At 45.5% G+C, this 142,781-nt stretch overlaps 2 protein-coding genes and 1 long non-coding RNA gene across 10 annotated transcripts in view; 1 reads left to right on the plus strand and 2 right to left on the minus strand.

Moving 5' to 3' along the window:
• The first annotated feature begins 1,217 nt into the window (after positions 1–1,217).
• Tsc22d1 (TSC22 domain family member 1) lies at positions 1,218–97,317 on the plus strand. Of its 6 annotated transcripts, XM_021635054.2 has the most exons (4): positions 1,278–1,418; positions 1,620–4,688; positions 94,797–94,845; positions 95,996–97,317. In XM_021635054.2, exons 2-4 carry the CDS (start codon positions 1,798–1,800, stop codon positions 96,251–96,253), a joined length of 3,198 nt encoding a protein of 1,065 aa, XP_021490729.1. In that variant the 5' UTR covers positions 1,278–1,418; positions 1,620–1,797; the 3' UTR covers positions 96,254–97,317. The 6 variants fall into 6 exon arrangements, 4 of the variants coding, with proteins under 4 accessions (XP_060247446.1, XP_021490729.1, XP_060247447.1 ...); XR_009594270.1 differs by lacking the exons at positions 94,797–94,845; positions 95,996–97,317 and adding exons at positions 25,059–25,226; positions 26,049–27,690 and having other exon boundaries at positions 1,218–4,688; XR_009594271.1 differs by lacking the exons at positions 94,797–94,845; positions 95,996–97,317 and adding exons at positions 25,059–25,226; positions 26,096–27,690 and having other exon boundaries at positions 1,218–4,688.
• Positions 97,318–113,386: 16,069 nt separating this feature from the next.
• On the minus strand, positions 113,387–118,257 carry LOC132656637 (uncharacterized). 2 transcript variants are annotated; one of them, XR_009594355.1, is made up of 3 exons: positions 118,171–118,257; positions 116,889–116,999; positions 113,387–114,183 (listed from the first exon to the last, which is right to left on the minus strand). It is a non-coding gene; the product is annotated as an uncharacterized LOC132656637 (long non-coding RNA). The 2 variants fall into 2 exon arrangements; XR_009594354.1 differs by having other exon boundaries at positions 116,885–116,999.
• A 6,111-nt stretch (positions 118,258–124,368) lies between these two features.
• Positions 124,369–142,781, minus strand: part of Serp2 (stress associated endoplasmic reticulum protein family member 2) — a 21,920-nt gene continuing 3,507 nt past the window's right edge. Inside the window, exons 3-5 of one of the 2 annotated variants that reach the window (XM_021635058.2) lie at positions 140,290–140,362; positions 131,336–131,549; positions 124,369–124,803 (exon numbers count right to left, since the gene is read on the minus strand). In XM_021635058.2, coding sequence (XP_021490733.1) covers positions 124,665–124,803; positions 131,336–131,549; positions 140,290–140,362 — 426 coding nt within the window. In that variant the 3' untranslated portion in view covers positions 124,369–124,664. The remainder of the gene's footprint in view (positions 124,804–131,335; positions 131,550–140,289; positions 140,363–142,781) is intronic. The other variant, XM_021635059.1, reaches the window with a different exon arrangement.

Here is a 142,781-nt window from a genome sequence, read left to right on the forward strand (position 1 = left end):
TGGGAACTGCAACTCGTGATGCTGTAGCCGAGGAGAAAAGCCTCATTAGCTATTCCGCAGAACCGGGGGACACCGCCCCGGGGGCGCGCACGCCCGAGCCCGAGCGCTCCCCACCGGCCTCGCCGGGGGTCCGCGTGGGAGAAGCAGCGGACACGCCTAAGCCGCGCGCGCCCGCGTGGCACCACGCCCCACCCCAGCCTCTCCACGCGACCCGGATTCGCTCGCCCGCCCGAGTGCCCCACCCCCACCGCCCTCGGGCGTCGGCGGCTCCGCCGGCCTTCGGCAATTTCCGTGGAGACGGAGCCGAGAGCTCGGCGGAGACCGAAGACGGGCCGCCTCCCCGAGTCAGACCCGGCTTTATGTCTGCGGCGCCGGCGCGCACGCGCAGACGCCATCTTCCCTCCTCTCCTCCGCGACCCCTCCCCCCGCCTCCTCCTCCTCCTCCTCCTCCTCCTCCTCGGTCGGCGCTCGACCCTCCTCCTCTCGCGCTGGGGCGCTGGTCCCTCCTCTCTCGATGCCGCGAGAGACCAGGGGCTCCGGAGCTGCCCGAGAAGAGCGCTAGTAACAACCACCACGGCCCCCTCCTCGCCCGACGCCCTCCCACTCCCCCGCCCCGCGCCGCCACCGACCAACCCCACCTCTCATTTCTTTGAACGGCGTCGGCTGCGCTCGCCGCACCAGCCCCGTCTGGCCGCCGCCGCCGCCGCGAGAGGAGTCGCCGCCGCCCGCGGGCCCCCTCCCTCTCCCTCCGGGTCGCGGGAGCAGCGCGGGTGCCGAGCCAGCCGGCGGGGCTGAGGAGAGGACGCGAGCTCGCCGCTCCGCTCCCGCGCACGCCCCGCCGTCCGCCGGAGCAGCCCGGGCGCCGGCGCCCTTCCTCCCCCGAGGACGTGTGCCGAGCCGGGCGCCTGCCCCGAGGGAGGAAAATGCTCGGGCTCCATGGCTGCCAGTGATGGAGCGGTCCCTGGGCTCCCGCTGCCGCCGCCGCCACCGCGCCCCGGCCGCGCTCCGCGAGGACCCGGCGTCTCTGCGCGCCCGCCCGCGCCTCGTTGCTGGGCTCACCGTACCGGGCGCCCCGCCGCCGCCGCCGCCGCCGCCCCGCTCGCCGCCGCGCCGCCCGGGCCCCAGCCGCGGCCAGCCTTTTCTCCCGGAGCAGCCGTCGCGAGCCCAGGGGGTTTGAGAGGGGCCGCGGGCCGCGGGCGGGAGGCCCGAGCGGGGCCGGCCGCGTCGGCGGGGGAGGTTGGAGCGACGCTGAGCTTGGGGCTCGCCGGCGGCCGCGGCGCCGGGGGGTGGTGAGGGCCGGGCGACCGCTCGCTCCGCGCTGCCTCGGTGCAGGGCGAGCGGCGGGCCTTTGCAGCGGCCACCGCCGCCGCCGCCGCGGGAGGAGGGGGCTGAGCTGGCTCCGGAGTTGGCCAAAGAAGGTGGGCATTTCTCGCTTCTCCTCGCCTCCCCCGCCCCCTCCCGGGCTCCCCTCCCTCCTGCCCCGCACCCCACGTGAAGCCGAATATAAAGGGGGGTGTGTGACTGGAGGGGAAAAGTGAATGGCGAAGGACTGAAGGGGTCCCCCCTCCGGTTCCTCAGCCACCTGGTTCACCCGCTTCATCCTCCCTTCCCGAAGCTAGCCCTCGAAGGAAGGAGCAGCCGGCGCCTTCGGCATAGGAGGAGGAGGAGGAGGAGGAGGCATCGGAATCGCGTCGGGCGGAGCTTCAGGTCCCGTTCGCCTCTCCGGCTTCTCCATACAAAGATTACGGTGCAGAAGGAAATTGCACTCGCCTCCTCCGCCCCCCGGTACCCATCACAATGCACCAGCCGCCGGAGTCCGCCGCCGCGGCGGCCGCTGCTGCAGACATTAGTGCTAGGAAGATGGCGCACCCAGCAATGTTCCCTCGAAGGGGCAGCGGTGGTGGCAGCGCCTCTCCACTCAATGCAGCAGGTACCGGGGTCAGTGGTGCTGCCCCATCTTCTGAGGATTTTCCTCCTCCTTCGCTGCTCCAGCCGCCGCCTCCTGCTGCATCTTCCACGCAGGGACCACAGCCTCCGCCTCCACAAAGCCTGAACCTCCTCACGCAGGCTCAGCTGCAGGCACAGCCTCTTGCGCCGGGCGGAACTCAGATGAAAAAGAAAAGTGGCTTTCAGATAACTAGCGTTACTCCGGCTCAGATCTCTGCCAGCATCAGCTCTAACAACAGCATAGCAGAGGATACCGAGAGCTATGACGATCTGGATGAGTCGCACACGGAAGATCTCTCTTCTTCTGAGATCCTCGACGTCTCCCTCTCCAGGGCCACTGACTTAGGTGAGCCGGAACGCAGCTCCTCAGAAGAGACTCTGAATAACTTCCAGGAAGCTGAGACGCCTGGGGCTGTCTCTCCCAACCAGCCCCACCTTCCTCAGCCTCATTTGCCTCACCTTCCACCACAGAATGTTGTGATCAATGGGAATGCTCATCCACACCACCTCCATCACCACCATCACATCCATCATGGCCACCACCTTCACCATGGACACCACCATTCATCCCATGCTGTCGTGGCCGGCGCCCCCATTCCTGGAGGGACACCCCCGAGCCCACTGTCCAGAAAACTCTCCACTGCTGGAAGCGCTGATGGTGGCGTGCCAGCCGCACCGACTTCTGCCGTATCATCCAGCGGCTTACCCGCATCACCTATGACTAACATCCGCGCCCCAACCACCACGGGCAGCATAGGTATAAGTCCCGTTGGCGGCGCGAGTGCAACGAGTAACGTTAACATTGCTACCGTGGGTAGTTTCAGCCCCAGCGTGACGAGCAGCGTGCACGGTAATGCTAATATAAGTACCAGCAACCCTCCTAATGCTGCTGGCGTAAGTGTTGGGCCTGGAGTTACCAGCGGTGGCACCGTGAATGTCATGAGTGGCATGGGCAATGGTACTGTCTCTTCCTCTCCTGTTGCTAACAGTGTCCTTAACGCAGCCGCAGGTATCGCTGTGGGAGCGGTTTCAAGTCAGCCACCGCCGCCGCAGCCGCCAGCAGTTAACACGTCCCGGTTCAGAGTCGTGAAGTTAGACTCTACTTCCGAACCCTTTAAAAAAGGTAGATGGACTTGCACCGAGTTCTATGAGAAAGACAACGCCTTGCCGGCTTCGGAAGGCGTGGCAGTCAGTAAAGCGGTGGAGGCCGTGAAACAGCCCCCCACGGAAGTGTCTTCGGAGAGGGAGAGCACCAGCGGGAGCTCCGTGAGCAGTAGCATCAGCACCCTGAGTCACTACACGGAGAGTGTGGGCAGCGGAGAGATGGGGGTCCCCGCCGCGGTGGCGCAGCAGCAGCCGCCACCGGCGCCGCCAGGCCTTCAAGCCGTGGCCCTCCAACAGATCGACTTCAGTAGCCCCGGGCCTCAGAGTATGGCAGCAGTTGGCGTGCCACAGAGTGCTTCTCAGTCCCAGATGTCACAAGTACAGGAATCGAGCTTCCAGCAGAGGCAAGGTCTTCAGCCTGTGCCTCTGCAAGCCGCCATGAGTGCAGCAACGGGACTCCAGCCGTCACCTGTGAACGTGGTTGGTGTGACGTCAGCGGTTGGTCAACAGCCTTCCATTTCCAGTTTGGCTCAGGCCCAACTGCCGTATCCTCAGACAGCCCCTCCAGTGCAAACTCCTCTTCCAGGGGCACCACCCCAGCAGTTACCATATGGGCAACAGCAGCCAATGGTTTCTACGCAGATAGCCCCGGGCCACGGCCAGCCCGTGACTCCCAATCCTACTTCCGAGTACATACAGCAGCAGCCAGTCCTTCAAGCAGCCGCGATGTCCTCCGGACAGTCCAGTTCTGCAGGCACGGGAGCAGGAACATCGGTGATTCCCGTGGCCCAGCCACAGGGGATCCAGCTGCCAGTGCAGCCCACGGCAGTGCAAACCCAACCCGCAGGGGCCTCTGGGCAGCCCATTGGCCAGGCTCAAGCAGCAGTGCCTGCTGTCCCGACTGGCGGTCAAATTGCAACCATGGGTCAACAGGCAAACATGCCCACTGCAGTACAGCAGCCCTCCACCCAGGTCACACCTTCAGTTATTCAGCAAGGTGCTCCTCCATCTTCACAAATAGTTCCACCTGCTCCAGCTGGGATTATTCATCAGGGAGTTCAAACTAGTGCTTCGAGCCTTCCTCAGCAATTGGTTATTGCACCCCAGAGTACCTTGTTAACTGTGCCTCCCCCGCCACAGGGAGTAGAAACGGTGGCCCAAGGAGTTGTTGCCCAGCAGTTGCCCGCGGGTAGTCCGTTGCCCTCTGCTAGTAGTATTTCTGTTACCAGTCAGGTTAGTTCAGCTGCTCCCCCTGGAATGCCTTCCGCCCCAACAAACTTAGTTCCACCACAGAATATAGCACAACCCCCAGCCACCCAAAATGGCAATTTGGTTCAAAGTGTTAGCCAATCTCCCTTGATAGCCACTAACATAAATCTGCCTTTGGCACAACAGATACCGCTAAGTTCTACTCAGTTCTCTACACAATCATTAGCTCAGGCCATTGGAAGCCAAATCGAAGATGCCAGGCGCCCAGCGGAGCCCTCCTTAGTCGGCTTACCTCAGACTACCAGTGGTGACGGTGGGGGAATGTCAGCAGTTTCAGATGGGAGCAGCAGCCTAGCAGCCTCTGCTTCTCTCTTCCCGTTGAAGGTGCTACCGCTGACAACACCCCTGGTGGATGGCGAGGAGGAGAGGTAAGACCGAGTGCTCCTGCAGACACAGCAGTTCAGGTTAATCTCTTAGCAGCAGTACGCGTGGGGACGGCTAGTCTAAAGCCTTCCGCCCTTGCGCATGCATGTGAAAGGTGCATATTCCTGGTAAGTTTTCCAGAGTAAGAGCGTTTGAGAGCGGGTGGGAGGCAGTCTAGGCTATGAAAGTAATGTTCACGGTGGTTATCAAAGTGTAAGTGTGCATCACAGTGGGGGCCACCAGCCAGATTTTATTATTTACAGAGTGCTTTCGAGAAGATTATTTATGAAAAGCAGCTTACATTTTGTTACCCCACAAAATAGTTAAGCTATTCTTCCGAGCTACTAAATTCTATCATTTCTTTCCGGGGTTGCAGTTCCCATGTTTGTTCTAGCCATACAGCCCTTTCTGTCCTAATGTGTGTCAGCCCAGGCTGTGAAAGATACTGTTACCTGCTTGTCCTCCTGAGGCACTGTGGGAAAGATGACCTAATCTGGGTCATATAGGTTGCCCTCCTGTTAGCAACCAGCTTTTGTAAACTCTACTTAATGGTCACTTTATCCAAACAGAGGAGGAATATGAGTCTTGAAGTGTATTCTTCAAGGGGAAAAATACCCAGATTTATGCTTGGTATTAAGTAATGCTGGAAATTTTTTTTCTTTTGATAGTAGGTAAAAGTGGTAGCCATTTTAAAGAGTGAAGTCAGTCTGAAAGGGCTGATTTTGTACAGGCTAATCTATCCCACCTGTTTCTTCCCGAACCAGAAAACAGAAGGTCTAAGAGTCAGTGTTAAGCCAGCATTTTTTTTCAATTATATTAGAAATAATATGTTAATCACACTTAACAGACTGCTAGAAAAACCTTTGAATTATATTTGTACATTGCTTTAAGATTAGTTTTTTTTTAAAGGAATTTTTTTTACAAGTTTGCCAGTGTTCACAAACAGTGATCAGAAGTACAGTAGTTGTGAAAAGACTTCTTTTTCACTGTGAAGTTTTGAAAAAACATTTACTATAGTTACTGATTTTAGTATCTCTTGGAGATTTTTGACAATGAACTTTCGCCATTCCAAGTGAAGCCTTTATATTCTATATGTATCTGTGGGTTTACTTTGGAAAAATTGAGAATGTTGCAAAAAAAAAATTGTATAAAAAGAACAAGGCCAAATGTTTCAGTGATTTTTTTTTTCTAAGTCATTTAAAAGATATAGAGATTATGGTAATTGAAACAGGTGAAAATACTTTTTTTTAATAGTTATATGAGTAAATTTTGTTACTAACTAAATTTAGTCCTTATCCTTGTACAAAACTACTTCACAAGTTAGACTTTGAAGAGGTAGTTTCTGTAGTAGTCCAATTATAATTTTTGTTCAACCTTTAATTTCACCTTTATCATTCTGTCCTCACCTGTAATTTTAATTAAGGAATGATTTACTCTAATTTTTGTTTGTTTGTTTGTTTCCTAAATTAAAAGGGTGTGAACTGAGTGATTTTCCTGTTAAAATAAGTATATAATACAGACGCTCACTGAAGAAAAGTGAGAGGCAGGTGACAACGGAGAAATGAAAACCACACACTGGTCACACACCTGCGACGTTTTCTCTTAATTACTGGGTGTGGGCTCCTGGGGTGGGGGAGGGGGGCTTGCTTTGTTTTCCTCCTGTTGGCAGGGATGATGGCAGGCTTTCCAAAGTCGCGCTGTCCACAGTCAAGTCAGGAGTGCTGCACGCTAGTCTTTATCTGTGGAGTGAGTCCCAGTTTGAGATGTTGCAGAGCCATTTTCCCTATGGATAGATAGCAGCTGAGATGCGGGTAGGCCAGGAGGCGGTGAAGTAGGCTTACGTTCTCAGAAAGCACAAGAAGTAGGAAGCATTCGTCTGCAGTGGCTGACATAAGTTGTCCTCACACTGTGTTTGAACTAAAGTTTATCACAAATGTGTTAGTCGGCATCACAGTTGAGTCGTCAGGACTGGACTCCCTGTTTGCAGGCCTCCTTCGAGTTCACTGAGCGCTTAGTCTCCCAGTGAAGGCACATGCAGGACCAACCAGGGAGGTCCATTTTAATCGTGTTTCACTGTAGATTGTTTTTATCTCACTGTATTTTTTTTTTTAATCATTTAAATTTGCCCTTGAAAACAATCGGGAAATAATTATGAGAGAAAAATGAAGCTGCCTTAAGAGCCACCTTTTTTTTCATGCCAGCCTATATCACTTGCATCTTCCAGGCTTTGTGTCACCATTGATGTCCTTTGGAAGAAACGGCTGTACCCTCATTTCATTTTATGACCTAGGAAGTATGTTAGCATAAAAATGCTGGTGGCAGAAGAGGGAGATTATCCTTGAGTATATATTGCAATAATAGATTTAAATGCTGAGACAAATGCCTTCAGTTGCCCACTATCAACTGTAAAACTTTGGAGACTATAAACATTACAAATACAGATTGAGGTATTAAGATCTGTGACTTATTTTTTCTAACGATCATTTTAATATAAAGATCTTGGTATCTTAGCCTTTAATGTGAACTAACTTTTATGGGAACGGGAAGACACAGTTGTTTTACTATAATGTCCTGTGCTTATTATTAGCACAGGATCATGTGAAATTCTATTCTCTTGTTTCTAGGCAAAGCTCAGATGTTCTCTGTGAAAGATTGTTCTTCCCCAGGGGCTGTTTCCTTAGCACATTTTTCTGTCTCTATATAAGTACTGTGTATTTGGTGATAATTATGTTTACCAGTTTTTCCCACAAGGGCAGAAACAATTTTTTTTTTTTTAACAAAGTGAGCAGATCTTTTTCGGTTTTGCCTACCAAGACACAGTTTTTCTGCTGTCTGCCATCTCAACCACACCGTTAGAAAAGCAGGTGCTATGATTTATGTAATGAAGGGAGCCATATGACTTTGCCAGCTCCCTGCTCCTTGAGGTGACATGGTGTGAGCCTTCAAATCATGCCTTCTTTTGTAGTAAGTCCTCAAGTATTATACAGGAACAAGTGGTTTCTTTTCCATGTTTATTTCTGTGTTGCATGTGTGCATGTGATTGAACATGGACATCAGAGTTAACTTCAAATGTCTTCCTCAGTGTGTCCTCCTTATTTTTTGAGGTGGGAGTCTCATTGAATTGGAACTCATTGTGCTGGCTGGGCTGGCTCACCGCCGAGCTGCCTCCACCGCTGCAGCTCTGCCTCCACCGCTGCAGCTCTGCCTCCACCGCTGCAGCTCTGACTCCACTTCAGGCTCACATGTGGGTTCAGGGGTTCAAACTCAGGCTCACATGCTGTGTAGCAAGCACTTGCCATCTGTAAGGCGGGAGAGCGAGCTGTGTGTGTCCCCAGCCTGGAAATCAGTGTTTTCTTATAAAAAAGCGAACAGTACTTGTTTTACTTACCTGCTGAGAATGGTAGGCTGTGTCAGTTAAAATAATGTAAAATACTAAATACCTTTTAAAGGTTTTTGTTTGACCCTGTAGCCCTGGCTGGCCAGGAACTCAGAGATGAGCCTGCTTCTGCCTCCCGAGTTTTGTGGTCTGAGACTGTGTTCCTTCACACAGGCCTAAGTGTTTATTTTTTATATGCACAATTGAAAGAATCAAACTCTCTACTTTCTGACCCCCCCTTCCTCCCAGGTCTCCTTTCCAGAATCCCTTTAATTTCCCATAGATGATTGCTGTTGATAAGCCTGACTTGCTACTGGACAGGCGGCAGTGTGTGGCTCAGAAGGCAGACTGCCCACCATTGTCTTTTCTCTGTCCTCTGCTCCTTTCTTGTGATTTCAGGCTGTTTAATTTGCTTATGCCTCAGTTTCCTCACTTGGAAACAATGAAGGCAAATAGCATTCCTCACAGAATTGGTATGTAAATTAAATGAATCCAGAAGACTCTTCAGAGCTTAACTCATTGTGTTCCTATGAGTCTATTAAATAAAACAGTGGTTTGTGTTTCTAAAGGTCTTGGATAAAATGGACCTGCTTGCTTGCTGCCCTCCTTCCAGTAGTCCTTTCTCCCAGTAGTTCTGTCACTCTTGAATATTCATAAGCCTTGTAAAAGATGATTTCTTTTTCTGTCCACAGCCTCGCTCCTCTCCTCGTCCCCAGCTATTTGGTGTATGGAAGGGGTGTCCCCCCCCCTTTGGAATCCCTTTATCCTCAGTCTGTTTTCTCCAGGTTACCTCTTTGGTCTCCACCTCCAGAGAGTCCTTCCTCTGCTCACTGGTGATTGCTTGCTTGGGTGCTTTCACTTCAGTGAAAGAGGACTAGCGAGCTACTTAGAACATTTCACTGGGGTTCCTCTTAGTGTGGAACTTTGCTTGGGGGTCATATGGCTGGAGCTATAGTCCCTGCCACACCCTACATTTAGTCTCCTCTCCGTTTATCATTAATTCTCAGTCTTGCTGCCGCTCACCATCAACCTCAGATGCCCTTTCTCTGGGAAGTCTGGTATCCCTCTGGTCTCTGTTCTGGACTGTTGCCTAGGTTTGCTACTCATCTCTTGCCTTTGGATTCCCCTTTACATTTTCTCCAGTGGTACATCTTTATTTTCCACAGCCAGTGTTCACTTCATTCTTGATTTACCAGCTATTTTTAAATGGTGTCAGCTAACTTTTACAGTCAGCTGATTCTTTGATTAAGTAAAGGATGCCAGGTTGTAAAAATTGTGTTCTCTTAAACTTTTTGATATCACTTTAGAGCTTCCATGTTGCTTTTGAAAAATTTGTAGCCATTTCGGTTTCTTACTCCATATGTGACCTGTCTGTTTTTCTTCTCTTTCATACTCTCGCTCTTAATTTTTAAAGTCAATGAAAGCTTTTAAAGTTTGCTTCCAGTGTTTTTAAATTTTACGTTGACCGCATTTGAGTCTGGTGGGGAAGGTGGATTCTGCTTTTATTCATGAGATTTTGGTGTGTGGTATTTCAGTTTGGGAAGCTGAATTTGAACCCAGGCCTTGCATAGGCTTGTCAGAGACTGCCAGTGAGCTACATCATAAACATTGTCTGCTTCTCAAACTTATTTGCATAATGGGCCTCCTTGACTGGTCTTCTAATTTCTTTGGTTTCTATTTCTCTGTGCTCTATTTCTGTTGAATATTTCTTACATTTAATTCCAAGAGCTTTTTGGTCGATCTTTGTTTCTCTTTAGCTGTGTATTGCTCCAGTTTAATAAAAAAGTACTTTCTCTTAGCTTTGTGAACACTGATTTGTTTTATGAGACAGGTTTCTCTGTATAGTCCAGGCTGGCCTTGAACTTGCTATTCTCCAGCCCCGCCTCTCTAGTGTTGAGATTGTAGTTGTGTTAGCATGCTTAGCTCTTTAAGTTTTCTTTCTGTGTAATCTGTTTCCTCTGGGTTTTGTTTTCTTTCTTGCCTTTATTATTTACTGTTATGTTCCCTTCTTTTAAATAGCTGGCAGTTGTTACGGATTCTCGACTAAGCTTGTCAGCCATTGGCCTCATTGGATGGTAGAATGACTGGGCTGTCTTAACCGGGGGTCTTGATGTCTTTGTTCCTCCCTTTGGTTGATAAGCTCCTTATAAGAAGGCTCTTCTCATTTGTGCCTCGACATAAAAGCTTGTCCACAAGGGCTCCAGGGAGGGGAGAGGGAGGTTAGGAATGAAAAGTCTTGGGAGTCTTGGATCCCAGAACATGGATTCCTTCAGCCATGTTCCTCTCTTCCCTCTTTCCTTCTGCTGTGCTTCATTCCCTATTTCTTGTGCTTTTCAAGCCTCCTGTCATGCCACAGTCATGGCCTTTTGGTCAGCTTTGGGGAAGGAGCAGGACTAAGAGCTGATAAACCTGCCTTCTGCAGAGGGTTGGTCCCTCTGTGGCTGTGACACTGCCAGTTTCTGGGCCTTTGTGAACTTTAAGTTGGGTTTGTTCTTTGTGGTCTCTTCTGATTGCCGAATCTGATTGTTCTTCCTGTTTGCTAAGTCATTTGTCACTCAACCATCTGCTTTCTAGCTTCCAGATTTGAGTTACTATTGTCTTTTACTATTGTCTGCTTTTTATAGGCTTACACCTTTATACCTTTCCTTTTATTTCCTTAATGAAGATGGGGCCTCAAAAATTCACTTTAATACCAAAAAAAAAAAAAAAAGCAGATGTGAGTTCTTTAGAAATTTAAATTTAAAACATAGATGGAGCAGCCTTCCTTGTCCTTGGCTTTGATTGTCACTCAGGGGCTAAATAGCAGAATATGTGCTTGGATTCTGTTTTGTTCCTGCTTTTTGAAGTGTGTTCTCTTTACGTAGCAGAGATTAGCCTCTTAAGTTGTGGCAGTTCTCCTGCCTCAGCCTTCCAAATGCTGGGATTTCTGGTAAGGCCTATCACACGTGGCTTCAAAATATCTTTGCCTTTTAATGACTGATTAAAAGGAAGGTACAGGAGAAGAGGAAGAAAAAGGAGCATCTTTTTGACCCATATTGTAAAAAATGGCTATGACCTCCCCATACAGAACTTCCTTTTCTTGCCATCATTTCTCCTTTCCCAGCCAGCCTGACCAGAAAGTCATCTTTGACATCTTCTGCTGGCTGACTTAACTCCCTTCTGCAGCACTCTGGCTACCTCTGACACCCTTCTTCATTTTTTGTCCTTCTGTCTTGTTTTATTTTCCAGTTTTCTTACCATTTTGTGTTGGGCTCTTAGAGATTATTCTCTGCCAGACTATCACTGTCAGCGTTTCTAGCCTTTCTGATTCTCACAGGCTCCTCAGTCTTATTTCTTGGCATGTCGTACTCGCTGGCCTCAAACTTGAGGTGAGGCAGTCATCCCGCCTCAGCCTCCCAGGTGCTGGGATCACAGGCGTGAGCGGCTGTGCCTGCTGAGCCTACTGACACCTCATGTTCAGGCCCCTCAGATCGTCCTCTGGTTGTCTTCATTTTGATGACTCACTTCTTCACGTTAGACACCAAGAGTCACATTCTTCATATGCCTTTTTCCCCACTAGTTCCATTCTAAATGTAAAATCCATCTTTATCTCCCATCCCTTCTCTGCTGCCACCTTCCAGTCCACGATAAAACAGCCCACACTTAAAATGTTGCGTGTGTAGCGTCTCTCTCACTGAGCCTTCTGCACACATCCCGCCTTCCTGTGGTCCTGTGTTGCAGTCGGACTGATAGTCTTTAGTGTAACTCGCTTGCCTAGCTCCCCTTAGAGCTTTACATTTGGTGTAAGCTAATTTCTTTGTCTTGCTTACTCCGGGCCTTCTGGCAGGCTCCCATTACTCCCAGGAAAGGTGTATTTAGGAGTTCTGTCCTTGGTTGCTTATCCCCACGAGGTTGGTGGTGGGAGCATGAGGCAAGGGCTGGCTGTTCTTGGCAGCCAAGAAGCAGATAAAAGGGAAAAGTAAACTTTGTGTTTTCTTGGTGCTGGGCCTAGGGCCTGACGCTTGCCAGGCAGACGCTCTGCCCCTGAGCTATAACAGCCCCAGGCTTCCACCCCCCTGCTTCCTTAGAGTCCTAATATACTTGATGGCCTTGCAGAACCTTTCTCACCTGTCATCCGTTCTTCTTTCTCTGGGCGTTTGCACACGCTGTTCTTGAACATATGCATGCCCAAGGTCACCTCCCCAACTCCTCCTGAAAGTTTAATTGTCACTTTCTCTTTTCTTGTTTTGGGACAAGATCTTGCTATGTAGCCTAGGCCAGCGTTGAACTAGCTACGCATCCCAAGCTGGCCTTGCATTTGTGGTCCTCCCCTCTTCAGCTCCAGAGTCCTGGAATTACAGGTATGTACTGTTACACCTGGCTAAACTGTTGACTTCTTGGGAGGCCTTTGGCATACCTGCCTAATTAAAGGCACCTTGTTTTTACAATTCTTGTTACAGTTTATTACTTTTGTGATTATCTGATAAAATTTTAACCTTTGTGAACAGGGATATTTGGGATCTACTAGTATCCAAAACTTATTTCAGTGTTTACAGAGGTGGTAAGAGTCTGTTTAATGAAGAAAATCTGTTCCTAATCGTGCTTTAAGAAAAGGCAAGTCAAATGTATCTTTTTAGAGAGTAGAATATAGAATATATTTTTTTAAACATTTATTTATTATTTATACAGTGTTCTGCCTGCATGTACACCTGCAGGCCAGAAGAGGGCACCAGATCTCATTATAGATGGTCGTGAGCCGCCATGTGGTTGCTGGGAATTGAACTCAGGACCTTTGGAAGAGCAGTCTGTGCTCTTTAACCTCTGACATCTCTCCAGCCCTAGAATTAAATTCTTTATGGGTTATCATGTGACATCAGTTTTTTTCCTTGATCGATATGGTTGAGATTTGGTTTACTTTTTGCTGCTTGTGAGTTGGCTGACTTTTTATTTATTTTTTTCCCCCGAAACAAGCATTGTGTTTTGCTTATTTTGTATTCACTTAAGCTTATGCCATTACAAATTTTCTAACATGAATGAGACAACAACAAAAAGGACCCTGTGTTTATTTCCTGTTTGGAATGATCAGTTTTCCCCTGCTTTTGATTGGCATCACTATTTCCCATTAAATGGTTCTAAATTCTCCAAGTTTTACCTTGGAAATCCTTTATAGTCTCAGTTGTTTAAAGCAGGCTTTGAACTTGTAGACTGCCACTTTGCTTCTGTTGAGTTTTTTTTTTTTTTTTCCCTCTTAGCCAGTTTAGTAAACATTTGTTTACAGTTTCTGTGATCTGTTTTACTTTGGGTCATTATCAGTGGCCTGTTATTCAGAATAGGAAAGTAGGGGTTTTTCAGAGGAAAAGGAACCATGGAAAGGACTGGCAGTGTTCAGAATTAACAATAAGCTTTAATGACCATGTGTGCTGTCTAGGAGTCGGGAAGCAGTAAGAGATGAGGACTTCATTTTTAAGGGAATAACAACAGCAGCAGGAGTAGGAGTATTACCACCATCACCAGAAGGGAAAACAATGTAAGGTAGTGATCACCAGAGGCTGCTTTAAAGTCTAGCTAAAGAATTTCCCTTCGTCTCTGTGAACCTATCGGTGTAAAACTTGGATACTTGCCATATTGTGTTGTGACCACAATTGTGACCATTTTGTGTTGATTGGGGAGACTTACCGTGACTTGGTTTCACAGAGGATCCACGTTTGGTCATGGTCCGTGGTGTGCCTTTGCTCATCCATGGAGCCCCAGAGCAGAGAAACTCAGAATTTTATGTGGTTAAGACAGATGAAATAATGGCTTACTTTTCCAGGGCTCTCACGTTCTTTCTGAGTATGACTGCTCAAGTTAGGGGGGTTTGATATCCCGTGCACATGCCTGAGGTGTTCTTTGATGAGTGACTTACAAATTCAGAATTGTTTATTGTTGTTGATAAGACTTAGTTCTCATAGCTCATCCGCTTAGTTATTACCTATTTCTTTGTTGTTACGCTTTCTTAGTGTGTATGTGCATACTAACAAATAGTGTATTGGCTAGTTAGGAGTGCTTTGAAAGTATACAGGTGTAGTTGAAATGATAGTTAACATTAAAATCACCATGAGGTTACAGTGTATCTCAGTACTGATAGTAATAAGATTACTTCCGTATGAGTTGTAATTTGTTTTTAACTAAGCACTTTGAATTAGATTATGCTCTCTTGAGGCTCTGTCCTGTCTTGTAGGTGATAGTTTCTGTCGCCGTTTTGTGTACTGTTCAGACTCAGTGACAGCAGTGGTGGCATTGAGCAGAGTAATTGAGGATCAGCATTGCCATTCCAAATTCTTCTGAGCACAGAAGTATTAATTTAGTTCTCAGGACATCTTTTTGGCCTAAGTTCCATTATTTCTCTCATTTTGCAAATGAGGAAATTTGGGATAGAGAGCTTTAGCCTTTTATTTAAGGTCACCTACCTGTAAACTGGGATTTGGGATTTAAATGTTTAAATTTGAATATTTAAATTTAAATATTGACATATTTAAATTCTGCTTTCAGAGCTTGCATGCAGACTTCCCTTTCTCGTGGCTGTAACAAAGTAACTGACACACAGTGGGGCTGGGGTATGGATGCTGCTACTCAACTCACTTTCCCATTTCCAGTCACCAGGACCCCAGCCTACGGGGTGGTGCCCCTCACGTTTAGAGTGGGCCACAGTCCACTCCAGAAACCCCGTCATGCCTAAAGATGTCATTTCATGCTCCTTCTAAATCTCAAGTTGAACCGTTGCACTTGGGCAGCATGTGATGAGAGCTAGAACGTTCTGCTTCCTCAAGTTAGTTTAAGTGTGTTGGGACGCAGTTGGGCCCAAGTCTGTTTTCTGTTACCACAGTAGCATTACTGACTGAGAAAGATATTTTGATATGATAGAAGACCCCTTAGTTTTTCTTTTTTTCCCCTGTGATTTGCTGTTGAAAATGATGACTAGTGAAAGTATTTAGGTATTGTCTCTCGCTTTTCTCTTTTAAAGAAATGAAGACACCAGTTAACTTTGCTTTCTAAGGAAGTTTTATGTTTGACATGAGTTTCATTTTCTTGGTTGTTCTCTCTAGATAATTTTGTTGTATTTTTGACAGTTATCCATAGTATCTTTTTAAGAGTATAGTCATATTTTAAAAATTACTTTAAAAAGATGATATTTGATGAATCTTGCCTAGTAAATACAGCTTAAAAAATATGCTGCTAAGTGAACATTGGGCCATGAACGTTTATGTTGCTGGGTATTTCTGAAGTATACTCCTTTGGGCACAGAGATAATGAACTATGTGAGCTGGCACATTCGTGGTTTTGAGGTATGCTGAGCCATTAGTTAGTTACCTGCAGCTTTCCTCTAAACTTTTAATAGCTGCTCCCGTCACGTTCCACCCACATTCCCTTTAGAATCCAGCATGGGCCGTGTCTTCCCAATAGTTAGTGTTCTGGTTAACTTGTATAATCTTGTCTTGGTGGTCCAGCAGCTTTTCTGTCAGATCCACCTCTCTCTCACCCTTCCTCCTGCACACACCTAAGCTGCTCTCTTTACTGTTTTCTTCCTTTGTGGAGGCGCACCGCATCCTCGTCAGTTGCTCTCTGAGGCGGGGTGTGCATATCTGTACGACTGGTGATGTCAGCGACACTTTGTTCCTAGCACTTCTCTCAGTTGTGAAGTTCAGGCAAGAAGGGTGCATCGAGAGCCAGGACTTTAACATTTTTGCTTCCATGCTTATGTCCTGTTGTTATAAATAACACTATCCCACACTCCAGAACCTTAGCTTCTTGTCCTGGCAGATTTATGCATTGATCGTGGATACATGAGGGGAAGGCAGTGATAACATCCTTTTTGCTGTGGTTAACATCTCCAAGCTTATTGTCTATTACCACACTGTGAAGTTGGGATTGTGTGTGTGTAATCACAATTCAGAAGAATAACTGGAGGCTCCCCTTAAAAAAAAAAGTCATACTATTTAACCCTGATTGTCTTGGAACTCACTATGTAGACCAGAATGGCCTTAAATTCACAGAGATCCATCTGCCTCTGCCTCTCTAGTGCTGGGATTAAAGGCAGGTGCCACCATGCGCAGTGAGATACTCAGTGTTATACCCTGAATGGCCAGGAAATGAGATCGGTAGTTACCTCTTGTTCTCAGTGAGAAGCCTACTTACGGTATTTTCTTTATGCCCAGTGAAACTTACCTTAAAATATTTTAAAAGCAGAAACCTCGTTTTAATTAATTAATTGAATCATAATAGAATATTTATGACTCAGGTCTTTAAATTTGAGTTAATTTTGAGTTGTTGCAGCTTATATTCGTATCACACGTTTGTTACTAGACTACAGAAGCACGAATTTATATGAGTGATTAATACGCAGTTGAAAATAGAATTTATCATTTTGTTCCTGTAAATTGGAAGGTAAATTTTATTTTGTGTCAGAGAAGTTGCATTAGGCATCTGTTCCTTAAGAGTTGTACAGGTAACTTTTTGTTCATTTTATGACTGAACGTTGGAGCAGTTGGAAGTGACAGCTGGAGTTGTGGGATGTGACGGGGAAGCTCTGGTGTGGAGTGGTGGCTTATGTCACCCTTGGGTAGTGATTGTGCTTTATCCGTGTCCCCAGTCCCCATTGTCGATACTGGGAAGCAGCAGCTGCTGTTGAAAGCTCCTTAGTTCACATCCCTAAGTGGACTGCTTCTAGGCTTGCTGCCTCCCCCAGGCTGGGCCAGCAGTTGCAGAAGGAGAATGATTTAACGAGTTAATTTTGTCAAGGCCCATTTTGGAATTTTTCTTAGCGTTTCGATTATTTTTCTAGTTGTACTCAGAGTCTAAGCCCTTGAGGGTTTACAATGGCTTATTATAAATAGATCCAATATGTAAAATCAAAAGCATTTAAGACTAGAGTCTGGTGTAACAGCCAAGTTGTGCTATATTTGAGCGTTTGACTGAGGAACTTAAATACCATTAGTCCTGAGTCTAAATACCATGAGTACTGAGGTCTGAGTTAGAGGTTCAGCGTGCGACTAGCGGATGAACAACCAAAACCAGGAAGGTGCTAAACCGTTATGTAGAGGGTGGGAAGGAAGGAAGCAAATGCGATAGTTTCTGGGAAGAACTCATTAACTGCCCCTCACTGCCTCCGTTTAGACGTCGACCTCTGGGAAGTGAAGATGGTACCAGCTAGTTTAGACAGTTGTCTCTGTCTAGAAAGCGCTTTACAGTACTCTCCATAGAAATAGATTTGCCCCAGAAATACCGAGTGCTTTGTCCATACCTACTGTTCAGTAGAAGTGCTGAGGGATACGAAGGGGAAAAAGTGATCTTCATGTGCTTTGAGCATCGTGGACCTTGATGTTTCCAGATCAACTGTGTGCGTAGTTGTTGTTCCGTATATAGTACGCACGGCAGCTTTTGCATTCAGATTAATTGATTGAACAGAGCTATTAGTGCTTTCAGCATATAACGAGGTATATTTTATTGAATATCAATCTGGTCTCCAACCTTGTTTCATCTACCTCTTAATCACGTGACTTTTGTGTGTTGAGCTTTCGAAGTCCAGCTTTCTTGCCAGTTCTGTGGGGACCAGAATGTACCCTGGTACTGTTTGGGAAGATTAAAGAAGACAGATGTGTGATTCACCCAGCTCAAGTCCTTGTAGCTTTTGTGCATGGTGGGTGATGATATTGTGCCAAGTAAGAAGGTTCTTTTGTAGCACTGTAAATTAAAGAAGAAAGCTTGCCCACCAGGCTAAGATTTCTACATGCCACAGTCTCCTAAAACAAGTGGTTCTGGGTCTTTTTGTCATTTGGTGTAGTCTGGATCACCAAGGGTTATATGAAAGAACTTACCTTCAGAATGGCTTCTTTCTCATTTCTACTAGAATGGTATATATTGAGTGCCTTCGTTCCATTCAGTGGAGAAATCCAGGGGTTGATTTTTTTTTTTTTTTCTGAAATCCATTCTCTGAGGACTGTCCTATATCTGAGTATTTGATAAGTACTTGGGAAAAGTTAACAAATGCCCTTAGAAAACATGTTATCCACATTTTTTCTAATGGGAGTGAAGAAGACTTAGGGAAGCACAGTGTCATGTGACAGTTTAATACTCCGGAGTAGAATCATTTTCCTAATGAAGCCATCTGAAACTTTGTAAGGATTGTTTTAGGTGGGCACAGTGCCCTGAAGACCATCTGTTCCATTCTCAGTCCCGTATGGGATGGCGAACCATCACACAGAATGAATGAGACTAATCAATTTGCTTTAATAAGATAATGAGTCAGTATCAGAATTTTTAAGTCTCACAGATTCATTGAACTGGATTTTGAAGTTCTCTGTAAACTTCAAAATGAGTGGGTTTTTTTGTAATATTAGTTTGTCACGTGGGAAAAGGAAAAGTCCAGGGGTTTTGCTGAGTGGTTTTTCTGTCTCCATGAGCCTCTTCTGTCTACATTTATTGCCCGAGCATAATAGATAGAAAGTGCTATCTTGCTTTTTTGTAAGTATATATATGCTCATGTTAGAAATAAAAGTGATTGTTGCCGTATAAGGGTGCACCAGAGAGACGTCTGCCAGATGGTCTGGAGCACGCTTTGGAATAATGCTGCGTGGACATGCCTGCTGCTCATTTACCTGTCCCTACGTGTGTAAACAGTTTGCAGTTATGAGGGATGCAATCTGTATGTGGTAGTGTATTCTAGAGGAAAATCCAAATTAGGTTACAAGGAGCCACCTAATAGAAACATTTCAGTTTCCACAGAGACACGAGGCGACTCATCAACCTTATACTGTAGGGTTAAATCCTGGTATTAACCAAGCAAAGGGAAGTGGACCTTACATGGCTTTCTTACATGTTTGTTTGAGAAGTGTAGGAGAGGTATAAGACAGGGTGTCAGGGTCTTCCTTTAACTGTTTTTGTTTTGAGACAGGTTCTTGCTCTGTAACCTGGCCATAGTTCTTGTTTATATGGCTCAGGAGTTCTGTAGCCAGGCTGTCCTGTGATATCAGCCTCTTGCTGACCCCTCCTGATGCAGCCTTCTAAGTGGGAGGATTATAGATTGATCCATCATGCATGGTTTAAAAATCTCAAAATTTGAAGTCCTTTGTAGCCCGAGAGACTTTCTTAAAAGGTGAAAAATTTATCATTGAAGATGTGTGTAAAGACAGTGCTACATAGGGAAAGAACTTTTGACTCCTGCACTGCCAAAAAACTGTGAAGTGAACTCAGGCTGTATTTAAAGTATTAGCTGAACTCAAAATTTGAGGACAGAATGAATTTCTTTCTTTCTTTCTTTTTTTTTTTCTTTTTAGAAATACCACAATCTGGTATTACTTCTGAATAATATGCAGTCAGTAACTTCCCAAATATATGAAGGTTACTAGATTAGTTTCATTTAACAAACACTTATTATTGTTAAATTATGTGTATGATGTGCATTTGAGTGCAAGTACCTGAGGAGGCCAGAAGAGACTTGAATTTCCTGGATCTGGAATTACAAGGGATTGTAAACCTCCTGATGTCTATAAAGACCAGCTGGGAGCTGATCTTCTGCAAGAAAATGGTGAGCTCTTAACCACAGAGCCATTGCTCCTCTGTCATGCTTCATTTCTTTGTTTGTTTCTTTCAGATTTTATGTTTATGGTTGTTTTACCCGCACGTATGACTGCACAGTGTTGGTGCCTAGTGCTAGGGGATGCTAGAAGACGGTATTGGCTCCTTTGGAACTGGAGGTATAGTTGTGAGCCGCCATGTGACGCAGGGCACTGGACCCTGGTCCTCTGAAAGAGCATGTAGTGTTCCTAACTGCTGAGCCATCTCCCTGGCACCACACTCTATATAGTGGAGGTTTAGATCTCTGGCTTGATAAATCTAAAGAAAATGGTTTCTTGTAGCATTGGTACCTTCAAGGATTGAAACCAAATGCAGTGTGAGCTCAAGTTTGTCTTCTTTGTTATTGGTTTGTTTTTTCAGACAGGGTCTCATCTAGCCAGAGCTGGTCTTGAATACCTAATTTTCCTGTCTCCAACCTCTCAGTGTTAAGATAAATTAAAGAAACCTCCCGTCCTCTCTCTTCCTCTCCCTTCCCCTCTTCTCCCTTCCCCTCCATTCTCTTGTCTTCTCTTTTCTTTGATACAGCATTTCATTATGTGGCCCTCCGTGGCTGGCCTTGAGCTCACAGAGGTTAGCTTTCTTAATGCTTCCTGAGTGCTGGTATTAAGACATGGTCTAACATATTTGACCTACATCATATTTCTTGAGTTGTCAGTTTGATGATGATAATATTCTTTTCACCATATTCTCTTTGGCAATATTTTCCTTTTTAGACATTAGTGAAATTAATGAAAATTTTGTTCTCAAAATGTTTGAAAAGTTGTAACAACTATGAAGGCTTTGAATAATTAGCAAGCCATTGGGATTTTAAATCAGGTTGGACGGTTTTAGTTTTGGGGGCGTTGCAGTCTGAGTGTTGTGTAGGAATCTGTTTTGGTGAGCAGTAGACAAACACAAGTTGCCTCAGTGTCCTTTTGTTTAATAGAGTAGACTTTTAGGGTCCACAATGACATATTTTTCAGAAACTACCATCCAGCTTTCCTTGGTATTTCTCTTACAAACCTAGAAATGACGAAATCAGTACCATTCAGTCAGCTGATTTTGAACTTTGACATAATGTTTACTCTGACTGTTTTAGGCTCCAGTCTAGGTTCTCATGTTGTACTTTGTAATTCCGTGTTGGGTCTTGCTGACCTTGGCGTTCACCAGCTAAACCGATGGGCTTTTGCTTTCTGTTCACCTGCTGTCTTCTGATCAGATGGGGATAGGAGCTGCGGTAGTAGCACAGGAGTGCTGGTGTGTGTATCATGCCTAGTGCCTAGATCGGGAGGGCCATGCTCCCCATTTGCTCCTTTGCTGGACTTGCCTCCATCCCTGACCAAGTGGGTGGACAGCATTTAATTATTTTGCTTCTTGTCCTTATGTGTCTTGATTTTGGTGTCATTGACATCCTTGCTGCCTCAGGTCTTTCTCAGTTTTATTCCTTAGATTTTGTTGTTGTTGTTGTTGACTGGTGGCAGTCTTTACCATAAGTGGGTAAAAATACTAAAGGGATTGATGTAATTAATGAAACATGAATATTACCTATGTCTTTTTCATTTTTCTTAATGTATTAATATAATGTACAACTCAGGATCCTATGATAAAAATCCAGTAGAAAGGTACTTTATCTGAAAGTAACATATTTTAGAGTCTCCTGACTATTCTAAGAACAAATTATATACTCAGAAGACAAGCAGGCATAGGGGTATTAGAGGGAGAAAAGGTAGGATAATTATAAAAATCACAGTTGAATAACTTGAGTCTTAAAATTACTTTCAGCAATGTGGTCAGGTCAAATAGACAATTCTTTGCATTTGGAAGAGTCATTTAGCCAGGTGCCAAGCCTGAAATCCCAACACTCGGGGGCAGGCTTGGCACTTAGTAGGTAGTCTGGTCTGGCCTTGCCTCCTGTCTAATTCTGATACCTTGGATAAAGTTGTTGCCTTAAGAATTAAAATTCATTTGTGTACAGTGTACCTGTATGTTAGCTGGGAGACACAGTTCTCACTTTGTTACTATATCTTGACCAGTGTGCTTCACTTGGAAAACGTTGGCTGAATTACCTATTTACACAAAGATTCTTCTTTTGTTTTAAATATTTATTTTTTTTCGAAGTTCGTTTTTTAAAAATAGAAATTCTTTTGAAACAGTAAGAATCAGTGATATAAGGTAGGTAAGGAAAAGATGCTAAGGCAGGTTACCAAGTAATTTATAATGTTTTAACTTTGTAATTCTGCACACTTGTAAGCAGCAGGTTTAACTAGGTCAGTGAAGGCACAAGTCTCTTAAGTCAGGGAGAATCACATCCCTGGACTGGTGTGAATTGTGTATGGTCCTAGCTAGGGAGGCAGAAGAGGAAGATCAAGGCTATCCTGGGCTACGTGAAGCCCTGCAAAATAAAACAAATGTACCGTATAAAATAATTAGGTATAGCCTTCTCCTTTTCTTTGGTGATAGTCTTATCTAATAAGCTAATAAGTCATATATCCCAGTTTAATAATATAGTACCGATGGCAAATTTTACAAGTAGCCTCATTTGATAGACATAGATATTTCAAAGGAACTTCTTCCTCAGTGGTATGTGTAAATGCCTATAATACAAATTATATAGGCAGTGACAGAGAATGTTGATGATTTTACTAACACGTGGTAGGCACAGAGGCCACTCACATCCTTGCTGTGACATCACAGCATTGCAGATTTTATTACTTTTGGTTTGAAATGTATTCTCAGATAATGATTACATTTTAGTCTTACAGAATACTTAGTTTTTCCCCTTTAAAACATCACATAGAGGGATGCTTTTGGGGAAAATAGAGTGAGGTGGTCTTCTGTGTTCCGATGAGCTGTGTCATTTATGCTCTTTACTTATGACCTCATTTTGAAATTGTACATTTTTTTTCTGTATAAAATTAACAAATTCAACCAAAAATTTATCTCACAATAAAAAGAATACCAGTTCTCTTGAATGATTTCAAAGTAATTTTTATTTGGCAAAAATCTGTGTGTGTTCATTGCTGAGTAAGAGCTGAAGTTCTGACTCTAAAGGCAAGAATTAAGTATTCTGAAAGAAATGTGACTTCTGGAAGTTCAAAGATTTCCTGAGCCAAGTGACATGAAGTTGCTTTTTAGCCTAAGTAAAGACTTGAGAGTTTTCCTTTTCTGGTTTTCCAGCTAAGATGGCTGTGCTTTTAACATGAATTTTGGAAAGTACAGAAAATGAAGGTTTGGATGGAAGTGGTTGACTTAGAGCTTCTGCTGGTGGTGTAAACTTAACCTAGTGTTTGGCTGAGCCAAATTGATAACACTTAAAACGATGTCATGTGCCTTTGTTCAAAATGGTCCTTCACCTTCTTTCCAGTTTTCACCCAGCTCTGAGTTAGGATTTGTTATTATTTGATAATTGGGAGAAACTGGGAAATTTGGGAAAATCTCAACCTTTAGTACCTTGATTATTACATTTTGCTTAGATTTCATTAACACAGAATTCTGAAATAATCTTCAGTGGTTTTTGAAGTATTATCACAAAAGGAAGGGTTTGCCAACAAAATTAATTAGAAAAAATGAGAGGGTTATTGTTGGTTTGCCCGTGCAGCGTCTCTGTAGCACGTGCAGAAGTAGAAGGAGGTATGAGGCAGCTTCTGTGCTGTACTTATGCTGCCCTCATGTAGAGTGACAAGTAAGAAGTCCAGCTGTGAGAAACTGTACATTATCCGTAGTTCTAAGGACTAGAATGCGTTTCTTGAGATATTCTGTATTCAGGTCTTGGTTCTAATTTGTGCTTCTTTCCTCATTCCTGGTCCACCTCCCCACTGTAATAACACTGGACAGCACACTGAGCTACAACAGTCTATAGGGAAATTTAAGTGAGGACCAGGTGCTGCCATTTTGGCTCATGAAGTACTCTGTGGATGTTTATTCCATATGTCTTTACTAGGTGGCAATTCTACCTCCTCTATTACTTTTAAGTTTTGGAAATTATAGGTTGGATGGTTAAATTCCTCACAGGTTTCCTTTCCTTAGGCCAAATTGTTTTTATTTCTCATTTGTGTGGAGTTGGCTATGTTCCTCCGTAGAAGGGTTCAGCTTTCTCTTCATCTTCAGGCTTTTCAAAAGTCCAGTCTAAATGTCGTTAGATAATGGAGTAACCATTCCTTTTCAGCTTTGGTATGTTTCCAAACTGGCTGCCAGAGCCAGGAGGAAGCGAAGGCAGTAGACACTAACTGTGGTTGGTTACTACCTCCTTAACGCTGAGACTGTGACCTTTGTTGGTTGTTTGGTAGAGAACAGGAGAGCACAACCCTCGTTCCACTAACAGGTAAGGAAACCTTGTGATAACTAGTTGGTGTGAGAGGAAAATAACTTGTTAGCATTTGGCCCTTCATCTACCCAAAATATAACATGTCCCAGAAATAGGACAACATGGCTGATTGATCACAGAACAGGGACAGCGCCTGAGGAAGACCTTCATATTTAACAGGAGTGTATCACTGTGTACCGCAAAGATAATTGATCATTTCCCTCGAGGCAGTGCTGTTAATCCCTGTAACTTTAAATACATACCTGCCTCTCTGGTTCTCCTTTTCAGCTTCCCCTTGATCAGATGCTGTGTGCTTTTGAACATCTGTCCTGTAGTAAAAGTACTTTCCAGCATCTTTAGCATCATCTATTGTTTGGCATATTTGATGTTTCAATTTCTACATTGTGGCTACTAATGATTATTCCTGGCCTCTCTTGACTCCAAACAAAAGCATCATGCATTTCAAAAATTGAAGTATCTATTATCTATGAATATTATCCTGCCCTCCAGTTTCAAGGAGGAATGCTTGAAGAAACCTTTTTCATTGACAGTAGTCAGAGCTTCGGTAAAACTCAAGTTTAACCTTTTTTTTTGGTCATAATATTGGCCTATAGTGTGGATCAGTTCTCTCTAAATCACTGGAATTTAAACCAGTAAATTGAACTCTGGACATTCCTGAAGTGTAGTATTCTATTATTATGATTATTCTGTTTCTGCTTTCCAGTCCATCTTCTTCTCTTTGATAGAAGAATTAATTGGGTCTTTTGATATATCCGAAGTTGAATGCCTTCTCCCTGTCCCTTTAAGAAAATGATAATCTCGTTTCCCATTATAATTTATGATTATTTATTTATTTATTTATTTATTTGCTTCGATCTTCTATTTGAAGTTGAGAGGTTTGTCACAGAGTATGTTATGGCTTAGACCAGTACAGGCCCCTTCTCAAGTAGCTACCGAGGAACCAATCACTGTGGTAACAGATTTCTAAAATTCAAATTAAGATGGCACTTTAGAAAGCTTGTCCCAAGCTCGAGCCTTTTTGTCCTGAGGATAAGCCATTACAAACTCAAATGACCAGAGTATGTAATTCTCTTAATAAGAATTTTTTCTTAAATCTATATTCAGCTCTATTTCAGTGCTTCTCTCCTCCCAGAGGTGCAAGGAGTGATCCTAGAGCCACAGATACAGCCAAGACCACGGAGAGCTTTTGACGGCAGGGCTCCACTTTCTCCACTGAACCCTTGGAGACAGAATGTCCAGCTTCTGGAGAGAGTGGGAAAGGATAATAAACAAGTGGGTGCTTTCCATTATTTACTTGGGTTTATCTATAGAGTGGAGTGTCCTTCCGTTTTCACCCATTTTAATTCTGTTGGTAGCCCCTGTGGCTTCTTACAAGAGCCAGGCGGGACTGTAGTCTGTGTCTTTCCTGAGAGTACAATCTGGTGCCCATTCAAAAAACAAACCTAAGATTTGTTTAATATTCTCTCCATATAGTCAGTGCAGTGGCTAATCTGGGGCACACACACAATTTGGTCCATGCCTGTGTAGTTCCATGAAGAAAGGCAGTCATTTCCTGATTTGGCCTTTATTGTAGCAGTGGACTTGACAGAGTTCTTTTAGAGTCCAGAAATTGAAGTTTCTCTGCTTCATCTTTGGGTGAGTGGACACCTGAAGTCTCTAAATGTATACAGTTTGAATGTCCAGGTGTCCCCGTGCCCTGTTAGTGAGGACTTTCTGGTTTTTTCCTACCTTAAATGTTAGGCCTTCGTGTTCAGCCTCTTAAGAGATGGAAAGATAGTACCGTGTGGCTTTACTGTAAATGTAGGCTTTATTCCTTAGTAAAATAAATATCAATGAGTATAAGTTTCAGGATCTAATGTCCCTGAAAACTATATTTAATATACTCAAAAGTAGTGTTCTGGTCCCTAGGGATATAATTTATGGCAAAAGAGCCTTTCAGTAGATTTTCCCTAGGGCATTAAGATGGTTCTTTCTTAGTTTCTTTGATGCCAAGGGTAGGGTGTAAGTTCTCACCGTCTGCAGTGGGTAGGATGTGAAGTTGGTGCTTTGGCAAGTTTTCATTGTTTCCTTGGTGGCTTCCTCCCGTGACTCCAGGTGTCTTGATAATTGGAGACCGGTTTACTTGTTGTCTAATTGCCCAGATTTCTTTCAACTGGTCAAACATCATACCTCTTCAGCAAAAGGAGTTCTTCTAGCAGAGCCCTCCTCCCTCACGGATGACACCTGTCACTCATGGCAGCACCTGCAGAGTGGAAGGCAGTGGTGAATGGATCCATGCCCTCTGTCTAGAAGACACAAGGATGAGCCAACCACCTGAGCTTGTTTCTCACAAACTTTTAACGTTTACTCTGGTTTACCTTTGGTCTGAAATGGAAAGGCTCAAATAATGAAGTAATCTTTTCATTGGAGTTTTACATGGCCATGAAAATACTTCTTATCCTGAAGACTGAAATAGAGGAAGCTTGAGAGTCTTCTTTCAAAGCAGCTCTCTGTATATGTTTTACTTAAAAGATTTGTGGGACTGACAGTCACTTTAATCAAACAGGCAACCCCCACTTTAAAAAGTAGCATAAGAAAAAATCACATAAAGCTGAATGAGCCCCCAACCACTTCTCCTTTTGTTACCAATGCTTAAGGGGACTAGCAAGTAAAGGGTGAACCCAACTCTTCACGAGTTCGTTAGTGTTAGGATGTACTCTTGGCTCATCTCTGTCAGTCCTAAGTTGTATTCTTACTGTAGTTTATCAAGTCAAGAAAGTCAGAGACCTAGGAGTTCGGTCTGTGTTGCTAAGAAGTAAATGCCTTGTTGGGTTTATTCTGCACTAAATGCATTTTGACACTTGTATGGTACAGAGCAGTTCAGAACAGAGGTAATGAAGAGTCAGATGAGCCTATAGGTGTGAATAGGCTTAAAGTAATTATCCAAATTACCAATTGGCAGTAGCTGCCTGTTTCTTCTTTTAGTTATCTAGTAACTGGCGAGTCCAAGCTATTAAGGAAAACCAACATTCACTTGATGCTGCCAGTGCTTTTTAATTTGGAATAACCTAAGAAAAGGAATTATAGATTTTTATAATAATAGAAGAACAACTGAAATGTTAGGCTCTCAAAGTGTAAAGCTCAATCTGCTAAGACAGAACCTACTTTTAGTCTTGGCTCTAAGAAATATTTCTTAATTATAAATCAGTTTTGAAAAGTATAGTGCTTAAAAGTAAAATGTTAAAGATAATTTTCGACTGAAAATTTCCCCCATATAATCCTGAATTCCCATAGAATGATTACAGCTTTGTGTTCCTGGCTTAATAAGATAGTTCATAAATGCATATAAACAAACAAACAAGCAACCCAAATTACCCAATATTTTAGGAAACTCAGAACTGAAATTGAGATTTGCCTAGATACTCAGTTGCATTTTTTAAACCTTGGTGCAAACCATTTTATGGCCTGAGTTTACTAGCCTTTTATGTTAGCACTGAAGCTGGAAAGCAATTTAACCTTGGAATCTCAAGCTTTAATTAATTTCAGCTCTGTTCCTTAAAGTATGCAAAAGAAATGTAAGTGCATTTCCATCACCACATGCACGGTGGCAAGCTATTGCAAAGTGAAACTCTTTGTGTATTACTGTGAACTAATTTGTTTACATTTTAATTCTGATGCATTTTCTTTCAGATTTTTAAAGAATAATTTCGTGTCATACTATGCAATCCTATATCTCTTCCATGTTTACTTTATGAATATTAATATAAGTGATTTTTTTCTAGAATGATTGTGTAATATTTGTATTATGTGATCATTTGAAAACTAATAAATATTTTCTCCATGGAAAAATGCACTTACTGATAAATGGCTTATTTTTGTTTCAGGAGTAGAAAGTGAAAATTGCAACTGTATTTTAAAGTCTATTTTAATGTGTCTTTTGATAAGTGTTTCTGAGTATATTGTTTTCTAATTTTTTTTTTTAGAAAAATTCCTCTAATTGTTAAAATTCTAGTGTAAGTGTAGTAAAATAATTTGTAGGAATAATAAAGTGTAGGAATAATTTGGTCAAATTTTTGAGATTAGCTTGATCAAAATATAACCCCTTACAAAACAGCATACATAGTGTCTCTGCTCAAAACAGAAACCATTGAAAATAATGGCTGATTGGAGAACTACCAATATTGTTACCAAGAAAAGTGTTTTCTGTTTAGTGTTCAGATTGGACAAATAACAGACTTCAGAGTCTGTTGCTTTTCAGACCTAATCCAGACATGCGGATCATTCTTGTCACTGGACATTTACATCCCTGCAGCAGCCGCTAGAGCACTTTGAAGTTCAGAAAGTGGACTCAGCATTTAAAATCATTAAGATGGAGTCCCATACAAGAAATAAAGCATGAGGCTTGACAGCATGGGGATTTGGCTTCCCAAGGAAATGCACTCTGAGCAAAATGAGCATTATAAATGGAAATTTTAATTTGAAATGGCTGGGACAAAGGAAATAAAGGAAATGGAGCCAAGGCTTTTTGGTTTTGTTCATCGGGTAAGTTAGGAAAAGATGAGTTAAAGGCCAAGTTCCTAACATTGAAAAATTCTAAGTTGAAGGGATCACAGCCCCTTTTCAGCAGAAGGCTGTGTTCTCTACATAAGCTTTTCTATGTGCACTGAAAATTTCAAAATTACTGCAAAGGTAATGATGAAATGATTCCTGCTGCTTTTGCATGAGTTTTTCCTGCACTATCACTAGCCTTCAAATAAAACATTGCAAAGTGGAAATGTGGTTGTTTACCGTCATCTTCAGGGGCCAGGCATGAGCTCTGCCTTCACCACCACTGAGTGGCTGAGCTGTATAGTATGAACATGTTTTGAATTTTTGTGAGTGTGTGATAAAATAAAGGTTGGATTTTTTTTTTTTTCCTCTGAGGGCCACAGATCTTTGGATAGCTTTCTACAAAAAGTCACAAGCCAGTGACTATGAAATCCTAACCTTTAAACTTACTATGAATGTTGCACACACTTTATTTTCCTCTGCTCTGTTGAGCAGAATATCCATGCTCAGATGTTCTAAGAAAAGTCTTTTTTCCCCCAATTCAGTTATTTTTGTTACCTGTAAAAAAGGATTTCATATTAATTGGGTTTTAAATGTGAAAAATTCAGGTTTCAAAGTAATCACACAGGTGTCCTGGAGTTTTCCCACTAGTGTATACATCTAAGGTAAATTAGATTATTATAGTAAAAATCCTGCAGAACTTTGAAGTGTGCATCGGAGTTTTCAGAAATGTGATCAGAGGGATTCTCTGCACAAGAGGTAAGGCGTGGTGCAGATAGAGGATTGTTCAGAATGCGGGCAGTAAACCACCAGGTTGACTGACCTCTGCAGAGAGGCAAAGAAGTCCGAGAGGGATCTTCCCCCGAAACTCTTCCAGACAAGCCATGGATTTGTTCGTACAGGTTTAGGGTTTCTCTAGAACATACCCAGTCGTCGTTTTGTCCTTTTTTAATGTACACGTAACCTGATACTGCAAGGTGCCAAGGCCATTCCTCTCTGAGTGTTTACGATCCGCATTTAGTTTAGTGGGTTTTACTTGAGACAGTCTTCCTGTGCAGCACAGGCAGTCCTCCTGTGGGCTCCTCCTGCCTCAGGCCCCCAAGTACATTTCAGGTGTGTATCGCTGTCCCTGGCCGCCACAGCGGAAGTCCTGGGCCTGGCGTGGAAATGTGGGTGCTCCTCACCGCCTGGCTTCACTTTGCCTTCGTCTTCCTGTTTCCATTTCTTTACACTTAGGGTTTAGAAAATAGGCAATCTTTATTTTGTTTTGATAAATTAAGATTTATAACAAGTTACTTAGTGGGAATCCTGTATTTCCAAGGTTGAGAAATATTATCTAGTATGTCAAAGTAATTGAAAGGTGAAAGTTAAACTGTTGTGTTCCTGAGGGACAGTTAAGTAGGTTCAAAAGTTTGAATGTTAGTATAATACTTAACTTTCTGAGAGAAATTCAGTCTGGACTATGGGTGGGATAGAACCCAGGTTAACATTTTTCTTAAGGTCACCAGTGTGTTTGATTCATGAGAAGTCCTGTAGAAAACAACATGAACTTACTTCACGTTGAGTTGTTTTCATAACTCCAGCGTGTCAACATTTTGCTTCTACCTAGAAGGATTTTTAAAATTTGTTGTACGCTTAGTGTAAAACAGTAATAATTGCTGGTATAAATGGTCATTAGCTCAGCATTTCATGAGCTAGCTGGTTCCAAGTTTGGTATAGTTCTGGGAGGAGCTTGACCCAGAGTTTGTGCCTGTGTGCTTTTTAAACTGACCTTCAGGTTAGCCAGTTTATCACCCCTATACATCTTGATTGATACACAGAAACAGTGTAGTATTTTTAATTCCACACCGTCATAAATAATAAATGTGTGGAAGGCTCAGCCGTAGCTTAGACAGAGGTATCCTATTGCCGGGTCACATTGGCCCTACTTCCGAGTGACAAAATAGGTTTGATCCTTTTCATTATGACAATCCTCAGGATGTCAAGTCCTTGTTCCCCTGTTGGTTCTGATCCCCCTTTCTACTCGATCAAGCATGCCAGTACCTTGTTCATAAAGCCTGTCTTTGAGAGTCTTAAAGATTGTGTAGGTCTCCTCAGGTTTTCATTGTTTCTTAGTGTGTCACATTGACCCAGCACAGTACAGCTGTGTGTAGCCATTGAAACCCGACCTTGCTTGTCCATAGGAGTCTAGATCACTTACATATATATTAGGCACTTAATTTTACTATGCTGACATTGTCTTAAGCAGATAACTTATGTAGTGATGCACGAAGAAATTCTTTTCTTCGTAAGAAGCAGGTCAGTAGTCAGAGACTGTGTAAGGTGCATAATTTAGTAAAAGAATAAAGTCAGGGTAACAGCTAAGACCTTGGAAAATCAGGTATGAAAGTGTAATCTCCACTTCAGGCAGTTTGGGTTTGCTTGCTTATTTCTGACACAAAGTAACTGAATTGTATGTTCAATGACCTGTGTAATATTTTATAAAATGTTACTTTTCCAGGGTATCCTTGCAGATTGAAGGGTAATCCGGCCTTTTGGGGCCAAACTATTGTTACATGACTGGCATTGAGAAGATGAACTTCTTCCTCTTTAGTAACAGATTTAGAAATGAGAAGCAATGCTTCATTGGAACAGTTTGGGAAATACCCTAAACCACTGAAGACGGTGAAGAAGTAGATACGGAAGCCTGAGCTCTAATGCAAATACAGCACCGTGCTGCATATTGAAGTAGAGCGCAGATAGTCTACAAAGCCTAACAGTATTTTTAGTTGCCACTTAGAATATTTATTTTTTCACCAGAATACAAAAATGACCTCCAGGAAGACATGAGGAGTTTCCTGGTCTCTGGAGTGTGAGTGGATGCCCAAATCCACAGATACTTGAGTGTGTTTTATAAAGTGACACAGTGTGTGTATTTCCATTCACATCTTCCCATGTGTCAGAGATCGTCTGTAGATCAGCCGATACAGCAGTTCTTAGGAGCAACAAAAATACATGTCCACATAATCTGTAGTAAGACAGTTTTTACTCTGTAGTTTTCAGTCTGAAGCATTGGGTCCATGGTTATGGAGGAGGGCTGACCATCCTACTTTAGCAGAATTAGCATTTCGGAGAAAACAAGACTGCTGTTTACATAGCTACAATGGCCACCTCTCTTGGGTGCTTCACCTATGCTATCCAGTAGTTCAGCTAATCTGTGAGAAAGTTGGGCATGTTTCCATTTTATATGCCAAGCAGCTCAGAGCCTACAAAACCTGCCCTAAAGCATTACTGTCCATGGGCAAGGGAGATGCAGTTAAAAACAGTCTGTTAATCTAAAGAATTCTGTCTTTGCCAAAAGAGGGCAGGTTATTTTCACCTAGAACTGCAGTCTCAGGTCCACAGACAGGTTGATTGACTTAGTGTGCACTTAGAGGCTTTGAAGAGCAGCTTTGGGATTAGAGAAAAAATGCACCAGACAGTGAAGGGGCCATCTCCTTTCCTGTAGCTCTCTTCCCACAAAATGTAGCCTTGTTCACAGGCTACGTTACTGTTCAGATTACTGTGACAGATTACACAGTGTCACAGACTCACGGCAGAGGAGCTTCACTGCCCCAGCCGTCTCCTGGGCTCCCCTGTACCTGGCGAGGCTGGGTCCTGCGTAGCCTGTGCTCAGGCTCCGTCACACGTGAAACCGCCAAACTGTTCTGAAGGCTGCTGCGTTAGTGACCAAGCTATCCGCCCACCGCAGAATGGATTTTATTTGCATGTGTGCTGATAATTTTCCAACTGTGGCTTGGGACCAACTGTCCCCGGAGGCATCTTAGAAATTTAGATTCCTTGCCTGTCCTGTTCTGCATCCCCACCAGCAGTGGCTGAATCGTGCAGCCCCAAATTCTCACCCAGCATTAGGTGGTGTCCCGTTCTCCCTGTTCTGATAGGGGCGTGGCGGTATCTCATTGTTAGAATCCACAGTTCCCTAGCTATCTCTGCTGAAAGGTTCTTTTCATATGGTGGGTTTCATCTCTTTTAGGTTCTTTAGGTATCCTAAGGGTTTCTGCCTGCTTGAAAAGTCAGGTAATTTATTTTTGACAAATTCATGGTGTGTTTTGGGTACCAGTCCTTTATCAGATGTGTGTTTGGCAAAAGTTATTCCCCGTTCTGTGGCATGTCTTCAATTTCTGACTTTTTTTTCCCCTTTCACTTATTTTAAGCATCTTGATTTCCTTGTGAGTCACTATTTGGTAGTGTTTGTAAAGGTTTATTCCAAACCTGTCCACATAGGTTTTCTCCCCCTTTGTTGTCTAGTCCCGTCCTTTGATTTGCTTTGAATTAAGTTTCTGTGGAAGGTGTAGGCTGTATGCTTATCTTCTTTTGAGAAATGGGGCAAACGTGACGTCTTTCTCCCCTGAGTTAGCCTTGTTGCTTTTCCAGAGATAAAACGTTACTCCGCTCTTGGTTTCTACCTCTTGGCATGATGTTCTATCCTGATGCTGTGTTGCTCCCATCTTCCTCTCAGTTCTGGAGCTTTGGGGAAGACTTGAAGGCATGGTAGTACTAGGCTTCACTTGGGTGCAGTGTCATGCTCCTCTCCATCTTTGGCTTTTCCGTTCGTCTTAATCTTTCAGACCTCTTTGTCTCCATCCACATAACCTGCTGAGAATTTGATTGGCTGTATTGAATCTTAATGTCAATTTGGGATGAGCCCACATCCTAAAAAGTTCCAGTCTCCACATCCGTGAGGATGGGACCTGGCTCCATTTTCAGTTTTCATCAGCACTTTAGTCTTTTGCCTAAGTAGCTTTTATATGGGATAATACTATATAAGATTTAATCCCCATTTTAAAAATGAGGCAGGGTTTTATTATGTAGCCGAGTCCAGCCTCAAACTCAGGCTTCTGCCTTAGCCTCTCGAGTGTCTTAATAGTTGTGTACCATCCATTTTTATTTTGTCTTACTGTGAAGAGAATCACTTTTTTTTTTCTATTTCCAGTGATTCATTGCTTGAAGCAGCTGTATATATTGTGCTGTATTAACCTCATGTCCTGCAGCCTCGCAGTGGTGACTTACAGAGTTGAAACCTCCCTAACCCCTGCCCCCGTTGCTCCCAGAGGTTTCCAACATGTGGAGTGGTATGTGGGGACAAAGATAATTGTGATTTATTCCTCCGTTCGTTTCCTTGACTCGTTGCACTAGCTAGAACGTACCCATCTGATCCTCGGTAAGTGAGAGAGGACCTGTTCTTGTCTTACCAGTATTTGTCAGAGGAAGGCATTGTGAGGTTAGCGGCCGAGGTTTGTAGGCACTCTTCATGAGGTTGAAGCCTTCCCCATTCCAGTTTCAGTGCTTTTAATCGTGAATTGATGTCGAATCTGACAAGTGCATAAGAAGCATTTATTGAAGGGGATGGGAGCGCTGGCTACCGTCCCAGAGGACCCAAGTTTGATCCAAGCACCCATGTTGGGTGGTTTAGCGCTGCCTCTTAACTCCAGCTCTAGGGTACCAGATACCCTCTCCTCACACACACACACCCTTACAAACCGAATTTTTAAAAGAGCACTTGTTACTCTGACTTACGCTTTCTCTGATTTTTTCCATTAGTTTTATTAATTGGTTTCTGAGTTCCAGCCTTGCATACATCATTTGTCATGAATTATAGTCACATTTATGTGTGATTGGATTTCATTTGTCAAGGATTGTTTCGTCCTTGTTGATGAGAGAGAGAAGTGGACCTATAGATCTCCTTTCTTGTGTTATCATTATTATAGATATTATTATAATGCTTGGCAGGTTTCACCTTTTTGAAGTGACCTGCGTGTTTGCATGCAGGCACACTACTTACGTACATGAGCCAAACCCAGGGTTGGTAGAGAATATTGTTCGTTGATGTGTGGTTGAGTTCAGAAGTACAGGCATCAGTATCAAGCGCTTCTGCTTAAGTTTACGAATTGTCTTTGTTTCTTCGGTAAGTACAGGTCTGCATTTAAAAACATCTTCCCCTGGGTTTCAGTAGATTGTGTCATTTAAGGAGCTGATGCAGTTATGTAAGTTTCCAGGTTTGGGGACAGCTCTCGATGCTTTTCCTTTTAGTGTTTGTAGGATCTTAGGGTCTCTCTCTCTCAAATGTGTTATTAATCATGCTTTTGTCATCTTTCCCTTTATTAGATAGATACTGGGCAGTAGCCAGTGCATTGACCAAAGGATTAGAGCTTGGTGTTGATTTTCCTGGTTTTGGCTTGTTGGATTTCTGATCAAACAAATTTACCTGCTTTTTGCCTTAGGTTTCCATTGCTTTTCTGTACCTAGTTTTCCTAAGATGGACGTTGAGATGATTGAGTCTTTTCATATTTGCGTTGAGCGCTGTAATTTCCCGCCAGGCTTTGTTTTTGCTGCACTGATCCCTGGATCTTGATGAATTACGTTTTCATTTTCCTTTACTTGAAAATATTTTTGAAAATTTCTGTTGATTTTGGTTCGTCTAAGGAGAATTACTGTGCAGAGTGGATTTTTCTCTGCCCACCTTTGTGTGAGTCCTGGGGATCACACTTAGATCTTGAGGGAGGTCAGGTGGGAGTCATCCTGCCAGCTCCTACTTTGAAATACCGTGTCTCTCTTGAGACTGCTTTGACCTATGTGAATGTATGGTGTGTTGAGTTGCCAAGGGCTTGCAGGGCTTCAGCTGACTGGATGTGAGCAGTAAGTGCTACTGAATTTCAGTTTAATTTCGTTGTTGTCTGTGACATCGCTTCTGAGTGGCTTTGCATTTGTTGTTGGGTTTTTTTGTTTTGCTTATCGCTCAGAACGTGGGTGAATGCCATGTGAGTGTCAGAAGAAGATGAGTTCTTACTCTGTTGGACGTAGTAACCTGTGGTAGCCGCCATCTAGGTCCTGCTGATTGATGGTTCTGTTTGGTTGTGCCCTTCTGCCCTGATGGATCTGACAGGTACTCAGACAAGTCTTTCACTGTGATAGCAGGTTTTGTAATATTTCTTCTGTCAGTTTTTGCCTCGTAGTCTCATGTTTTGGTCAGGCACATAAATACGATGCATGTTTATTTTTACATCTTAAGAGTGTTGACCTTTTAAATCATTAATACTGAGGTATATCTTGGCTTTTTCCTTTCCTCAAACCTCCTTCGTCTGAAATGAGTAAACTGCTTACATGTTTTTAGAGTTTTCTCTTTCATAAAAGATTTCTTTTTGATTTCTGTATATGAGAGAGTCTGTGTGGGGGTTTGTACGTGAGAATGCCGGGTGTTGGAGCTGGACTAAGAGGCAGTTGTGAGCCACCTGACCTGGGTGCCAGGAACCAAGGAAGGGTCTTCTGGAAGAGCAGTGGGTTCTTAACGCTGGAGCAATTCCCTAGCCCCTAAAATTTCTTTTGTATTAAGATGGCTGCCCTTAAACCGAGAACGTAACCATGCATAGCCTTGAACTTGGGATTTTTCGGCCTCTTCCAAGTTCTGGGACGATAAGCATGTGTCATCATGCTTTGATATATGGTATCAGTCCTTAAATTCAGAGCTTCATGTATGATCAGCAAGTGCTCTACCGGCATCCCCAGCCTTCCAAGGCTTTTTTTTTTTTTTTTTTTTTTTTGTGCAAGCATGCTATATATTACCTTTTCTGTACTTTAAAGTGAAAATTACAGCTGTGCATGTGATGCGTGTTCATGGCTGTGGGTACATGCCATGGCTGTGTTTGGAAGTTATAGGATCATACTAGCCATCTGCTTTCTTCTTCTATATTGTTGAGGTGGTCCTGTTATTTCTGCCGAGCTTCATGTTTCTTCCGGCCAGGTACCTGGCCCTTGATGTCCTGGACAATTCTGTTTTCCCCCACTGCCTCATGGTGGGACCACCAGACCTACAGATGCAGAACACCACATCCAGCTAGCTCAGTGAAGGCCCTTACCCTCTGAGTTAGCCTGCCAGCTCCACCACCCCGCCTCCTTACGGTATAGCGTCTCAGTCTGTAGTCCCAGGCTAGCCTTGAACTCCAGATGCCCCTGCCTCTGCCTCAGTGCTGACACTGCAAGTATGAGCCACCATGTCTCTCTCCTACCACCCTAGTCCTAATCCGTATGTGCTTTTGAGTTTGAACAGAATTTCTCATAGGCAACACATACTTGGATCCTCATAGTTGTTTTCTTGATGGCATTTGTCCTTTTAGGGTTTTACTCACACTGTTTGCACCTGAAATGGTGGCTGAAATAGTTGGCTTATTAGCTACCTTGTATGTAATTTTTCATTTCTTTTATGGACCTTCAGCATTACTCTGCCACCCCTCCCCACTTGCTACTAATTAAGCATTTTTTGAAATTCCATGTTTGTTTGTTTGTTTGTTTTCTCCTAGTCTAAGACTCAGGTTTATTTTCATCTTGGAGTTTACAGTATCTGTTTATGGCTAATCACCTTCAGGTAACTGTTTGCTTCATGAGCCCTGCAGATGCCTTATCTTAGTCTCCTGCCATCCTTTGCTCACTTTTCCATATTGGTGCTATCACCACTTTGAAAAGACTTAGATCAATTGAGAATTGTAAAAATAGCTTTTATGTTTTCCTTCTATTTTAAGCTCTTTCTTTGTGTAGGTCTGTATCATTTTCCTTTTACAGGAACTTTTTACATTCCCAGGCACATCTCTGACCATTTGTCTTGTTTCATGTTTCAAGGGTAGTTTTGCTAGACACAGGATTGGTTCTTACTTACTTTCAACCTCTTAAAACCATTTCACAGCCATCACTGCTCACGTGGCTTCTGGAGAAATAACAGTCAGTCCCAGCGATTCTAGTTTAATGTCTTCTGTTTTGGACAAAAGTCTTGTAAGCATGTTTCAGAGACTTTCTGTTAGAAGTGAGCTATAGTGTATAGGTTGAGCTCATGCTGGTTGGCCTGTGGGAAGCCCTCCGCACCCCCATCTTCTCTGAGTGGAGAAACTACCTGGGAATTTTGCTGTGGGGGTTCTCCCTTCTTCAGAAGCCCAGTATTTTTGTGTGTTCTTTACCACAAGAACCTGGAGGCGTTTCTGCCCCAGAGTGTGTCACCAGGACTTTTCTCTCTTAGTCCCCAGCTCCTCATTCATTCCCCAGCTCAGCACCGGCTGTCAAGTTAGGCAGCACTTGCTGTTTCTGCATTTGCCTGTTTCCCTTTGTTGAGCTAAAACTGGGAGTCAGAATGCTGCTTGCACTTGCCTTGGCTATATTTGAGGTTCACATAGGAGGGAGATTTGTTCCCCAGGAGCTTTGCAAGCTGTCACTTGGATTTCTTTAGTCTTTCTTGACTCTTGAATCTTGTTAATGGATTTTGTGCCTTGATGTTTTTTTCCTTTCCTTTATTATCAGATTGTACTCCATAATCTTGATCACTGCTGTGAGTATCTTCTAAGTTTTTATTTTCATTCCTAACTGTGTGTGTTTATTTATATGGGGGTCTGTGTACAACAGTGGAGGGCCCCACAGAAGAGGGCCTGGAGCTGGAGTTACAGGCAGTTATCAGCCGCCCACTGTGGGTGCTGAGTACTAAACTTGGGTCCTCTGTGAGAGCAGTATGCACATCTCATCCCTGAGCCAGCTCTCCAGCCCCACCGTGAGTATCAGTTCTGCCTTCACACACCAGCTTTTAATAAGGAAGGCTTCTGCAGCTTAACAGATTTAGAATAGAAAACAACTGAGAACCACAAGGCCCCAGCTCTAACAGGTACCCCTTGGAGAAAAGCAGCTTCTCATAGAAAGGATTCTTGTGCATTGCTGAGTCTGTGGTTGGCTAGCTCCATCATGATTGGGACAGAATGATGGTACAAGCAGCAGAACTTGGAGCGGAAAGCCATACGTCATTTTAAGGAAACGGATGTGACCTTTCCCTACACATCAGTGTCTCCAGCCCCTGCCCTTGGGATACTCAGAATTCTCTGTTTGTGCTGTCTCAGTTCTTCAGATTTTGTTTCCTCTTCAGTCCGGCCGTCGCCTCCTGCACCACTGCGATGACTGTAGTCCAGGTCATCAGGGTCCCCTCTGTTGCCAAACACCCTGTTGCTCTCTGTTTGGCCTTGCACCAGCACAGCCTCGTGTCGGACGCTTGTACTTTCTGAAACACGTTCTCTGGGCTTCTGCAACTTCGTTTTCTCTCTCTCGCCTTCCTGCTTGTCGCTGTTACCCACCCGGTCGCGAGTGTACCTAGAGCCCACCCTGTGATTTTCTTTGTTCTCCCTGCGCTTAAATGACCCTACCCAAACCAGTGGCTTTCTTTTGCTGAGCCACCCACGTCTCAGACCCTTCACCCGGGAAAAGATAACGTCTAGACGAAGGGAGAAGGAAAGAAAACATACAGCCCTTTGCTCTCTTGCTGGTAGCCCGCCTCATCTCTGCAGTTACTAAGCCCTCCTCGGAAGTTGCTCCGTCACTGTCTTGAACGGGCTGGCACACTCACTACAGTTAGAGAAGTAAAGCCCTTTCGTATACCAGCTATGTGATGCATGAATTAGTTTTGTGGCAGAACTGGAAAATGCTTGGTCTTCCCATAGTCGTCCTTCTCACCGTGACATTGGTGCCCACCGATTGCCTTTCCACCTAGCCCTGCCTCGTCTTGAGTGCCACAGAGGGGCAGACCGGTCTTTTTCTTTCTTTCCTTCTTTCTTGTGTGTGTGTGAGAGAGAGAGAGAGATAAGTTCCTTTCAGTCACACATATTTGCTATAGCTTGCTTATGTATCGAATGGCATCCTACTTGCACCCAGTTTGGGGATAGGAGTAAAACCACCATGAGTAACTCTACACTGCTTGCTTTCCGTGGACCCAAGCTTCCATTCGTGTGGGGGAGTAGCCTCGTCAGCCTCACTCTGTAACACAGGCCGTCAACTGTCTTGTAAAGTGGCCGCTTCGTTTTGCACTCTGGCCAGCTGTGGCCCCCAGTTCTGTCGCTTGACCTCACCACCAGCATCTGGCAGTGCCCGTGTCTGATGCTGTCTGCTCTGATGCTGTTGCCAGAGTGGCTTTTCATTGTTTCAGTCTGTACTCCCCTAGTCCGTGTTGGACCCTTTGTCATAGACTTCGGTATGATATCTATCACCATTTAAAGGTCGTTAGAAGAGTCACAGTCCAGCGCTGGCTCTTTACCAGATGGCCGATATTTCTTCCCATTCTGTGGCTTGTCCTTTCATTCATCCAACAGTGCCTGGGAGAAGAAAAATGTTTAATTTTAATGAGCTGTGTCTCCTCAACCTTTTTTTTTTTTTTTTTAATGTACCATGAGTTTGGTTGTTTTATTAAAAAATTTTTTTTTTTTCAAATTCACAGCTCCCTGCATCATTGTGTTCAGTAAAGTGAAATCATTTTATTTTGCATTGCGGTCTGTGGTCTGTTTTGACCTGGCTTTTGAAAAGCAAGGTCTGTGGCTGGGTTCTTTTCTCGCGTTCCTTATTTTTCTGCCGTATTCCATTCGGTTGTCCCAGCACTAGTTGTTGGGACTCTTGTTTTCTCCTCCAGTGACTCGTTTTTGCTGCTCTGTCTGAGACCTCTGCGCTTTAGCGGTCTATTTCAGCGGCTTCTCCTGTCAGCCCCTTCCCCTAATGCGTATGCTCCTGCCTCAGCTGCTGCTGTAGCCTTTCGTCTTCATGTCTGCTTCCTGCTTAAACCCATTTTTAAAAAACTAAGTATGTATGTATGTATATATGTATGTGTTTATTTTTTGTGCAGACAATAACAAGCCACATGATTTGTCTTCCCAGCCTTCTTAGGCTTGCTTACTTCCTTCAGTCCGAATGTCTTGCTCCCTCGTGTCTAAGGGGTTTCTCTTGACTGGAACGTCCTTGTTTCCCCTTTTAGAAATCAGTTGAATTTCTTCACTTCAGGAGAACCTTCCTTTAGTTTATCAGAGTATGTAAGTGTCCAAGTCTCCTCTTTAACCCCCATTCTCTGGACTGACCCCTTCTCAGGGATTTTTCCCAACTTAAAAGTATATATAGTTTCTTGTATCAGCTGAGTTCCTGAGGCCCAGGATATTGTCTGTCTTGCCACTCATTTTGTCTCTCATTTCTGTCTCATATGCTTAGCTTGAGGATAGTATCTTTGTATGTTCTGCTCATCTAGGTGTGCACCATGTACATGTAGTTACCTGTGGAGTCCAGAAGAGGTCGCCAGATCCCCTAGACCTGGAGTGACCGGTGGTTGTGAGCTGCCACATGTGGGTGCTGGAAGCTGAACTTGGCTTCTCTGCAAGAGGAGCTAGTGCTCTTAACCATTGGGCCATCTCTCCAGCCTGAAAGAGTTTTCTTTAAGAATGGAATTAATTAGAACTGTGACTCCCCTAAGCCCCTTCTTTTTTCTAGTTAGTGGTAAAAGAAGTTTTTGCTTGTTTGTTTGTTTCTTGTGTGGGTTGATTGTACCCTTAGAACATTCTTGACTTAAAGGCCTTGTACATTTAGGGTAATCTGGGTATTTTCTCTTTCAAGATTTGTGGCACCCTAGAAAGGCGATTGGCATGTTTTTCATTTTGCCATTTTCCATGTTTCCTAAAACTAAGAAAGTAGACTTGTTCTAACAGAAAGTAAAGTGTCTGAGCTAGGGTTGGTGGGTTTGGCTGTAGTGTGTGAACTCTAAGCTGGGATGATTGTACCCATAGAACATTCTTGACTTAAAGGCCTTGTACATTTAGGGTGAGCCCATGAATCCCACATACTTGCCTAGATTCCTTCCTTGACTTCCTCCCCCTTACTTCCCCACCAGGAGTTTTGATTTAGAAATGTGATCACTGTTGCATTTCCGCTTACACTGCGCTGCTCCAGCCATGGGTGTGAGAGGCCTTGAGATTGTTCCTGCTCTTATAGTTGTAGCATTCTCTAAAAAATCCTTTGGGTCCTGTAGGAGGACGACCTCTTTGCTAGGCAAAGAGGTAGGCTCACATTTCATCTCTGGACCAAGTGTCCTTCTAGCCCTTTGCCATCACTTAAAATACTCATTAGGTGTGAGTCATGGTTTTGAAATCATCTACATTGTAGCTGCTTTTTCATTCTTGCTTGAACCGTCCTACTGAGCAGGGCAGTTTTGTGACAATTATGAGTAACCCCCCACCCCCTGCAATGAATAATGCCAAAATCTATTTCCAGAGCACACGCTATTCTAAGTAATGGCAGTGTCTGCGAGGCGCCCCTTGCGGAGCACAGCGTGGGCTGGAGTCTAGTACTTCCCCAGGCTCAAGCACTGGCAAATTTATTTTGGGAAAAGACAATCTGTAAAATTGGTTAATAGGACCCTGATCTTCTCCAGCTTGTTTGACAACTTTTTAATGTTTTTTTTCTTGCTAAAGTTAGAGACACGTTTATTTTTACACCGAGGAAAATTTCTGTGCGAAATAGCTTATTACATGTTTTCAGAATTGTTAAATCATAAAGCAGTAACTTTTTCCTAAGTACTTGTTGTGGAAACACCTTAAGTGGCTATACTTTGCCAAATTTGAAGTTTGCCAACTCAAAATTCATTAGTGTTTACCTGTTGATTGGAAACACCCACCCCCAAGGAAACTGTAACTAAAATAATAGTGGACTTGTTTCTATCAGTGTTTTCAATGATGTTAATAACAGTCGTGTTGTCAATTGAGTTTTTAAACACTGTGCGGGTCCCATTTCTCCTGTGAACTAAAAACAAACTGGCGATACCTGAACGTATCCAGCAGGACCCAGTTTATTCTTGTTTAGGACTCGAGAGTTCGGCTTATTCTTTGATGCTCTCCACTCACCGTGTGTGCTGATGCGTGGGTCACTCTCACAACACTGCCACATTAGTACAGAACGCAGAATGATGGGAGATTTTCTAAACACGCATCTGTATACATTTGATTAGAAGTTTTATGAGTAAGTCCAGGGTGGGTTTGGTTTAGCACTTCTCATGGCGTTGCCAACTGTCAGTTCGCAAATGACCAGCCTGAGGAGGTGGTACATTGCCTCGAGGCCTCTGAGTTCACCTGGCTGTGCCTCAGCTCTCCAGGGTTCAAGCTGAGCAGATTTCTCTGTTCCGACTTCCCTTGTAAGTTTCCATCGCTTTAGGAAATAAGAGTCTAGCCTGGTGAGATTCTAGCACAGCGGGCAAAGGCGCCTGCCGCCAAGCCGGGTGACCTGAGTTCTCATCCCTAGAACACAACTCATAGTGGAAGGAGAACCAGTTCCTGGAAGTTGCCCTCTGACCCTCACATGCAGACACACATAAAGGTCACACATTTTTTTCCCTACAGAAATAAAAGGCTAATACGAGTTTATGAAAAGATTAGAACATTTAATTTCAACTAATTCAGTATGCAAATGAGTTTTAAAAATTACTCTGCATGTTTAATGCAAATTACTAATCCATACGGATGTTTTGAAGCATCTCTCTTTTAATTATTTATTCATGTACTTCACATCCTGGTCACAGCTTCCCTTTCCTCCTCTTCTCCAGGTTCCTCTCTCCCTCTCCCTTCTCCTCCCCACCATTCCCCACTTCCTTTCTCCTCAGAAGAGGGGAGGCCTTCCGTGGATATTAACGCACTTGGCGTATCAAGTTGCAGTAGGCCTAGGCACATCTTCTGTTGAGGTTAGACGAGGCAGCCCAGCTGGGGGAGAGGGATCCAAAGGCAGGCAGTGTAGTCAGAGACAGCCCCTGTTCCTGCTGTTAGGGAGCCCACATGAAAAGCAAGCTACACATCTGTTATGTGTCGGGGGCCCTAAGTCTGTCCCATGAATGATCTTTGGTTGGTGGTTCAGCCTCTGAGCCCCTATGGGTCCAGGTTAGTTGATTCTGTAAGTTTTATTGTGGTGTCCTTGACCTCTCTGACTCCTTCAATCTTTCCTCCTCTTCCATAGGACTCCCCAAGCTCTGCCTAATGTTTGTCGGTAGAACTCCTAAAGCCTCTGTCTTTAAAGCTCCTTTTTAATGAGATGTTAGAGGAGCAGTTTCCCTCATGAGCTGTGGAAACATTTTGCTACAGAGAGGGTAGATTCAGCATGCCGTTAGACTTATGCTGTGTGAGAGAAAAACCCAAAGCCTGTCTTTAATTTATTTTTATTTTATATGCATTTGTGTTTTGCCTTCATATATGTTTGGGTGTGTTGGGTTCCCCTAGAACTGGAGTTATAGGAAGGAATGAACTGCCATGTAGATGCTGGGAATTAAACCCAGATCCTCTGGGAAAGCAGCCAGTGCTTTAAACTGCTGAGCCATCTCTTCAGCCCCTAGCCTGTCCTTTAAGTCACACAATCTTTCCGTGCTATTTACACTAAGTGACTGGTGAGCCTTAGGGGAGAGAGAAGAAATTTCAGCTCCACCCTCTCACTTAAAATGTCCCAAGGATTCCTCTGTTTAAAGGTCTTTAATATGGATGCGCACAGATATGTGTGTATACACTTTGTTTTTTGTTTTGTTTTTGTTTTTGAGACAGGATTTCTCTGTGGAACTTTGGCTGCCCTGGACTCACTTTGTATCCCAGGCTGGCCTCAAACTCACAGGTATCAGCCTGCCTCTGCTTCCCCGAGTGCTGGCATTACAGCCGTGTGCTACCGCACCCACTTAGATCTGCGTGTATTAGCCTTACTGAGGGCATCCTTGAAGGTGGCACAGGTCTAACTTCAGCTTCTCTGCACAGTAACTAGTTTGTGGCTCGCTAACTTTCAATGGCTACTCTCTGAGGTTATCAGAGAATTGCTTTTTTTGTTGAAGTAGAAGTCATACATTCACAATGTAGATAGAAAAGAAGGAATTTGTTACTGAGTTTATGGCTTCAGTAAAACTTGCCTTTTCTCTATCTCTTACATATATAGGTTGGAAACAATGTAGCAAAGGCCAGAGGCCGAGCTATGCAAGAAGAAGGTCTTAATTTTCCTCTCGTCCCATTCCATACAGGCAGTGCGAGCCCAGCCTGTGTTAGCTCCCTGAGTGTGGTAATTACAGGCCGCCCGGACACTTCCAGATCTTTATATCTTATTTATATCCCATCTTCTTCTGTGTCTCACAGTGGCCAGGACTTCTTGGACTGATAAGCGATTGCATTTTAGTTTCAATGGGATGTTTTATAATTTAAACAGCAAGTCTTTCCTCGTTGTTAGTGATGTTTAGCAAGCATTTGGAAATGTTAAATAAACTGCATCCAGTTTTGTGTGGCTTTAAACAAGTTTGACTGTATCTCGGATATTTTAAGTTTTAGGTCTCCTTGATAGCTGTGCTCTTAGTGTCTCAAGAACAGGCTTAGGACAGAGTATCATTTCATGAGCAGGCAGATGTGTGTTTTGTATAGAATTCTTGTTGGTTTGGCCTACTTGTTTCTCTCATGAGCTGACGGGGTTAGCACAGAGCTCGGGGCTGATGTGTTCCTTTTCCATTGTTGGCCCTGCATTAGTGAGCCCGACCCCGTGTTCCTTGCAGGAGTGTTGGGAAGCTGCTTCTTCATCAACAGTCTAACAACTCAGGTGCCACCAGCTGCGGGACATGAAAATTTTATATTTATGTATCACAGGTTACCAGATAATGGTGGCTAGACATTCTGCACCCTGGTCAGGCCACCGGGGAAACAGCTTGGTCATGACTTGTGCAGTATGGGTGTTAGGGGACCTGACCAAGGATGGCCAGTGCGCAGTGCCAGTTTGCGTATTAATAGCACCGCGTTATTTTACTCCTTTTTAAAATCACCCCCCCTTGGAAAAAATAAAGCTTAGCAAATAGAAACACTGCCACCATGAGCTTGCTAGTGTCTCTGTCTCTAACCTAATTGGCCTAAACATAGGCGAACGTAGTTTACACGTTAATTCCAGAGGTTTATTGCCAACTATCTTTGAACATCCCTGTGAGGTTAACTGAACTTTAACCATTGAACAAAAATGATTTGGTAAATTTAAAAAGATGTCCATATTCCTGTTTTAAGAACAGGAAGTTGGGTCATTTTCAGTGCTGATATGAGAAAGTATTTGTCAGTTTCTCCCAACTTCACCAAATTCTAGGATTTTCTTACTGCACCAAGTATTTCACTCTATTGTAGATAAGTGGGTAAGAGAATAATTAAAAATTTGAGGTTTTTCTCTCATACAGTCCTTTGAAATAAAAATGATTTGCATATTAAAAAAAATTCCAGCCCTATAAGTCTGTAATTTTTACTGTCATCTTAATGCTATGAATTTTAAAAAAAGTCAGGGTTAGATAGCTTCTTCTGAATTATACAACATTAGGTAACTATTAAAGCAAGCCCGTATCTATCCTTTGCTAGGGTCTGTAGTTAAGCTTCTAAATAAAAATGAAAATAAGTCAACCTGTTTTTAACTTGGTCCTTTCGGGGAGCACCTGGAATCTAATAAGAAGAACGGTTTGTGAATTATGCGAAAACCCAGTCACCTCCATTCGATAGAGCCGATTATTTTGTACAGGCAAATCTGTCGTTTTGTCTTGTAAGACATGGCCTCACTTCATGGCCCAGGCTGCCCTCAGACCTAAGAGCCCCCTGCCTCAACCTTTTCTTGTGCTGTGATGACGGGTGTGTGCTGTCACATTTGGACTTTTTCTCTCTCTCTAAACACACACATCATCAATACACGCTTCATTCGTGGCATTAGGCTGGAAGGAAGGTGCTTGGGTTTCATAGATCAAGGGTGGTGCCTCTAACTTTTCCAGTTTGGTTTTGTTCTGTTTTTTAAATGCTTTCTGATGTTGCTTCTTGGGACCTTTCTAGCTTTGTCTTCTGACTGTTTTCTCTGCTTTTAGTAATAATTTAATGAGAAGTTGTTTATTTTGTTTTTGTTTTTTTCCCCTTTGTTTGGTAACAGTGGTTGTCGTTTTCCTGCACTTTCGGTTTATGGAGCACAGGTAAATAGTGAAAACAGGCCGAGTATGTACACACACGGGCAATCTATCAAATGCTTGTGGATGCACACATGTGGACATGCATGTTCACTTGATCTTAGGTCAGAAAGCGTGTGCTGGACCTGACGGCTGCCATCGCCAGTTGCTTTTTACAGCATGATAGGCGGGGCAGAGCGACGTGATCAGGAGGTGTCCGGGAGAAGAGGGGCATGGCAGGCCACAGCGCAGACCCGCGGAGAGGTCACCATCCTGTCCCTTCTCCATCCATCAGGGATCAGCACGAGCTGTAGTGTTTTATGTTCTGCTTTGAGACACTCCTGTTGATAGTAGTGTTGCTGTGTTTAAGGCATAAAAGGAGATGAGGAGAATGGTGGTGGGGAGGCCTGACTTCCTATGAGCCTGACCTGGAGGGAGAAAGCTGTCTGTGCCTTGGCCAGCTCTTTCCTTAGTGGATTTTTGATGGGGCCTTTCCTAAGGTGGCTTTGCATTACTGAGCTCTGAGGCAAATAGAGATCAAGTAGTGACATTTGCTTTTCGAGACAAGGGAGAATGTCTCTATTGGTGCAATGTAGCCACTGAGTGTACCTTGAAAGCTGCCTGGCTGTGTTTGCGATGGGATGGCCTGGCGTGGAGTCATCCGGCCTCCGTGTAAGCACCTGCCACTCTCCAGTTGCACGCCTGTGAGAACCTGAATTCAAGTCCTCTGGAACGTTTACTTGGGATGTTGAGACCTTTTAAAGTTAGACAGCCGGAATGAAGAAGGGTTGTGTGGAGGAGCTGGGAGTGGGTGTGGGCCTATCCTAGTGCCCACCAAGACTCTCAGGCACACTAACGATGTTCAGCATGACACAGATTTTGTTTTTAAGGTTTGTTGTTGTATTTGGCAGTATAAAACGTCAAGATTTTGCAGACCAAGCAACATACATACATACACCACTTTAGGGACGTCGTTTCTAGCTGAAGTTTAGAAGCTGCTTTTAGGAAATGGGGCTTCTCCCCTCCACTGTTAGACTCAGCCTCAATTTTTGTTACAGCCATTCATTTAAAAAACCGTTTGCCTGCTGTTCTTGTGCGTGTTTTCTGTACGTATTTAGGTTTTCACTTAACGAATTTCCACAAATGGCAGCCGCACCGTACTACACGCCAATTTGCCCCCTTCCTGTCCTTCGCTTAACGTCCCTTGGCTGCCTTTACGGTTCTCTGTGTATTGGTGTCATGCGGTGACTAAAGACGCATGTAGGTGATAGACACAAAACCGTGTGTACACATTTGACAACCTAGATGAGCCCGCGGTTGATGCTTACAGAGGGAGGCCTCCTGTCCATTGAGCCGGCCTAGGGGGAAACGGGTTTCGCGCTGCACAGGGCAGAAGACATCACTGTAAGGACGGGGGAGGAACAGGAAGACTGCGTGATCCTTCACAGTTAGACCTACCCAGGCTGGTCTGGAGAATGGGAAGAGCTTTGCTTTCTGAGAAAGCAGTTGCTGTGGAAGGTCATTCCTGAGGAGGGCTGATGAGGGTTAGGGCCTGAGTGAACTAGGGCAGGGTTTAAGGAGAGAAGTGACGAGGCTAATTACTGTGGATTCCTAAGACTTATCGATGGATGTAGATGAAGTAAGTGGGATTAAGTTTAAAAAAAAAATGACCAGGTTTTCTAACGTGGGAAGTTGTTCCGTTTCATAAACACTGGAAACACAGGAAGAGCAAGTTTCTAGAGGGAACACCAAATCTGCTTTGAGTGCTTTGGATTTGAAACATCCAAATAGAGAAGGTTGGTGGGCATTCAGATCTGAGCCCCAAGTTTGAGGTGAGAACCTAAAATGAAGGTGTTGGTTTGGGCGCCGTCATCTTAATGGTGATAGTTAATGCAGTGCGAAGAAATGTGATTGTCCAGTGAGCAGGTCGAGAAGGCTGTGGGGTGGAACTCCAGGCCGAGGGATGGAGGACGGCTGCGGAGAGCGTCGGCCTGGATGGTTTCTCTTCATCCGTAGTGTTTCCTTCCCGGCTCTTCACCCGGTCCCATTTGACCTGTCCTCAGAGTTTAAATTAGAACGTGTGTCAGCTGTGGAGCAATGCTTACCTTTTCAAAGGCTTTTTAAAAAGCACGCACAGGAGTCTGCGCTTTCTTACAGTAACAATCAACTATACTTCACACAAAAGATTGTTGGCTTGGCAGGCTGTTTTTTTGACTATTTAAAAAAAGCATCTGTGTGTATCTTTGCTTAGAAATCTGGCTCTGTGGGTGGGTAAGTGTTTGCAGACAGTCGCATAGGACAGCTACTATGTTGGCTCTGTGTTAGAAGTTAGAAATCAGATTTAACTCCAACCTCAGTGTACCAACAACTGAGTGATAAACATAAAGGGCCGGTGGGTATTTTAGGAAGTTCAGAGCTACCCTTTCTCTTCCCAAATAGGAGTTGAATGCTGTTGTTAAATCCACTGAACCCCACCTTCACGACGGTGGCACGAGCTCAGCTGCAGACAGGGAGAACACCAGGCAGAGAGTTTTGTTCCTGTTGTTTGAAGACATTTGGAAGTACACTTGGCACGTACAGCTTTGCAGGATTTTTTTTTTTTTTTTTTTTTTTTTTTGAGCCTTAGGAAATGTCTCGGAGTTAGCACCAGTTCTCCGGAAACATTTCCACTTGCTGTATAAAAACATATGGGCGCTCCAGAGTTGCCTTCTCTATTGCCAAGTGTGGGTTCCGTTTTCCGCCCCTTCCCTGTGCCTTGTGCTGTGATGAGCGCTCAAGCCCGTGCCCTCGGGCTTGCTTCCTTAGGTGAATTGACAGAAGCAGATCTGCTGGGCAGAAGTATACGCACGTACCTTAGGGGCATGGTCGTCTTCTGAAGACTGTTAACATATCCAACAGGTTCAGGTTTTTCGAGCATCTCCTGCCCTGGGTGTTGGTTTCGGTGGACCATCTGAAAACAGTGCTGGCTGATGGCGAGGCGGAAGTACCATTGCCCTAGTTTGCATTGGGTCAGGAGTTGCCGCAACAGTTTGGAGACCCTTGTTCAGCGGACAGGACTTACTGATTTATTTTTCCTGCATTCTTTAGCTCGTCTTGCCAAGACTGTGCATTCGTCACCTCATGCTTTAGGACATGAGGTTTTATGTGGTCTCTTGTTGGTTTTGAGGAGATGCTTCATTCCCCAGAGAGCCCAAGAGAGACAAAGACTTTGCAGTAGGAAGGAAGTGGACTCGCTCGGGGCTCAGAAGGGAAGCCTGGGTGGCTGGAGCCAAGGGCTAGTGGATGAGCCAGCATTGCAGAGGCCAGAGGCTGGCGGGCCAGTCACAGAGTAAGGGTCCTCCCAGTGCCGTGCTATAACCACGCAGGGGACTTTGAGTAGAGCTAGGAGTGGCCGCAAGGGCCTGTCATCTATCTTCTGTTTGTTTGTTTTGTTTCTTAAGATCCTTCTGGCTGCAGGGTTGGAGATTATAGACAAGTAATCCTAGAAGCCGGGACATGCGTTGGAAAGTGACTTCTGTTGTCCTGGTGACAAGGTTATATGGATTGACTCACCTCTCCCCCGCTTTCAGCTAAACTCACCTTGTGACCGCGCACGGCATAATTGAAGATAGCTCCATGGAAAAACAAAGCTTACTAAATAGAAACACTGCAACCGTGAGCTCGCCTTGGCTCTCTCTAACCTAACTGGCTAACCTCAGGCAAACAGTTTACATGTTAATCTCAGAGGCTTACTGTGAAACATCTTTGAACATCCCTGTGGAAGTTAAACCGATCTGGAACTATAAATGAATTTAGAAAGATGCCCATAGTCTTGTCTTCTATCCAAAAGGCGGGAATTTGGGTAGTTTGCAATACTGAAATAGAAAGGAAAGTATTTGTCAGCTTCTCCCAACCTCAGGCACCACTTTCTAAGCGTCACGCCACATCTTTCCGGGCCCTGTTGTAACTTCCCTGTGTACGTGAGCTCGAAGTGTTTGATGTGCGTTTGGCTCTGTGTTGCTGTGACAACTCCATGCGTATACCTCACTCCGTGAGCCCAGGGAAGGGCCCTGCTCTCTGTGCCGTCACAGGACCCGTGCGGTCCCTGTGCTAAGGAAGCGTCCCTTATGCTGTGTTACGTGGTGCTCTGAGGACAGAGACAAAGTTCGGGAGACCACCGCGTGCACGAGGGGAGACGGGGGAGGCACACGGGTCAACTCGAGCAAGATGTCTTGTCACTGACTTCGTCGATGTCTTGTGACTGATGTATTTCACTCGGTGCTGCTGTTTTGGTATGATAGGAAGCCCTTAACCTAATGTTAAATGAAACTGACATTACAGGGCACTGTGTTTTTTGTTTACATCATGGGTGCAGCTCTTGGGGGAACACAGGGTCCCCAGAATGAAGAGGTGTAGAGTTCTGTAGCCTTTGGACACTTTAAATCTGACAAAAATGACTTCCTGTAAGGCATTTAAATTCAGTTTAAAAAGAACTCAGTTCTTGGTTTGTTCATTCTAACATTTCTTCGATGGGGGCCCGTTCTCTCTGAGCTTGGCCTTTACTCCCTCATCTGGGCAGGGCACCGCCGTCGTTTTCTTCTTGGCTATTTACCTGTCCCTGCACACTCTTGTGTAGGGTGTAAGGTCATTCCCTCAGCTCTTCGTTGCCATCATGCCCAGGAGCTCACTGTCTGCCTCCTGGTGCACTGAGCTCCCATTCTTGTCTTCTGTGTGTGACTGCCTGGGCTTTGGAGTCACCCATGCTCAGTGGCCTGGATACCTCTGACTCTTCTTGCCCCTGCTTGCTCCAGCATGCTGGTTCCTGAAACAGCACCGGGACATGGTGCACAGTTTCCCAGTTGCCTGTCTATCTTGATGGTTTTGCCTTGGTGTTCTCAGCTCCCTCCTCGTTGTTCCCCGCATAGTGCAGATGGTCGGGACACTTGATTATGAGAGAAGCTTCCGGGGAGCCAGGCCCCAAGCCCGCTTTCCTCCTGCTCAGCCATGACATTGTTCTTAGGAAAACACTCTCCCAGGCCCCGGCTTACATGGTGGCTGCGGTTCCTTGTGTCTCCTCTTGCTCCATGTGTAATATACCACCTCGGCCCAGCTCCTTCTCCTGTTCATCCCCTTTGCCCAGAATTCCTGCTTCCTCTTCCCCTGACACTTGCCTTTCATCTAGGGACCATCTTGCGGGTTCTGCCCAATGAAATGTCATGTCTTTTTGAAAACGTGGCATGTATTTTTGTTGCACCTTTAACAAGTTTCCCACCTACTGTCACTTCATACCACTCTCTCTGCATTTCCCGAACCAGTCCCACCTCTTACCAGCACCAGTCCCTCAGCTGCCTGTCGGATCTCTCCGGGCCTTGATTTTCTCATCCTGAATTGGGAACAGTGAGGATGCTCATCGCTGGGCCATTGTGAGAGCTAAATACGTTATTACACACTTAAAGGACTTAAGACTGTAGGGAAATGTTTGCTACCGTGGGTGTGCATACGTGTGTATGTACCTGCACCCGTGCACATGCTTGTAGAGGCAGAGGACAACCGTATATGTCATTTTTTTAGTAGCCCAGTTAGTGATTTTAGATGGCCTCTCACTGGACGTGGGGGCTGGCATCGGCCTCTGCTTTCCCATCCCGGGGATCACAGATGCCACCACCACACCCAGACTTTTCGCTGGTCCCTGTGCCGAGTTTCTAGATCTGAACTCAGGTCTTTCTCCCCTGAAACAACTTCCTGCTTCCATGGTTACGTGTTAATAAGAGGTCTGTGCCCTTAGCGCCGCCTCCAGGACAGGGCGTGTTCTGCTGTTTCGTGTATAGCCCCACAGGGCCTAGCGTGGCGCCTTATAAGCAGTTGGCACTCCCTGACGTGCCTTTTGAGTCAAGCTGGAGTTTATCAAAAAGCCTGGTTATCCAATAACAGCTACGAAGGGCGTTTTTTGAAATACAGTTATTTAAGCCAGTAACACGATGGTTTCACCAGTCAAAGTGAGGTCACTGAAGTTTCCTGGGATAATTTAACAAAGAGCATATGATTTCGTTGTTTAATGATACGGTTTGGACACAACAAAGCTAATGTCCTTAAGAGAAATACACATTTTAACCGAAACCATCCAGAGATGATGAATGGCGAGCCCCTGGATGCCGAGACAACGCGGTTTTAGTCTTTGGGAAATGTAATGTCAACAGTTGGGCTGTTTCTGTGTTGTCCTGGGCTCGTACGCAGAGCTCAGCTGCCCGGTAGTAGCGTTCACTGTTTCTAAGTACACTGGTCTACAGGTCTCGCCTGTATGCACGCATTCGGCTGCTCTAGCAGATTCAGCTAGAGTGTTTAAGAAGGGGTAGCCAGGATTAAGGTTTGCTGCTGGCCTTGATGTTCGATTTATGACGCTTTAGATTTCAACCTGGGGCGTCAGTTTTATTTTATGTGATTTTGAAGAAATGATAGACGTTATCATTGGGGTAGATGTTTCATTTTAGATTATTTCCTACTGGTTCACTGAAGACCGTCAGTAGGGACTTCTGGAAACTTTTAAACTAGCTGACAGGTGAAAAATAATGTTAGCTTCCCCTGGAGAAGAATTTTCACCAGTCAGCAAAAGTCTGATCAAATGCCCTAAGCAGGTTTTATTCTGTTAGACAATATCAGCTTGCAAGGCACACCCTCTCCCAGCCCAGAGGTTTTCCACGTTTGTGGAAGCTCTTGCCGGAAGCACCGGCAGGGGCTCTGTTTTACCCTCGCCGGGCCTCCTACATGAGGTCCGGTTGGGTTAGCCGGTATGCTGTTGACGCGATTGACTCAACGCGCTTTTCATACTAATGCAAGCTCCGCGAGAACCTACTTGACGTTTCCAATTTCGTCAGTAGAGTATTGGAGTGTTTTTAAATGGTGAAGTAACTCAAGTGTTTCTCACTGAACTAAAAAGCAGACGCGCCCAGGAGTCCGGAGTTGGATTTGAGTAGAGCAGTGTTGAGTCAGAGAGAGAGGATCAAGTGACGGTGATGGGATAGCCAGCAACCCACTTTGTCAGCCGCCAACTCTGTCTCTGTTTCATCCGTCTGTGCCACCTTTGTTGCGGAGTTACGATACCTCTACGGCAAACGCCCGTGTCTTCCCTGCGTTAGAGGGGGAAATCCTGAGAGATTTTTGTAGTGTAGATTATATCTTCACCCCTTCATTTCTCAAACTGACGAAATCTTGGGCATCGGGATAATTTACAAACCTATTAGCAAGGACAGCTGTGTGAAAATTCCAAGGTATTTACATATGGCTTCCTGTAGTCTGGGTAGAGACCACTTATCTTCCTCTCTCTGTACCAAGTTAGCTAGGTTGATAGATTCCAAACTGGAGCCCCAGCGGGTTTCTAGGGCCTCCGTCCTTATCTCCTCTGCTTTAATTTGTATCTTGGGATTATCTAAGTAAAGCATTAGAGCCAGCAAGCTTTATACTATGGTTCTATAATTTTTAGAAAGTATTGATTATGGATATTTGCATTTAAAGGCTTGTCCAGATCTCTGCCTTCACGTACCAGGGTCCTGTGGCTGACGTCAGCCAAGGCATGCTTACTCATGTAAGCCGAGCCTGCCTGTCTGGCCTCAGATCCTTGTTTCTCACTTTAATTTATTAATTTTTTTGTTTTTGTTTTTGTTTTTTGAGGCAGGGTTTCTCTGTGTAGCCTTGGCCGTCCTGGACTCACTTTGTAGACCAGGCTGCCCTTGAATTCACAGAGATCCGCCTGCCTCTGTTCCCTAGAGTAGTGGGATTAAAGGCGTGCACCACCATTGCCAGTAATCCTGACTACTCTCTGTAAGTAAGCCCAGCGCTGCGTTGCAGGAGTCCAGGGGAACTTTGTGTGTGTGTGTGTGTGTGTGTGTGTGTGTGTGTGTGTGTGGTCTTTATTTTATATGTCTGGTGTTTTGCTCTGAACACAAGTTTACAGAAGTTAATTTATAGAGATTTGGAAAGAGCAGATTTTTAAAATGTAGGCCAGAGAACCCCTGCCTGGAAAAAGGACTGATAGGTTCACAGTAGCAGAGCAGCCTGACCACAGTAGCACGGGCTCCAGAGCCCAGCTAAATTTACATAGTGGTTCCATGAGGTGCCGACAGTGTGCGTTTGATCAGTAACTCAACTGTCTCTGTTTTCTTGGCTGTCAGATGCAATCTACTTGCTGGGCTATGACTTGTCATTTCTGTATTGTGGTTTCTTGAGAGAAATTTGGTGGGATCTATATGAATGGATCTACCTTTGTCCCATGGTCCTGGAATGGCACAATTATTAAGGACCATCCTTGGGAGGCGAGAAGACAGCCAGCCACTCAGTCTTCTGTATATAGCAGTTTGGCATGGAGCCTTAGTTAAGAATTAAATAACATAAACTCTGTAGGCACAGGGCTGATCATTTTAACTCTTACTGGACTTGGAAAAAAGAGAAGTTAATTAGAAAAAGGTGTTTTCAGGTAAGAGAAGGAGAATGAAGGTTGTGTGAAAGTATTTCCCATCTTTAGTGTCTGCTGAGGATACATCTCTGGGGTTAAATGGGGCTCAGAGAACCAGCAGCTCCCGTCATCAGTCAGAAAGGCACTGGACAGACCACACATGGAGAAAGCTCGCTCAGCAGTGAGCACACGGCCTTGTGTCCGAGTCGTCCCAATCATGGGTTGCTTCATTGAAGATGGGGGGGGGAGTCAGAAATTTCTTCTGAATATGACATGTCAACTAGAAATTCAACATGACACAAGGTGTCTAGGCCCATAGATCTCATGCTCCCTGTAAAGGCAGCTTGAGGGGAGATGCACCGTTCTGTAGTGCTTTGGGAAAGAGCATTTCCATAGAGTATCGTCCACACCACACACAGGACCGAGGGAGGAACATATGCCAACCTATGGGCATGTGCCATCCACGGCCATGGCATGGTAGTCATGGCTTCTGTTTTCCCAGTTTGCTTGAGACGGTATTCACGGTATTCTGAAAAGCACTGTGAGGAACGCTGACTATGCTGTGAAAGGAAAGAGTTGGGTGTTAGGGGCGCTGAGACTGTAGCTTAGCACAGTGCATGAAGTTCTAGGTTTGATTGCCAGCATCCCATATGCCAAGCATGGTGATGCCCACCTGTAACGCTAGCACTTGGGAGGTAAAGGTAAGAGGATCAGAGGTCATCCTCAGTTGGAAAAAGAGTTCAAGGCCAGCCCGGGCTGGAAGATCCCATCTCAGGCAAAACAGATGAATTGAGAGTGTGAAAGATGAGGTATTTAGATGAATATTTAGGAAGTGTAACTGGAGAAGGCTCTTTCAGGAAGAGGTAGTACAAGAACCTTAGCGTAGGTCTTTTGAACTAGGATAAGGTCATCCTGTATATTATGAAGGGGAGGGGAAGGAAGAAAGGAGATGAGGTCAGAGGAGTGAGGATTGGCTGGAATAGAGAAAAACCTTTTTGTGCCAGTATAAAGGGTTTCCCTTAATCTTGTGGCCACTGGGAACATGAAGGTTTTGAATTGAACACTTACATACTTACACTTAGGGCTTTAGAAGTGTGATTGTGCCAGCAACCTGGAAAAGGGATTAAATGTGGGCCACAATACCCTTGTAACTAGATTACCTGGGAAATTTAGAATGATCAGGTTAGAGGTTGTGGCCCACTAAGGACTGATGGAGGCAGGGAAGCCACAGGGAAAACAAGGGTGGATCTCATTCTACAGTAGCGATAGAATCAACCTTGGCTTGCCATTTGGGATATGAGGGGTGATGGAATGTAGGGGGGGAAAAACAACAAAAACAAAACAAGAAACACTGAAGGTAATTTGTTTTTGTGTTCTTTTTTTTTTTTAGACTGAAGTAAAATTCAGCTTAAACAACTTTAAAACAACCATTTTAAACTGTACAAATTAATGTCACTTAGCTATATTACAGTACTATAACTACCCCTTTTGTCACGTTTAAATGCTTTCACCGTGTCAGAAGAAAGTCCCATGGCTATGCAGCCTCTGTTCACCTGTCTTCAGTTTTCGCCTCTATGACAATGTCTCATTCTCTTTCCTTTTGGAAGGATAGTTATGGCAATGATGGAGTTGTTTAAGGGGTATTTTCCTTCTTCTCCGTGTGTGTGTGTGTGTGTGTGTGTGTGTGTGTGTGTGTGTACATGCTAAATATTTTTCTCTTTAAAAATTTCTTTGGTAGGAAGCTCACTTGGCACTTTCTTCTTTGCTGTTTTTCCTAATGTCACTCCCTCAAAGGACCTTATGTTTTATCTTTTAGAAATAATATTATTTCTAAAAGTGGAATGGGTGGCCGAGTTACTCAGATTTGACTACCAGGGCAGCGTTCTTCTTAAGCAGTTTTCAGGAAGAAATATGAGTGCCTTTCTCTATAGCTGTAAGGCGTTGGTTAAATTGTGGTGAATGAATAACAGCAGTCACTTGAGATGCAAAGAAAAGCTGCCGAGGATCTGCTACCTGGCATAACAGCGCTGAAACATGATGGTGTCTTTACGAGTCTGTTGCATCCCCGTAGCACAGCCTCTGCTTCCTCTGGAGGTAACCGCTGAGTGTTTATTTGTGGGGGTGGGGAGAGCTCTGCTTCATCACAGAGGAGACCCCAGAGCAGCTTAACCCGGGCTGCACCTGTCCCCGGATTTTGCACCTCTTCTGCTGGCTTGTGTTTGAGCTCACAGGAGCAGGATCGCGTCCAGCATCTGGTGGAGTCTCATCCACGTCCATTTTTCTCTGGTTGGCCTCTTGGAGGGACTTGTTTCCAGGCCTTTTCTCTCCTAGCTGTACAGTGCCTTTTTATAACACAAGACTGTGCCGTATTTACAGCAGAGCAGCATAGCGGACGGTGGACACGGATTGCCATAGGTTGTCCCGATTGGCCACTCACCAGTAACACGCTAAACAAACCCCGCGGGCTGCTGCTTTTGCCAGCGTTTGCCATCTCCCAACTACTTCAATTTTGTCATGTAAAGATTAGATGTTTGGGGGCTGGAGAAATGACTCAGCAGTTGAGAGCACCGTCTGCTATTGGAGAGGTTCTGAGTTCAATTCCCAGCAACCACATGGTGGCTCACAACCATCTATACTGGGATCTGATGCCCCTCTTCTGGCATGCAGGTGTACATGCAGATAAAGCACTCATACAGGAAATAAATAAATCTTTTTAATTAAAAAAAATAGATATTTGTGGTTTTGTGGTTAAGTGCGTTCTTATGGATGTATTTCTTCTATGAAATCCCTTTTCTCTCTTTCTTTCTTTCTTTCTTTTCTTTCTTTCTTTCTTTCTTTCTTTCTTTCTTTCTTTCTTTCTTTCTCTCTCTCTCTCTTTTCTTTCTTTCTCTATTTCTCTTTCTTTTTTTTCTTTCTCTCTCTCTCTCTCTCTCTCTTTTCTTTTCTATTTTTTCTAAGACAGAGTTTCTCTCTGTAGCCTTGGCTGTCCTGGACTTACTTTGTAGACCAGCCTGGCCTCAACTTCACAGAGCCTGCCTCAGTCCCCACCCCTCTTAAGTGCTGGGATTAAAGCTGTGCACCACCGTGCCCAGCTTTGAATTCCCTTTTTTACGATTGTCTGCTTTGACCTGTACATGAAATTACCTACCATGTAGGGCATTCTTCCCTCTCTTCCTTTTCTTGCAGAATAATGTGTTTGTGAGATTCATTTCTTTTTTACTGAGATTAGTAGAAGTTTGCTCATTTTCACAACTATATGCTACATTGTATCACCGTAGGAGTTTATTATTTACGGTTGTTTTTGTTTTGTTTTCTCAGTAGATACTTAGGTTGGAGTGTGTGATGTTGCCAGGTTTTAAAGTCGTTATGCCTGTTTTCATAAAGTAGGTGCACGTAGGTGTTTGGCTCTGTATTCCATTTGTCATTAAAGTTTAAACCGTCTTGATAGTATTTCTGTTTTTAGCTATGCTGGTGGGTGACTGAGTGGTACTTGCCTTGGTTTTAAGTTGGATTCTTGGCCACCAGTAAGATAAAGCACAGATAGACAAATAGGTGAGGCAGGTGCCTTATTTACAGATATTATTTTGTAGAATGCCTGTTTACTATTGGGTCATTTTTTTTCTCTTCCTTTCTTACTGGTTTTAGGGGTTTGGTATGCCTGAAATGAGCTGTGGGATGTACGACAGAGCTCCATACAGTGTCACCCTGTCATTAGTGGGAGGTTGGTGCATTCTTCTCTTTGTATGGCTGCCTTTATCACAAATTCATCTATATGTAGATGGTTCTTCATTCTGGTCTTTTAGTATATTACTGCTTGTGAAAATTTTCTGCATCTGGGGGATTGAGCCCACCTTTCTCCTTGATACCTTGGCCAACGTGATCTTCGTATATTGGGGAGGGGGCATGTGTACTCAGGTGTGTGTGCTTATGCTACAGTGTGTCTGTGAAGCTCGGAGAGCAATTTTCAGGAGTCAGTTCTCTCTACTATGTTAGTCTCTGGTTCGAACTCAGCTCTTGGAGTTTTGTGGCAAGCACCTTTACCCAATGAGCCATCTCAATCGCCCTCCCCGTAAAGTTTGTGGTGTGCCTTAAAATCATCTTGAAACTTTGGAAAACTGCTGAACTCCCAGATGAATTTTGGGATTAATGAGTTTGTCTGGCTCTTTTTAACATAGGTTAGTAAAGTTGTGGCTGTCTCTCTGTCATGGGTCAGCACATTCTGGCTCCTGTGGTAAACTGGCTCCCTCTGAAGCTCACCTTTACCAGGTGTTGCTGTTTAGAGAGCCCAGCCGTCCCCTTGTTATGCCTTTTTATTGATGATAATAAATATTTGCGTATCATTTTGTTCTTAGTTGTGGGCGGCAGAGGATCTGGGAGGGAGCGTTGTTTTCCATCCAGCATCTGTTCCTTTGGTTCTTTTTGTTCTCTGAGCCTGACTTGCCTAGCACTCAATAAAAAGACGCATGCCATATCAAAAATGAAAGGGACAACGATAGCGGGTGTATTGTTATTAATTTTGAAACAAATACTTTTGATATTTGATCTTTATGAAAAATATATTCTGGGTTTTGGTAATGACCATCTGTGTGCTTACTCTCCATCCACCCTGTCCCTTAACACTTATTCTTTATAAGGTTATATTGAATTTTATTATTATTAATTATTAGTTACTGCTGTTTTTAATTTTAGAACGATTATTATTATCTCCATCGTCATTATTAGCATTGTTTTTGTGTGGGGCACACATGCGCCATGGGGCACATGTGGAGGCCGGACACCAATTGGTTTCCCTAAATTGGGTCCCTAAAATCAAACCCAGGTCATCAGGCTCCGCGGGAAGTGCCTCTGGCCAGCCAGCCACCTCACCAGCCCGGTTTTGGTTTCCTGAGAAGGTTTCTCCCTAGGTGGTCCTGACTCACAGCCATCCTTCAGCCTCCTGAGTGCTGGGATTACAGGCCTGCATCGCCATACTCCGCCTTAAGTTTTTATTCCCTGAGGTGTTGTATTCTCTTTGTTACCTGTGTCTTTTGCTGATCCGATAGAATGTATGGAGTTTATAATGGAGAGCCGCCGCCCTGGTAATGCTGCTATAACTACGGCCCAGTCGTGGCATTTTATTCACGACAAGTTTTACTGTTTTTTTTTTTTTTCCACTCTTATGTGGGAGGGTTGGGGATGCCTTGGTTGCACATGTGGAGTTGAGAGCAGCACTCAGGACTCAGTTCCCCCTTTCACCTCTCTGTGGGCTCTGGGGATCAAACGCTGGTCATGAGGCTTGCGTGGCAAGTGTGTTTACCCACTAAGCCATCCTGGCCCCCGGTTGTTTCATTTTTGTTTTGTTTTTTAAGGGATTTTTGACACTGTTCATAAGAGGGAACCAGCTTATGGTTTTCTTAAACTGTGCTTCTTTTGATTATTTTTTTTCAAGGTTTTACTAGCTTCTTAAAATAAGTTTTAGGTTAAAACAAGTTTTTATATGGGTGTAAAATCTCTGGTAGGTTTTTATAACAGTGTCATTTTTCTTTGGCAGTTTAATGGGGCTGGGCTCCTGACTGAGGGGTCCTGTGTGTTCTAGGGTTTATCATCATCATCTACATTTTGCTTTCCATAGAAACATTCCCCTGATATTTATTTGATTCAGGAAAGTCGCCTTTTCTTCATTACTAGTCCCTAAATTTTAAGTTGCCACATAGAATTGTATATGTGTGTATGGTTCCAGATAATGTTTCAATACAGGTAGTTCAAATCAGGTTGAGCAAACCTCTCTCCGCAAACATTTATTGGTCCCTTTTGGTACAGATACTCTAAGCCCCTCCTTTCAGGTTTCTGGACATAACATAGTATATTGTGGTTACATGTCCTTTTCTGCCAGCCTCTGCTAACTGCTGTTTTGTATTAGCGTTTTCAAGAAGCCAAATTTGACTTGAAAAAGTTGTATCCTGTTTTTAAAAATCTAATTGTTAAAATACTTCCCATCTCCTTCACTCTGTGTTTTGTTCTCCTTCCTTTTCTAGTGGATTAAATCCACTAGGCTTTAAGTTTTTTGTTTTTTGTTTTTTTTTAATTTTCTCCCCTTAGGATGTGTTTAAGGGCTATAGAGTTTCTTTTCAGTAATTATATAATATATAAGCCTGAACATTTAATTTTAAATGTTTTAAGTTTCCATGTTTTAGTTTGGTTTTACCCACAATTATTTAGAAATATACAGTTTTTCAATGTTTATCATTTTGTTAACAAATTAAACATTAATTGTATGTTGGTCCGTAACCTTTTTTTTGAGACTTGGTCTCTCTCTACAGCTCTGGCTGGTTTGGAACTTACTGTGAAGATCAGACTGACCTTGAACTCATACTGCCTGCTTCTGCCTCCCTAAAGCTGTGATTAAAGTCATGTACCACCACTCCAGGCTGCAAACTTGAGTTTTTAAATAGTTCTCTTATTTTTTAAAGATTTTTTTTTTTAAATATCTGTACACGTTTTACCTATAAAAAGTGTGTGTGCTGGGTGCCCGGTGAGGCTAGGCTCCTCCCCAGAACGAGAGTTCTCTGGGTGCCAGGAATTGAACCCAGGTCCTCTGCAAGAGCAGCGAATGCTTTGAACTGCCGAGACATCTCTCCAGCCCTCAAACTTATTTTTTGAACTCATTCTTTGAAGTTCATTCATTTAGCTTTATTACTTAGCTCAGATGTTTGCCAGGTGCCTGCAAAGGGTGTGTGTTCTTTAATTTGAGGTTGATGTTTCTTTGTGTGCATTAATTCAAGCTTTAAGTGACTTTGTTAAACCTTTAATATTACAATTAATATGGTCCAAGTGACTTCACCATAATAATGGAAACAATTGAACTCATTCCTCCTTTGCTTTCCAGTTGTACAGACCCAGTTAAGGGTCCTCGTGGTACGTTGAACCTGTTGGGTCACATGTCTTTTTCTCTAGGGATGCCCCTCTCCCTGGTCTGTTTTGTCTCTACAAGGCACATAGCCTTTCCCCACTGCCCACGCTTGGCGGTGCCGTGCCCTTGGTGTTTGGTTTGTCTTGTGGACGGGCTGTGCAGTGGAGTTTGTGTGGAGTGGCAGTCTGAGTCCCCTCCCTGGAGAGTTCGGTCCACTGTGTGGTTATTTGTCTGTATGTGCGCCAACTTGCTCTCCATTTGCCCTGCTCTCCTATGTCGCCCCCTTCCAAATTCTTGCTTCATTGCTGTAGATTCAGGATTTTGTTGTTTTGCTTTTTGCTTTTTTACCTCTTCTACTTAGCCACCTTTTCTAGTTTGGGTGTTCTGTGTTATATTGATATTCTTCTAATTCATACCATTTGTGTTATCAATTTTAAAAATCTGAAATTATCCTTAAATCAACTTTAAAAGAAAAACCCAAACCAGACCTCTTGCATTTTAATGCTAGTCACTCACAGTTTATACAAACTGTTGTCCTGTAATTTTAAATTTGTTTTCAATAATTTTACAAATCTGACATCACCTATGCAACATTGAGATTTTTATTTATATCAATCATTTGTCTACGGTCCCTTCTAATTCATACCTTCCTTGTTAGGAAAAGGAATGAGAAATCTAACACTGACTACATATGGCTTAGAGGTTTTGTTTGTTTTTAGCTAAGAAGACCGCTTGGGAGTCTCTGAAACATTTGTAGGTCACTGGCAGAATTGCTGCTCTTCCTTGAAAGACTCAAGGAAGTCTGCGTGCTGGTGGCTGTCCTGTCAGGACAGAGTGGCCGTAAATCTAAGGACGGCCACCTCTGCCGCACATGAAAACTTGTTTGAAGCTTTCTTACACATTTATGTCGGTCAGGAGAGCAGTGGATTGCCTCCTTACACAGCCTTGCCACGATTCCACTGGATACCTCTTCCCCGACAGGTCAGGTCACTGCTGTAGCCTGAGGCCCAGCCTGGAGTGAAGGGTACTGACGTCCTTTCTCCCCCTGCAGCCTGCCTAGCACCTCCCAGCCCTGTGAAACCGGAGAAGCAGGGACTTCTCGTAGGCGCCTTTGCACCGGCCGTGGTGGGAAGCCAAGAGCCCTGTAAATAGCCTGTGTTGTTCTGGGACCTGACTGACCAGTGACTGTTGGGGAGTAATACCTGCCTGGGCCCCGAGACTTTCGTTTAGTAACTCAGGTCCTTCTGGGAGCAGCATTTCCTAATCCAGGGTACTTCCGTCCAGACGTCCCTTTTTTAAAAAGAGACATTTTAAGTCAGGTTACCAGCTAGTGGGGTTTGAGATGGCTTCTGTGAAAGGGAAAGACTGTTGAGAGCTGCAGGCCTAAGCAGGAGTGGAGACGGGCGAGGAGAGATGGGGATGTTAGCTCTTGGTTAGCATTTTGCTTATGTTATCGCACTTTTTTTTTTTTTTGACCTTCAGAAAACATGTACTTTTTTTTTTTTTTCTTGATGACAGGCGGTCTGTTCCCATTCTTTTAAAATCTTCCTTTCTGTCTGTCATCTTGTGATGTCCGTACAGGTGGAGCTCCGCTGTTTCTGTCCGCTCCTCATCTCCTCCGCTGTGGGGTGGGAGCAGAAAGGGGCTCGGCCACACAGCACCCACCTTTTCCCACTCCCCCCTATGCAGTCTCCTTCCTTCCCCTGGGTGGAATTTCACTCTGTTGTCCTAGCGTGCAACTGTGGAAATACAAGCTGTCTGCGTTTCCTGTGACTTCACGTCGGATACCCCGAGGCAAGCGGACCTGTTGACTCGGTGTTCCCTGCGAGGGAGACCCTCGCCAGAGACCGTCAGCGTGCTCTGATCCTGTGCTGCAGCAGCACTCTACCGTTGGATTAGCTTCCAGAATCGTGTGTCGTTACCTTGCACTCTAAATCTTTCCTTCTGCTCACTGTGATTGCTGGTGACAGATTCAGCCTTTTTCTCTTACTAGCTAGCTGCCTTCCCCAAACCCCGTTTCCACCCCAGACCAACATAGCAAGGAATTAACGCGTAGGTATGGCTCCTGGCACAGACCAGCTAACGTACTGCGTACCTCGGCCTCCCGAGACATCATCGGTGTCCGAGTTGGAAGCCCGCAGACGGGTTGGTCCGGGAAAGAGACAAAGGACTGTGTTGTCTAGCCTGTGGCTTGCAATTTATCATACCCTTCAGAGTCTCAAAGAGAAATGAAACCCTTACTGAGGCACTCGAATTCAAAAGAAGGTTTTAATGTTTTATAATGACTATGGAAATATTTCCAGACTTTGAGGCTAAGCAAACTTCAGTGCATTCACATATTACTGGCTTTTATTTTCTTTAATCCTGTTCATAGTCTCTTTGTTTTGCATTTTATTCTATTTTATGTGTTTTATTCCATTTTAAAATTAAATTTTAGGTTAACAAAGTATCATCTCATTATGGCCTTTTCATACATAGGTGTCATTCTACTCTAGTATTTTTTTTTTAACTTCAAGCTTGCGGCAACATATTTGTTAACATTTCATAATTTTATCTTGTATTAAAGAAATGCATTTTTTTTTAAGTAGCTGAGATGGTCATATGAAATTCCTGTGTGTTCAGAGTAACTAAAGTGATTTCATAAAAACTATGAACTGTTACATAAGTAAAATAATTCGGTAGCCAGGGTTGTACATTTAAAATTTTGTTGTGGGATCGTTGAGCCATTCTAACAGGACACGGTGTGTTGGCGCCACCTACTGTACTGTAGGAATAATTACTTTTTGGTGTACATCGGCTTTTTTTTTTTTTTCTGAAAGGCTTAATCGAAAGCTGGCATACAGCTGTGGGGCTTTTCATTTAGTCACTGCTCTCTGGAATCTGGGTGTTTGGCTGCTCCAGTGACAGTGCCTGTTAAAGCTTGGCCTGCGTTTGGAGCTCTGGCTTCATAGAACTTTCTTGATAGCTTTGTAACTAACTGATCACGCTGATTTTCTACACAGCATTCTTGTTTTCAAATACGCCAGATAATCATTACGACAAAGACTACTGGGTTAAAACTGGGGTTGAGCAGGCTCTTCCGAGTTTCCTGGGTTAATTCGCCAATGCTGGGAGCCTTCCCTACTCCCCATACTAAGCATTTCCGGGTCCTTCCACATATTTTGGTTTATAGAGGTAATCTCAAATTCTCTGGCTAACTAAACTATAGTACATTAATGTGGGGTTTATGTAAAATTTTGTTAGCTTGTTTTAACTTCAGGCTTTGCTGCGTTTTGTTTCTTGTTCTATTTCCTGGCACATTTTATAATTTTATTCTGTATGAAGACGTTATGAGAGTTTTGGCGTGCTGCTTGTTATAAAGTGGGTGTCCAGATCTGCGCAGTATTGAGTACATAGGAGTAATGGGGAAAAGCTGTGTCTAAAGCTAGCCTTGGTTTTTTATTGTTTTGGAGTGTAATTTCCTTTAAAGACCATGGGACTACAGTTATGGATGGTGTGAGCCACTCTGGGTGTTGGGAGTTAAATTCAGGCACTCTTAACCACCGCCCTTTTGGAGTGGAATGTCTTAGTAGAAAGGAAATATACAAATGTTTCTATACAGACACACTCTGGGTATCCTGGGTTCGGAGCTGGCAGTGTCCATCATCCTGGCCAGTATTTAATAAAGCTTGCTTCAAATTTGCCTCAAAAAAAAAAAAATGCTCTCCTACATTTATACTAAGTAAGAACCTATGTTTTAACGGCAGGCCCCTGAGTTTCTTGATCTTCTTTGTCCTTCAGGTGTGTGGAGTGTTAGGACATGGCAGTTGGTTCTCTCTCCCTATATCATGGCCTCCAGGCATCAGTTGATCTCATCAGGCGTGTATGGCATGTGCTTTTACCACTGAGCCAAATCCCCCTCCTAAGCTGGGACAGCAGCTTTTCCAGTTGTCCCATTTGTGGCCTTGAGACCTCGAGCCTTAACTTCTCTGGTTTTCTCACCTGTAAATGAAAATGAGAATAGCAATAATAGTTGCTATAATTTACTGCATTGTTAATATTTGTATCTATTCTCACATTGTCTACTTCTTGGGATTATTACAGAGTATAAATAAAATCCATGTAAAAAACTTAGCCGAGGTTCTGACACTTTAGATTTGTGTGTTTTTAGATAGGGTCTCAGAGTTGGCTAGAAACGTGCTGCGTAGTAGAGGGAGGCCTTGAACTGATCCTCCTCCCTCCACCTCCCAAGTCCTCGGGGTTATAGGCTTGTGCCTCCATGCACAGTGGTACTTCAATACACACTCAGTAAATGTTAGCAGCTATAACCTACCATCATTATTTATATTTGTATTCTGCCATATCAAAATGAATTCAGTAAGTATATCATTTCAGTAAGTATATCTTAATTGCAGTGACTAATCCCTCTCTCACAGCGAGACCTAGAGTGCATGTCCTAAAGCACGTCTTTTGAGGTTACATATGTGTGGAATGTTGGCTGTCGGTTTCTGCGGGTCTTTAGGGGGTGCTTTGGCGGAGTGGAGAAACCAGGTTACTCCCCGCCATTAGCACACTTTCGTAGTGTGCTCTGTTGGGCTTTCTAAAAGGATATAAGTAATATAAACCTACTCGTGGCTTATTAGACACATTCATTGATTTCATATTATCTACAGGCCTTACAGAGCAAGCCGAGGGCCCTGGGGGTGTGAGGGTGGAAGATGGGTACCCAGCGTGGTTCCTGAGGAGAGCAGGTGTGTACGACTGTGTAGATGAATGGGCAAATGAACGAATGAAAACATATCATAGATGTACTGAAGAACTAACTTGTACATGGAATTATGTGTAGGAATTAATTCCTTCTTTTGGGCTTTACTTTCTAAGAACGCATCACCTCTTTCCTTCATCTTTTGTGTTGTGTCTTTGAGTCATTTATGTTCCTGTAAGTAACCCCTCCCCCATATTCCTTTAAGTGACCCCATTAAAGCTCATTGGTTCACCAACTTTGCTTTTGGTGGTAGCCATGCTTTGGCCTGTCATGGGTTCCCTATCAGGGGTGAGTAGAAGTATGTGTGTGTGTTCTATTGCTTCCCCAGTCATCTATCCTCATCAACCATTCATTCATATTCCTTTCGTGTCCTTAGCTTGGCATCATTGACTCTTACTTCCTGCCAGGCTCCTCCCTTGACGTCCGTACTTTTCCCTGCTTCTCCTGTCCCTGGCCCTCTCCCAGGCTTGTGCATTGTTGTTTTCTTTCTTCCTCCTCAGTCTTGTTAGCAGCTGGGGACTTCTTGGATCCTGCCATTTGCTTTCATTTCTTTTTCTGTTTTAGGGGTGGGGTAGGGTGGGGCAAAGTCTCACTATGTGGCCTTGGCTAACCTCAAACTCGGTGTCTTCCAGCTTTAGCCGTCAGGGTGCTGAGAGTGTGGGTGAGTGCCAGCAATCCTGCCATCAACCTGCTTTCTTTCTGCATTGGTTTCTTAATATTCCAACAGCTCTACCTATATACTGCCATTGATTTGATGCCTCTATTTGAGAGGCTTATTTATGGTTGTGTAACAAAAATCATTCCTTTGTCCCTTAGAATTTTACCACATTAGTCTTCCTGTGCCTTGTTTTTTCTGCCTACAAAATACAAAATAAACCACCATATGCATTAAGTACCTTGATAATATTTGAAACAAGTTCAGTAGTGTTAATGTGTTACGTGTCTATTTTTTCTATAGAAAACATTTGAAATGGAAGTAAAACTTCCTGCCGTCTGCAAGAGTGCTGTGCTTTTCACTATTCAATCAATGTAGAAGCAGTTCGTGTTTTAAGTTCTGTCCTAGCCTTTTCAACGTCTGGGAGGTTATTTTACGTTTTACATAATCACTTTTAAAAAAAGGATCAATATCATGTTCTGTACTCTCCTCTTTCTCTTCTTCAAAACATCTGACTCCAGTTACCGTGTGAGGCACGGGATGCTCGGAGAAAACAGAATCCCACTCTCGGTCCCTGTGGAGTATTCATACAATATTAGGGTGTGTTGGGATAAAAATGTAATCTGCAGGATGATGGAGAAGGATGATGGAGAGTCAGTTCTACTGGCAGTGGGGTTTGGAATGACAGGGAGACCCTGCTGGCCTCAGTTCCTGAAGGGCTCCTTCCCTGCAGCAACTGTCTTCAGCTGTGATCCCGGGATGACCTGAATTGCCGACTAGGAAAACAGCATGGCAGGCGATGGCTTGCAGGCACAGTATTTCAAGAATAAAACAGTGGATTCTTAATATTTTGCAACCAGGTTGTTTTAACGATCCGTCTAAGAAAATACATAGAATGATCTTAACTTTTTTACATTGATCAGTTAATGAGGATTGATATTTTTAGTGAGATGGGTTTAGGAAAATATAAAAATGTTGATTTTTATGCTAACTATCTAATTACTGTTATTACATTTTCTATTGGCTGTGTTTTTAAAATTAAAGAATATCTCTCCATATAAGACATCTATTATTTGCTTTTTCATGTGTGTTTCTTTTAGTGGGTCTCATTGGAGCCCAGGCTGGCCTAGAACTTATGGTCCTTCTACCTCAACGTTCCAGTGTGGGGGCTGTATGTGTGCAGTATCTATCTAAGGCATTTGTTGATAATTATTGATGTGTTAGGTCATATAGTTTTTGTTATATATGTAGCAAGGAAATGGTGCAGAGCTTGCTACACTAGATCCTGAGTTCAGCTTCCCATGACCCAAGTAAAGGCTGGAGGAGGTGGTGCCAGTCTGTAACCTTGGTAACTGGGGAAGGGAGGATGGAAACTGCCAGATCCAAAATGGTGGGCTCCAGGCTCAGTGACCCTGTCTCAACAGATAAGATGGAGAGTAGTGGGAAGACAGGTAATGTTGGTTCCTGGCCTCCCCAAGACACACACAGGGTGAGGATACCTGCGCATAGAGCACACACACATAACACACACACACACACACACACACACAATTAAAATATAAAAGTCAAATTAGAACACATGATCATTATTTTTGCATATTGACAATTTTTAGCTAAAACTCAACAAAAGAAAGTCAACTCTAGTAGTTAACTGTATATATTATGTTACAAAGTTATATTTTGTTGCCTGGTGGAGAACTGACATGTAATTCTGACGTAGTTCTTGTCCTTGGGTGCTTGGACATAAGCTGTCCCCCCCGCCACCCCCGCAGCTTTGCAGTTCGTGTACAGCTTCTGTGACTAGAGCACCATGAATACCTGCTTTCCTCTTCTATCAGTGATCACGTTGCTGTTGAGTTCTCAAAACTATCGGTTTTGCTCTCAGGTTTTGCTAGAATATTAATTTTCAGTTCTTGTATGGCCTGTGTTTGGGTGGCAATTGTCATCACCTGCTAACTTGGAGCACTGGGTCCTTTTCTCCTCCCTTGTTTCTCTCCTAGATTCTTCCCAGCTCCATTCTTCCTCCTGCCCTCCCTGCCTCCCTCTTTTCCTCTCCTCCCTCCTTTCTTTCATCCTCTCTTCTTTCCTTCCCTCCTCCCTTTTTTCCTTTCCTCCTCCTTCCCTCTTCCCTTTCCTCCTACTTCTTTTCTGCCTCTCCTTTTCCCTTCCCTCCTTCCTCCTACTTTTCTTTCCTTCTCCCTTCTTCCCTTTCTCCTCCTTTTCTTTCTTCTCTCCTTCCTTCCTCTTTCCTCCCCTTCTTTCTTCTTTCTCCTTTTCTTCCTTCTCCCTCCAGTCTCTCCTCCTTCCTTTCTCGTCTCTTCTTTCCCTCATCTCCCCTCCTCTTTTCTTCCTTTCTCCTTCTCCCACTCTTCTTCTCATTCCCTGCTCTTCTTTCTCTTCCCTGTTATCTTGTCTCTTCGTCAAGTCCTCCTTTCATTCCCAAATCCTTTTGTTGTTTATTGCTAGTTTTCCTCTTACCACACAAACATGCTTCATAGCCTGGTGAAACTCCCAATGAACCCTCCGAGGTCTTGGGTTGGGTAGATATGGTCATCGGAGGTTGTAATGGTTGTTAACTTCAGAAAACCCTGTGACAATCTCCTGTGCCTCTTAGATCCTTGAAATGTGCCAAACCGCTCTATCATGTATTATGATATTTTTATTCTTTCTGTAATAGTGGGTTATCATAAATAAATTGGGTCACTTCCCCTTTAAGTAGAAACTGCCTTGAGGGACAGATGGAACTTGAGAACTTTTATCTGAAGCACTTGTTGGTCCCCTAGGAGTGTCAGTTGGGCCTGGGTGGGGGGTGTGGGAGCAGGAGGCAGACTTGGAGGACGGCCACCATTTTGTCTACACATGAAACCTGTACTGTGATCTAGTGATAAAACCGCTGTGAGTACTAACTGTGGCTCTAATAAGGGAGGCATTGGCCTCCCTCTTCCCCCACACTGAGTTTTACCTGGAAAGGCAGTTGGCTTCTGCCCATCTTAGAGGTTGGCATTAAGTCCAGTTCAGCCATTTTGTTTAATTTTTCTTAGTTAGGAAGTCTCAGAGCTGCTTTTAAGTTACTTGGGGGCCTGTGTGGGTGTTGTGACAAGAGCAATCTTTTGCTTCAGTTGATAGATAAGTGGTATGAGATGTTTTTCTAAAACCCTAGCCTGGTGGTACAAGCCAGGGAGTGATCCCAACACCTTGGAAGCCAGGGCGGGGGGCTAGGGGACTTGAGGACAGCTGGTTCTACGGAGAGTTCCCGGCCAGCAAGCGCTGTGTTGTGAGACCCCCCCCCTTCCAGCCCTCCCTTCCTCCCTCCCTTCCTTCGTTTGTTTGCTAAAGACAGGGTCTCTCATTGTCTAGCGTTCCTTGCTATGTAGACCAGGGTGGCCTCAGATTTACAGGGCTCCACCTGTCTCTGCATAACTAGTGCCTTGACTAGAGGTGTGAGCCATCCCACCCAGAGTGAGAGCCTGGCTTTAAAAAAAGAAAGGAAAACAAACTGCGTTGAATAACATGGGTATGTCTTAAATTTGATACCCCAGTTGAAACCATTTTCAGTCAACACTGTATATGATTTGGTTTGTTTTTTCTTTCTTTTATTAACATTTTTAGCCATTCTTACTATGTTCATGTGTGTGCGGTTATTTGGAAAGTTCAAGCTTTTTGTGAGTACTGTTCAGAGGTGGCTGGTTTTATGAATAACTCAAGAATTATTTATAGTGACAGGTGACTGACTGTGTGGGCGGGTTCTTTGGATTCAACCAATCTCCCACCTAACGTGTCTCTGGAGAAAGGCAGTTAGTGTCAGTAGTGTGGACACAGACTTTGGTTGTCTCTATTCAAAGCTGTTCGCGTGCCGGTTTGAGTGTGTGGTGTGGTCTTCGTAATCAAGAGTTGGCTTAAGGTATGTGGAAGGCCATACACAGAGGATGCGCACAGAGGTCACCATTGTATGTAAGGGGCTAGAGAGCGAGGTGTCCTAGAACCCACCCCCCGAAGACAGCAAGGGCTGGTGATACACGGTGTTCGGTCCCTGTCACTTAAATGGGCTGTCGACAGGCGTACGTTCCTAATTCTGTGCTTCTAAATAAGTTCAAAATGCTCCGAAGCAGTCTATCTTAACTCTTCAGATGAAGAATTCATCAGGCTAGGCACGGTGGCTGTCATCCCCGCCATCAGGAAGTTGAGGCAGGAGGAGAGTTAAAAGGACAACCTGGACTACATGAGTCCTTGACTTAAAAACAGCAGCAACAAAAAAGCATCAGTTTGAGTAAAAGATACATGTTACGTTATATATTGATATGCATATAATATACGTATATATCATCTGGCTGTCAATGGGAAAATTGCTGCTTAGTAACAAAGACAGATGAAAAGGCTGTGTTTTAGTTAAATAGTAAAGTAATTTATAATCTTAGTCGTCATTTAATGCACAACTAGATTCAATCCTTTTAAAACTGGCCTTGATAATTTTTATTACTTATTTATGGGAGGTCATAGCTCAAATGTGGAGGTCAGAGGATACATAAGGGAGTCAGTTCTCTCCTCCTACCATCTTGGCTCTGGCACTTGGGCTCAGGTTGCTGAGGTTCGGTGACAAGTGCCCTTACCCACTGGGTCCTCTCTCTGCTCCCATGATATTAAAAAGACACTTTTGTTAGAACTGCTAGAGCTTATCATTCAGAAATAAATATCTCTCTTAAGGGAATGATTAACTGAAAATAATTTTAAGCACGCAGAACTATGAGTGGCATGAAGCTTATTCTAACTAGCTTTTCTGCTTCCCTGTTCTATAACATGACTTCTCTGAACATGACTTAATGTTTTACAAGTAATTCCACATGTGTTTTCTCATCTGGACCATTCATAACTTGTGAGGGAGAGAAAGCAAATATTTTTTTCCTTTTTTTGGAAGCGAAGAAATATAGGTCAAGAAACTGTTGCTTATGGAGCCTTACTTAGACAAGTTCCTAGTCATTGTGAAGTATGTCCGATAAATAGTGAATGAAGTAGAATAATTTTTTTAAAAAAATAATATCCATTGATGATTTAATGAGAATTTATTTAATGGAACATTTGGAATATACAAGAAGTTCTAAAACCTCTCTAGCAAAGTATCTACCCAAGACATTGGATAAAAGATAAAAATTTATCTTGGTTGTAAATGTCAGATGTCTATGATTATAATATATATAATTCCATGTCATTTTACATCACTACATCCAAGATATGTGGTATAGTGGGTAATACACACGTGTCTATATTTTAAGCTGAAATCTGTTCTTTTTGGAGTGTTTTAAATCCCAGAGTACAACTGGTTGAAATACTTTTACAGAGGAACGTGTATCTTGTTGCAGGGATGGAGAAACTTTAGAAAAGCTGGGGAGGGGGTTCTGCTTGTTCATCAAGGAAGTCAGAAGGCCGAGTTGGAAGCTTTAGCCGGTAATGGAGCTTAAAATCGTGATGCCCCGTTGGCACAGTGGGGCTCAGAGCAGGCCATCCTGCTCTGGAAAGTTCTTCACCTTTATACATTGCTGGGCGTACTTGTAGAATCCACAGTTTTACTGGTAGCCAGAGTTCTCTGAAGGCAATCTCCCTGGAGTTGCAGGCTTGGGGCTGTACACTCTTCACAAAGTCATACGATTAAATGTGTTAGTTACTTGGAAAATGAGTTGGAATGGTGTAAGCAGACAAAAAGTGCGTGGCTCAAAACAGTTTCATGCCTCTCCTTCAGTGTGGATCAGACTCCATGTGTGCTTAAAGTCTCCAGGGCTCCCTGCTAAGTTAAAGTTTGGAGGGTAACTGGATCTCCTCATATTTTGGTTCTTAGGACCCAGTGCATAGATGTTTGAGTGTGTGCTTGGGAGAGGGGGAAAGAGACACCAGATATGCCATCAGTAGTGAGTGTCTGAGGGTCTGTTCCTGAAGGCAGGGTGGGAAATGCTGACTCACAGGGTGAGAAATGCTGACTCACTGGGTGAGAAATGCTGGCTCATAGAGAGAGGAGCTTTTCTCCAGGCATGAGATAAGGAGATGGCCAGGGTTTGATAATTTAACAGAACTTCCTTCAGATGGTATTGTAGAGCAGAAAGAAATGTCACGATCTCTCTTCGCCTACAAGTTTTGTGGTAAAGAAACAGAGCGAAGAACACTTGAAAGTGATCATCAACAGATGGGATTCCTTATCTTCCCCAAAACATTTTGAACAAATTCTCCATTTTTGTTTCTGTAGCTGTTCATCCTGTTGGGGTTTGGTAACGGATGCCTTGGAAGCAGGAAGTACATTGGCTCTGTTCTAAGGATTTGTCAGGGCCATTAGGATGTCAGGTTCCTTCCTCCCCAAGGCGGATGTGCGAGCTGTTCAGGGGAAGCAGGAAAGGCCCCGACAGTAGGAAGCTCTCTGGATTAGTGAGCCGCAGTCAGCGACTTACCCTGCAGTTCACACGTTGTGATGCCTCACACTGTGTGAGCCTCGTACGGTTCTGTACCCTGGTAGCGCTCACAGGCCCTCATCATCAAAGGAGGCTTCGTCGGTTACCGTTTTCCAAAGAATCCGTTGCGTCAACAGGTACTCCGAAAATGTCAGTGGTTCTCTCTTTTCATTTATTATTTTAGATCCAACTCTTTTTGTGACAATTTGATATCAAGAAATAAGAATGGATTCTTTGGGAAGTTTGGACTCATTGCAATCTAGTCGTGAAATAGTAAAGATCCTAAGGGAATTCTCCTCATAGTTTAAAATTGGTCCAGAGGTGCAGTTGATGGACAGTGACGTTGTGGTTCTTCTTAAACACGGGTGGTGGCTGTTGTAACTGTCAGAGGATGAGATCCCTCGTTTATTTGCCCCGACATTCTGCAGTAGCAGTTCTGCTGATGGGGCAGGGCGTGGTAGTGTGCGCCTTTGATCCCACCACTCAGGTGGCATGAGGATATCTGTGAGTTTGAGGCCAGTCTGGTCCACAAAGTGAGTCCAGAACAGCTAAGGCTACACAGAGAAACCCTGTCTCTAAAAATCCAAAGAAAGAGAGAGAGAAAAAAAATTAGTTTTGACCCTAAATGATTTCATTAAATATAACATTAATAACAATAAATTTAAAGAATGTTAGTGAACCTCTACACTAATATCTAATGTCTTGAAAGAACATAAGTGTTACCTTGATTAATGCCTTTTAGTGTGTTAAAAATTTATCTCAGAGGTTGTAATTTTCAGATGCTCCACAAGGTGGCAGGGCTGTATGTTGGTAGATTCCCCTTGCTGCTGTGCACAGCAAGCGCTTGGCTATACAAAAATCTTCAATTTTTCTAGTTGGGTAAATGTTAAAAACTCTACAGTTTCTCCAATACATACCTTTGACAGCTTTGTCAAAAATTAGTTGGTTGTACCTGCTGCCAGCTAACTGGTCCTATACAATTTGTCATCAAAAGGCCATTTCATCTTTGTCGGGCCAGCTACATCAGGATGGTGGGGAACGTGGTCGGACCAGTGGATTCTGTGCTCTGGGCCCACTGTTGTGCTTCTCTGGCTGTGGAGTGAGTTCTTGGTCAGAAGCAATGCTGCCTGGAATACCATGACGGTGGAAGTCCACAGACGATGGTTTTGGCAGAAGCACTGCATGCAAGAAAGGCAAAACCATAGCCAGAATAGGTATCTACTCCAGGAAGGAGTAGAGATACTCTTGATTTATTTTTTTTGTTGTTTATGTATGTATGTATATAACAGTTTTTCTAGAGTTTCTCATTTTTAATTAACATTTCAAAATACTAAAGATCATCTGCATTCTATTTGAATCTGTTAAAACTTTATCTCTGCTTGTATTAACTTTGGGATCTTTTCTCTCTCGAGGTTAGTTAGGATTAAAGTTTATTATTTTGTTTATGTTTTTCAAAAAAACCAACTCTTGTCTCATTGATTCTTTGTATTTTTGTTTGTTTCCATTTCTTTAGTTTCTGCTCCATTGTTACTTCTTTTTGACCACAGCTTTGGTGTTGGGCTTGTTCTTTATTTTTTTTATCTAATGATGAAAGTCTATCATTTATTTACTTGAGATCTCTCTCCAATTTATTAAATATTCTGTGTGTGTGTGTGTGTGTGTGTGTGTGTGTGTGTGTGCATGCCATGGCACATATATGGAGGTCACAGGGCAACCTGCTTCACTCTGTCTTCTCCTTCCACCGTGTCAGCTCTAGGGATCAAACCCAGATCATCAGGCTTGACAGCACGTGCTTCTCTCTTCCTGCCGAGCCATCCTTCTCACTTCCCTCTGATTTCTTAACAGAAGCGCTTTTAATTGTGACATTTCCTAGAACTGCCTTAGCTGCATGCCAAGGTTCTTTGAAGGTGTGTTATCATTTTCATTTGAGTGTAAGAATTTTAAAAACCTCCTTTTTGGTTTAGTGGCTGTTCCAGACTGTATTCTCATTCTCCGAGTATTTGAGCAGCTATTGTGGTTTATCTCATTACTAAACTCAAGTCTTGTTCCACTGTGATCAGAGAAGAGACAGTTTCAGGGCTGTTGTTATATGTGTGTGTTTGTTAAGATTCATACTATGACCTGAAAGGTGCTATTTTGGGGAAAGCTCCACAGAAAGAAGGTGTTCTGCGCCCTCGGGTGGAATGTTCTGGTAAACATGTGTTTGCTGGAGACACACTCGAGTTTCTTTATTGGCTCTTAGTCTGATGACCTGTTGATGAGAATGGGTGTCGAGGACATCTGTTTCGACTGTGTCGGAATCTGTCGGAATGTGTTTGCTAGTGAAGTTGCCTTTTTTACTTCGGATTTTGCCTAGAACTTCACTTTTTAAGGTATCCAAAAAGCTACAACTGAATTGCTTGTTTTAGGCTTCCATTTCCTTGGTAAACCGATTTCATGCTTTTTTACTCTTTGTCTAGGAATGCCTTTTCAGTGAGACAGCAGAGAGTTGGATCTGGTCCAGTCAACTCAGCTGTATCTTTTAATTTACATTTAGGGACATTATTGAGAGAGGTTTGCTAGTTCCTTTAATTTCATCAATTGTTTCTCTGCTTGGTTGTAGTGTTAAGTGTTTTTTTCCCTTATTCACATTTCAGTGTATTGGACATGTTTTGTTTTTTTGTTTTTTGTTGGTTTTTTTTTTCTCTTTTAGTTTATGACATTTGTTCTTTCTTGTGTTCTCTTGGTTAAAACTGTCTTTCCAAATTACCCAGCACAAAATGCCAAGTATGGCTGTGTTTGCCTGTAGCCCCAGCATTAGGTGCAGAGACGTGGCTCTTGGGAGTTCAGTGGCCAGCCATCCTAGCCAAAATGGCGAACGTTCAGTTCAGTGGAAGAGCTTGTTCAAAGCATTTGGGAAGGAACAGGAAGATGCTCACTTTTCTTCTCTTGTTTTTGCATGTACACATGCATGTATGTTTATCTGTAGATTCATGTGCATATACCACACATACACACACACACACACACACACACACACACAGTCACACGAGTCTTCCTCTTCTCTATATAATGTTCCTTAACTGTCTTCTGTGGTGCTTGCGTGGTGGTCTTGAACTGCCTTAGTTGAGTTTACGCTTGCCTTATTTCTCATTCAGTTTTAAAATAATACTTTTCTAGCCACAACACTTGTCTGGAAGTTATTTACTTTTAACACTTGAAGTACAGCTCTTTACTTTGCTGCGTTTTAACGTTTCTGTTGAGAAGCCGTGTGTTGCTTTGATGTGTTCGCTTTCCCAGGTGAGCTGTCGGAAATTTTTTCTCTTAAAGTATTCAATGTTTCCTAATTGTGTGCTTTGACATCTTGACTGGTGTATGGTGGAGAGGCTGTTTTCGGTCATGTCTATGTAGGATTCTAAGTTCCTCTGGGGCTTATATGCCCATTCCTTTTTGCCGATTTCAAAAATGCCTTTTATTGGATAAATTTCTGTGCCTTTCGTTTTTCTCCCCGCTTCTTGTTCTAGCCCATGGATTCTTCGACTTGTTCTCTTGATCTCATTGCAGAGTTCTTGGAACTTGTGATCATAACCCTCTTCATTATTGATGAATGAATGAAGTGCTTACTTGTTTTTTGTCCTCCAGACCTGATAGCCTTTTTCTGTTGGTTTTTATTTGATTCACTGAGTTTTTCATTCCACCATTTCTTTCTCTTTTTTTTTTTTTTTTTTTTTTGACCTTCAAAATTTCTGTTTCTTAGCTGAATGTGTGCTTCATGTTGCTGACTCTTTTAAATCCATAAATTGCTGGGTTTTCTCATTCATTTTGCCACTTTCTCTTCTGTGTTGCTGCCTTTCTTCTCTAGGTCCTGAAATGATTACCTTACTTTATTCATGTGTGTGTTTGTTTGGGGCGGGCCGTCATTCCTCATTTTACAAATAAAGTTTTTAAATCTTTATCCTTCTACATTTTACCCATCTCTGTGTCTTTGGGGTCAGTGGTTGGGTCTCTTAGAGGAGCCACTTTCTGTGCTTATTTGTGTTGTGTAGGTTCCTATTCTGTTGGTGAGGATAACTTTCAGTGTTCCGGGCTTTTCCTGTGATCGGTTTACTCTTGAGGGCAAATCCCCAGGTACCACCCAGAGAGGAGCGGCGAGGACAATACAGAATACTGAAGAGAGATTGCCAGCCGCTAATCATTACCAACGGCTGCAGAACAGAAGGCCACAAAACCGACATAGATGGGGTTGTGAGGGTAAAAATTACCCAGAGTAAATGTAGAGATGATGACTGTGAGTGAAAAAGAAGTTCAGTAAAGAAAGGGGGCAGGCAAGGCGGAGAAGAGAAGTAAGCTCTACAAAAGGAAAGTAGAGAGGAACCCTGTGAAGGGGAAAGAAAGACGGGTTAGAAAACTAAGAACGCAGAAACAAAGTTAGAGAGACCCACCAAGGAGACTAAACGGTAAAACAGTGACGCTTTTGTACCAAAATCAGTAAAGGGAGCCCTGCGTGCCAGGGGAAAGGGTTAGCGAGGGGGGAGGGGGTGGGCTGGAGGCAGCAGTGTTGGAAATTGGAGTCTTGCAGGTTCGTGCAGCGGGGAAGAGGCTCAGGTGACTGTGAGGATTTTTCTTTCCTGAATCGTGCTGGAGCCTGTATTGGGTGTGTAACACCCACCAGAACTGCCTTCACTTTCAAAGCTTTCCTTCTTCGCCTGTGAGGGGCCTCTGCTGGCCTCTCTTCCCTTTGTGGTATGTGGAGGGGGGAGCGGGTATCCTGACCCTCCCAGTTTCCACCACCCCCATTTCTGCCCTCTGCTTGTGGCAAGTTGTGGCTGTGAGGTGCCTCCCAAATGTGAGGGGACTGGGAGAGACAAGCAAGGCAACGAAAGCTGCAGGAGACAGGCCTCCCTTTGTGAGTCTCGAAAGGCAGGGCATGCTTGGCCCCTCTTCACTCAGCCCTGCATGGCAGGAATTCCTCCGTGAGCCTCCGCCAAGCAGGTGGGCAAGGCCGTATCAGGTTTATCTACCAGCCAACCTCAGGTGCAGGACTGTCCAGCTCCAGAGCTGTTGTCAGCTGATACTTCTGCTCACACTCACAGACCGTGGGTGAGGCTACCTTTCCCCGGAGACTTGACTGCCCCTGCCAAAACTCTGCCTTTTGTAAGGCGATGGCGGGCCCTCCCACTGCCACCACCACCGCCTTCAGGCCGACCGCTGCTGTGGCCTTGGCAGTGGTGGTGGGCCTTGGATTCAGGGTCCCCGACTTGTTTTTGTTCTTGGGCCCCAGGGAGGTTCTCTTCTATGTTGCCTCTCAAGATGGGTCTGGCCTGAGCCCTCTGATCACAGAGTAGTAAAATGAGATTCCTGTTCTCTGCTGACTTGCAGGAGTGAGGAGACTGTCTCACCGATGCCTCGGTGGCCCTCCTGTTTTTCAGAGCCTTGGGCTCCTGCAGTGAGTAAGGGTTTTTACTGTAGCTGGCTTACCTATCTGTCCCGGCCATTGGGCTGCAGCTGGAGCCTGTTTGGGCTGACTCCACATGGAAGTCACCTGGGAAAACCGACCCCACAGCAATTGCTGAAATTGGACTCTCTGGGAGGCAAGCTTGAGCATCTGTGTTCTGAAAGAAAGCTTCCTGCTTGATTCCAAAGTTCAGCCAAGGTTGAGAACCACCAGGTCGGCCTTACCCCTGCCGTAGCCCTCCACACGAGTCCCATTCAACTGATTGTTTCTCTGTGGGACGTGAGCAGAACTTCCTGCCAAGTCTGCCGAGGTCTCGTGTGTGGGTAAGGAAGGAGCTCATGACAAATTCTTCAGGGTAAGGAGAACGCTCACTCGGTTCGGGGAGATGCTGCCTGCATTCCTGGCTTCGTGCTGTGGTGTGTTGGGTGTGCTGATTTCACAGGGAGTGAAGGTCTTTATCTGACTGTTCACACTATAAAAATAAGACAGCGGAAGCACAGAAGCAAGTAGAGACCAACCGCTCGGGTGTCAGAGCGTGCTTTTAAGTTGGGTTGAATACAGTGAAAGGGCTGTTGCTGCAGGCTGCCCTGGCCTGAGTTGTGAAGGGAAAGCACCTGATAGAGCTTCTAAAACTTTTGGCACTTCAGCCCCGCCTCTGAAGAGATTTTTATGTTGCCCCGGGCATATTCATATAAAATCCCTGAAGCCCTCTAATCAAAAGCCACATGTCAGAATGGCTTTTATAAAATGCCATCCCGAGAGGACGTTACTTTCCTCGTAGTGGGATTCAGCAGTTGATTGGGTTTTGCACTGACCCGGTGCTAGGCCTCATGGCCTGCTCGGCCGCTTCCGCTGCGGACTTGGAGCCTGGTGCAGCTGCCCCGGCACCGCAGCTCGGCTGCCCTGCTTGAAGGTGGCGTAGATGTCCACTTTAGTTCTGTTTTACAGTTAGGGTTCAGATTAGATGGGGGAGGACTGCTCTTTATGTAGCCCAGGCTGGCCTTGAATTCACTCTGTTGCCCAGGCTGCCTTCAGCTGTTGATGGCCATCCTCCTGCTTCAGCCTCCTGAGTACTGAGATTAAAGGTCAAGAGATCTATGATCAAAACTTTTAAATTTTTGAGTTCTCAGTAAGTGCATCTGAGTTTTTGGTTAAAATTATGTGTTAGCTTGCAACATTTTGCTTTTCTGGGATAAACAGGTGCATTTAAGTTCTAAGACTATTCACCAACTGAATGGATCTGATGTTGTGCTTTTTGCCTTCGTATTTTCCTCTCTTTAGGTTTTGGGAGTGGTGTGTTTTCGGTGTGTGTGTGTATGTGTGCATGCCTGAGAGGGTGCTCTTTGACGGTCCTCTAAATTTTACGTGCTCCTTTGATGTGGAAATAGAACCCGTGTCAAGTACTTCCAAGCTCCCGGCACACTGCCCCTGCCGTGCCGCATAGATTGGAGTAGTGCTCTCGCATCTCGGCGTTCTGTAAGGTTCTCTTTGTTTAGATTTGCACAGCGCTTCTCTTCATTGCCATGTGCAACCATGCGAATGGTTACTGGGGTAGATGGCCAATCTAACCAACGGTCATGAGGGCCAGCATGTATTTCAGAACATCTGCTATCAAATGTTCTCAATGGAGGGCTCAGAAGGGTGTTTCAGAAACAAGTCTTCAGTGCTTTACTTTGTTGGGCAGTCTCTCTGCTTGTCCGTAAGAAACGAAGTGAGTCCATTGTGTATGGTTTGCAGTCTTGTTTTCTATAGCCTAGCGTATTTCTGAACTGTTGCCGTGTAAAGCCGTGGTTCTTCTGCAGATAAGATATGGGTTAAAATGTTTATGAATTTCTACTAGTGTTTTCTGGCTGAAAGCTCTTTAGCATGAGGCTGTTTCACAATGCCATGCCAATCACAAAATGTTTGTGAGATTAGTATTTTTATAGATATTTGCACATAAATAGTATGCAGGGAAGAAAGACTCCCATGCTTTATTCTGGAGAACTAGTACCCCCACCACCAGAGGAGAACCTCAAAGGGCATAGAGAGGGCACCGGAGCCTAGGCAGCAAGAGGTCTGCAGCATAGTTTAGGATGTCAGCTACGGATGAGGAAAGTGAGGCTGTTCTTGAGCTGTAAAATGAAAATACTAAGTCTCAGCCTATGGTGGAAGCTTCCCTTTTACTAAACACTGAAGTCAGCTGGACAGTTTGGTAGGGATTTGCTGCTTAAAAAGGTGGATGTTACAGTTGGTACTCTATAATTTGACATTGAGCCCTCTCAAGACACTTTCTAATATTAAAAGTATGTGAAGAAATATGTAGGTTTCTTCAATAACCTCAGTTACCGCTGAACCCAGGAGGCTCAGAGCACAAGGTCATAGCTGGAATTCCTATGCAGAATTCCATGTTCTATGTCATCTCTTTTAATTGTCAGAACAAAATTATAAAAATGATATTTCTGTCTTACACTGAAGGAATGTGGGGAAATTCAAGTCAGGGTCTAACTCCAGAGCTCCAAATTGGACTATACACAAAGCTTTGTTTTAAAAGCGATCAGTATTGTTCAGCAGGTAGAAGGCTTGCTGTGAAACATGGCACTGTGTGCTTGTCTCTGGGACCTGTAAGGTAGAAGAGAGAACCCACGTTTACAAATTATTCTTTGACCTCCACGTACATGCTGTAACATTGGAGAGTCACACATGTGTGAGTATGCATGTGCGTGTGCACACACACACAATCTACCAAGAAGTTTTATAATTGCATCTGGACTTAAAAGTCCAAAATAACCAAACCATGATGTTTTTAAAGCCTGTATGAATGTAATACTTTGAAATTAAAGTGGAAAGGTTAGCGTTGCTTTGGCTTTATCTCCCAAGGCCATGTAGAATTGTGCTCTTAGGAAAACATGAATAATTCCAGCTTCTGTCATCTTCCCAGTGAGAAACACAGGGATCAGATTTGGTGGGTATAGTGACTCAGAAGATACCGAAGACTGCACTGGTTTGCTTGGAAAAGAAAAGCAAACCCTAAAACTTTCTTTATTTTACTATAAATAGATATGGGAAAGTAGTTTTCTAAGTCTATTCAATAACATATCAATAACAATCTAAAAGTGTCAGTAGGCTTGTTTCTTGGGTTTACGTACATGCATGGAATCATAATAGGTTTCTGTTTCCTTGAAATTGAAAGTTTGAAACATGTTAACTTCTGTATCACTGGTGGGAATTCTCTGGCTGGTTTCTTATCTCTGTTTCAAGCCTGTAGCTGAAGGCTCTGGAAAAATTGTAGAGATGTTTGAAATACCAATCAGCTACCACTAGCGTGAAAAGAATCTCATCATCTGGCAATTTCTGGTCTTTCTATAGATAATTGTTTCTCTGATTAAGGAGAAGCCTGTATCAGATGGACAAGTAGACAACAGTGAATAAAGAAATCAACCATATTCTATACGTTCTTTTCAATTCCTCTGTTTCTCAGTCATTGTCCTTTGATGACACTGCAACACTTGCTCATAACTGTCTGTCTGTCCATCTCTCTGTTTCACTTTCTCTGTGTCTCTGTCTCTCCCTGTGTGTGTGTGTGTCTGTGTGTGTGTGTGTCTGTAGACCATGGATTATGCACAGGCATAGATTCCTTTCTGCCTCTTCCAAGGGAAGATGTCTGATGCTCTCATCACTGGCTTCTCCTCAGTAGTTAAGTTATTTTGTTTGTTTCTGTTTTTATAATCATTGTATGATGTTAAAACAGGGAAACTAGCCAGCTTTAAGATGTTGAATCATGCATTTTTGATACAGAAGCATTAACATTTGCATTTGGGAGATCACAGACGCGGACTGAGGTAGCTCGTGGTAGCTCACACTGGCTGGCGCTGCTGCTTGCACTCTTGGGTTTCTTGTGACTGAAATCCACACCATATGTGAAAAGTACATTATGCTCATGCTGTATCGATAGGCTGGGTTCATCAAAACCCTTATCTGTAACTGTAGAAAATTTCACAAATTATTTTATGAGAAACCTTGCCGCACTCTGCCCTTCTGATGTTTCTCTCTTGAAGATGTCAGCACGGCTAAGTAGCTCTTCTGTTCTACTCCCTCACCCATATGTGAGCTGTTTCTTCAACTCTTCAATAATTCTGTGAATGTTCACAGATTTTAAGGTCCAGCTTCTCCAATTCTGATCATTCTTGGCCCATCCTTTTCAGTCTGTGTAGTCTTTCGAGACTTCAGAAGCCTCTCCAGTTCCCCATACGGGGTCCCTGTCAGTGGATAATGCTTTTACCTCTAGAGGACTGTGGGCCGCTGCAGGGTAAGAGTGGAGCGTCTGTGTTCCAGGCTCATCTTACCTGACCTTGCACTTCCAGGAGTAAATGGGTTCTAAATTTGGGGCTTGTTGGTGGCTATCACCTTACTGCTTGCATAGGCTGTGATTTGATGGATCACAATCCCTCCCCCCCTTGAAAATTGTCGGAATTGATGGTTTTTTGTTTTTTTTTTTTTACCACATTTCTTCTGTCTCTATGTAGTTAAAGCTAAGTTTTTTTTTCTCTTTAGTAGTATGTACATGGAAATAGATGTATGTATTCAGTCTACCACACTTGATCAGAGATAGTTTTCAATAGCTCCTTAACCAGTTGAATCACATGGCTTCACGAAACGATCTAAACCAAGACTCAAAAAACGGCTACCCTTATGCATCTAGGGCATAAACTTTGAGGCAGATGATTCTTCGATTGGGAAGCATTAATTATTTGCCTTATGGACAGAAAAATGTGTTTTGGAAGGCGAGGAGACTCCCAGAATGATTCTTGAAGAAGCTAGCCCAGACTACAGGGAGGTCTGTGGTAGTCATTGCTGGAGTGCACGCCTGAGTTCTTCAGTATGCTGTGATGTCAGTGGCACAGCGCTTTCTTCAAGGAAGAGGCAGTCCTTGGAATATCTAGGCCAGAGAACAGGAGACAGCGTTTGTACCGCGTGTTGGTTACCACCCACTCTAATGATGCTTCGTGCCACCGTGGCCTTGTTATGGGTTCCTGAGTCTCAGCAGTGCATGTCCCTAGCTGTCCCGTGTGAAAAGTCTCCTGTGGTGGACTCATTTCTCTCCAGTCCTGCCCCAAACTCGTTTTTCAAGGAGTCCCTTCCTTGAAGATAAATCCCCGCCATCTGTGACATCTCCTCAGTGCTGTGTCACACACCAGGCTTGTACCCGTGAGCACCAGTGCAGTGCGAGTCCAGTCAGCACAGAGTTCTGCCCGCTGTGTTCCTGTTGGGTTGTGAGGTGTAAGTGAGATAATGGGTGTCGAACCACTCTGCCCACAAGTCTCAGCATCTGGAGGGTCTGACTGTGTGGCGGCTGCGATAATGGCCACACGCCGTCTCTGGGGATGTCCCCCCCTTGGCTGTGTCGCCCGGCTGCCTCACGGTCTGTTTCCTTCCCTGAGACACTTCGGTTCTTTGATCCTCGAGACGCTCGCAGAAGCACACAACCTCTTAGCATCACGTGTATGCAGAGCTCTCCTTGAGGCCGGTACCGGCTATGCTTGTGTTGGGATGTTTGGGACAGCAGAGGGGACATGTCTGCCCTGTGCCTGTGACGTGGCCTTCTCTGGCACCCACACCTTTCCTAGGAAGCCCTTGGTGATCTTGGAGTCCCATCATGGTGAGTCACGCTTGTTTGAATGGGGCACAGGCCCAGGGCTAGGCTGAGTCCCGGAAACTCCGTGAAGTGTTTTCTGTCCCCCTCCAGCCGGGTGACTCTCAGCCAGTGGCTCTACCCCCACGGGTGTTTACTTCGTGTCTCACCTCACCCGTGGTTTGATATCTTCTTCTGACTCCTGCTAACTGTGCCTGTTGAATGACCCTTTCACAGTGGTGGCAGGCTTCTTTACCAGCCTGTCGAACCGTTTCCATCACTTATTTTTTGGCTATTTTAATTGTCAATTAGTGTTCTCAAAAAACAACAACTCGGCTTTTTCCACTGCAGAACGTGCTTTAAAAGAAGTGGTGACGCACTCCCCGCCTGCTCTTCTCCATACAGGAAAAGAACAGTCTGGCCCTTGGTCTCTGGAGCTGGGCCCTGCTTGGCTCTTGCACTTCCCTCTGTCTCCTCAACAGGTAGTGCCAGCCGCCATGCAGGTGGCAGGAGGAGCAGAGGCGAGGCGTGCCCGCGCCGTGTCACACAGTTCTCTGCAGTGTTGGTGGCCACGATGTGTGCTGCCCCTGTCTGAGGGGCTGAGCATTCACTCTACAGTGGGCTCTCTCACAGGACTCGTGTGATGGCTTCCTGAAGACCCCTCGGGCCACTCGGCATTGTAAATTTGACTTCTCTCTTTCTTCCTTGCCCTCCACTGTTGGATCATCTTCTTCATTTTGCTTTCCTCATTCAGAAGGCTACTATCCTATGCTAGGATCTTCAAAACAAAACAAAACAAAACAATGGTTTATACCACTAGACCCACAGAAGGCTCAAGTGTCTGCCAAACGGCTGCTCCCAGGTCATGTGACTTCACTGTCTCTTTTCCATGTACAGCCCTGAGGTAATTGCACCCATTTTGATGGATATTTTTACCATCTCATAGCTTCGAACATTTTTCTTAGGCCCACTCTCTCCTGAGTTCCAGACCCCATTTCCCACTGGCTTCTGGGTCCATCCCTTTAACATCATTTCCCAAAACTAGTTTCTCTCACCAGCATCTGATTAGTTAACGACATCACCTTCCACACAATCCCATGACCCGGAAAGCTGAGTGTCACGCTACCTGCCTTACTTGGCACCAGCCATCCATTCGTGCTCCCCCTCCTTTGTTCCCACTTCCTGTCCTGGAGTCTTGAATATCGTCAGTGACCTTACTAAGGTACACGTGGCATTGCATCCCCAGCTCCCTCTTACCTGTTCCACCTCTTTCCAACTCTGCTACTTCTGTCTGAACCTCCCCCTACAACCTCCATCTTCTGAGTGCAGCCACTCGGCTCCTGAGTGACGTTGAGGCTTGGCATGGCTGCTTCATGACCCAGGCATTTGTCTGCTCATTCCCCTTTCACAAATGTTCTTCACTTATACCACGTAAATGCCTTGTTTTTTTGGGGGGGGATCTTCTGCTCTCAGAAACATGCCTTAACCCCTTTCTCTGAGCCGTCATCTTTTGTGTATATCCTATTACATCAGACAGCATACCCTCCCACCCTCCTCCCGCCCCAGTCACTGAAAGGGGGGAGGTTGGGACGGGACGGGATGGCATTCTGACTCACCTTTATAACTTTCGTTCCTGGCCTTTCATAGTTCTTGTTAAATAAGGATGAATTAATGAATGAAAAAGTACCCAAAGAGAACTCTAAAAAAAATTCTAGTTTATATCCTAGTGGTCAAAATGTATTCTGTTAGTTCCTTAAAAAATACGTTAGCAAATTTTATTTTATTTTTTTTTAGTTATTGTATGTGTGTGAGATTCATGAGCGAGGGTGCATGTGTGCAAGTCGGAGGACAGCTCTGTGGAGTCAGTTCTCCCATCTCCCGTGGGTCAGGCTTGCATTGTCTGGTGGCCAGTGCCTTTACTGCTGAGTCACCCTGCCAGCGCTGGCCCAGGCCCAGGGCATTCTCTCTCCCCTCTGTCCTGTTGTCTCCTTTCGCTTCCTGAAGTGTCACTAGTAGAGACGGCTGAAGTGTCACTAGTAGAGACGGTACCAAGGTCAGAATCGCAGGCGGGCCGCGTAAGGAGATTGGAGGGGACGCTGCCGTGCGTAGGGTCCACGGGAGGACCGGGACACGGGGCTTATCAGCAGGACAGGCTGCAACAATGTCCACGTGCCTTAGAGACTCAGATACAGCCTTCCTGCCTTGTTTACAAAGCATGGTCCCCTCTGGGCCAGCTGAACTCCCTCAGGCCTTTCTCACAGCTCTCTCCAAAGAGGGGCTGGTGACATCACCCTAGCACGTCTTTCTTGGGCATGCCTGCACTGCAGCGTGCCAGCCTGCAGCTGCCAGGACTTCGACCCAGTGCCTGGAGAGCACCTGCACAGACTGCTGAGCCTGCCGCCTCCGGGACTGACTGAAATCTGTGACCACCGTGCCCCGCATCCAAAGCAGGCGGCTGGGAGGGTCCACGTCCATTGCAGACTGCGGGCTCTGGGGCCACATCTGGGCTGTGGCATGGCTTTCCAGTCTCCTCCGTGCTTCCTTCACCTGCAGAGGGGGAGGGGGCTGGTGGCCACTAAGATTCTCCTGAGCTGGACGGTGGTCCGCCACCTTCTTGGCCATGCCAGCCCTCGTGCCCGGTGCTTCAGATCTCTTTCCATGGCTCTGGAGCTCCTGGTCTATATTTTAGTACATAATATACTGCAAAGCTGTCTCTGTGCCCATCCTCCCAGTTGTGTGGCTAATTCTGGATACCTAATAGCTTTAGCCTCCATTTCTAAGCCGGCGAAATAGGTCTATCAAAACAAAATGGTCCCTAAAGCCTGTTTTTTTGCTTTGTTTTGTTTTGTTTTTTAAATTCTGACTAGTTCATAGAGTTCAAGGAACCCTCGGGTTCCTCTAACTAGTGTCCAGAGAGGCCACTGTTACAGACGTGTGCTCGTTGTCGGAGCTGAAGAGTTCGCTGAGCACACAACGGTGGCTCGGCGTTCTTAGTCCACACTGCTGTAGATGTTCAGTGGCCGGGTACGGGTACCACCCTTGACTTTCTCTTCATCTTTGTAAATAAAACGGTGCAGTTTAGTTTGTCCATTTTCAGGTCACCAGGGACTGAGTGTCACGGCCCCTCGCTGGCTCTGTGTACATGGGGACATGGGCTGAGCCAGTCCCCTCTGCTTCCCACTGTTACCCTCGTGAATATCGTGAAATGTTAGGTGGAAGGGGCTATTTTTAAGGTGTAAGAGGAGCTCAAGTCATCCATTTCCATGGCTGCAGGAAAGTAAAGAAGGAATACTGTTCATTTTTGATAGGAGATGTGCATGAAATCCTTGAAATAGAACCATAATCAGGACAGCGTTTCACTTCAGATGTTTCTTACGGAATGTCATTTAGCTTCTAAATCTGGGGTGCCATTTTCGTCTGTGGCTCCTGATTTTCATAATGTACCACCAGTTAGCAGCAGTGGTATTTATGAAGAAATTTGGCTTCGGAATGGTTATTCTCAGGAAGATTAAAAAAGTTAACCCTTTGAATCCTATAGCCCAGAGGCTTTGAGAGGAGTTCCCACTAACAGGGGTCCTTTGAATGGAGTCCCTTCCCTAGGATGTCGTATAAACGGGGCCATGTGCTTTGCAGCCTTTTGTGTGTGGCTTCTTGCACTTGCTGTGTTGTATCTGAGACTCATTCGTGCTGTTCGTAGTAGTTCGTTTCTCTTTACTGCTGAGTGGTAGAACCCCACTAGATTAGCTGGGACGTGGCTGTCTTCCAGTTGAGCGACACTCGTTTAGGATAAAGCCACACACAGGTTGGAATTCATCGTTTGAGCTGGGATTCGTGGCCTTGATGGAAAGTGTGTGTCTAACTGTTCAAAGGCGGTTGTGCCATTATACATCCCCATTGCCACACCTGACTGTTGGTGTTATCAGGTGTGGTTTCAGTCATGCTGTAGAGATACAGGTGTGTTGAATAATGGTGTATCATGGCTTTGGTTTGCATTTTGGCGATCATTGATGGTGCTTAGTATTTTTCCATTTGTTTTGTATATATGCACCTGTACATATGTTTGTATGTGTGTATTTGATGTTTGCCCATTTCTTTGATTAGCTGTTGAGTTCTGAGTACCTTTAAGTTGCTTCCAACCACTGACTTTAGAGAACAAACTCTGAATTTCAGTAGCAGCCCAGTTGCCAACTCCTTTTTTTTCCTTCATGGATTGTGATTTTAGTGTCATGTCTGAGAAGTGTGTGTTAATGCAAGGATTGAATGGTTTCTCCGGGGCTTTCTTTAGAAGTTTCCTAGTCCAGGGTTTTCCATTTACTGTATGATGTACTCATGGTTAATGTTTCATACTTCGAGGTGGGCGCTTTTTTTTTTTTGTCTGCTCTTTAATTCTGACTTAATCCAATTAGCCCAGGACCATAGGAGAACTTATTGAAAAGTTACTGTCTCTTCACAGAAGTCTTACAGTGATAGGAAAGATCAATTTGCCAGTATGTATTTTTCTGTTTCTGACTTTTTCTTTCATAATCATCAATACATTGCTGGAACGATCTCCTGCTGCTGTTGTTTCCAAGTAGGAGGCAAGCTGGAAACTGCTGCCCTCTGTGTGACAACAACCTCGGGTTGGCAGTAGGCAGGCTTTCCCTGCCTTGGGGTTTATGTCGGTTCTTAGGCTCAGTGGGATTTGTTGCAGTCAGGTTTTGGGAAAGCTGGCATTATATTCTTGACCTCTCTTTTTGGGGATCCACTACTGAAACTGTCCCCCACACTCTGATCTCCTGCCGCCACCGCCAGTGCTCCTCCTCTTATCCTAACAGTGTTTTCTCTGTGATTCATTCTGAATAGTGTCTGTCTGTGTCGCACTAACACTTCTACCATCAGATCGGCTGCCGTCATCCCATCTTAATACATTTTTTCTTCTCAAATATTGTAGTTTTCATTTTAACTTAATCTGAGTTTTCATTGTGTTTTTCACGCCTGTCTTTAATATGCTGATTCCTTGGCTACCTTGGAACACATAAAGAACTGTTGACTGTCTCTGACTTAATATCCCTGTCTACGGGTTCTGTCACCTTTGTCACACGCAGGTAATTAGATGATTTTTCTTGTATTGTGAGTCCTGTCTTCCTGTTTGCATATCTGCTACTTTTTATCAAGTGGTAACTGATATTAGGCTTGCTTTTAGACAGTTTTCCGTAGGAACAGCACACATGCATGAACGCACGCACACAGGCATGCAGGTATGCACACACTATGCCAACTTCATGTAAACACATAGTTGCATGCGTCTGTGTACACACACACACACACACACACACACACACAGACTCCATGTGCCCCCCCGACCCCCACCCCGCAGTTTGGCAATGTCCTTCTGATCGTCCGCTGTGCCAGATTTAGAATTTTTTACTCAGGCTTCCATGGCTCTCACCAGTCAAGACACTTTATGGTTTCTGACCGTCGTTCTGCTCTTTGGCCATGGCTATCTTCAGGCTTGGGTAGTTTTCATGGATGCTTGCTGGTTGGTAGTCAGTATGCCTGTCTCTGTGGTCTTCCCTTTTACTTCAATAGATTTTATTTCCAATCCAGGCTGATGGAGTGAATGTGAAAACAATTAGCCCTTCCCCTTTTCCACCCCATCTCTGTTTCTTGGGGGCAGCTACTTTTAACGTTTGTTTCTTTTCTTTACCTCCATATTTCACTGTAATATTTCTTTTACTTTTTTTATTATTTTTCAATTTGGGGTTATTATATGATCAAGTTAGGATAATTATAGATACAATTTAGCTCTTTCAGGCTATTCACACACTACAAATACTCTTCCTACCACCTTCTTGGTAAATGTCGTGGTTTTTTGTTTGTTTGGCCTGTCTATTGGGGGTGGGGGAGGGGGTGGAGAGCTACCTCTGCATGTAGACTGGTTCCAAAGCGCTGTCATGAACCTAGCTAGCAGCAGCTGCCAGCTCCTGCAAACCTGCTTTATTCTCCCCACTCTCTTACTCCTGGCATCTCCCTCCACCACCAGCCACACGGGCACCACACAGCTGCTGTGTGGGCCTGCCAGTCTGCCTTTCCTCAGGTCACAGCCTTCTTGGCCTGTCAGTGCCCTCTCCCATCGTCCATCCGACCTTTGGCTCCGGCTGTGGTATCTTTCCTCCCCACCCCCCGCCGCCGTTTTTCTTGGTTTCAGTCTCCATCAGATGATATAAAATATTTCCAAATGTTATTCTAACTTTTCACTAAAGAGATAGTTTGGCCAAGTGAGAACTCCAGTCACTGAAGCCCGTTTCTCTCGGAACTGTAAAGACATTTGTGTCTATGGTCTCTGGCAGCTGTAAGAAGCCATCTTCCCTGGTGTTACTTTTCTGTTTGTAGCTTGCCTTTTCTGTCTGTGAGCTTTGGGCTGTGCCCCTCCATCCCTGCCTTGTTGTGTTTGGTGATGATGAGCTTCGATGATTTCTCTTGGGTTTTCGTATATCCTTTGACAGCTTCCCTTCATTCACCCTTGTTCATCCATTACCCTCGCCTTGGGGACCACTGCTCTGTCCTCTGCTTCAGTGAGATCAGCTTCTTTGGATGTGAGACCATGCCGTATCTGTCTTTGGCTGCCTAGACTCTAAGTTAAACCATGGTTCCATCCTGGTTGTGGCCGTAGTAGGGTTTTATGTTTAATGGCTAAGTAGTACTTTTGTTTCTGTCTCCCTCTGCACTTCTTTCACTGTGATGTGTCTGTCACATCTTTGGCTACGGAATCTGTGGTTTTGTTAAACTTGGTATTCTAACTTTTGGTTCCTAGGAACCTGGGAAAGTGAGGTGACGGGAGGTCCCTAGACAAGAACGATTTTACAGGGAGCATACCTTGCCTGCTTCCTTGGCAAGCCCTATAGCTTCACAAGGAGTCTAGATGGGAAAAGAGATTATTCTAGGTAAGTTGGTCTCTGCTTCAGCAGTATCGGGTAAGTCCAGTCGCCTTGAACCCTCACAAGACCTTCCTGTGCTCCTCTTCATCAGTTCTCGTGTTTGATACCAACATCCAGAGGTGGCTGAAGTGGAGTGCATTCAAAGACCATACGTAGACCATAGTTGAAATTTCAGACGTCTGTACCTCTTCCTGTATTTCGAGGCCTGATAGAGCTGGCTTGTATGGCCCGTGCCCTTTAGGAGCCTCTCCTCTGTTTCTTTTGTACAAGCTCAGCAGGCCTCTTGCGGTCTGGGACATGGGGCTAGACTCACAAGATACTTGTCTGGTAAACAGAAGAACCTTTAAAGGAAATTCTTAAGATATTCTGATCGGAAGGTTTTAGCCCATGGAGATTTCCTGTATTTCCTTTGCCTTTGTTTTCACGTTTTCTCTCCCCCCTTCATACAAAAATCCAGTTTTAATGGAATCTAGCGTATTTCTATAAGAGCTGAAAGATGTATTTTTTTCGTATTCTTTGGTCCAGCCAGTTCTCCAGGAGTACACACACACACACATACATGGGGTGGGGTTAGGGCTTCTTGCTAGTTATTTAAAATGAAGAGTTCTAGAAAACCAAGTGGTCCTCAGTAGGGATGTGGATTAGACACACTGGTCATTCATGTTTGCTTCTGTTGCTAAAACAGCAGGTAGTCATTCAGCTAAAATGATAGAGCATAGAGCCAAGTTAGCTCTGTTGTTTATGTTTAAGGACAGCATGAACAAATAAGACTCTGTGGTCCTTTTCAAGTCCAGCTGGGAATCTTAACTTCATTTCTTAATATGGCCTTAGAGGGTTTCGTTTCTGTTTTTAGCACCTTTGTATTTATGTATGTCGTATCTTTTCGTAATCCCCTTTCCTCTGGAGTTGGTGTTCAGTTAGAATATTTAAAATGATACAAATTGATAGTTATAATTTTAACAATACAGAAACTATGAAGAACCTAATAATAATCCCACCTAGCATTCATGGACGTAGGGATGCCATGCTTGATTCATGGGTTATTATGATTGTTCAGCCTTGCTGTGTGTCCTGTTACTGAAAACGGAGCCTTCAGACAACCCATACCATGAATGACAAATTAACATTTTTATTCAGAGGCAAAACCTAACACGAAACATGATTAAAAGAATATTGTTACTGTTTTGTAGTTTTAAGGCCACCCCTTTTTAAGGAATTGTTTTCCTCTTCTTGTGCTGTGTTAATTTGGTGTTTAATTGACTGTTTCTGAAACCAAATGCCACCTCCAGCCTTGGGCCAACTTCAAAGATTGAGAGACTCGTGGCCGTTTTAGGAAAGGATGATCCTTGAGGGAGATGCCTGGGTATGAGTGTAGAGTGTGTATTTATGTTTCACAGTCAGTTTTTATTTTGGACTTATTTGTACTGAATACCACTTGGAAGTAGAAAGTTTCCAAGCAGTTGGTAGGTAATTCTTTTCCGTTTTTATGGTCATCTGCCGTTAGAGGGCAGTGTTGCAAAGGTTAAAATTTCCCCAACTGTACGGCAAACTGTTTGTGACATGTAATAATCAAACTTCTGGCCTTAGTTGTAGAGTTATGCTAAGTTATAGTCTTCAACTAATGCGTCTTCACAGATACTTAAACTCGGAGAGGTAATTTTGCCCCGGGCTAAGCTATTTCACACCCTTATGTAGTGACCATGATTTGATGGCACTAACCTGCTGGCCGTGACCGTAAGGTGAAATAGTGGCGAGCCTGCAGCATCTCTTGACTGGTGAGCGGTTTTTAATCACCACAGATTCTCTCCACATTTTCACTGGTTCTGGGCACTGTAAATTAGCAAAGGCTACATATAAGGAATTGGATGCTTTTTTAGGAAACGTCCTCGACAGTATTTCAATCTCACTGATTTAAGAAGACCAAGGATTTAGTCTTGGCAGAATTGCCTTCTCACTTCAAAAACCCTTTGCCTTAGGAGCTAACTGAAAATAGATGTTTGGGATTGGTCCTGTAGATTGACTTTTTCAGCTGTAAATGGAAGAAGACATAATTACTGGTGCGGTCAGGGTGGTGCGATTTTAAGGCTTACAACTCTGGACATTTGGAATGTTCCCTGCATTTCATCTAGTGGATTCCTTTGACTCTTTTATTTGCCTACCAAAGAAAAATGCAATACTGTTTTTTTGTTTTGGTTTTTTTTTTACATGTAAGCAATAAACTTTATTGTGGAGCTGTCTCCCACCAAAACAAATGTAATATTCCTTTTAATTCATTAGCATGAAAAAGCATTCCAGCAGCAGAGCTATTATCCTTGCACATTAACACAGCCTCGAAAGCCTCCTGTTACTGCTTCTTGTAAGAACCTAATAATTGAAATCGAGACGCTGGCGTTCCTAAGTCTTGGTGGGACTGGGCATGCCCAGTAGCTCGGCCGGGTCTGGTTGCAAATCGCAAGCTTGCGGGGGTTCAGCGCCGCGGGCACCGGCTACTCTGGAGACGGGGTCTGGCTCCCTCAGACGTAAGCACGCGGGCCCCGGGTGCTTTCGGGGACCCTGACGCGGGCCTCGGAGGAGGCGGTGGCGCCCAGCCTCCGCCCCCCTTCCCTGCCGCCGCCACCGCCTCGGGCACCGGGAGGGACCGCGGCCCGGGAGCGCGTGGGGCGGGCCCATGGCGCGGCCAATCGGCGCGGCGCCTCCCCGCCTATATGTGGCGCTGGGGCCGGGCGGCCTCCTCTAGAGGAGAGGAGCCGGCCGCGGAGTCGGAGCCAGCCGCCGAAGCCGGGTCAGCCTAGCCAGCCGGCGCCGCCGCTCTCGCGCCCCGGGCTGCGGACAGCTGGGAGGCTTTATCTAGTTTCTGCCAGGCTGCCGGAGCGCCCGCCCGCCCTCCCTCTTCCTCTCCTCTTTTCCACGAGGCTGGGTTTTCTTTTGGCTGCAATTGCATGAAATCCCAATGGTGTAGACCAGTGGCGATGGATCTAGGAGTTTACCAACTGAGACATTTTTCAATTTCTTTCTTGTCGTCTTTGCTGGGAACCGAAAACGCTTCCGTGAGACTTGACAATAGGTAAATGTCAGCCGGGATAGTTGGTTGGAATTGGCTTGGAGTAAATTGACTTGCGGTAATGCAGGTACAGGATAGCCATGCGAATTCCTTTGTCCACGCGAGGGTTACTGTGGCATCGATGTTGCTTTTTGAAATGGTCAGGAGAGCCTCATTTTCGCAGATCTGGCTCGGGAGCAGGCTTCCTCCCATTATGTAATTTAGCCCTTTGTGGCTCCCTGAAATAGGGAAATGCCTGGATCTTGGAGAGTGGCTGGCATTTTCTGGAGTATGATGCGTTTTGTAGTATTAAAGGATACTCCGAGATCTGTCTTTATCCTGGATAAAGATCAGTTGCTAAAGATCAGATCCGTTTATCGATGATCCTTTTTTTCTTTTTTTAATCTTTTCCAGCTCTGGTGCAAGTGTGGTAGCGATCGACAACAAAATCGAGCAAGCGATGGTATGTACTGATTAAAAATTACGTATCTCCGTGTGGGCACAGCACAAAAACCCGAGATGTCTTGGAAGGGCTACTGCACCCCTTCCCTAAATCCAGATGGTGCCGGTTGCTCTTCGTACGGTCAGAAATGCCAGCGCTGCCTCGCTGTCTCCTGCCAGCGTGGAGAGGAGCCACATACCCGCACGGCTGCCACGGAGGGAGAAGGGCCCAGGTCTCCGAGCCGGGTCCGGGAGGGGGGCTGCCCTGAACCCATTTCACTTAACGCCGGGGAGGAGGAGGAGGCAGGAGCCCCGCTTCCCCGTGACTCGTCCCGGGAGCGCCTTCAGCGCTGCGGCTTTAACCAGGGACCCTGAGATTCTGCTGGGGAGCTAGCTGGAGGGAGGGGGGTCCCCGCCGGAGGGAGCTGAGGAAGGGGTCTCCAGACCGTACCGGAACCGCTCCCTGGGCCGCACAAAGGAGGAGAAGGGGAGAAAAGTTTAGTTTTCTCGGCCTGCGCCTGGATTTCTCCTATTTTTTATTTCCGCCTTGGTCGTTCTTTGTTATTGGAGCAGCGCCTGTGGCTCTTCTCACGGGATTCTCTGCCCACTGTTGCTAGGCAAACTCTGAACCTTTAATTCAGAGCTATAAATAACTCGGGCTCCCATTGGCTACGATGTCTGCCCAGGTTTCTGTGATGTCAGCTTAATCACTGGGGGGGCGGGGAGTAGAGGTGGAGGGAAGAAAATGCGGCAACACGCTCTGTAGGAACTGGCTGTAGCCGGTGCCGAGGGAAGGAGGGAGGGAGGAGGCCCTCCCTATGCTGGGAGGGCCTGGGGGCGGGGAAGCGGCCACTGGGCCTCTGGCCTGGATGGGAACACAGAGCGGACGGAGCCCCTGTGCGATTTGCCATCTTGAATTGGAAACTGGACCGAGGCAACCTTAGCTCATGTCTACAGAGAAAGTCTAGAGACTTTTGAAAAGCTTGATCGCATATACATTAAAGTTTAAGTGTTGTGCGCCTGTGATTATGCGCAGATTTCCACAAGTGTGCTTCAGGGCTCTTTGGAGGCAGACTCTATGCAGTTGGTTGGAGGGAGCTAAGAAAGGCGTTCAGAAGGCCGGGAGTCCAGGAGCTAGCAAGCTAAATCCGTTCTTTCCCTCTTGCTTCCAGGATCTGGTGAAAAGCCATTTGATGTATGCAGTTAGAGAGGAGGTGGAGGTTCTAAAGGAACAGATCAAAGAACTAATAGAGAAAAACTCCCAGCTGGAGCAGGAGAACAATCTGTTGAAGACCCTGGCCAGTCCGGAGCAGCTCGCCCAGTTTCAGGCCCAGCTGCAGACTGGCTCCCCTCCGGCCACCACGCAGCCACAGGGGACCACACAGCCCCCTGCACAGCCGGCGTCCCAGGGCTCAGGATCAACCGCATAGCCTGCTAGGCCCCAACAGAACTGGCTGCTGCTGTCTGAACTGAACAGGCTGGAGAGATGTGCTAGCGAGAGACCGCCTCCACAGTCACCCACTTCATCGCCGTCTGAGAGACGCGAGACTCACACATGCCATTCTCGCTTTTCCCCAGTATTAAGCACTCATATGCTTTTGGCTTGAAGAGATGTACTAGTTAAGCGAATTAAAGGTTAACCAGAGAATGAGCATGGATGTACCCTGTGCAACTTGGCAGATGTCTGAGGAATGGTTTAATTGTTGCTGAGGAGCTGTGTGCCTTTTCAACCCTTCCAGCCGCCCACCCTGCGTCCAAGAGCTCTGGGGCTTGCCTGCATGGGGCTCGGAAGGCGGGCTGCTCCTGGATTTTGCGGTCTCCTCTTTTTCCCTTCAAGGAACTTGAAAGAGAGACCAGAAACACGACTGCACCGAGGGGAGGGGAGGGTGCAGTCATTTTACAAACCGACAACTGTCACCAAAGTTGATAAAACCCAACAGTACTGTCCCTCTTTTCTGAAACATCAGAAGACACAAAACTATTAGTGACAAGACGGTGACAAGTAGCTGGGACCTAGGCTATCTTATTATGAAGGTTGTTTTGCTTATTGTATATTTGTGTACGTAGTGTAACGAATTTGTACAATAGAGGACCGTAACTACTGTTTAGGTTGTACAGATTGAAATTTTAGCTGTTAACACTGGCTGTCGGAAAAGGGTGTGGCTTGTCCTTCTCACAGAGAGATCTACTTAAAAACTGCTCCACGACAAAAACCACACCTGAAGAAATGTTAAGAATTGGGCACGGTCACTTGGTGTCCCCTGAAATCTAGCTGCTGAATCTTGCAAAGTCAGTTCCCAGCTCACTGCTGTCTTCTCAGTGGAGCTGGTGGAACGCTCGGAGAAATGGTCAGTTACCAAGGTAGTAGGGGTCTCTGCATACCAGCTGTATAGTAGTTGTGTGCATACGTGTCTGTGCATGTTTTCCACAGTTATCACTGTATTTCACTGTTGTACTTGTCACCTTTCAATAAAGCCTAAAAAATGTTGATAAACACGTGTCTCCCCGTGACAGTGTTAATATAATTGTTATCATACAGACAGCAGTTGCGCTAGTAAAATCAAAGGGAGCACAAGTCTTACACAAAGTAGGGACCCCAACGGTTTGACTGTAGAAGTGAGGGGAAAGGGACGCGTAGAGACATCGCGTTTTGCAGGAGGGTTCCCGTGCTCTTGTGGCTAAGTCCCTTCATGAACCCTCTGGACTGGTAAGAGATAGAATCTTCAGTTCTGCTATTTAAAATTCTAAGGGTTTATGTAGAGCTTAATCATCCGTGGCTAGTAACGGGGAGGGAATGGGCCTGGTTCTGTGTGTATTTGCAGTCAGGATCAGAGGCAGAAGGGACAAGCTCTGTTCCTCACTGAGAATGCTGTTACTAGGGATCAGGTCATCTTTGCCACAGTGGAGTGAGTTTCTTGCCCCCAGGAGAGTGATTTTGTTTTTAGACACTGTTCTGGGGGGTTGAATGATTGCATTGGGCTTGAGGTAGGTAGGGCCTGGTGCTTAAATCCCTTCTGGATGACTGTGTAAGTGGATCAAAATAGACGGTGGATGGAGCCTACAGCAGGAGTAAGTTCTTAGATAACAGGGTGGGCTTAGCTTCGAAACCAGCCCCAGGAGCTCCGGCAACAGCTAGCTCTTTGATCTAATGGGAATTGGGTCGCTAGCATTCTGGGCCTTCCCTGAATCCTAGATTCCCCAGTTCTCTAATGTAGAGCTGCGGGGAGATGGGTCGGGGAACATGATATGCATCAGGGCTCACTGAGAAAAATGGCTGACCCGTGGCAGGATAAAAGCAGTGGACTTCTGCTGTGAGCTGGTGGCAATTGCCATAGAGATATCTGGGAACTGGCAAGGCCCTCGGAATGCTTTGGTCATACTCAGAGCTAGACAAATGACTTAAAGGGATGCTTAGGTAGTAATTACACTCCTCTTAAAGAGGAGACTAGACAGTGGCCGTTTCATCTTTTATATTTTAAATGTAATTGTGGACAATTTGGAGTATCTGCTAACATGGAACTCCCACAAAATTGTGTTGTCTTGATAATTATATGTGAAATAATAATGAATTACTAAAATCCAAAGATGGGTTTTCATGCCCTTTCCTCCCCTTTGTAAATTCAGAACAGTTTTGCTGTTCTGCTTTCCTGACTGCCATTTAAACATAAGGTGATTTTAAGGGCATTTTGCTCCTTGCTTCCAAACCCAACAAGGCCACCTTGGCCTGTGGGTTACTAGGCAATTGGCTGTATCACACCTCACATTCCGTGGAGCAGAAGCCAACTGAAAAGCAGGATGAGTTGGAGTGTGAGCACTGGGCACTCGTGACGTCACCAGCAGGACAGACGGCAGCACAGCTGAGCAGAGACAGAAGGATTTTACATGATTTAGTGAATGCCTGCTTTCTGTTTCAAATTAACAGTGTTCAGAATTCAGGAGCTGTGCTTTTGAGTTTTGCATGCTCTAAGAGCAAAATTTCACTTTTTCGTTTTATGAGGAATACAGCACGACGAAAATCAGGTTTAAACATGCTCAAGCAATGTGTAAAAGTTAATTATAGCCATCACTAGAAGTGAAGCTCCATGAAGGCGCTGCCGTCCCTTAGGCTGTGTGAAGCTGTCGCTGGGTGCTGTGTGATACCTGCTTCTAGATGTCCATGTCAGATCCGTTCGGACAGTAGTAACAGCAGTAAGATTAGAAACAGAAGTAGAAACTGAAATTCCCCCTCAGATAAATATCCTGAAAATGGAGAACTAACTGCTCACCGACAGAACTGGGGAGCAGATTGTGGGGTGGGGTTCCCGCTGGGGCGTGTGGGAGAATAGACAAGCTGATCCTGCCTGAGTGCTGTGGGAAACGGCTATTTGCTCTTTGGAGGGGACAGGAACCCATTGGTGAAAGCTCCTTCAGGACCTTGCCTAAACTGCAGTTCCAATTAGAAAAGCCTTTCAGATGGAGACTGGGCACCAGCTTGTGGTAGGTTCTTCAGAGAGAAAGAGGGATACTTAGGAGCTCTTAGTAATGGGTGTGGAGATACATGCCTGTACTTCTAGCTGAAGCAAAGATCTTGAGTTCAAGGTCATCCTGTGCAATATAACAATTCTCAAATTGAAAAAAAACAAAACAAAAACATTTGTTAGATGGCTAGCTACACCTCATAGTAGGATGGCTCCACCACCACCTTCTGTCGCTGACCCAGGGACCAAGATTGATTGTGGATGTGTGTGCTACAAGGCTCCATCACACATTCTCTGAATTTCCAGGGACAACGTATGTTTCAATGGAGATAGTCTCCATTGCTTCCTAAGCTCTCCCTGTCTTTCTTAAGGAGCAGGACTGCCATGGCATCTTTCAGGGAAACCAGCCACCCTGGTTTGCCAGAGTCATCCCAGAAAGAGGGCACAGTTCTAAACACTGGCAAGTCCCCGGCAAACTGGGAATTGCTGGTTGCCTTGGGTCCCATTGTCATCCTCTTTCTCACACCTTCCTTGGGGTTCAGTGTCATGTCGAGACTTGGGTTGCCTTACAGGGGAGGGCTGAAGGGTTTGGATTCCGCAGAGTTGGCCCAGAAGAGAATCGTTTTCAGCAATCCTCTGGGTTTCTTCCCTGTCCGCAGATGGAAGACCCAGTTGACTGGAGGGGACACCCATGCCATCCTGGGTGACAGAGGGATCAAAATAGAACGCCCTCCCCTGCTGAACGGGGGAGCTCAGCCCTAGAAGCAAGCGTGCTTTTCGCTAGGGAGCGTTATAGAACCGTCTGCCTGGGTAGCTAGTGGAAATGCGTATCCCAAAGTCAGCGGCTTCTGACAAACGAGTGGGCTGATGGTGGTGATGGAACTGTCAGGGAGACTGAGATCCATGCTGCAAAGTGGAGAAGCGTTCTGTAGGACTCTGTGCTAACGCAGATGGACAGCCATGGGATATGAAGGCGTGCACCTCTGAGAGTCCCCTCTATGGTAAAACGCTGGTCACTGCGTTGCCTGTCCTGTTACAGAGGAGATCAGGGTGGAGTTGTTTTGTAAGTAGAAAGAAGAGGGAATCAATGATGCAAAACTTGGGGCTGTCCAGTGTTGGACCAGCCATTGCTTCCAGAGAGCACCTCTGGTGGATGAAGGCCCAGTTAAGCAATGTTCTTGCTCCCTTCAGCAGAAGTCACGTTCAGGCAAGGGGTTTGACTCCCGAAGTTCTCAACCTGTGTGTCACGATCCCCACAGGGGCTGCGTATCAGACATTTACATGAGGATTCGTAACAGAAGCAACATTACAGTTAGGAAGCAGCAACGATATAATTTTATGGTTGGGGGTCACCACGACGTGAGGAACTGTGTAAAAGGGTCGCAGCATAAGGAAAGTTGAGAACCACTGTTTTAGATGATGTTCTTTGGATGGGCCCTGTTCCACAGATGAAGGTGAGGGAGAGGAAGGAAGGACATGAAAACTGGGGATGTACAGAAGTCCCTTACTGACACAGTGGGTGGACTTAAAGGGGTAAGATTGCTTACTAGTTTTTCCAGGGAGTTCTACTGTCAAGGAAAACGAGCCAGTCCAGAGTTACGTGTTGTCACAGCAAAACCTTTCAACAACTCAGGCCTCTGGACTCTTCAGGAGTGTGTTGAGCTCTGTTTGAATAGCTGTTTAGGTACCAAGATGCACAAATTCCTGAACACTGTTCTATGAATGGCCATGGGAGACCCTAGGCAAGAAAACTCTAGTGCTAGGAACTTGGAACTTTGGAGAGCAAAGAGCCGGAGATGTTTTTCCGGAGAGAAGAATTGGAGTCTACCAGACATATTTAACCTGGGACCAAAGGTCTGCTATGAATGCGGCCAACTCAAAATTGTAAACTTACTTAAACTGGTGCGCATGTGTGTGTGATTTTTTTAATTTTAAATTCAATCGCACCATTCTCTGGCGTGAACTTTGTGGATGTCAATGTCGTGTTACGATGTCAACAGGTTGGGATCGCCTGGGCCACCGCACGGAGCACAGCCTGCTGTCAGGACAAAGAGCTCTTCTCCAAGCCTGCTCTACAGGACATCATGGTGGCTGATGACTGGGCCCCACCGGTTGTTTCCCTCACTTCCAGGAACAGTGTCTTTGCAGGCATGGTGCCCAGAGCCACCGATGTGAATGTTGGTGGGAGTGGGAGGGAGTGCCGGCTTGTCTTTTCCAGGTGGTATTCGTAGGACCATGGCCAGTCCTTGGTGACCTCCCCTCCAGTCAAACCAGTAGAAAGATGGCTAGCCTTATCAACCTGAGGCCCTGAATGACTGAGGGGAACACAGCCCCCTCCACTGAAACCACTCACTGTCACAAAGAGCAAGAGGCACATTTCTAGTGTTAATTTAGACATATATATATATATATATATATGTCTAATTTAGTCTGTTAACTAGGACATAAACATGGAATATGTGAGGTGATTACAAAGAAATGTTGTGAATTAGTGGATTATATAGTGCAAAAAATTGAGCGTGTCAGAGCCTGATAGCAGAGATAGATGATTTAAAAGAATTTGGTATCTTTTAATATTTAAAATATTAAGTAATATCTTTTAACATTTAAAAAGGTAATTTACATGTATATGTTTGCATATGTGTGCCTATGAGCACACCAGGATGCCTGTGTGTAGTTGTGGAAGCAGAGGTCCATACTGCGTCTCTCTTCCTGTCACTTCCCACCCAATCTAGTAACAGAAGATCTCTCACAGAACTTGGAGCTTACCAATCGGCTAGACTGGCTGGCCAGCAAGCTCCGGGGATTGGTCTGTCTCCTCTTCTGCAGCGCTAAGGATAAACAAGTGCTTGGCATCTGAACTCTGGTCCCCCATGATTACACAACAGGCGCTTCGCCTGCTAACCCATCCCCCCCAAGTCCATAAAAGATGTGTGTGTAAACGCACGTGCAAGAAAGCATGACAGACAGACAGACAGACCAGGTCTCATGTACTCAGACTGGCCTCCAACTTACTAAACAGAAAAAGATGACCTCGAACTTCCGACCATGCTGCCTTTACCTCCTGAGCGCTGAGATCACAGGCGTGTGCCACCATGGCCAGTTTTTGCAGTGCTGAGGCTCAAGCTGGCTTCCTGCCAGCAAGGCGCTGCAGCACTCTGCCAGCTAAGCTACGCGTCCGGCCCTTAAAAAAAAAAAAATGAACCTTGAGTTTGGCTTTGAAGAAACTGTTAAATAACACATGGAAAGAGTAATCTTTGGCATACTTATCAAAATACTTGCCTCCCTATGCGGTAGGGATGAATTATTTTCCCAATAGTTTAGGAAAATGTTATGTGGTGAGGATTGGCTGGCTGGAGTCACAATGTGTGATCCGCTCTGAGAGACACCCACTGACAGGGCATGTGCTGCAATCAGAGGTCAGCCTCATGGTCCTCGGGTCATCACCAGTCCAGCGGCCAGATATGTCTTTCGGATGTGTTTTATTTAAAAAAATGGCGTTCACCCTGACAGCCCTCCACTCCTGCCGAGGCCCTACGGCAACCTCTGTCATCCGCCACTGTTATGTACCATTCATTCAGACCAATTATAACAGCTAATTCTTTTTTTTTAATTAAAATATTATGAAAATTCATTTGAGGTGAGGTGCGTGCCATCCCTACATGTGATGGTCAGAGAACAACTGTGGGGCTTGGTTCCCTCCTACTGTGTGGGAGCCGGGGTTGTTACTCAGGCTTGACAGCCATCTCCTCAGCCCTAATGGCTGGTTCTTAAAATTCTGTGGCTGAATCATGCCAACAGTTCGTATGATTCGGCTTCCTAAAGAAGAAGAAAAACATCTGTCCTCTTGCCGTGACTATTGGACTATTATTTTTGCTGCATTTGGTCTAAGCAATTGGAGGTGAGCAGAGTTGGACATCTGCATTTTACAGATTCTCAAATGGCTGACCCAGGGCCCAGCTTGAGGCCTCCAGGATCCTCCCAGGAAAAGGAAAGTGGGATCCATTTCTTATTATGTAGAGTGTGCTCTTAACTGCATGCTGAGCATTTTCAAGATCCAGATGAGAGAAGTCACTTTCTACTGTGTCAATTATAAGGACACAGTATAGATGACACAAATCACATTTGTCCCATACCAAAATCTGGGGCTTTTAGTCACTTTTTGGCCACTTCTCCCAAACGGGCAGCTGTATTTGCCAAGTGTCCCAGAGATGACATTCCATCCATCCCCTTGGTTTCTGCCCCAAAGAAAGGTCATGTGGAATCAGTTTGGGGCTAGCATGGAATCCCATCCCTTCTAGAAAAGAGCAGAAGCTCTTAGGAGGCTATGAAATCACCTGGCCAGCAGGAGCCCAGGGGACTGTGTCCTCTAAGGCACCAAATGAAAAGAAGGGTAGATGCAAGAGTCAGAAGGTCTACAAACGATCACCAAATCCAAAGTTGAATCACACCCAGTTGCCCTGTCTGATGTGGCCTCAGCATAAATGAAACATCTGCATTCCGTAATCCCATGCCGATACTTGACAGAAAACCCAGCTCAGGAGGATTAAATGTTTCTATTGACAATGCCGGGACTTATTTATTCATTCATGAAACTGACATACTAAAAAACACCCACACCGTGCCACACTCAGGCCGCAAGGAGCTTTGACTACCAAACAGAAAAACAAAAACAAAATAAGCCCCAATCCCAGTCCAGTGGCCAAATGCCCTGGGAATCGTTATAGCGCTATATGAAGGCCAAACACGCTGAAGTGTGTAGGGCGCATTCACCTAAGGAGTGGGGATGTAACAGGGGAAGAGGCCCAGCTCGAGAAAGAAAGCCTCACTCTGCTGCACACTTGTTTAGAGAAGAGGTATCACGCCCTCTGTGGCTGGCTCCAGGGCTCTCTCGTTCTCCCTCCTGCCCTTGCGGGGAGACCCCAAGTGAGAACAGAGCTGACAGAGGTTAGCATGGCTGACCGAGCTGTCCGGACTCAGCTTGGTTTCCGTCAGAACGAACTTCAGCCGTAACACTCAGAATCTTATCATTTTGTGACCCCTCCCACCCCACCCCCAAATCCTTCGCCTCCTCATCTTCTTCCTCATCCTCTTTCTGTTCCCCTATCTCTGTGGGGGTCGTTAGGGAAATCTACAATTTAGATACAGCTGAAAGAGCCCTGGACTGAGCTGTGAGTAGTCTGTGTGCCCCACTTCATTCCCTCAGTCACCAGCAGGCCCTGAAGCCCCATTTCCACCCTGGCTGTGGCTCGTCTTTTCTCTGTTCTCTGGGGAATGGCTGTGGGTAGTAGCCAACACTTCGGGAGGATAAGGGGCTCAGAACAAGTACAGCCCAGGAGAAGACTAAGGATGGAACCCATGGTTGACGGGGCAGGAGAGACCAGCAAGGGGGCTAAGGAAGAATCTTCCTTTTGAGAGAGGCAAGCCAGGAGAGTCCAGGAGAACTGTGTGGCTGGCATTGGAATGACCGTGAGAGACGAATAAAAAGCATCCCTCAAAGACTGTTGGGTAGCTGTGGAATGTGACTTTAGCTACATTAAAGCAAAAGCCTAACCGAAGGGGTGGTATGGTCAGTGAGGCGGTGAGGTCAAAGCAGGGGAGAGGAGACAGCAGAAAACAGCAGGTTAAGGACCCAGCTAAGAGAAAGAAGTGGAAAAACAGAGAGGGGATGTGGGGAAAATGGAAAGGTAGAAGACATTTTGCACATTATGAACTGTAGATCTAAAAACTGATAGCTGCTGGGAGTGGCAAGATGACCCTGGGACCACAACCCAGGCAGAAAACCAGGAACTTCTCAGGGCCAGCGGTAACACCGTGATGCTGGGTGCAAACACACGGAGGCAGGCTGGCGGCTGCACAGATGAGCATCCCTCCTGATGAAGCATGTCCTGTGTAAGTCAGAAAATGGCGTCTGCTGGAGGGTTGGCAGGCGAGGCTGGGAGGGCACGGAGGGAGAGCAGAGGGGAGACTTACAAGACTCACAGAGGAAAACATTTGAAGGCGATGGGATTTGATCCCCAAAACAAATCCATACCCTGAGGTTCTCCTTGGGGCCTCTGCCTGCAGGGGACTCTACCCACCAAAGCTAACACTGGAGCCTGAGCTCTAGGATTGGTGCCTGGCTGGGCAAAGGCTATTATGGGCTTGGATGAGCCAGGGCATCATCGATTCAGGAACTCTCCCAGTTCCCATGGAGGGAAATGGAGCCTGGTCCTGGGTGATTTGTTTGTAAGGCTCCTCTGGGCCAGTACACAGGGACACCCACCGTCACATGACAGGATCACACGGTTGGGGGCTGGGAGAGCTACGAAGCAGCCTTGAGCTTCACCCTTTCCTCTGCCTTCAGAAAAGGGACAGTGGATCTCAGAGGTGCAGTGTCACTTATGCGTGATGGCATGACCACAGTCAGTGTCAAGCCAGCCCTAAACTGCCGCTGATTAAGAAGAAGCATTGAGGAGAGGAGAGGCACTGATTCACTTGCTCATTCCTCCACTATCTTTTAGCTCAGTATAGCCCTTTAGGTACTTGGGTCACAAATATGGGGATGGCTTGGTACCTGACAGGAGATAACTCAGACGGTGGGACGTGGGGTCATTTGTGCCTGGGTGTTGGATGTGGAGAATGCTGGAAAAGCTTCTGAAAGAAGGACTGAGTGGAACTATGAACTAAGCAGAAAGGGACATGTCAGTGGCAGGGTGGGGCGGGGGAGGGGTTGCATGAGCACAGGCCTGCACCCAAGAGGGATTTGGTAGAGTTGGTCTGAGAAGGAAATGGCCGGTGGGGGCAGGGTTTGGAAGAGTGAGAGCGAGGTCTTGAAATCATGTTCCCACGAGGTGGGAGACGTAGGCAGAAACTTCAAGGGAAGGGTCTTGGAGAAAGTATCCTTTTGCTCCTGGGAGCTGCAGATCTGTTCATGGAGAAGAAGCTATTTGCTAAGGAATGGAGGAAGCAGAGCCCCGAGCGAATGAACCAGGTTCTGGGTTGAAGTGAAGACGGGAGGCGGGAAGAGACGGACACAAGACTATTCCTTCCCGCCACACAGCCCAGAAGGCTCAAGATCCCAGAGGCAAGTCAGACTCCGGTGAATAATGAAAATTAGAAGTGACAGAGAAAAAAAAAAAAAATCTGCAGGGGAGAGTGTGAGAGTGGGGGAGGGAGGAAGGGATTAACTTCCCCCAGGGAAGGACATCAGCGGTAGGATGGCAAGGGATGTGGAGGATTTTGACAGGATGCTTTGGGAGTCACAGAATGATGAGAACTCTAGGTAGGGGGAAGACATTAATTATTCTGATAGAATTTATACCTTTGGGAGCGGGTGTCCATAGATTTCAAAGCAAATAAGCAGTTAGCTGAATCTGAGTTTTCCCTGATTCTTCGGAACCGAGGCTCCTTCCTCTCAGCTGACAGAGCCAGCCACTGTCTCAGACACTTTACCTTGGTGTGCCATGCTTTGTGTTTCGGTTTATAGATGGATACTAAGTGGTGGTTGAATGAATGGCTGGATGGATGACTAGAAACGGGAAATAAGAAAACATTCAGAGGATTACCACCAAGCCTCTTTTTCAATCCCGGAAATCTAAAACAGAAATCCTTCATACACAAAACCCCAAACTTAGGTTTCTTAGCCAAGGCTCTTAGTCTTCATATTTGTTTTTGGTTTTTTGTGCCATGGACCCCGTGGTGTCTGTGAAACCCACAGAACCCTTCTTCAAATTTCCTAGCCAAGAGGATGATATACAGGACCAAGAAGAGAACTTTTGTTTTGAAATACAGTTAGTACAATATTTTAAGAAATAAAGACTCTGGTTTTAGAGATGCTTGTTTATTAACACACTAAATAACACAGTCTAGGAGCAGGTTCCAATAATGACTGTAATTTTGAAGCAGTAATGGGTTTAATGACATTTTCAGCCACCTGACCCAACTGTAACAGATCTGAAAATAGGTATGCTCCTTCCAGAGACTACTGGCGATGTGGTTGAGACCTTTGTTGCCGAAGGAGACGCTGGCAAAGATGAATGAAGCCAAGATGGCTTTTCCCATTCACATTGATGCAGCAACTGAGTTCCAGAGCTGGTGCTGAGCCTCTGTCTACCAGTCTTCAGCATCCTTGGCAGCTGTCGTTTTGAAGGTCACAGGTGGTCATGAGGAGGTGGGGCCGTGTGAGCCTGCATGGCAGGTTCCGTTCAGCGGAACGCCAAGTCGACATGCTTTCATGTTACATTGGTTCTTGGGTTCAGAAGAGAACTATGGCGAGGAGCACTCCGGGCTGCCTCAGGCCATGTGGGACTTGCCTCCAGAAAAACCAGCAGGCTCAGAAGCTCTGACAGTTGAGTTGCCACCTGACTTGAAGATTCAAGCAGGTCTCAACTCTGAGTTCGCTTCTTTCTCTTCATTGACAAGAACTCAGTGAGACAACTTCACGGACACCTTGGTTTACCACCAGCTAGCTGAAGATGTGCGCCTGCCTATCTTCTAGGCTGTGCACTGAATTGGAAATGAGGAAAAGGAACAATTCAACTAGAGCTGGCGAGGGTTTGTGGAGACACATGGTGTTTTTGCAGTGTGTCTGCAGGGAAGTTCAGCAGTTTAGACCCAGAGCTTTCCATCCCTGCATGCTTCTTATGTGGGGGAACTACCTGACAGAGGTTTTCGGAATTGTGTTTCTTTCAAATATCTGTGCCCCAAAGAAGTGTCTTTACCCAAAATGTTAATTGGTAATTTTGTGTGTGGGGGGGCAGACATCTGTGCAGTGCATATACATGTGTGTTCATGGGTGTGGTGACCAGAGAGGTCAACCTCAGTGTGGTGGTTTGAATAAGAATGGCCCCCATAGACTCATGTGTTTGAATTCTTGGCCATAGGGAGTGGCACTTTTAGGAGGTGTGGCCTTGTTGGAGGAAGTGTGTCACTGTGGGGCGGGCTTTAAGGTCTCCTATGCTCAAGCTACACCCAGTGTGGCACACAGTCTCCTGCTGCTGCCTGCGGATCAAGACGTAGAATTCTCAGCTCCTTCTCCAGCATTGTATCTGCCTACATGCCACCATGATGATAATGGATTAAACCTCTGAAACCGTAAGCCAGCCTCAGTTAAATGTTTTTCTTTATAAAAGTTGCCTTGGCCATGGTGTCTCTTCACAGCAATAGAAACCCTAACTAAGACACTCAGGAATCCACCTCAGAAGCTGACCACCTTGACTTTTGAGACAGAATCTCATTGAACCTGATGCTCACTGATGAAGCTGGGCTGACCAGCCAGATATCCCTTATCTCACCCCTCCCACCAACCCCCTCCCCAGGATCTTCTGTTTCTTCCTCTTCAGTGCTGGGATTCTAGATGCAAAGCACAACACCTGCCATTTTCTTCTGGGTTCTATGGATTAAATTCAGGCCTTCATGGTTGCACCAACTGAGCAAGCTCCCAAGCTCCCAATAGGTGTTTTACAAAAACAACGAGGTAAAAACACAAAAACCAGTAAACAATAAAGAAAACCAAAGAAATCGCTCACAATATAATTTTGAAACCTACAAAACTAAATACTATTGGGGTCCAAAAGAGTAAGGGAACACCAGAGTAAATCGGAAAACTCAATGCCCAGGCACTAACACTGTGAACATTTGACCTCTCCTCACAGGATCATTCCCTGGCTCCTCTGCAAGTCCTGCAGGGAGCAAGCATTGTGTGCTTGCTCATCTAGATTGATTTTCAACAACAGGAGCTATAAGGAGATAAAAAGGAAGAAGAAAGGGAAGGGTAGGAAGGTGGGAAGGAAGGAAGGAGGGAAGGAAGGAAGGAAGGAAGGAAGGAAGGAAGGAAGGAAGGAAAAGGAGAGGGAAATGGAGAAGGGACTAGGAAGGACGGGAAAGAGGAATGTGAGGAAGGATTGAAGTGGGAGAGAAGGATGAGGAAGAAGGAGAGGAGAGAAGAGAACAGAAAAGGTGCCACAAAGAAGGAAAATGTCTGGGTGTGATAAGCCTCCTCCCCGCTCCCTGCCCTTCCTTGAAGAGTCTTCTTTGATTGACAGCAGCAAGTCTGGGTGTTAAATTGGGTCCAGGCAGAGGGCCACCCCCCTCTGTTTGCTAGCAGCTCTCATCCCAGGCTTCACCGTGGCTGGGAGGGGGTCATAGGAATGAGGACCTGCTCCTGGCTTGCTTACAGACCAACAGAGCTTTAGTAGAGCCTTCCCATCCCAAACATCTCCCACTGTAGTGGTTTGGTTTGAATAAGAACGGTTCCCATGGGCTCATATATTTGAATGCTTAGTCATCAGGGAGTGCCACTACCTGAGAAGAAATAGGAGGCGTGGCCTTGCTGGAGGAAGCGTGTCACTGGGAATGGACCCTGATTCAAAAGTCCGTGTCTTTCTTCCTCCTGCCCTAAGATCTGGATGTAAAACTCTCAGCTACTTCTCTAGCACCATGTCTGGCTGCATTCCGCTTCCATTAGGCTCCCTGCCATGGTGATAATGGACTAAACCTCTAAAACTGCAAGCAAGTTCCCAATTAAATGCTTTCTTTTATAAGACTAGCTGTGGCCATGGCATCTCTCCATAGCAATAGAACGCTAAGACACCCTCCTTCGCTCCTGGTAGAGGCAAAGGTGGCAGGCTTTGAAGTGTTTTATCAGCAGAGTCCAGACAATTCCAGACAAGGAACACAGGGTCTCTGATAAGACCTTAGCCTTCTGGAGTCTGCTAACCTGCTGACGTCAGATGTCTGGAATTCCTGATGTGGAGCTTTGGTCTTACAAGAAACTCCTTCCAGAGACTGCATCATAAGTGTAAACATTTTAGTACCTTCAGGCCTTTGCTCCACAAATATTTACTAAGAATCTTCACCAGAGACAGTAAGTGGTTTGTGGCTCCCTCTTGGACAGACACTGAAGGCTCTTCTGCCCTATTAATCAAAAGGCAAATTCCAACTGTGTTCCCCGGTTTGGCTAGGGGAGGTCCTTCAGATAAAGTGGATGGACAGTGAAAGCTCAATGGATGCCACCCTGGGGTGGTGCCATAACAGAAGAGTACCAGAGGGACTGTCATGGGCAAGGCAGGGGGACTTCAGGTGGCCAGGCAGGGCTATGGGCTGATGTTCATGGAACAGATCAGCATGGTTTTATGTCTAAATTAAGACTGTTTAGAGAAACAGACGCAATAGAAGATACAAAGATATCTAAGAGGTGACTGATGGTGGGAATTGAGCACACAATCCTAGGTACCAGGATTCTTCACCATCTTCTATCTGGAGAACAAGGAAAGTTGGTCACTTGATTCCTGTTGCGTCTCCAGACATGAGAATCACAAGCACTAGTGTCAAAGGGGAGGGGAAGGGGGATGTGCCTCAAGGACAGGTCAAATGCTTCCTTCTACTATCTTTTTGTTCCAATGAGACCCTCAGGGAATTGGATTGTGCCATCTGTTTTATTAGTTCAAATGCTGAGCTCTTTCCAGAAACTTCCTCAGAGACATGCCCAGGAATAACATGCTCTCTGGGTATCTTTTAGCTTGGTCAAGTTGGCCCATGAAATTAACCCTCACAATGACACGTGGCTCTTCCTTCCTTCACTTGTATCTAAAGATTTCTTTTGGAGGCTGAGGAGATGGCTCGGATGGGAAAGAGCATACCAAGCAAGCGTGATGTTCTGAATTCAGTCCCCAGCACCCCTGTAAAAATCTGGGCATGGTGGTGCACACTTGCAACCCTCACACTGGGGAGGGGCAGAGACAGAGGGACCCCTGAGGCCAGCCAGCCTTACTGAATTAGTGAGCCCCAGGTCCCAGGGAGAGACCTCGTATCAAAAAGCAAGGTAGACAGCTTCTGAAGAGCAACACCTGAAGTTGAACTGTGACCTCCATACATGTATGACTATGCCTTCATTCATTTATGTACACCTACACACCTGAACACACACATATACAAATACACATACACATGCTCCCTCTCTTAACACATACATACCACAGACACCCCCATACCACATATACACACATACTACACACATGTGAACACACATACATGCGCTTTAGCTGTCTCTCTTATCACACACACTACTGCCACCACCACACCCCACATACACAAACAACACCCTCACGCACACATCACATAAACACAACACACACCACACACACAGCACACAACATTCCCCACATATCACACACACATACACACACACCACCACTCCCACCACACCCCACATACACACAGAACACCCTCACACCCACCACACCCACCCACATATCACACACACACACACACAACCACACACAGCCCCCCCCAACCCTTATTTGTGTAACTGCTCTATGGTCCATGTAGCTCTAACTGCCATCAGATAGTTTAAGCTGCCTGGAAGAGGACAGGAAAGCAGACAACCTTAAGGGTAGTGGAATGCAGTGGGGAGTGCTGGAGCGGGTCACAGCAGCTGTCCTGAGGAGCTGGAGGGAGGGCAGAGTCCACGCAGAGAGAAGAGTGTAAGAGTAGAGCCCTGTGAAATAGCACTGCTGGCTTTGGCAACAGGGCCTTATCACTGCGGGGCGGGTGGCAGGCTCTGGGGACCACCGTGAGTGCTGACGTAGACAACCTGTGGCCTGCAGGTGCTCAGGCTCACCTTTAGAAGCCCTATGTTGAGATGGTGGGCCAGGTGGGGAGAAGACAAAGAGAAAGAAGAAAATAAGATCCCTTTGGTGTTATCCCTTTGCTTAAAATTTGCCAGTCCTTTGCTATTGCTCTTGGATGCAACACAAACTCCTTCATCCTCACAGGCTGCTTCTCTCCCCTAATGCCTCTCACATGGACCCTCGTACTCTGCAGCACGGGAGTTGGAGGGAGCTCTCTCCATCTGGGCCAACTGCTTCCCTGCTCTCCTAATCCTCGCTGGGCTCCACTTACCCATCCTCTTTGCTAGGGAGCTTGCTGTGGTCCAGGGTGGACTGGCCAGCACTGCTCTGGGCAAGCACCTCGTGTGGTTCACCTCCTTCAAAACTGTGGGTCCTCCATCTCTCCAGCTCCCAGCTCTGCCCCCTCCCATCTAGAATGCTTGACCTAGAAGATTCTCCTCTCCCACCTGTAGTGGCAGGGGATAATGAACGGAGCTGTGAATTTGCTGTCTGGAGATCTGTTGGGCTTCACCGTGCATCTTCCTAGAGGACAGGCCTCCCAGTGGCAGCCTGACCTGTTGGGCTGAACAAACGGTGATCCAGAAGAAGCCAAAAAGGTGGCTACTCAGGCAGGACTCACGGGAGAAAGCCTCTGAACTCGCAGGAACTTACTGGAGAGGCCGATGGGGCAAACAGTGAGCTCAAGGTCATTTATTGAAAACTTGCCAAGGACAGATAAGGAGAGGCTGTCTATTACCACTTCACTGCGACACACCCGTAAAAATAACTAGTGATATTGTTGGGAGCCAACCCAAGGCGAACCCTAAAAAGAGAAAGAAAGTGGTGGCAAAAATGTGCGGCTCCAGGGGACACATTCTGGGTGAAAGGTTGCAAAGTTACTAGGCTAGTGACTAGTCTTGAATCATCCATAGACAGATAACAGGCAAGGGGAAAATGACAATTCAGGGATGCTGAGCTGTAAAGTTTATGTGTGGACTCACGCTAAGCACTCTCAGAATGTTGGGGAGTCATGGGAACCTTCACAAGAATTCCACAGGTAGTGGTCGTTACCCCGAGTCTCTCTCCCCGCCTCCCAGATTGCAACATACTTTGAAATGGTGTCACCATGTCCTTTCCTTGAGTCTTCTCTGGCATCTGTTCCAGAACCTTCGTCAACTACTTTCTTGAATTCAAAGGATTAGAGAACCACCATTCTAGGATTTAGGGAGTTAGGGTAAGCTTCATGACGGAAACCTGGACTTCAGGCCGTCTAAAAAGAGTTATTCGCTCTTGGAAACACTTACAAACCTATGAAAAGGTGATTCAGAGCCTGTGTGAAAAACTGCACATTCAGCTCTTCATTACTACGGCTTCCTCATCCACAGACTCAAGCAGAGGTAGCCTGTATTGGGGTAAAGCATTGCACCCATACCGAACATGTATAATCTTTTGGGGTCAGTGTCCCATAAAAAATGACATACAACAACTGAACAGTATTTTCATTGTGTTAGGTATGATAAGCAGTCTAGAGATCCTTTAGCACACGCGAGAAGATGCGGATAGATCACAGGAAAACACCAAGCCGTTTTCTGTAAGAGACTTGAGCAGCTTTGGACTCTAGTATCTACAGGAGCCGGGGTTCCCGGAACCAGCCCCCCCCAGAGGTGACAGATAATTAGAGTGCACATGAGTCATGATTGTGAAATATTTGGCTAGGAAGTCCTTACAGTCTACCAGCTACATTCATAAAACTTCATCATGGCGCCTCCCCTTGGGCTGGTTCCAGACGGAGTTCTACTGTGCACCCCATATCTTCCTATAGAAATGGAGGGGCTGAGTATGCTCTCAGGAGAGGGTGACTGGGGATGGAACTCTCCACGCTCCATACATCTTGTCTCCCAAACTGGTCCCTGACACTTTCATTCTAGATGGCTTCTTCATCCAGTGTCTCGATCTAGACACTGTTCCGTGTCCTTCGCTACCCCTCGCTGAGTTCTGGTGCCCACAAATTTCTGTCCCATCCCTTCCTTTAGGGCTTGTTCCCTTCCATCCCTTGTTCACACAGCTATCAGGTCAAACTTTCATGAGTTTATATGTGTGTCACTCCCTGTTATAATTCTTAACATACACTATGTGGTCACCACCTGGCCCAAGGCTTTCATGATCTGTCCTAAGTCCACTGTTATAGTGTAGCCTGGTGACATTTCTCCTTTCATGGGTATGTTCGGCCGTAGGCAGGTCACCCATCCAATAGGTCCTTATAGTACGCCAAGTACTTTCGCTTCTCCACCATACTCGCATCCACCGTTTTCTCTGCGTGGAAAGAGACTCAGATTAACTCAAAAGGAAATGACGTTAACCCCTACACAGTAAATAGCAGCTATAGTTTCAACTTTGAGTGTCTCCCAAAGACCCATATATTTGAGGCTTGGTCCCTAGGGTTAACTATTGGGAAGAGATGGGGACTACTGGAAAGTTTCCCTGTCATTGAAGCTATATCCTTGAAGAAGATAGTAAGAACCCAGTTCTTTGACACCCTGACCATCAAGTGGGCAGTTTATCTCTGCTGCCTACTCCAATCATCACGTATTGCCTTACCCCAGACACAAAGCAATAGGGCCAATGAATTGTTCACTAGGCACCCCAGAACCATGAGCCACAAAGGGGCCTCTCCTCTCTTCGAGGTGGTTATCTTAGGTTTTGTAACAGAAAGATAACACAAGACCCAAATACAAAGTAGCCCAGAATGTAAAACATTTCAGGTAAAAGAGCCTCTACTCTGCCCTTAGGTAGAGTATGGACAGAGCTTGTCAGGAGTGAGGAGACAGCAGCCGATAGTTCTAACATTGCATCCTCTCAGGGTCCTGTATTGAGAGGCGATAAACAGTTTTCCTCGCTTGGAGAAGATGCCCAGGGAGGACTCTGGAAAATGAGACCAGGGAATAGGGTTCACCCACATGGGTCAGCCCGCAGTGGAGAACAGAGCACCGCTCTGAGATCTTACCAGGACTACAGGAGGCAGCTCTCCAAAGGAGAGAATGCTGGGGGCAGGCTACTCAGTCCCCTTGCTTGCAGGCCTCCTCTAAGCTTCCCTGGCCTTGATTCCCCAGAAATCAGCTCTTACACCCTCCTTCTTCCAGAGACTTCCAGGAATTTCCCTCTTCCTGCATAAGTTGTGTTACTGTGGTTAGTTGATTATGGACCTCTAGCCAATGCAAGTTTCTGGGAGGCAGGGATTTTGTAGGCAACAGAGCCTCATCTACCATCCATCTACATCTCTGCCCATACAGACTCCATGACTGGATTGATTTGCTTCTGGTGAGCTTAGGCACTGTGACTCGAGAGCCCGAGCTGAGAGCCATGCTGTTTTTGTCTCTGGCCACTTTTCCTGCAGGTTTCTGGTTGCTGGATGCCTGGGGGACTGGAGGTGATAGTCTCTGCTGTATGCCTTTTCACACAGGTTCCGAACATGGCTTCCTTCACCTGCCCTCCCCAGTCTTTCCTTGTTCATCACACTCTGGTGATAGCTCTGTCTCCTCAGACTTTCCCTTCTTGTCCTTTGCTTATTAAATGATCACAGCAAACCACCTGGTTCCTGCAGGACCCCTTGCTGAACACCGGCTTTTACTCAGCTTTATCGCTCCAAGACCCAGCTCAGTGCCTTCTACACCACAGGCATTTCATAAATTAAAGAAACAAGAAATGATTAAGCATTGGCTGTATCTATCACAAAACTGAGTACTATATGAAAAATGAGGATAAAAAGTACTATGCAAAAATGAACTAGGAGAGAAATTTTAATTTTTTTTTTAACTAGGACTCACAATCAAACACATCATTCACACTGCAATGTGGCATGCACATACAAACACCCACCACACACACACACACACACACACACACACACACACACACATGCACACACACGCACACGCACGCACGCGCGCGCGCGCACACACACACGAATAACTGGCCAAGAAGCTTAGGGGAAAGGGCTTGCCTTTATTGTGTGAGACACGCTGTAATGTTTTCTATTTAATTTTGCTCCATTTCAGTTTTTAGCTAACTTCTCACCATGGAGCATTAAAATGATCTCATGGCTTACAAGCCAACTCGACCAACAGCTTAGGAAGCGTTGGCCTGGTGACCTTTCTTCCTTCCTCTATCATGGAGATCACACCATCCCAGCATCAACAGTAGAATTCTAATAGCACGTAATGAGAGCTGGTGTCTTTGCCAAGCAAAACAAAACAAACAGAGATCAAAATCAACCACAGAAGTAACTGCTATCCTAAGGTTTTCACAGAGGTCTTATCCAATGCTGGCCTTTCCGGTTTAAAGATTTAGCCTGATTTAAGAAAATGGTCTAAGTTTAGACCTCGCAAAGCAAGCTGCTAATATGAGTGATTTCACATTTTACGTTCATTAGTTTGTGCCTGGAAACCATTGGTCTCTGTGCTGGCCAGGCACAGCGGGTTCCAGAGCAAGCCTAAAGAAGACAGCTTGTCTTAGATGCTTGCCTGAGGGTCCCTGGCCTTACTCATGTGCCTTAGTCACAAGCAGCTGCCTAGTTCTGTTCCTTGCTTGACTGGCAGAACACTCAAGCCTGTCTGCCTGCATTGCCAGGGCCTTAAATTAAGCTCCAACTTGCAACTCAAGGGTCCTTCAACATTGCTAACGCCATTCAGGTCCACAGGCCTGACTGCCACAAGACTGTGTGGTTCCTGGCCGAGTTATATGTTCTCTAAAAACTCCCATTTTTCTCTTTGGACTCACTACCTGTCTGTCATTCTCCTGATACCAAATAAGTCGCAGGGCAGAAAACAACCACAGGTATATTTTTTTTTAAGCTGCCACTTTGAATCAGATCTATAAACTCCATGTTCAGCCAGACGTTATTTCCACATAAGGTCCCTGAGAGAGAAACGGGAAAAAGTCAAGCCTAGGCAGGTAGACCTATGACCAGATGGGGATTCAGTCTTGGTCTCTGAAGGGGAGTCTTGGTAAGCCATACCAACCATCTCGCTGCCGGTATATCATCCACTCCTAGCTGACCAGCCTGCAACAGGTCAGACACCGGGCCATGCAGGACGGCGGACAAAGCAGACGCACTCTCCTGCGTTCATGCTCTAGCAGGAGAAACAGAGAAGAATCGGGGACGCAAGGCTCATATCAAAACACAGAAAATGTGCTAAGCACCGTGCAGACAAGCGCCCACAAAGATGTGTGCAGGGCAGTGTGGGCAAGAGTGTGGGCACCCACACAGTGGTGGGTGCACACCCACACGGTGGTGGGGAGGCCTGCAGGAGGGGGTGGCATTGCAGGTGAGAGGGGCATGCGTCTGGTGACAGGATGGTCATGTGTCGAAGCCATGGTCTCTCTCACCCGGAGCCAGAGGCAGAGGTCAGGGATGGACAGTGGCAGCCTCAGCAGCCCTCTGCCACCTCCCCTCAGCTCATGCCAAACACTGGGCAGTTTGGCCCGTGTTGACGGTTTTATTAATTTCTTTGGAAACATTTATTTTGTGTTCTCGAGTGTTTTGCCTGCATGTACGTGTGTGCACCGTGGGGGTGCCTGGTGCCCGTGGAGGTAAGAAGAGGATGTTAGAGCACCTAGGACTGGAGGTAAGGACTGTTGTGAGCCTTCAGATGGGTACTGGGACTGCAGTTACAAGGAGTTGTGGACCACTGTGGGGGTCCTGGGAATCAAACCCGGGTCCTTTGCAAGGGCAGCGAGTGGTCTTAACCGCTGAACCATCTCTCCGGCCTTGCCTCCGTGATTAGCTCTAGGGATGTAGCTCAGGAGTAAAATGACTGCTCTTCAATGCACAACCCCGGACCCAATCCCTAGTGCCACCCCACCAATTATTATCATTTTTTTTTCAGAGATGGGGTTCAGCCGAGGACCTTGCATATTTGCCAGGGTGCTACAGCCCAGCCTTTAAAATTCTTGCGTTTAGTTGTGGCAAAAATCTGTAGGGCAAAGTTTGCCATCTGAACAGTGCTAGATCTAAGACAGTGTCTTTACACGGCCACGAAACTGTCACCACAGTCCATTTCCTGAACGTTTTCCCCATCCCCGCCTGAAGCTTTATCAGAAGACTCCCAGCCCTCTTTCCAGCCAATGGCTACCCCCCCCCCCCTTTCTGTCTCTGAGTTAGATTAGCTGAAGTGGTCTTATTTCACCTAGCACAGCGTCTTCCAGGCTCATCCACACTGCAGCACGTTCCAGAATATTCTGCCTGTTGGAGGCTGGATAATGTTCTGCTCATGAACACACCAAAATTTGTTGTTTGTTTACCTCACAGCTGCTGTTCCCCCTGGGAGCTCCCTGTTCGGTTGCTGTGGCTAATGCTGCTAGGGACTCAATTGTCCACATAACTGTTTATTCCGGCCTCTCTTTCTGTTCCTTGGACTCCGTACCCGGAAGTAGGTCAGCAATTTCAGCTCCCTGTTCCATGTCCACTCTGCTCACAGACCCTATTCAGCTCCAGTTGCTTGCACTGGTTTGCTAGTGGGCCCTTCTTTCTTCTCTGCTGTGTTTCTTGGCCAGCAGGGAGCTCGCAACTACACCTCCCGCCTGGATAGTGAATAAAGCACAGAATAGGGGCCACACTAAACTCATTGGATGAGCAGATCTGGGCAGGGCTAGTGCAGAAGGGGAGGGGGGAGGGCAAGGAGTGAAAGCCTGTGTCCCCCCCCCCCCCCCGTTATCACATCTCTCTACACAGTGTGTGCGCCTCTGCTCCTCAATAAATCCCGCCCTTAAAATAAAAATAGATCTAATCCATCTCCCCGTGGGAAAACCAGAAACCTACAGAGGAAAGGGCCTGCCAGACACCCAGGGGTCAGGCGTGGCTCAGCCAGGATAGAATCCAGGCTGCCTGTCTCAAGAGAGCACCGCTGTCACCAAGCCAGCTGCCAGAAATGACGGTGTCTTCCTTTGTTCCTCAGCGCCCCTCTGCTTGCTTCCGTCTCCTGCTCAGAGCAGGGGAAAAGCAGACTCTTGCCGGGACACAGCCACAGCCCAAGGGTGCCTGCTGCATAGCCTGTGATGCAAAGATCAGCAGCAGGGCCACCTTTTTTTTTTTTTTTTTTTTTTTTTTTAGCAAATGTTTGGCAGCTCAGGGCTCCGTCCAGACTGAGGCCTCTCTGGAGCCCTCCTGTTGGCTCCCCGGGAGCATCGTGGAGGGAGTCCCACAGCTCTACTATTGTGGGCTAGAAGGTGCGTATGTGTGTGGGCATGTGTTGGTGTGTGTGCGTGCATGCATGCATGTGGATGTGTGCATGTGTGCATGTGTGCAGAGGCAGCAAGAGGCGGCCTTTCAGATACAGAGACCCAGCGAGGACCTCCTGTAGATTTTTCAGAGGCCGAATGAGCTGTTGTGCTGGGAAGAGTATATGGTACACGGTCATCAATGGTTTTCATTACTGAGTCCGAGACACGGAGAGAAGAGGGGAGGCAGGCGGTAGAGAGGAAATCTGCTTTTGAAGCCCTCTCTGTTGGACAGAAGTCTGAGCTTAGAGAATGTGCGTGGTGTCGAGCGCAGGACAGTGGGACCTCATGCTGAAGGAGCTACTGTATGCCTCGGCCCTCCTACTGCAGGTACCTCAGTTCAGCTCCCTGCTGTCCCTGTAAGTCATCTGGGCCTTGTCCCCCATTTGGCAGAGGGGGAGCTTCTTTGCAGCTATGCAAGACTGGAGGACAGAGAAGGGCCTTCAGCCCTACAAGGCTTGCAGTGGTCGCTTAGCCAGTCTCCTTCTGAACCCACCTGAACACGGAGTCTCGCCTTCTGGGCTGCTCTCCAATCTACACCCCCACAGGGGGGCCTTTTCTAAAGTTTCTGTTTCAAACTCCATTCTTCTGTCTGGTTCCTGGATGGAGACCGACAAGAATGCAGCTAGGGGTCTGACGAGGCTGGCAGCTGTGGTGGCGGGTCCCAGCACCCTGCCACCCTCAGCACTGTCTCTGGCATCTGTGTGGATGGCAGCTGCGTGGGTACTGCTCCCACACCCTGTGTGAACAGAGCAAGTAACGACGGCCAGGCAACTGCCGCCATTTGCCCCAGACTCCTCCCTGCTGTGCCCTGGGTCATTGCAAAAACTAAAGGAACCCAGGCTTCCGTGATCATGGCACACTGCCCATCGAGCTTTGGGGAGAAGACTCTGGCCAGCTTATGGGTGCCCTGGGCTGCCAGATCCAGGGTTGATAAAGCTTAAGAAGATGCTGGTATTAACGAGCCATAATCCTGGGCACGGCTTGCATCTGAAAGCCAAAAATAAGTAGCCCTGTAAGATCTAGAGTGGCAATGGGCAGGGTGGCGATGGTGGCAGTGGCAGTGGCTGTGCTGGTGGTGTTGGCAGGCATTAAGAGACCCTAGGGACACACTTCCCTGGGGAGGCATCTTTGCTGTGGAGATACACTGACTATTTTCAGCTGCTTGTTTCTCAGATGCCTAGCTGCCATGGGAAGGCTGTGCCCCAGCTTCCTCCCGTGCCCTTGTGCTGAAACTGGCAGCGAAGCTCCAGCTGGGTTATTACCTCATCGACTTTCCCCTCTCTGCCCCCCGGGGGAGAGCCCAGTGCGGAAAGCAGCAGGAGCCTTTCCAACACAAATAAACCGTCCGTCTCCGGGAGGAACCATGACGTCAGAAGGTGAGGATGGGCTTCACTGTGGATGCCTGATGTCCCAAGAGCCAGGCCCGGGTCCCCATCAAGAATGCAGGCCAACCTGGGACCTGAGAGACGGGAGATGTCCTCTGAAATCCAGGCTTGGGAGGCTCCGTCCGTGAACAGATCTGAGTCACAAGGGCTCTTTGTTGACCCTTGTGTGTTGGCGGCAGTTGCTCCCAGACTGGAGCTCAGGCTGCTCAGAAGCCGATGTGATGGGTAACCTCATAGATGCCTTGCACTTCTTGAGCCCAGATTCATTCTCAGGCTTGCCTAAACTGCACATTCACAGATTACCACAAGGACAACAGCACGCGAAAACATGGGACTGGAAGCAATGTGCGCACGTGAACTCTTTCTCCGTTAGAGGGGTCAGGGTGTTGAACCATTCACTCTCTGCATTCTGGGCACTCATGCTGCTAAGAGCATGCCCCAAGATTGGGCGGGATATTGAATGGGAAGCAAAATTTTCTCTGTACAGGCCTCCTAAGACTCTCTTGACTAGCAATTATTATATGATTACAGGATTGTCAACGGATTATGCATGCAATTAGAGGTAAATAACTACGGATATAACTTGTATAGCGTTTACGGTTTTTAAAAAGCAACGTGACATACATTGTACCATTTACTTCCCACAACAGTCCTGAGGATATTGGGTCATCTTTAGACACTCTTGAGCACACTGAGGCCCAGAAAACGAAGTGATGTACAAGAACCCAAGACCAAAACAACCAGTCTTGGGCTAGCTCTGTGATTCTGTCCTGCCTTTTATGGCTTGCCAATCTCATGTGCTTACCAAAGGGGCTGTCCATTTGTTTCTTTGTGTATTTTGTGGATATTTGCTGAACTTCAGGCACTGTTCTCTTTCGTAGGTGGAGCGGGGAGAAACAAAAGATACCCATTCTTCTGTCTTGGGATGGGGAAGACTGCAGCTTGGGTTTGAACACTTGGCTTACTCATCTCTACCTTGCTCATATTGTCCAAACCTGGCCTGAATGAAGATTTGCACATTGGCTGGAACAGCCCTGGTTTGCTCATTTTGGTGTCGCGTTAGAATTATTAATAATACTCACTTTTTTTTTTTTTTTACTTAAAAAGTGCCCTGGCTAGGGGTGATAAATCATGTGATCACCACCCAGGGGCACACAGCACACCTGCAACTGCCATTTGAGAACCGTACCCCAGGGTGAAACTCCAGAAGCCAAAGGTACGTGGTAAAATTAAGAGAAGGTGCCACTAGAAAGCTGACCTCAGCCAGGCGTGGCGAGGCAGAGGCAAGCAGATCTCTGTGAGTTTGAGACCAGCCTGATCTACAGAGTGAGTCCAGGGCAGCCAAGGCTACACAGAAAAACCCTGTCTCAAAAGCAGGCAAGCAAGCAAGCAAAAAAAAAAAGCTGACCTCAATTAAAAGACCCCTGTAATTACACACTTTGCAGAAAGTACCCTGAGTGGAAGTTTCCAGGAGCACAGCTCACCAAATAACCATGTGTGCTTTAACGTTGCCAGACTTCCTTGCAGAGCATATTGGGTCACGTGACTAATTGGTTTCTCTTGGTGACCGGAAGTGAGGTGCCACTTCTAGGCTAAGGTAAGATCCGCTGCTCTCTGCCTGCCGGCTGTACCGAGATGAGTTCTATTGCCATGGCTGAGCCACTCCTTGGGGAAAAGCCCTCTCCAGCCTTCGTGGACCTTCTGTGAGGGAGAAGTCAGTGCAAGCGTGCAGAGCCATCAGGCTTTCCCTGTCCCTGCCTAACAAGCCTGTTGTCTTGATATTGAAGTGAGAACTGCTTTACCTGATCTGATTAGGAAAAGGTCTGTGCGCCCTTTCTAGTCGTAAAAACACAGCTTCCTCTTCCTCGCTGTCCTGAGGGAGTTGTTTTATTTCAATGTTTTTAAGGTGGTGCCGGATCCACAGACTCACACCTCCCCCTGCGTTCTTGGCACTATCTGATGATATACCGGAAGCCCCCAGGGAGGTTGGTAGGTGCTGGTGGTATGGACTGCGATGGAGGTGTCGCCTTAGACGCTTATCAGGCTGCAAAGTTGGCTTCCAACTGTAGTCTGGTTTACCTGTCTCCCATCAAGGGCTCTAATTCCCCACGCAGCACAAAGTTTCTAAGGATGTGGGTTAATCCCCTGTACGAACTATAAAATCAGTTGGGAAGGATGCAACTGGTATTTAAAAAGTTAAATAGTGTAGAAAAAAAAATCAAGTGTGTGCTATGTGAGGCGAGAGGATGCAGCATTCGTAAATCTTTGAAGTGGGGATGCTGCCCATTGTGCAGCTCTTCCTCACTGAGGGTATGGTGACTGCATCTCCTTCTGGGCAGCATGGACCAGCAGTGATCCTCAGGTGCTTGTGGCAGCTAGGAGAGCTGATGGACTGACGGAATCAGTCGCCAGAGTGACCCACTGCTACATACAAACACTTCCGGGAGGCAACCTGGCTACCAACAGAAAACCAGTTGGTGGGCGATCTGCATGGCAGGGGAGAAATCAGTCAGGGCAGTTTTCTGGATGGCAGCTCACCAGCTCACCCGTCTCTGCTGCCCGGTGTTGAGCTGGGTTTCTCTGGAGCTGCCCGTTGCAGAGTGAGTTTCGGTTTCGCACTGAAATGAGGATAACCAATCCTCTTTTGACTGGTCCCGTTATGGTATTTATGGGGGAGTCTACATCAAAGCGAGGGAAGCTGAGTTCCTTAAAGACTGAGCCGTGATGCCCTGGCCTAGTAACAGACATCAGTGGTGTGTGGCAGTGGTACATTTTTAATCAAGGCAACTGCGAGAAAGACAAAAAAACACCATGGGAGTCAAAAGGGGTGGCTGGGCACGACATCCCAGGACGTGAAAGCTTCTACCTGTTGATGGGCAGCCAGGCTGCTGACCCTAGCACAGGATGACCACCTTTGCGTGGGGTTGCTAACATGGAGACAGTTGTGTTGCCTTTTTGGTGGGGTGGGAAGAAGGAGGGAGAGGAGAGGGGTCCTTTGGGAACTCAGAAGGTGGGAAGATGGACAGCTTTTAAGAGCATCACCAAAGGTCCAGGTGAGACCAGTGATCAAAATGCCCTGGTCTGAAATGTGACAATTTAATGAGCTCTTGCTAACCACTCCCAACACTTCCCTTTTTAAAGTTCTCATACTGTTAGAGAAACACACACACACACACACACACACACACACACAGCCCAGAACAGCAATACTGAAATGGAATTAAATAACTACAGTGTGCTTTAAGTGCATGTAGCTGTTCTTGGTCCTGCCTGAGATCTCAAGGGGGGGGGGGCTGCTCCTGACACTAAGCTTTGTGAGGCTGAGAGGCCCCAGGAGGGAGGGGGGAGGGGCCTGTTGCCCACCCAGAGTGCTGTAGACACTTGCCCTCTTTAGGGCTCTGCAGTCAGCCACTGGGGCCTGGGATGGGGTGGTTTTCACCAAGAGGCCCGAGATGTCTGGATCTGTGTGCTGCTCCCGGGCAGACTCCAGGGAGATAACAGCTAATCAGACCGCAGCACACATTACAGGCGCCTTTTCTGGGCTAGAGAAGGAAAAGAACAACAAAACCCAAACAAGAGATAAATACGTATTCTAACTCGTACACGTATGTACGTACACCCACATATACAAACACACTTTTTAGAACAAGCGTGTGACAAAAGCAGTATCCTCAGAGTTGCCTCCAGCTGCATTGGGCAATGTCATCGACAGTCTGGGTGGGGACCTCACAAACCCAGCTCTGGTTCCCCATTGCAAAGCCAAACTCTCGCCCACCCCGTCCCTCTCCAGTCCTTCTGCTGTTTAACTCTTTGCTCTGCAACTCACACGCCGTAGTAAGGTTGAATGAAGACATTTATTTGTAAAACCAATTCCTGACACAGAAGAGATTGCAATATTGGCAGGATGTAAATGGACGGCCTCTCAGAGGACCACATGCACACCACAGTGAAACCCGGGGAACCAGACAGAGAGCACTGCTGCTGACCCCCCACGTGGCTTCCAATCGGCCAACCGAAGAGCAGAGTCCTTTCCGCTGGAGGACACAGATGCGCGGAGATGTCCTGTGAGAAGGCAATTTGGTCTGACCTCCACCATGGAGTGGGAGGGGACAACAGGGGACCTCCTTTCTATCACCCATGGCTTATTTGCTTCCTATAGAGCCGCCGAAGGCCTCCGTGGTCCTCTACCCGCCAGCAGGAGGGCAGCAGCAGCCAGCATTGTGGCCTTCTCACATGCCCATCCTTATGCTCTGTATGATCTGGAAGATAGCTGCAAGAGGAGAGCAGACAGACAGCTCAGAAACCAGACAGCCCGACCCCGGAAACGCAATCCACCCGGTAGCCTGCGTCTGCTGACCCTGCCCCTCGGTGGCTGGCCCAGAGCTGATTAGATACTTCCTAACAAGGGGTTACGTTAACAAGGGGTCAGTGAATTCCTTTCAAAAAGACAGCCCGGCTCTGGCTGTTGATGGATGCCTGTGGGATTAATAGATAACTTCTGCTAATTCCACCAGGAGCAGCAGCCAGAAATCCCTGAGGCATGGAAGATAGCTTTGGCCTCCTTCCCCCAACCCCCCCAGTCAATGTTGTGGGGCTGCTGGGAAGAGAGATGTGGGCCTTCGTGCAGAAACTGCATGCGTTAAGCAGGTCAGTGAGTCTGCTTTTCAAAACGGCCGTGACCTGTGCGACAACCAGCTCAGTGTCGGGAGAAAGCAGGCCAGGTGTTCAGAGCACACACACAAGGCTGACCTCTGCTGCCCTTGACCCTCAGCACATCTGTCTTTCAGTGTCCCTGTGACTCTGAAGCCCATTGTCTCTCACTGTGGGCAAAACTGACAGGATAAGGGGTCCTCCCTTTAATCAGCTGGGTTGTTGGTATGCAGAGCAGGGCAGGAGTCTAAAGCCCACGGAGAACTCCTGGGCACTCAGAGCATTTGGAGAAAACTGGGTAAGAAATACCTAGCCTGGTTCTAGCTATTGGCTTTCAGGTCCTGTGTGTGTGAGAGAGTGAGAGAGAGAGAGACAGAGAGACAGAGAGACAGAGAGAGAGACAGAGAGACAGAGAGAGAGACAGAGAGAGAGAGAGAGAGAGCGCGCTTCTGGCCTGTGGCTCTCAACGCTGGTGAGGATAATGATAAACAGAAAAGGAGCTTCAGGGAGGTTAAGCAGCATCTCATTTAATCACTGTAAAAAAAAAAAAAGAAATAAACATGGAACTATCAAGAGTATCATTTCTGCTTCGTACAAAGTCATCCCAGAAAATACCCAGGAAACTCTACCTCCTAAGACACCACCAGGAAGCGGGTTTCTCAGAAGTGCCAGGTTGACAAGTCATTTGGGGGTGCTTTCACTTCAGGGACTAGACTCCTGGAGATGAATAGCTCTTACCTGAATGCTTGAGACCAGAGTGTTGAAGAGTTCAGGTTTTTTTGTTTGTTTTTGTTTTTTTTTTTCAGTTTTTGAATTTGGAATATTTGCATATGCCGTGAGATGTCTTAGGAAGGGGCCCCAAAGCCTCAACATGGAATCATTTACGTCCCCTGTACACCTTATAGCCCGAAGACACTGTGCTCCAGTTTTACTAATTTTGTGCACGAAGCAAGGCTTCATGCTGTTGAGTTTTCCACTTGGGGCATCACATCACAGTGAGGTTTTAGAGAAGTTTCAATCTCAGGATTTTGCAGGAGGGATGTTGTGAACTGTGCTTGGAGGGAAAAAATAAATGCCCAACAGGGCCCCGGGGAGTCTTCCTTGGGCAGCTAGATTTTAAGTAGGCAAAGTGTTAGTGCAGATTTATTTTTCTGTCCAGGGGAAAGCTTTTCTGTGGAAACACTGTATACGTCATCGTTTTCATAAACTGGAAAACCTAATTGTGATGTAACAGTATCTCTTCATAAATACCCAGAGAGCACCCACACACTTCACAATGAAAAACAATAGCTAACAAGGGTGACCCAGTGTTTGACCAGCTGCATGCCTCCTTCCAGTTTCTTGTCCTCTTGTCTCTTTGTTGTTGCCTCTGGTCACATCTCTGGGGTTACTGTACTCCCACGCACTGTTTCTCTGCTGCTGTGGACCAAGCTTAAACAAAGACTTAGGACTGTGCAGATGTGAAGGAGTTCGGTCAGCAGCTTAGCAATATTTAGGCTGTCTCTGCTCACAGGCCCTCTCGGCGACTTTTGGGTCCTTGTCTGGCTCTGGATGGGAAAGTTTCCTACCAGAACTTAGACACTTGAAAAAAAACAAAAACAAAACAAAACTACCTAATGATTCTGTCCTCCCCAACAAGCCAGACAAGAAGTGGGGATTAAATAAGCAGTCACTAGTCTGACTCAGCAGGAGTGGCATGAGGGAGCCCAACAGTCACATTAGGAACAGAGCACATGCCCATCTCTCACATGCTGGGATGAGAGTCATCCTGATCTTGGGATGCAAGGTGACTTTACAGGCAGCAGAGGGTTAGAGGATGAGGGAACTGGGTTGAGTCACAGCCCCCACGAGCAACAAAGATGAACACTGTCCATCAGGCTATTTTCTCTTCTGAGAAGAAGGTACCAGCACTGATAACCCCATCGAAGGATCAAGGGATGCAACAGATGCGAAGGCTCCTCACACACTGAAAATACAGTGCACATCATACCTGCGAGGCTGGTATTTCAGTTTTGGTTTTTTAATATTCCATTTACATCTAGTACACACTTATCTACCTACTTAAAAAAAAACTCTGTGTGTGTGTGTGTGTGTGTGTGTGTGTGTGTACCTGCTCATCAGTATGTGCAGCACCATGTGTGTGCTGGAAGAGGCCATCAGAACCACGGGGCTGGAGTCACAGGTGGTTGGCCTTGACGTGGGTGTTGGGAAGTGAGCTAAAGGATTCTTAACCACTGAGCCATCTCTCCAGCCCCTGGCGATCATTTTGTACACTATTTTTAGAGTACCTGAATTTTGTCCGTGGCCCATTCGTTCCATTGGGATCAAACATAGAATTTACCACCTATGGGAACATGTTAGCACTCAGAAGCTTTAGATTTGGGAACATTTTGGGCTTCAAATTTTCAGATTAGACACTGAAAATAGTTCATATTACTATTACAGCAGTGACCACTGCTTGCCCGTAGCACTCGCATGCTGTGTGCATCCTGCTAACGTGTGAACTTTGGGGGATTGCGGTTCGAGTTCTGCTTTCTCTGGGGGTAAAAACATGGACTCCCAGGAATAAATACGGTAGCATGTGTGGAAAGTTCTACCTGCCGGTGGTTAATGCTAAAAACTGTTACCTCTCTGTTAATCTCGTCTGAGGACCTGTGGGCCACAGGTCTGAATAGGAAATGTGCTATGTCTTAGTGGATCACACTTTATACTACATCACCTTGTGACTTTAGAAATTCGAGGTCAGATGCATGGATTGGACCTAGGCCCCCTTACATATGTACCCGATGGGCAGCTTGGTCTTCATGTGGGTCCCCTAGTTCGGGGAGTGGGGGCTGTCTCTGACATGGACTCTGTTGCCTGCGTTTTGATCACTTCCCCCGGCGGGGCTCCCTTGCCAGGCCACCGAAGAGGATGCACTCAGTCCTGATGTGACTTGATGTGCAGAGGTGGATTGGTGGGGGTCAGGCTCCTGTTTTCTGAGGGTCAGGGGAGGAGGTATAGGAGGAAGAGGGAGGAAGGGTGGGACTGGGAGGAGAGGAGGGAAGGGGCTACAATCGGGATGTAAAGTGAATAAATAAATTTTTAAAAAGAAGTTCTAGGTCAAGATAAAGCTATTCAATTCTTTTTCCAGAACTATTAGTCTAAGGAAACTTAGACAAAATTGGCAAGCCTCAAAAGGGCAAGACACATATTAAAACAACTTGCCAATTTAAGTTTTCTTTACAAGTAGTCACATTTGATGTTAACTGAAGCCCTGAGTTAGCATGCAAAATATTTATTACTTCTTAATTTGTTTACAAAGCAACTCCCTCCTGGAGAAGCAACTGAAGTCTATTTTAAGTTTACATCTAAGACTGTGGAGAGAGGGGGATGTTTATTGTTCCCGTTCCAGTTGTATTGATGTCTTCAAGAAGTTTTCTACATTTTATACCAGTTATTTTGCTTGTAATTCGCATGCCTGCCAACCCTGCCCTGCAGAGTGACCCCGGCTCTCTAAATGCTGACTTTCCATGCTGCAAACAGGAAGGGAGCCAGCAGTGAGATCAAAGAGGGAAAGGAAGCAGGGAGTCTAGACCCTGACAAGTTAATAACTTAACAGTGGGTGAACAAAGCTGAGAAAACAGCTGAACTGGCTTGCAGGAGAGGGGTGGAGGGCAGACGAGACAGGAGGGAAGAGAGATGCCAAGAAAGGGCAGGGAGGTGGGCATTCCAGGCCAGCCACCAGGTCCTGGGCGGGTCACCAACGGAGGCTCAGGCAAGTCTGCAGGAGCAGGGACTACCAGAGTGAATGGACTTTGAGATCCTTGGAGACCTCACGCTCTCAACCTTCCTAATGCTGCACTGTTTTAATACAGTTCCTCAGGTTGTGGTGACCCCCAACTGTAAAATCAGCTTTGTTGAGACGTCATAACTGTAAATTTGCTACGGTTATGAATCGTAATGTAAATATCTGTGTTTTCCAATGGTCTCAGGCGACCCCCTGTCAAAGCACTGCTGAGACTCCCAAAGGGGCCGCAACCCACAGGTTGAGAACCATTGCCTCGGATGCTCACAGCCCAAGGTCCTTCACCTTTGCTCTTTCAACCAACTCAAGCTTCAATTTGTCTGACGTTCTAGGTCTCCGCAGGCTCAGGAGGTTCGTGTCCCTAAAAAGCTGCTCACAGCTCTTCTCACGTCCTTGCCTTCTCTTCCCACCTCAATCCCCCTCACTCTACTTTTTGTTCTCTCCACTGAAGCATATTTTGCTAAAGGCACAAGAGACCTCTGTATCATTGAGTGTGAACGTTGTTTCTCAGCTACTTTGGGTGCTCCCTCCTGAAATTCCCCTCTTTTGGCCTTTGGAATGTCTTAGTCTCTTAGTTTCTTCTTTTAGGCTCTCTCTTTTTTTTTTTTTCTCACCGAAGCTTACAGGGCCATCTTCCTCCATCACACACTGAGTTCAAGCACTGGGTTCCTCTCCAAGCTATGTGGTTTGCCTCTTCTTGTTATGTTCTTTGTCGTGAAGTAACTGTCCTCGCCCACAGAGTTAAGGACCATAGCTGGTGATCGCTCACAATGAGATCCTCCATCCCTGGGCAGCAGACAGCCACTGTCTATCACTTAGTGACTGCCAGGCTTTCTCGTTCTGTCTTCCCGCTGATGAAATTGGTGACATCACCTTACATCTTGCATGCAAATCCAGAACTCCAGAGACACCCGTGACTTTCTAACTGATGAAGATCTGTGGACTTTATGTAAGGATCTTGGCTTTGCATTTTTCTCTCCATCTCCCCAGGACACCACCATCTTTCCTGAGCTCTACAAGGACTTCCAACCCTTCTACTCTGGCTCTTCAATCCCTCTTCTGCAAGGTACTCAGATTTAACTCATACAGTATGGGATTACCTCCTGTGTAAAACAAAGCAGAAACAACTTCTTGCTAAGTTCTCAACAGGACTTCCATGACTTACAGATTCTGTCTCCTGCCCACCTGTCCAGAGCTACCTGGCAAGTTCTTTCCCTTGCACAGAAACTCTCTCATGATTTTCAAAACACCCTATCTCTGTCACAAGGCTTTATTCCAGGTTATTCTTTCTATCTGAAATCTATACTCTCTCCTGACACGCGGCCTACTTTCTCCATAAACTCAAAAGGTATTTCCTCAGAGACAATGTCTTTGACACCATAAAGAAGACAATCTTAAACATCAATGTCTGATAATCTTCTCCTGAGAATGTGCTGAAGCATTCTTTCATAGATGCTAGAAAAATCAAATACCACAACAGTCAACAAATGAAAAGCAACAAAAAATCCTACCCCCAATCAATAAATCGGCTAATGAACTGAATAGACAGTTCTGAAGCCTTTTAAAAAGTAATCGATATCCTGAGCCATTAAAGTAATGCTTTGAGAGTCTATCTCACTCCAGTCAGAATGGCTACCATCAAGGAAAACAAAACAAAACAAAACAAAAACAAACAAAAGACCAATGACAATAAATGCTGTAAGTGCTGGGGAAAGAAACCCTGTATTCAGTGCTGGTGGGAATATAAATCAGTTGTGGGCACGTGGAAGTCAACACACCCCAGAGGTGCTGGAAGATCCACATGAATAGCTTCACTATTCATCACAGCTAAGAAATGGACCCAACCTGGATGTAGCTCTAACCAGGAGAATGCATGATGTGTTTCCTAGGAAAAATGACAGAAGCTCAGACTCTGCTCCAATAGGAGGCTTGAGGCCACTTTTATTGTGGATAAGTACTTCATGATAAGAGATATCAAGAGAGTTGCTAAGAAGAGATCAAGGCAGGCCAATTCAATATCCTTTAGGCAGATAAGACAGCTACAGAAATCAAACTTCATTTTTTATTAAGAAAAAAAAGATGAAAAAAAAATCTGGTTAAAGAAAAGCCTGGGTCCCCTGAAAGACAAGCAGAGTGTCAGGAGAGAAGGCTTAGCAAAGCTGACTCAGTAAGCTCTTAGAGAAACACAAAGACACAAGCGAAGTGCCACTTTCCACTGGCTGTTCCAGAGAAGAAAGACTAGAGCGATGCCAGAGATAGGTTAGGGCAGGAAGATGTCAAAAAGCAGGTGTTACTAAAACAAATTGGATGTCCTCCCAGAAAGAGACCTTACACAGGGGCACATGACAAGAGTGCCACAGGTCACCTTGTGAGGGTCGATGGCCGCAGAGACGTCTCCTCCAGACTGTCCATCTTTGTCCTCTGGGGCTGTCCGGTTCTCATGTACCTCATGATGGTCTCTGGGGTGGACTTTCTCTGGAAGCAGTTTCCAGAATGCTCTGGCAGTGTCCAGGAAAGGCCAGTATTTATGTGGTCAACCTGCAAACATGGGGGACTCAAGTCTATCCTGGAGCAAGTTTCTGGGAAAGAGGGAAGAGAGTGAGAACATCGGTGAACCAATGAAAGAGCAGCCTGTGGCTGGGGAAAGATCTTTTCGTTCGGGAGCAGATGGTCAGACAGCTGGACTATTTAGAAAACATAGTTCTCTGGCAGCAGAATCCAGAGGATGCTCTGTCAATGTAGCTATCTGCAAGGCCTACAGTTAGCAAACTTTTGCTCCGTAGTATTTTTAGGGGAAAACCATACGAGAGGGGAGGTGGGGCAACAGAAAGCAGATGGGGTTTAAAGTCCCAGAGTCCAGAGCACTAACCTTTAGACCACAGAACCACATGGGTTTGGAGTCTCAAAGAGCTAAGTGTGAGAACCAGTTGGTTCAATTTTTTTAGATATGAAGTTCTGGCTGGTTTTTCTCTACGTGCGGCAGTTTTGTGGTCTGGGAAAAAGGTGTAGTGGCCTCCTGGCTGGAGGCTGTGTAGTTAGGAGAGAAAATAACAGAGCCAGGCAGGACAATGAGTCCTCAGGGAATGGTCAGTGATCTAGTGGGGACAGATCTGGCTCTCGCACTGTGTGCTGCACTATGAAGCAGCGAATAAGTTCCTCTGTCCCTCAGATCTCCCTGGTAGGTACAGCTGGTCAAGGCTGTTTGGTAGCTTGGAGTTTCCTTCCCCCACCACGCATGTCTGTACCAGCCTGAAGTGGGGCTGCTAAAAAGGAGAAAGCATTTATGATCTTGGTCAGAAACTAAATGGGGAGGTGGAGGGAGGGAGGGCATATGAAGACAAACCAGCAGCACCGTGACTATAAAACATAAGACATAAAACCACCATCCTGCTGCCAACGAGCATTTTGCACATTAATGTCAATTCTCAGGAGAAGCCATCATGAGGGAGTTCAGAACTACTCCCCCTCTAACAACGGGAGACACCAGGCTTAGAGCGAGCACCAGCAGCTTGGACAAGGCCACACAGCTGGGAAGTAGGTGGCAGAGCCAGGTTTCAGAAGAGGCTGGGTTGTTCGTTGGCACTCTTAGTAACTGAGCTAACTCTGTCTACTCAGTGGCTTGCGACCAACATGCTCCGGAATGCAGGGCTTCTCTTTGTGTCCCCCAGAAGGTCTCAGAAAGCAGCAGACTTTCACAAAGGAGGTTCTTAGCTGTTGCAAAGGTCCTCTCTGGTGCCTGAGCCTTGGGCTCAAAGACATGTCACCACAAAGCTGGTGACCACATGAGCGTCACACAGGGAGTACAGGGCAGAAGACACAAAGGGAGAAGTTCTTTGTCCTTCCACATGTTTCTTGCACACTCGCACCCCAGTCTTTCCCCTCATTTGAACACGAAAGGCCAGCCTTAAGGAAGGTCAGGGTGTGGCCCTACCGGAAATGGATGTGTACCAGGGCATCTGCTCAGGGACAGAGGTGGGTGTCTGACACTTGAGGCCGGGCACAGAGGGAAAGTCCTGCCAAGAACATCGCAGAGAATCACTTCTCATCAGTTCTAAAAGAGGCTGTCCTGGAAAAGGACCTGCCTGTGACATGCTATCTCTGTCCCCAACCCCAGCTCCTGTAGGCAGAGTCCCCGGAGAGTCCAGGAGAAGAGTACAGTCTGCTAAGTGACGAACAAAAGCAATGTCCCCACCCAGAAACAGGGGAGCTGGCTCGCTGCATCGTGCCAGACAAACAGAGCAGGCTCTGTGCTCAAAGGCTTTCACTCTGCAGCGAGAGGCTAGATCCAATTTACTGTTTGGTGAGCAAAGACGGTTGCCGCTTTCTACAGTACAAAAGTCAGAATCTTTAACAACACAGGGCAACAGGCCTACACACACACTCACAGATAAACACACAGACACATACAAGCACAGAGACACACAAAGATACATAGATACACACAGATACATACACATGCATACAGATACACACAGGCGCCCACTTAAACATAATCATACACATAAGTATTCATGTACACACATACATAACATATACATAACATATACAGATACCCTATGTACAGACACCTTCCTCAAAACACACGTACATGGACACACACCTTATACACATACACATACACACACAACACACAGGACTACACATTCATTCACAAACACATAGAAACCTAAACATGTACATAAGCATACATGTAAGAAGATGATATAGCAAATATACACACGGACACACACACAGACCGACACAAACACATGGAAACATAGAAATCCACAAATAGAGCCTGGCGCATTGGCACACACCTGTAATCCCAGCACTCAGAGAGGCAGAGGCAGGTGGATCTGTGTAAGAGGCCAGCCTGGACTGCAAAGTGAATCCAGTACATCCAGAACTACACAGAGAAAACCTGTCTTGAAAAAAAAAAATGAATAAATAAAAATAAAAAATATAAAAAGAAATCCACAAATATACACAGACACATATGTAAATCTACACATTAGATAAACATACACATATAAACACATGGACACAGAAACACATGCATGTATGTACATATGTAAATATACACGTAGAGAAACCTACACATCAGCACAACTATACATATATACACAAGGTACATACACATATGGACATAGGTACACAAATACATACACAACACCAAGACACATATTATACACATGTAGAAACCTACATATTGAGGGCTGGAGAGATGGCTTAGTGGTTAAGAGAGGACCCTGGTTCAATTCCCAGCACCCACATGGCAGCTCACCACTCTCTGGTCTGTGACTCAAATTCAGTGCATCTGACTCCCTCACACAAAGATATATGTAGGCCAAACGCCAAATGTACATAATATTTTTTAATTAGAAAAAAAAGAAAAAAAGACTTACGTATTGCCTAACATACATGTATATAAACACACACACACACATACATAGCAACCACACCACCATGTCAATTAAACAGTCGTTCTTTAATTTATTAAGCCTTTAATAGAAGTCCTCAACTTTCCAAAAGAAAAAGGCTCAAAAGCACTCATCCAGGGTTTTGTTCTCAGAAATCACTGACTATAAAATACAAACTCATTGGCAAATTTATACAGGACAGAAAATTATGAAGGAAATAATGGTCATTAGTTAATCTTATTCACTCCAAATTCCCTTTGATGGGGAAGCTCAAGAATGCCCAGGCTTTGGGAACCCTTAAAATTCGCAATTCCTAGCTAGGAAATGAATATTAAGGTTTGACAGAAAGGAGACATAAAATTGAAATTAGGAATACACAAGGGAGAAATAGCCTGGGAAGGAACTGGGGTGTGACCGGTGTTTAAGTGGTTCTGGCCAAGAAGCAAAGAATGCTGGGAATTAAATAGCTCCACTGATCCCAGCTGAAGCTGGAACAGGATCCAGCTGAGGATGAAATGGGATACATCTTTGCCACAAAGAAAACACCTCAGATTGCTGCTCTTTGCCAAGGTACAGTATCATAGCCCGGGCTCAGGGCCGATAAACAGCACCGAGAGACCACCAGAAGCATGCACATGTTAAGTCTACATTAAAAAATTCCGCAGGTAGCGTATTAAGATAGACTGTTTAGGTGGCATTTGGTCAAGGAGGAAAGTGGAAAACATTGAACACAGCTGTCCTGTGAATACCATAAAAAGCTGGGTCCAAGGGTAACAAAGAAGAGTTTGGCTCTAGTGACTATACCATGTTCATGGCAGACATCCCTAAACACCAACCAAAAAGGAAGAGAAGGAAGGGGAGGAGGAGGAACCTAAAAATTATAGTTTGATGCACAAACAGTCACAGTGAGATCCATCAGTGGTCTGGGGTATAGCGTCTAGTCTGCACATCTGGAAGAGGCGTGAGGAGATAGCACATCTGGAGTATTTGTGTGACAGTATCTCTACACGGAATGGTCCCAGACATCCAGATGATGCTTGTCTCTGTGTCTTGAGATAACCACCAAGCCGTCCCCTGACTGCTATGAAACATTCTTCAGAGGGGACAGTTTTGAAACCCAAGACTGACTGCTCCGGGAGACTGCCTGAAGAAACAGAAGATAAAAAAGAGGGGCAAACAGGGACACAACCTCCCGCAGGGCATTCCAATTCCTTAGGCTTCAATAGGGGTCTGTGTCTGAAGAGATTAAGCAGAGAGACAAATCCAGCCAGTTCAACAGGCTCAATGACTTCCAAATCACAGGTGAGAGCGGGAATTGGATGGAGCAATAAGTTTTACATTTCAGACATAAGCTCTATAATATTCATAAACATAAAGCCCAGCTAGCAAATTAAACAAAACATGACAGAGCAAGAAGTGGTCCAGAGATGTCCTATGATTCCTGCTGTTTTTGAATCTCACCAGGAAAGCTACGCAGAACGGGGTGTATTAGCTTTGCTTTAAGGAAATGAAACACCCTCTTTCTTATGCTCAATTTGAAGTATAAACCACTGTTCTCTGAGGTTGGTCTGCATGGCGGTGCTTCCTTCCTCTTGGGTGGGGATGGTGTTATTATGTTTTATCATACAGGGAAAACAGTGTCAGACTTGAGAAACTGCTCTCATTCATCCTCAGAGGCAAGAGGTAGGCAGCCTGATGATTTTCTGATAGACTGAGAATGGAAAGCCGAGGCTGGGTCTGCCAATTAGATACAGAGCCTGGGGGAAGGAGAGTGCCGAAAACCTAAGCACTCCAAGGCTGGACTGACATCTCCTGTGAGGTGCTGGTATTTGTAAGGGATGATGGCAGGTTTGGGCTTGAAATGGGCCAGATCCCCAGAACTGTTTGACATCAGTGGTAGATTAGTATATCTACCTTGAGTCAAAGTCTTGCTCCATACTCCATACTAGCCTCAAACTCATGACCCTCCTGCCTCAGCCTCTTAAGTGCTGGAATCATAGGCACGCATCACCGTGCCCAGCTCATAGCTCCATTTTTTCTCAACAAGAAAAGCAACATGGAGAGAATACTAACTTGTCCAGGGTCACCCATCTGACAGCCGGAGAACCCAGGCTTTGAACACTCCTATCTGGCAGATTCTTTACGACCCTCCTGTCTGAGGGCTCGTACTGGCTTGCCAAGAAGTCCCTTGCCTGAGATACCATCTGCAGTCACAGAAAGTGGAGACTCACTTACTCCGCAGGTGTGCTCACGCAAACTCCCCTCCCGCCTCCCCTCCCAGTAATTGGCAGAGGTTGCAGCCAGCTACTTTGGCAAGAAGCAGGAGCGGGTCTGGTGGGACTCAGACGTTGGTGGCTTCAGGCAGCTGCGGAGGGTCTGCTGCTTCACCTGACTTCTCAAGTGTGGGGGTAGCATTTCCTGGACGTGGGTTTGCGCGGAAACCTCCGGGTGCAGACTCCAGTAAGGGCAAATGTCCCAAATGGGGAAGGCTGCAGGAGGGACTCTGGAAAGCAGTGCAGGACTTTCGTGGGTTGGTCAACCAGCTCTTGCACGTAATGGAGCAAGGGTCAACAATAAGTGAGTATATGTTTGAGCGCCAGCTCCCGGCCAGCCCTAATTCTCCCTGAGACTACAGAGAGAGAAAAATAGAAAATGTGTGTTTCTTACTACTAGCCTGACCTGAATATTTATTTACCGTCAGTACTCTGACACTATTTCTAAAAAGGGCATTTCGCTCAACCAATCATCATCTAGGAAAGTAGGTTAATAAAATAAGGAATAAAAGCCACTCGACTTTCAAGGCATTAGCATAGGTGATCAATATCTTCATTCCTATGAGACTTCACCTTGTCCTCAGTATCTCTGTGAAAATACACAAAATAAGAGAAACTCACTACATGAGCTCATGGATGCCAATAAGCTATCTTGAACCTTGGTGGGACAAAACTTCTGCCTACACAAGGGGGTGGGTATATGACGCTCAGAGGCAGAAGATGGAGGACGACAGGACAGAGTGTGGGACTCCTTCACCAAGCTTCAGTGCACCTAGCAAGAGCACAGTGAGCAAGAGCTGCAGGATGCTGGTGTCTGTACTGGAGTGAGGCACGAGAAGGAAAACATCTTCCCCATGCTGGGTTTTAGAACTGGAGCTTTAGCCAGACACTCCAGGGATGAGAGTTTCTAGCATCTTAATGCCTGTAGGAAAAGGCTCACCACTAAATTAGAGGAGCAATACATGGGCTAGAGTTAGCAAAAAAACATCCTTTCTGATGGAGAGAAGAGAGGCTGCTGAGAGGAGAGGAGGCAGTCGTCCGTGACCCTTAAAGGGTTTCAAGAAAGCCAAGAGTTGGAGAGGATATGCAAGATGACATGACTGATCCTGGAGAGATGGCCACGGAGACAGATCTGAAGAAACAATTGTTTTTCATGACGGGTTCTGTCTAGAAAGGGACGTCTATAAAGACGGAAGGGTCGTGCACCAAGGACAGCTGGGAAGGATGACAATTCAGTGACAACAGTGGGTAGCTAGCTTGAGCTGAGGTGCACGAGAGCAATACTACAGCTGTTAAAAGGAGAAGTGGCGGGTGTGGGATGGGGTGATGTGCATGCTATTTTTAGCTGTGACTTGAAAAGAGGGGAGGCCCACTGCTTTGGGAAAATGGCGGCATGACAAAAGAGGACAGAAAAAGTACTGCATCTTGGTTCCTACAACTCACCTGCCTGGAGAGGTAAAATGGAGAGCTAGAAGGACTGAATGAGGTGCCGTCCAAACAGCGGAAGAACAGGGTTTGCAGCACAAGGGGGAATGTCTGGCAGGAAGGAGGCCTTGGGTTTTATATTCTATATCCACCACCCCCCAACAAAAAAACCAAGAGGGTGGGAAGAGATGGATGGGTATATTAAGTCGCCAAATCTCCAGGAACTTCCTCGTAGGTCCACACGCCAGGGACCTGACAAACTCATGGAAAAAAGGCATCGTCAGCACAGGCAACAGCCCTGGTTCCTGAGAAATGACTGGACTCTAGGAGAGTCATAAAAATGTGGTGTTTACGTAAGGGACACGGGTTTGAGAAAAGGAAGCTGGACCAGAAAGCTCTACTGGTTTGCACCCAGACAGACTACTTTGGAGGGCCACAATGTCTTTATTATAAACCTTGATGCTAGAAAAGAAACATGCAATAGCTATGTATCTACTTAGGACCTGGGCCACAGGGACACAGGTCCTGTGACTGGGCTTGTGGGATGCCTCTGTGCCTACGGCACATCCTGCTCCCCTCTGAAGGCCTCACCTTCCTCACCCCATCTTCCTGAAAGCCTATTTCCAAACTCAGCTCTCCTGCAGGAAGGTCCCTCCTCAGCCCCGTGTGCCGGGGAAGGCCCTTATCCACAATTGCTGAGCTAATGTGGTCGATGTGGCGTGCTGCCTCCAGGCCGGCCCTGGCTCCCTGCCTTGCCAGGGCCTCCCAGTGTCCACAAGCTCCTAAGGAGTTTGCGTTCCAAAACCCAGCAGGGAGCTAGGGCTGCAAGCTGCAGAGGTTGCAAGTCAAGCTGAAGAAGGCTGTCTCACTGGCTTTCTCCAAGTCTAGACCTTTCACCAGTGACTTGGAGGTATATGTTCAGAGGTCATAAAGCTGGGAGAGGATAATTAAAGGCTCAAAGTTCAAAACCCGTCTGCCTAGAGACTCATAATAAAGCTTAAGAGCACAGATAATTTTTTAATGTAGGCTGGCACGCTTAAGGCAAAGGTTTATTTTGCTTCATTTCTAGGGGAAAAATTAGGCAGAATGTCAAAGGTTGTGAATTCCAGATGAATACGCCTTAGCTACCCAAGTACTGGCATTTTAGATGTGCACTGTGGCGGCTGGCCAGGATAGGCTTGTGCTTCCTTGGGAAGTAGGCACCCCAGTCAGGGTTAGGTGAATGCATTCAAACCAGTGATGGGGCCACTCATATACGGGGTAGCTTCCCCCAGAAAAAAATCTGACAAGGCTTAGAATTTTTATTTTTCGAGTGGATAATTCTCTCTTCTTGAAACATCAAGCCCTCTGTAAAATATTTCAAACACAAGTGATGATATCCCTAAGAGCTTCAGAGGCTCCCCCAACCCACCCAAGAGCTTCTGTCCCCTTGGGAAAGCAACTCTTGAGGATCAGGGAGCCGGGCCGTCAGTAATGATGAGGCTTCTCTTGATATTGGAGCAGAAGTATGTCTTGGTGGGATGCCTAAGCATAGATGGGAAGACACAGGCTTCTTGCATTCCCTGTCCTCACAGACACTGAGGTGACAGGGGATAATGCTCTGAATCTATGCCCTTGCATTTAGAAAAAGTAATATCCACTTACAGAAACAGTACACGGGGTCCAGGAGCCCAGGCAAGGCACCGCTAACAGCAGTCAACCAGAACTGCATACTTTTTTCTTTGCTCATGTCCCTTGTGCATCCGTGTATATGAATTTGATTCTCTGCACTTGCTACCCCAAAGTATCAAGAGACGCATATCTATGGCTTAGGTCAAAGGCTCTGCTCTGTTTTCTGTAGAATGCTCTAGGGCGGACGGCCTCTCCCTGTCTTTGGAATGCGGATTTATCTTGAGCAGACAATGTATTCTACTTTCTGTTCCAAATGCTCTATTTAGGCTGTGTGTATACAGAACAACTCAACTGAACTTCACAGCCTATACAGAGCACTCAATTTTGAGTGCTCTTGCAATCATTTTATGACTATCATTTGATAGTCTATCAACTCTGTCTCGTCATACTTGGAATAGAAGTGGAATAAAAACCTACTAAGATTAAGGTTTAAGGCAGCGACGGACTTGAACCCCAAATCAATACTTCTTTGTGTGTTTAGGTTGTGGACGAAAACACGGTTTTGCAAGGACAGCAGAGCACTTGGGCTATAATTCAGTGAAATACCATACCTGAGCCACAGACAACAAAAACAAACAATGCCAGCAGCCATGGCCCAACAGGATATTTCTCTTCTTGTGGCCTCTGTAAGGGAACAGAAAAAGTTAAGGTTAGGTTCGTGTCCACGCAGTAAACACAGGGTGCTTGCTTGGTACTGGTGATCCTCCTGTGTACAAATGGCAAACTTGGTCTCAACTCTTTGTGGGTAGGTATACGGCTGAGTAAAGCCAATTACAAAAGATTGGGATAAACTCTGTAAAACAAGTCATTTATTACTTTATTGGCAGTAATGACTTTGATGGTCTAAAACACTGTAGGGGTGAATGAGGTCTAAATATATAAATATACACGGTGATTTTAAAGCTAGTGATGGTAATAATAACTGCGTCCATCTGTTGAAAGCATAGACAAGGCAGTCCATGTATACTATCTCCAGCTGTAACATCTCTCTGTGTGCAGGGATTATTATTATTATTATTATTATTATTATTATTATTATTATTATTATGTTGGAGTTGAGAACCCGAGCTTCAAAGTTTGCTATTGAATAAGAGACGGGATTCAATTCATTACAGAGTTTGAGAATCTTTCATGACCAGATCCACCATTCGTTCTTGTGTCTGTATATTCCCAGAAGAACCACAGAGCACAGATGTTTCCCCAAAACCATCAATATATTAAAAATGGAGCAAGTTCACACAGCAGAAATCCTGGTAACCTTAGAAGCATTCTGGAGAGTGGATGACAGAGCAACGTGTTCTAAAAGAGCTGGTAAGCCTTAACGACGCTTGCACCGCCGAGAAATTTCCACACACTGGCAAGCTGGACAGCTGGGTCTACAGGAAGAGTCTAGCACACCTGATGTTTTCTCAAAGCAAGAGTAAGGGTATAATGAGACTATCCCTCCAAGCACCTCTAGGCCTGCGTGCAGATGCTCCTTAAGACCAAATAAGCGAACAGACACACCTAGGTTTTAGGGAAGACAGCAGAAAAAACAGTGATTTCTTAAACAAATAGAGAGAGAGAGAGAGGCACAAAAGTGAGGTTGCTTCCTCAATAACTTGACCGAATGACAGGCTGCATTCAATTTAAGCTAATGAGCATGCAGAGAAGCGGACTGGTACAAAAAGACAAGCTGTAAATGTTTGCTTTCGGAGCAAATCACAAACTCAAGCTGTGGGCTTCAGTTAAAGGCTGTGAACATTTGAATATATAATCAACGCTACAAAGTACGTGCTGAAATACATGCGTATCTATGCGGATCTGACAGCTACACATTTAGAAGGTACAGCATATCAGTGTTTCAGAAGAAAATGAACGGTACGGTTACTAAGGATGTAATTTTCTGACATGTTGAGCAAGTTTTAGTAAAGTTTTGAACAGAACAGTACCAATCTTTCCTCAATTTGCTTTCCTGAAAAATTCATTGTTAGAATCTCTCTCTCTCTCTCTCTCTCTCTCTCTCTCTCAATAGATTAGGCTATAATTTGTTAGGTCTCAACTCATCTATTACATTCTTAGCCATCCCTCTCTACCTCACTCAGGCTCATTTGCCATTTTTATGACCATGTACATTTTCTTGACTTTTTGTTTTTATAGTTTAGAATTATTGACTTCCCAGGGAACAGGTATACTGCAGGCCTCACAAGGGCTGGCAACGAGATTCTTTGAGGCACCAATGTATAGCAAAGTCTGGCACAGACTTAAATAAAGATGGTATGTGCATGCTTCATTAAATGTATTTCATACATCAGGTAAAGTGTGAGTCTACAGAGATTTATTATTATTATTATTATTATTATTATTATTATTATTTATTAGCCCAGGCTGGCCTTGAACTTGATGAGAAGCCAAGGATGATTGACCTTCTCAACATATGAAAATAATGATAATCTGGCCTTCTTTTTCTCCCCTTTCACCTTCCATTACAGGTATGCACCCCACTCCCAGTTTTCTGTGGTGCTAGGGATCAAATCCAGGGCTTCCTGCATGCTAGCCAAGCGGTCTACCAACTGAGCTACATGCTCAGCCATCCTTGCAGTAATACTTAGTTATTGGTGGAAATAAGGGGCCATCCCTGTATTTCACTTATTCATCATTGAAGTAGAGAACAATGTATCAACAGCAGGTCAATTTTGACGAGTACAGGCTGTTGCTTTTGACTAGAAAAGAACCAAATAAGTCTTTAAGAATTGCACAATATTGCTTCACTGTGTCACTCCTTAGCATGTAAGACTAGGTCAAACTCAGATCAAGTAAACAACAAAGGTTTTAAACAAAGTCACTTGAACTGAGTGTGACATCTACCTTTCCCTGCCCTCTTCCAGAACTTTACTGTCCTAGTTTCCCTCAGAAACTATTGCCACTGTTGCAGCCCCTGGCACATTATAAGGAGATTCATCTCAGCTCTATTCCCCGCAAAGCCAATAAGTGAATCCAGGAGTCTCTATATGAATCACTGAAGCTACTAAGGATGCCAAATGGAGTCCAGTATTTCATACCT

The sequence above is a fragment of the Meriones unguiculatus genome, chromosome 9 (genome assembly GCF_030254825.1).
Source record: "Meriones unguiculatus strain TT.TT164.6M chromosome 9, Bangor_MerUng_6.1, whole genome shotgun sequence".
Classification (NCBI taxonomy): Eukaryota; Metazoa; Chordata; class Mammalia; order Rodentia; family Muridae; genus Meriones; species Meriones unguiculatus.

What these genes read in the sequence shown, in the direction of transcription:
- Tsc22d1 (XM_021635054.2), top strand. Translation starts at nt 1,798, where the DNA reads ATGCACCAGCCGCCGGAGTCCGCCGCCGCGGCGGCCGCTGCTGCAGAC. An exon ending in GTGGATGGCGAGGAGGAGAG is followed by an intron (nt 4,689 to 94,796) that starts GTAAGACCGAGT and finishes AATCTTTTCCAG; the next exon opens with CTCTGGTGCAAGTGTGGTAG. An exon ending in ACAAAATCGAGCAAGCGATG is followed by an intron (nt 94,846 to 95,995) that starts GTATGTACTGAT and finishes TCTTGCTTCCAG; the next exon opens with GATCTGGTGAAAAGCCATTT.